Raw genomic sequence first — 131,180 nt, 5'->3', positions numbered from 1 at the left:
CCATTTAGGCATGCAGACATGGTCAAGATGAAGATCAAGATCAGAGAATGGCCAGATTTCAATGGCCAAACTGATAGGAAGGCAACACCAACTCAAATAACCTTCTCTGAATGCACTACACCTTAACGCACATGGGCCACAGCAGCAGAAGACCACTGGGTGCCACTCATGTCTGCTATAAACAAGAAACTGAAACTAGAGCTCACACTGGCTCATTAAAATTGGACATTAGGAGATTGCCTTGTCTGATGAGTCTCAATTTCGGCTGCAAAATGCAGATGGTAGGGTCAGAATTTGGCATAAGCAACATGAAAGCATGAATCCATCCTGCCTTTTTTCAAAGATTTTGGCTGCTGAGCCCCTGAGTACCAACTGAGCATTGTTCAAAGACCACAGCCTCCACAGTGGCCACAGCGTACCCGTCTTCAGACGGCTACTTCCATCAGAATAACTCACAAAGCGGGACAGGAGATTCAGCCAACAAATCCACAGCAACTATGTGATGCTATCATGTCAACATGGACCAAAATCTCTGAGAAATGTTTCCAGCAACTTGTTGCATTTGTGCCACGAGCAATTAAGGCAGTTCTGAAGGCAAACGTGGATCCAACCCATTACTAGCAAGGTGTACCTAATGAAGTGGTTGTGACTAGTCTACTGACTAGAGTTTAAACAATAGCAAATCTCACCAACAGCACTTTACCGTATTTTAACAGTGGAATTTGTTTGCTGCTGAAACCAGTAAAAATGCTCCTCAGAGCGTTTTAAATACAGGTACGCAAATCATTTCTTATGAGATATGAAATAGAAAAGTGGACTCGTAATAATACAAATTCATTCATTCATGTGATTTTTACCCCATACTTTGTAATGCTGATATATCACTTTGAGGTTTTTTTATGATATTTGTTATTTTAGACAAATGCCTTTTAGGAAGATTTCTGTATTTTAGTTGAGAACACCAATATTTTTATGTTTTAAATGTGCACATGTCGTACAGTGTTAGTGTGTGAACATAGAGGTAATGATAATGATGATGATGGTAATGATGTCTGTAATGGTGATGATATCTTATGCCTTACAATGGACTGATGTTCTCTCACATGTGTTTCTGTATGTGTGGTGCTGGATTTTTTTTTCATAGATCTAAATATGAAACGATTTTGTCACAATCCTGTTTTTTTTTTGTTTTTGTTTCTTTAGTGTGTTTAAGGGGGAACATTAAATAGATGTAATGCTTTTTTTAAATTGCAGAACAGTATTTTTTTTCTGCATGAATCTTTGGTGTCAAATGACCACTTGCATAATTTATGATTGTGGCTTATTTTTGTGGCTTTGCTGCGTCGGTATTAAGCAGTTTGAGGCAAAAGATATAAAAGTCTTGCAATTAAAAGTCATTTTAGTCCAAATATGGGAAACTTGTAACTGTATGGTGCGTGCTTTGTTGAATCAATATATGCCTCAGTCATTAACTACAATGACTTCTTGCACATTTATTAACTGCTTCCTACTAACCTAACAGAAAGACTTCTTGGTTATTCATCCTCTAAATTAAAGGTGTTTCATATTTGTGGAGTGTCTCACCTGCATTCAATCTGGTATAATAGCTGCAGTCTCTGTTTTTCATCTGGAAACCATAAAGCAGCATTTATACTTTACATTTTTATGTAAATAAATCATTTGTGGATGGACTTTCATTTGACTCGTATTTTTGAACACGTCTGCTGGTTGCAGACCGTGACATGTTTGACATTTATCTCCAGTATAAACTTGATTGTTGAAAGTCTGTTTCGTCCAGAAACTGCAGTAATGTGCAAAAGTCTTGAGCAACCCTGTATTACTGTATATTCTGCCCCCAAACTGTCTTGTCATTTTTAAGACCAGTGGCTCAAGAACTGCTGGTCTTGAGCAATAGTTCTCCAGACTTATTTTCTCTCCCACTTATTCTCAGTCCAGCCTTGTACCTTACCATTTTCATCTTTATGTATCAAGATCTCTGTCTAAATAAATTAATTAATCTGGGTAAATTCCCAGATGATTAAACATGCAACTATTTTGCTGGTGATAACTGAAATGAGTAAAGAAAATCAACAGCCTATTTATGCAAGATAATTCATAATTTTATTGGGGGGCGGGGGGGTTATATTGTTTGGGTCTGATTATTGAGGGGGTCATAACCCCCCAAACCACACTGGAAATTACACCCGTGGAACCACTGCAATACCATCTGGAAACCTTTTTAGCATGACAATGATCTCAAACACACACATCATGACACATGACTATTGGTCGTGGATAGGCCTCCCCAGAGACCGGACCTCAATATTATTTAGGCAGTGTGGGAGCATTTTGGCAGACCAAAAGGGGGGTGCTCTAGCAATGTTACTAAAAATTAAATAATTCATTATTGTTGAAATTGCACTTTTTAAAGGTATCTTTGGTTGGTCATCATCTGTTAAGGTTATTATAATTATTTTTCCTGGTCCAGCCCACTTGAGATCAAATTTGCTGTATGTGGGCCAGGAGTTAAAATGTGTTTACCAAATATGAGGTAATTTAGAGTTTATCTGATTTAGAGGCTGAGATGTGCAGGTCTTGATTACTTCATAAAAATTAGCTCCCATGTTGCTAAAAAAAAAGAAATAAATGTGTCATTGACCTTCTCCACACTTACGAGGACAAACCTGGTGCAAAAACACGCTGAAGAAACCTGGTAAAGGCTGTGCAGTAAGAGCAGTTTGGCTTTTTGATTGTACACAGACTTGATTTTGGTCACCAAATAAGGATTTCTTACCCCTTGCTTTTTCTGACCAGATGTCTCTTCCACGGCATCCTACTAACACGCCCACCATCCTGTGTGTCATGTAAACACAGCCACAGTTGAGACAAATCTCTTTCAGCTCAGCAAGTTGGAGTGTCAGTACAGACATTCATGGCACTGGGATGAAGCACAGCACCTACGTGGGCTAGAAAAATGTCTTAATCCAAACATGGATGCTGGATGCCCGTCTTAACCAACTGCCACACAGCCAGGGTTTATAAAGTAGTTCTAAAAAGTATTTTGAGTTTGATAGACAGGATGTTCAGATAGATTTTCTAACATTATTATACAGTATTGTGTAAAAGCCTTGAGGCACTCCTAATTTTTTAACATTTCTTTTCATTTTTAAAGTGATCTCGAGCAATAGTTTTTAGGCTTACTGAAGGTATTTTTTCCTCTGGACAGTAAGTACTGTTTTACTCATTTTCAGTCCAGCCCTTGTTCCTGAAAAAGCCATGAAAAACATCAAAAATAACACCCTTTGATGGGGATAAAATTGCCTTTTTGCACTAACAAGGCAGTTCTCAGAGAGCTGTTAGCTAAAAACTTATATATCACGGCATGCCATGCAGTGTGTCCTTGAGGAAGCTGGTATCTGGTACAGGGCCCGAGCGATGAACTGGACCATTAGTTGATCCATCTACTGTTGATCCAAAATGGCCTCAGTGGAAAGGTGGCCATCAGGAAGCCACCGTCAAGGAAGGGAAACAGGGAGAAAGGCTGAGGTATTCCAGATTACACAAGAACTGGACTGAAAGTCAGTGTCAACAGGTCTTAGTTTTCATTATATCACTGTAACCATTTTCCTTTTTCTTAGCAAAACGTGCAGAAACAAAGGGTGGCTCAAGACTTTTGCACAGTACTGTTTATACAAGCAGACTGTATTTGACTAGATTTAATAAAATAAAACCCTGATCAAGCTTTCCATACCAATACTTAATTGTTGTATAATTAGTTTGGCTATTTTCTAACACACAATAAACACATGCTTCAGGGTCAGAGGTATAATTTATGACCTTTCATGTGTGCATTTATATGAATCTCTCATGCACACACACACACACACAGCATTCAGTGTCAAGTACATGCACCAGATTTAATCACTGCTGCTGTGTGTAATCTCTCCCGCCTCTGCACACCGGATATTTTTAATAAAGCGATATTGTACCTGCAGCCAGCTGAGTTCCATATAATTATCCGTCTGGCTTCAGGCTGCTTATGTTTTGTTTTCTCATCAGGATGTTGTCTCTACTCCAGCGGCTGACCTGTCAAGTCGCTGTGGGAGAACACGGCAGCACCGTGTGCTGGATATTTAGTGAATTACATCAGGTTCTTCGTGCACTTCACACTGAAAGATGAAAGCACCAGTTAACTGAAATTACTTGCAATAGGTTTGGGTTAATCCAAAGACAAAAAGTATCACAAAGAGGGCAAATTCATAGAGGAAGAGTGTGTCTATCGACGCCCACTCGCCCCAAAGCAACTCACCTCCCTGTGCGCGGGTAACAGCATGATTTATTTGCTCCGATATTTTAAGTGTGCGGGTTCACATAGTCTGAATATTACAGCGTGCCTTCTCATTTCCCAGGCTCTGTGCCAGTTCCTCCACTGCTGGCCAAGACGTAGCTAAATAAGGAAGATGACCTCTCTCCCTCTACTGTGTTTTCACTCATTTTCTCTTTTAAAAACAGATTACAACCTAACCAAGGGGCCAGCACACATCAAAATCTGGGTTATACACACATATGCCTGGGTAACAGTGATAACGTAAAGCAGGGACCACGCACACACATAAACCCACACAGAGACACCCCGACCAGAGTAGCTCAAACATTTACTCTTTTCATTCGATATTTTATTACAACGTTCAGTTAAGAATGCATTTCGATTACAAAATTGAAACCTTCTGCTCATTGATGCTTAATATGAAATATAAAGTAGAGATTTCTAGCTACAAACCATCTGCTAGAAACATCAGGCACCTTGTTTTTTTTCTCCCCCCCATTTTCACACCATATCATCATATCATCATAACAGTATTCACACAGCAGATCACAGAGAACTTTCACAGTCACACACCAGTTAGGAGGATTTTTCACCCAAGGAGGTGTGGAGAGATTACCGACTTGCGGGAGCGAGCCGAGCCCACAAGCTGATCTTGTGCGTTATCAGGACGAGCGCTTCCCATCCAGGTAGTTTGTGAACATTCAGGTCCAGTGTTTGATGTGTGAGCTATGACCAGTTTCTTCTGGGAAACATTAATTTCTAAGCAGAGAGCAACATGGATCCATTCTGACTGAAAATAAGGAAAAAAAGCAATTCAGATTCAGGAAATCTGAATTATGTCTGACAAAATTTAAATTTTGAGCAACAATGATGCTAACTTGGCTAGTTAGTTCATATGAACACTGTTTAAAACCCAAAAAGAGGACAGAACCTATTTAAATTTAGAGACTTTCATCCTCCTGTGAATTAAGCTCGACTTAATCTCATTCCCAAAACAATTTCCCTTAGAAGCTACAACCTATAAACAACATCATTTAGTACTGTCTGGCTGCATTAATACACAACATCCTGTATACTACATATACATATGCTAAAGTCACACATTCTTGTGTGTAAGTGCTGAGAAATATCACTTTGTCACCCCCTTTAAAAAAACAAAACAAAAAACAAAACAAAACAAAACAAAATGCTTGAATAATTCTCATCATCTCTATTTTTATTTTATAAAAAAAAAAAGACTGTAATTATCTGCAGTCTGCTTTTAGACCAATACCTATTATTTATAGCCTTAATATCTAATTATTAAATGTGGTTTTTTTAAAACAAACAAAAAAAAAAGAAGCAGAAATACCTGCATTGTTATTCTGGCCTAAAATTAAAGCTTAGTTAACGCAATGCAATGTTGTGACATTTACGGTAAAGAGCAAACTTTACAGTGTATCCCAAAGCTCAACAAAACACAGCAACATAAGATGCAAGAATCATCGTGAAATCATCAAGAGATGCAAATTCAACCTTTTTACACTCAGTTTACACCTAAAACAAGGCTGCTTCTCTCCTTCACTCTTGTCTCTTACAGATTTTTTTCTTCTGGCCTTAAACGCAACACGCACACCATGTTGCTGCTCCCTCTTTCAAACCAAAAATGATGGGTGTTGATATGTATGCGGGTCTTTTCATTGGATGCCCAACATGCTGGCGCTCGACGACAGTTTCCTTCCTCCGTTTTGGTATCTATGGGCACTTTTCTGTTGGCCCCCTTCCCCCCCATCCAGTCCATCATAATTCCAAACACTGATTGGTTTTATGCCGAGTCAGACGGTGGCGTGCGGCCTTCCCAGTACTTCTGATACGACATTTCGAACATCTCCCTGCACTGCAGCTGAGCATTCAACCGGGAGCAGATGAGGAACGAGCCGCCCATCTTACGGTGGAGCGAGTACGTCTCCTCGGGGGGCGGGGTGAGCCGGTGTTTGAGCATCACAGGGATGAGGTTGTGGATCCTCTCGGTGGTGGACTGGGAACCGAAGTCGAAGGGCTCCGAGGAGGCAAAAGCCTCGCCGAGGATCATCACTGCATCCACGTGGGCATTCACCATTGCCTGGACAACACAAGTAAAAAAACCAAAAGAACAAAAAAATTTAATAAACCAAAACACATGCTTAACACATTATGTTTGCGCACTTTTACAACTCTCATTTACTTGTTTATGGCTACTCCACAGTGACAGAGCCATCATTTGTAAAGCAGAGCAGGCAGAAAAAGCTCAAAGAGATCATTACCTTGGACTCGTAACCGGTCAGGAACTTCATCTCGATAGATTTCTTTAGTACTCCCTCCCTGTTGCCCATGGCAGCTGAACGGATTATCTGCACAGGACACACACAGGTCGCACATGTCACTCTCTTTTTCTTCATTCAAATTTAGATTCGAATCTCTTGCGAGGATTTGGGTTGCCATGAACAATTAAGGTCTTTTAACACCTTCTGACTTGCCTCTGAGATGGCAAATGAGTACAAGTGTGAGTTACAAAATGTCAACATCAGCGAAAAAACTAAGACGTAAACCCTGAGGGGAGATGTACAACTACTGGAGCTTTATGTTGTCTCGTCTCTGGATTACTGCTAGAAATATTACAGCTGCACCTGCACTGAACTGCCAAAAGGATTCGCTCATCTGTCTCCACATGCATATGAACTTGAGTGACAGTCCATTCTTAATCCATACGTTTTAATATGATGTTGGCTCCTTTGCAGCTATAACAGCTTCAACTCTTCTGGGAAGGCTTTAAGAGTGTTTATGGGAATTTCTGACCTTTTTTTTTTTTTTTTTTTTAAAGATTTGTGAGAGCAGACACTGATGTTGAATGAAAAGGCCTGGCTCACAGTCTCCACTCTAATTCGTCCCAAAGGTTGTTTATCAGGTTGAGGCTCTGTGACTCTGTGCAGGCCAGTCAAGTTCTTCCACACCGCTCATCCATGTCTGTATGCACCTTGCTTTGGGCACTGGTGATGAGTCATGTTGAAACAGAAGGAGCCAAACCCAAACTGACCCCCCAAAGTTGAGAGAATGAAAGAAATTGTTCAAAAAGTCTTGGTATGCAGAAGCATTAAGAGTTACTAAAGTCATTTAAGGCTTGATAATCTGAGATTAACGTCCCACAGTCAGAAGATCAACACAGAAAAAGTTAGTGAATCCCCATAAAGAGCATACATCATCACCATTCATGATGATTATATAGCAGCTGCCTGGTCTCACCTCTATGTAGACATCAGTGAAACATTGATCAAATCCTCTCGTGGCTCCAAAGTCCAACAGCGCCACCTAGAGGAGCACACGGCAGTTACCACTTCCCATTAACTGCCAACTTCATATTACTTATATTTACAGCTGAACAAACTTCATGACAACACACAACAGGTTGTACTGAAACTCACCCTGTGCGCCTGTGGATCATAGAAGAAGTTGGACCAGTTTGGGTCGGTCTGCATGTACCTGAACTCGAACAGCTCTCTGACACACAGAGTCAAGATGTTGAGGCAGATCTGAAAGAAAAGACAAAGGTATACTTTTGCTTTTTTGTGGTGTTTAGTGTGTTCACTGAACTGGGATCCGCTAAGAAAGGAATGTCTGCAGCTGAGAAAGCCCCTCTACACAAACTAACTTGTGTAATCATAACCATCCGTACCTCGTTCTTCAGCTCCTGAGAGAGGCTCTCGGCTTTGTCCAGGGGAAATCCAGGAACGAGTTCAGTAGTGAGAACATGGCGGCTGCTCAGCTCGTCTATCACCTCTGGTACGTAGAAGAACGGATGGTCCTTTAACAGCTCCCTGAGCCAGACATGAGCAGATACAAAAACACATGAAATACAACTTAAGAACACAACACTCCACATAGAGTGTTAAGTCTATATATAAAACTGGCTAGCAATCACAGTCAGCCTGACCTTGAACCCAAGCAACGAACATTTAAAAAGGGGGGTGGAATAAGCTAACTATATCTGTGTAACCCGAGTGTTTCAGGGGTGACGGAGAGCAGACTGCACAGTGCGGAGAAAGAACAGAAAGGAGAATCGAGCCATGATGTGAGCTCAAATACTCGATCAGTGCATCAGGGATTCAGTCGAGTACGATAGTGTGCTGTCACTGGCATGACAGTCCACTTTATCCCAGCACATAGATTAATGCAGCCTTCCTTTTAACTTGGAAGTCAGATCTTGGAGCTGGGAATGACTGTCACACACGAGGTGACTGTGTTCCAGTGAGTACGAATACAGGCTCTGTTTTGCTCTGAAGCCAGGTGGAGCCATCACTAACAATACCTGGAGCACAATGCAATGCTGCAGCCTGGTCGGTTCTCTGTGCCTCGCTGAATTAGAGAGTCACAAATACAACTTCTGCAGCTTTACTGCCATTTATCCTGCTTGAATCACGCAGTTGGGGTTGGTGGGACTTCTCAGACTTTTGTAAGTGGCAAGTTCCACTTGAGGGGCTGGTCATGACCCAGAATTCAAGATTTCTGATTTCCCATTTCCAGTGTAATATAGCATTAGGCTCAGATTCCTGCACGTGAATTCATGACAGCTAGACCCTACACCTTTTATTTCTTAAAGGTTTAATCAGGTTTACATAGACTGAGTTTTAGAAATCCAGGATTTAAGATATGTTTATGGAATATGGAAACAAAGTGATAAGTTTGTCATCGGTCGGGTGTATTGCTAAATTAGTAGAAATTCAAATCCACTCAGAACCTCAAATTTGACCATAATCTGGGTGAAGACCTATTAGGTGATCACTAAAATCTGAATAATGCCCCAGGAAAAGCAATTCTTGTAAATTGCCATAGCATGAGCTCACGAATCCTTTGGCCATATGAGCTAAAAATTATTTTCTTTAGTAATTTAATTAAAGGAAAAAATATTTCTCAAGCTTGGCTTTCAGATTACAACAACATTTGCTGCATAATACCTGAACTTCCTTGCACACTGGGCTTCTCTAATATAGTCACACTCCAGGGCTAGCTCTTTTCTCATGACATCTATCAGGTGCTCTGGAAACAGACCTACAGACACAAACAAAACAGGACAAAAACATTGGGACTAGTCGTGGAAACAGTAACTCAGAAACAGGTAGAGAGAAGCAGACACGGGGATGAAGAGGATGCTGTGTGTGTGTGTGTGTGTGTACACACCTTCAGGCAGGGCATTGCTCATATTCAGCACCGTCATCAAATTGTTGACATCACTGTTGATACTCTGAGCCACACCAGGATACTGAAGACAACAGACAGAGAGAAAAACTTTCAAACACTTTGTTTAATTTGATCTCACAATCATATTTACTATAAACAGTCAGCACAGCAATAAAACTATTTTATTCAGTAAAAGCATGAGATAACTAGCTCACATGTTCCTCTGTAAGGAAACGCATCCATCTGATAATCAGATTATGCGTTTCCTGTATGCATGCATGCAAGTTTAAGCGAGTGTTGACAACACGAGGACGCAGTGTCACATGTTTTTATCCTAACCTGTATTTTCATGGCCACCTCCCTGCCATCCTTCATCCGTGCAAGGTGAACCTGCCCGATGGACGCTGCCGCAAAAGGGCGTTCCTCAAACATTTCCAGCTTGTCCCTCCAGTTTGGGCCCAAATCGTTATTCAGTGCTTTCTGCAGACAGACAAGAGCAAGTAGGATTTTAGCATCACTGGAAAAAAAGTCTTCCAAAACAGCCAGGGGCAGGAATCACAATGTAATACTACTTAAATCATTAAATAAAATATAAGTTGCTGAGGAAATGGCATAACTATCAGTCTTACTGTCATTTGTTTGATTGGCATGAAGTCAGCACTCTGTCTCACACGCTCAAAAATCTTGGCAAGATGAGGATTGATGAAAGCGTCATCTGAAACATAAAAACATCTTGAGATCTTTAATTACAGATTAAGTTAAGTGGTTCTCAAGCATTTTACCTGCCATTCCCCTCATAAAAGCTAAAAAACAAACCAACGAAAAAAAACAAACATGCTCCTCTACCCACAACTTTGAGCAATCATTGAGCATAACGAATGATCCAAGTTCAACTCTTGTTAAATAAGGTCAGCGTGATAACATCAGCAAACCCATTTGTTTATTTTTTCACTGCCATATTGCGTTGCATTACACAACCTGAGCGGCACCATTACTTTAGAAAAAGCCCAAAAAAACATGAATGACACACAGGAGTGGGTGCTGAAACACGTACGAAACAGGCACCAGGACCTAATCATCAAAGATCAAAGTAACATTTAGACACTGCGTGATGCAAAACTGATGCAAAAAAACATTCTCTCTCTCTCTGAGCCAGTGTGTGAGGGGCAGCTCTCCCTCTCTCTCACAGGCCAGTGCACAAACACAGATCCTGCTCTTAGTGACTGTACTGCAGAACTGAACATGTGCCTCGCTACAGTCAGAGGACTCTCGTTGATTTAAGTGCAGCCGGTTGTGAGAAATCTGAGAGAAACGTGCATCAAATACAGACTGAGAAATGCAGTTTTCAGCTGACTGGCTTGTGGGTCACCTGTTCTTATCAGGCGTGCTTTATTTATACTTGCAGCTTAGATATGAAAAACTGAGTCAACTTAACTTTACAGACATGAGTTAATGATCAAAGGCAACGGTTTGCTAGCTGATTGTGAAGCTGTGGGTCCGCTTATAAACACAAGCTGAGCTGTCAAAAGGAAAAATCACAGTGTGAGTGTGAGAGCAGTCAGAATATAGAGTAAGAGCACAAATGTAATTGTGCAATTACTCAGCAATTTATCATAAACAATTAAGCCAGACACATCGATATAATGTGTAGATTAAATTGCTGTGTAGTTTCCTATTAAAATGTGTAGTAAAAGTACAGTTCAGTCCTTTGTTTAATGGGACTGAAAATTGTAGATACTACATAAAGAGCACATACAGCAATCAAGCTTTAATACTCATAATTGCCTGATTTTACTGCTTGAGTACAATAAACCACATCATAATCATAATCAGCGAGTTAAATCAGACTTGACTGTGTAAACTGATAGATTGCCAGTGTCTAATGTTGGCTTTGGCCTGCGCTGTAGAAGATATATGTAACCAGGATTAAAGACTTTATTAACAGTTTCAGACCTCTCGAGGTTAACACCGTTTTGAGCGCTGTGCTAAAAGAGCACAATGGCTGAACACACAATCATCTGCCCATCACTGCATTCCGGCCATGGCAGATAAATGTCAGCAGAGGACAAAGACTGCAAGGATTTCTATCCTCTGCATATAGTCAACCGACTATTATTATTATTATTATTACTATTATTATTATTATTATTATTATTATTATATCCATTTCAGCTTTTTACATTTTCTGTGAAAAGAGCAGAGAGATTGTGTGTGTCCACCCACAGAATATTACATTAACCCCTGACCCAGCCACACTTCGAAACTGCAGTTTGTCACCACTTGAGAGACACGGTAACACTGCTGAACAGGTCTCAGCACAGTGGACTGACCTGGTCTTTTTTGAAGCTGCTGCCTTCCTCTCTCCTGCTACCGTCTTCATGGCTTATTATATTTACTGCACTGCACTGTTCAGGCAAAGATGGCACGAATACCAAAGGAAAAGGTCACCAAATCAAGGTTGGGCAGAGGTAGCAACAGAGCTAAACAAAGCTGTGATGATGGGTTTACTGCTGTTACCTGACACGGCTTCATTAACTCACTGGTTGTTTTGTTTACTGCCGCTGGCCTCGCTCTCGGATTATCTGTTTGTGTACAAGCACTGACCTAAATGCAGGTTAGAGCCAACACAGAGCCGCAGCAAAAAAACTAAACAAAAACAAACAAGCTCACCAAAAAGTCCTCTGTCCCAACTCTTAGTCAGTTTACAAGTTCTCAGCTACTACAGCACACACTCAAGCTAACCTGCACCACAATAATCAGTCTGAAAACTGTGATTTTATATAGCGCGTTTCCCTTCACAGAATCCAGGATAAGGAATGCTTTTTATTCACAAGCAGAAAACTTCAAAAAAAATATCTAAATTTCAATGCGACTATGTCCGTCCCTCACCTTGAATGCTGAGCATCTGTCCCAACTTTAATGCAGCTCCTCTGACTTTGCACAGAGTTCTGACAATGCGCTCAGCGTTGGCCTCGGACAGGAAAGGGCTCGAGTCCAGAACTGCTTTCCTGTTTTCACCTGAAGACAAAAAGAAGTATTACATTTGGATGTAGTGCATTTTGTGATGCATGTTAAGTGTTTTATCCAATCAGCAGATCAATAAACAATAACTGTCAAGAAAAATCATTTCTTACTTTTCTTAATTGTGATTACATAAAACGTTTCACAGATTTCATTAAGTATTTGTATGTATTTGCTTTTTTCCATACAGACAGATTTTGCACCTGAAGTGCTTGTTTGGTCATGTGACACATATTTTGAATTTAAACTTATCCCCACATAGTTGTCTGCTCTCCTCTGCTATTTTTTAGCCTTTGAACATTTTTATTGAGGCTTATTTTGATAACTTGATTGATAATCTGCTCCAGAAAGATAAAAAAATTGCACTGACCATTAAAATACACAGTGTAACAAATGTAGGCCGTGCAGAAACTAAACATCAACAAAAGTGGCCACCGTGATAGTAGTCGCAAGGTCGTCGTGCCCAATTAAACTGTCAATTCTACAAATATATACGATCGTGGGATTTGTATACGCCATACAAATGTGGGCACTTATTCATTTATATGAAGTAGGCAATGTTTCTGCAAAGTTTTGTCAAGATTGGTCTGTGCTTGTGTGCACAGTCAGGTTCACAAGTTCTTGTGTCACATTTACTGTTTTTCTTCTATGCATCAACACAATTAATTTAAAATAAGGCAACAAGGATTTGACTGAAGGACAAACGTTTTAATTCAAGGATTTAAGAGAAATATTTCGTGCAACATTTAGGTATTATGGACAATTTTTAGAGAGTCCTTACATTTAAGCCTACCCCGTATTTGCAATGTGCAGTACTACTGTTGTGTATTTGTGACTTGCTATATAAGCTATATGCAGAACACTGGCAGTGCGTAAAAAAAAAAAAAAAAAAAAAAAAAAAGAAGAGTTGAGCCGTCCTACTAGTGATGCATGTGACTATCCTTATCAAGACAGTCATCCTTAGCATGAATGCCCATCTTGCTTTTCCAGCTTTACTGCTAGAACATGCATATCTTGGGAGTGATGTTACTCGCAGCTCCAGTATCCGACTTCTGTGGTAAATGGGACGCAGCGCTGTGGATCTGACTGTACCAATGTGTGAGGGGTGTGACTGTGTACGTGTGTCAGTAGGTCATCAGGTAGTACGCTCTGGTACATCTGAAGCTGCCTTCAGAGGCTTTAATGAAGATTTAACACACACACACACACACACACACACACACACACACACACACACACACACACACACACACACACACGTTCAGTGTGTGCCTGGGATTAAAGCGCACACAAAAATAAATAGCAACAAACAGATGCATAAATGCCAGATTTACGCCTGTACGCTCTGTTTCAGCTTAGCCTGTGTTTCAGGATTAGCAGGTTGACGAAGCAGAGCAGGGACGTCTGTTTAGGGGGCAGGCTGTAAGGGAGATGGCCTAATTGAAGTGTGCAACATGTAATAACATGCAAGAGGGATTGGTGCTGAGGGCAATTCATAGGAATGCGGTTGCAAAATCTCTGCATGTTGTTACCATAAACCAAAAACAAACGCACCGTGAGGAGTCCTCACCACAACATTACTAAGATTTTTTTCTGTGTATACTACTGTTAAGAACAAGTGTCATGTAAAAAATGAATAAATATACCAGTGTTTTAAAAGCAAACGGTGAGGTTTTCATCCATTTCTTAGCTGTAACGTGTAAATCCCGCTCACTGCTCGAGCCACTTTGGCGTGTGTGTGCGTGTGCGCATTTCTGAGTGTTACCTTCTGCGCCGTTTTGTCTGATGCTCTTCTTGGCGAATTCTGCTAGAGCTCCAATACCCAAACCTACAGCCAGACCTGGTGCAAACACACAGAAAAACCAAAACACATACCAATGTATTACCAAAGACCAATGCGTTTTCATCATTAACACACAAATACAGCACATTTTAAAGCACTGAAAGCGTCATCTGATGATGTTGTGCTGGGTTTTTTTTAAATTGATGAAAAGAACAAAACAAAGCTCACATCTACACTGACAGTAAAACACAAATCATGCAGCGTATGTATAAAAAAAAAATAAAAAAAAAATCCTTTTAGTAAATCAGAGTATGGACAGGCTGCGGCTTTAACGGGACCCTCACCTCTGCTCTGTGATGAGTGTAAATAACCTGACTAAACGAGGCCATCTGTTGCCACTGCTATCACTCCTATCAAAATAAAACATATGCAACAGAAAATATGACAAAAATAGAAAGCAAATAAAGCCTTTGATCGTGTCAGTATTTGGCAATGGCTGCAGTGGTAACAGCTGCATCCAACACAGCATGTGGAAATAATGTCAAAAAAACTGAAAGCTTTTGGAAAACTCAATCATGTTAGAAATTAGAGGATTAAAAGAAAAAGAAAGAGTTTGCGCAAGTGGGCGGCTGTTTGTGAAGTTCCTCTGAGCTTGCTTCTAACTTACATAACTCAACGTTACATAATCAGTTAGTCAGCGGCCTCTCTGAAGCAGAGATGCAGCGGTGGACGGACAAATGGGGACGCGGTGTGCTTCAGTGTCATGTATACAAGTCAACTGAGCACTTATTCATCATTGCTTCGTGTGTGTGTGTGTGTGTGTGTGTGTGTGTAACTTTTCCTTTCACAGTAATGTCATGTGCCTGTGTTTTGTTTCCTGGTTTAGAGAGGATTTGCAATGCACAGATTTAAACACTGAATATGAGGCAACCGGTTACGTGACTGTACCTATATAACTGTATGATGTCAGTATGTGCAACTGTCAAGCCAAAGAGAGATCAGCATTTCCAGCAGCATCTCTGAGTGACATATTTTGTTTTCCAGACCACGCACAAGTGTCTGTCCATCATTCGATCTGAAGAAAAGCAACGTGTTTGCAAAAATGACTGCGGTGCTTATTCTCGTCAGTTTATTTGGTATTCAGAACCAAACTGCACTGTCAGCAAAACCTTTGAAAACGGTGACTTGAAAGGCGACGGCGAGAGGAGGCCGATGCCACGCAATGAATCGGTTTGGTGCTTTTTGCCTTGTCTGACTTTGTTGCCAAATGTTGTAGGGGAGTGAAGGACGGGGTCGAGGCCAGGCTCATGCATCGCCTCCTCTTTTCAACACCTTCTAAATGTTACCGCTGTCAACATGCTGAATCATCTCAGCTCTCTACCTGTCGCGGCTCTCTGCAATTCCAACGTGTTTGGAATGAGCTGTGGCTAAATTCTGCAGTGTCGACGGTCCATGCTGACTTATGTGAGGCTGTTCATGTTTCACTTCTGTCCACTTTATATTCTCGTTCATATTTCTGACTTCGGTTTGACTCTGTGCCTCCTGCTGACAGATCCATCATCTGTCTGAGGAGAAGTTCCTAACACAAAAGCTGCCGATCAGTTCTCTTAAACTACTTCTGAGGCTAGCTGCGAGCTCTTTGCTGTGCTTGTGTGAACATTAGAGCTTTGAGTAAGATTAGCACTGAAAAAACATCCTGTCGTGGCACAATTTGGAGGATTAGAAGAGACACTTGATATGTTTAAAGTTACTGACTGAATAATGTGAAGTATTTTTTTATGTATTAAATGTCTCGTACTATTAATGTGTGAACAGAATGTAAAAGCTGATCTCCCACAGCGCTCTCTGTTGCCTCTGAAGTGTTTATGCTTGCTGCTGAGGTCTTTTTTCAGGACCTTGCCTCTGCTCTCAATGTTCAACACTAGCAACGTTAGCTAATGTTAGCTTAGAAATTGCGTCCCCTAATCACCAACGTCAACAAAAAGGGTAAACTCACACTGCAACACAAACTCCACAATAAAAAACAACACAAAAACAAAGAAACAAAATAAAACACAAATGTTGCTAGCAACAAGGTTAGCAAGAAAGTCATCCAACGTCAGGCAGCTAGCCTCTAGTGTTGTAAGGTAAGTCAACAAGTAGCAGGCTGATGACTTCAGTCATTTTCTGGAAGATACACATTGAACCTTTGGCTAATGGTCAACTCACCAGCCACTTTATTAGACGCGCTCAACTGATTACTAACACAAATGTCTAATCAGTCAATAAAGTCAACGACAGCAATCAAGATGACCTGCTTAAGCTCAAACTGAGTATCAGAATCGGGAAGAATGGTGAGTTAAAACTGGGAAAACTGGAGTTTTCCCCACACAACCATCTCTAGAGTTTACAGGAAATGGTGAGAAAAAAAAGAAAGTATGCAGAGAGCTGTAGTTCTCTGGCTGAAAATGCCTTGTTGATGTCAGAGGTCAGAGAAGAGCCAGACCGCTTTGAGCTGACAGGAAGGCAACAATAACTCAAATAAGCACTTGCTGCCACCAAGGTATGCAGAAAAGCATCTCTGAACGCAAACCACACTGAATCTTAAAGCAGCTAAGCTACAGCAGTCTTAGATCACACCAGGTGCCAGACTTGCAGCTACAAACAGAAAACTGAGTTGCAATTTTCGTGGGCTCACCAAAAATTGACCAGAAGACTGGAAAAACGTTGTTTGGTCTGATGAGTCTTGATTTCTGCTGCAGCACTCTGATGGTAGGGTCAGAATTTAGCATAAACAACATGAAAACACGGATCCATTCTTGGATCTGTGCTTCCATGCATCATTAAATACCACAACCCACTTTTGGAATGGGGTGGAACGGGATCATTCGCATCATGGATGTGCAAATCTGGAGAAACTGTGCGATTCGATCGTCTAATTCTAACCAGAATGTCTAATAAATGTTCCCATCACCTTGTTGCATCTATGCCGCAAATAATTAAAACAGTTCTAAAAAATAAAAACAGGTCCAACCTCATACTGGTGTGCGTAAAAAAAGTGGCAAGTGAGTATATTGTAAACCAGACAGAAAATGTTAAATTTTAAAAATCAATTTTAGATTTTTTCTTTAATGTACATAACTGAACTGCATTAATTTATTCATTAAATGTGTCACAGACAATAAATGGAAAACTGTGAACGTGGTGAAATAGTAGAATAACAACAGACGTGTGCACTACAAAGTCAAACACATTTCATTCCTTTTATGGCTGCACGATTGCAGAACTCCCTTTCAGGCTGCCCGTGTCTCGCTGTGACAGCTTGTAGCTGCCTAACAGGGCATGTTTTTATCTCCAAGGTCTGACAAGCATGTTACACACATTTCTCAATGTCTTGTTTCCTTCGGTTCCTTTAAGGGCTTTGTTTTTGTATTCGCTTCCATTTACATATGGCCTTATGTAGTCCACATGAATTTATTAGTACTGTCTTAACACCAGCTGTCCTAAACCCAGTGACCTCATCTAAAAAGGTAAGTGGGAGGTTAAAAGATTACAAGATTAGGTGACTAGAATTTTACCAACTCAGTTTTTATATATTATTAAGCACAAAGAAAGCTCAACAATTAGACAACATTTCACCAACACAACTAGATCTTTCAATTAATAGAGACTCACTTTGACTTCTGTGTAATCAGAAAGAACACAAAGAAAATTCACTCTGTTTTCAAATATTAGTTTAAACGTATGATCCAATAAATGTCATCTGGACGATTAAAAGCTGAGGTCCAGCCACACAAGGCTTTACTTTGCTGCTGATGTATATGCAGACTTGCACGACTACAGATACAGTCAGATATTAACATCCACTGAATCGTCCGTGACTCAGTCGCAGTGTAATGCTGTACCTCCAAAGTTGGCCAATCTGCTGATCCGGGTCACGGGCACTTTCCTCTCTCTGGCTCTCTCACTCAGCTGAAGAAGACAACGCAATGTGACTTTCCATTAAAATTTGAAACCAATAGCAGAAATTAAGCGTTTACACGAGTATCTTTGTGTTCAAGGAACAGGAAATGAGAAAGAGGAATTACCATCTGTTTATGTGGTTTTCCATCAGTCCCCTTGCTCTCTCGAGCTTTCTCGATGTCTTCGGCCGTCAATCCCCCCATCGTGGATGGGTCCTGATGGTAGCTCCTGAACTGACTGACAGGATGCTGTAAGTAAAGCTGCCTCCACACATGTTTGTTCATTCTGTGGTTGTAGAGCTGACGTCCACTAAGAAGTCTGCCACAGAGAAAGCAAAGAGAATTACCTTAATCCCCAATAACCGGCAGCAGTGACTCGTTTATGGCACAACCAGTCTTACCTCACATCTTGGTGGTAGGATCTGGTGTGCCCACTGAACTGTTTGCTGGGGTCTTTGTATCCTTCAAATACTGAGTGTTTCCCACTGGCATGCTTCGCCCCTGTTGCTGCGTCATCGCTGCTTCCTGAGTGATCCACTGTGAAGTCTGCACCTTCATCCCTGAACTCTGAAGTGTTGAATGCGCTGTCATCTGGAGGAAAGTCGAAGTCGGACTCTGAGGAATAGCTTTGCTGCTGGCCGGACATTTCCTTTAGAGACAAATGCATACATTTAAAACAAAGTCAAAGTACCGTTATGACATTTATTAAAATACACAGTATTATCTGCACAAACCTGGATTTTTACCATGGCTGCCGAGATGCCTTGCTCCGCAGCTGATTGGACACTTTGGACAGCAGCGCCTATTCCTGGGGCTGGTTATACAAATACAGGAAACTTCAAGTTGTTTTCTGCTAATAATAAAGCAACTATTGTGTTAATATTTTATAAACTTCATTATGAACAATGCATCTTAGTGTTCTGGTTAAAATTAGTCAACTGAATATTGCAGAAGGCCCTTCGTTCCTGTGGCCATCCAGTTTCCTGGACCAATTCCTCCTTTTTCTTTATTAACTGTAAAACTTTCATTTCTTTTAAAACTTGAGCAACAGTTACAAAACAGCTTTAGGATGTCCTTTTACGCAAGGCTACTGTGCTGTTATTTAGAAAATGATTCCAAAGTCGTAAATCATAAAAACGATTCTGTTTGCCCTCAGTGGACAGCTTAATGCAGACATACCCCACTGTGTCACAATCTGAGATCCACTGGTGGGAAGACTACAGCCCAATCGATTTATCGGTGGGTTGATTTTATTGTATGATACTGGCTATTTGCTGATTTATCAGTGGCAGCATTTATATTACTAAATTGAAATAAAAGTAAAGAAGAAATGGAGAAACAGCCTTCAACCATGTAATGAGTGTTGACATTACACAGTTTGCCCACCAGGGGGCTCTCTGCAATGTCCTTCAACAGCCAAATAACAACCAACTAGTCTATGCAGAGATGGGCGGAGCATAAATGTAGTAAATAACTACACACGTTAGGGAAATCTGTTAATGTTTCATGTGCTGTTTTCATACGGATCATGCGATGACCCTGACAGGGTTAAATACATTGCAATTTAAAAAAAAAAAAAAAAAAGCAACAGCAAATAGAAAAACAAAAACAAGCACACAAAACACAACAGAAGTGTTTGGGGACATAATGTGACAGCTGAGGAAGTGACAGAAACCAAAACATATGGACACACTTAAAAGAACAGAGGGTTCGTCAGTGCTGTGATCGAGAAAAAGATGCAGGTAATGTGTGTTTTCATTGCATGACTCATATATATAATACTGTAGACACATGTTTGCCATTAGCTTATCACTTATCCCTTCCACAGCTCTTCTGTCATGTTATTGTTTCCCCAAAAACGCTTTTTCTAGTTTTCTTAAGTTGCAGTGCGTTTGGTCTCTCAGGGCCACCGTAGAATTATCTTCACCCATCTCACCTGATCCCTAGCATCCTCCTCTGCCACACCAACCCTCTGCGTGTCCTCCTTCACTACATCCATGAATCTCCTGTGAGGTCTCCCTCTTTTCCTCCTGCCTGGGTATTAAACACCCTTGAACATCATCTGCGCATGTCCAAGCCTTGCCTTTTTAACTTTGTGTCTAAACCTCTCATTTTGAGCTGTCTCTCTGATGTGCTCATTTCTAATCATGTCCATCCTGGTCACTCCCAATGAAACTCTTAACATTACATTACATTACAAGTTGGGCTCCAAACCAAACAAGCACTGAAACACTAACAAAAATTCTTTAGCTGCCTGAAAATTAGACATGCCACGTTAAAGAACACTCGCTATTTGTTATCAAGTTGTAGATAGAAGTCAGTTCAAGCACTTACAAACATTTACTTATAACTTTGTGAGCATTACACTACAGTACAAATGAACTTCCTGTCAACATGTTTTGGCTATAAAACTGACACAATTTGAATATTTCATTTATCAGTGACAAAATGCTTGCTACAGGGATGTCAGGATTTCTGTGTTCTCATTCTGAACCCTGCTGGTGTCCAACATCTGTGTCTACTTTTGCCTCCTCAAACCATTTTCTTTTCTTCCTTTAGCTCCTGATAAACGCTGAGCTCTAGGCTCCTTATCCTATCAGTAGACTCGAGAAGGAGTCACCTTCACACAAAACACAGTCAGTACAAAGCAAATGAATTGGTTTTCCTCCCGGAGGGGAGGGGATTTAACTGGGCTCTGCCTCATATCATTTGAATGAAAGTCAGTTTTGGGGTCGCTGCAAGTCCCACACGGAAATATCTGGTTTAGTAAAGTGGGAACATGACTACCAGAGAAACAGAAAGATAAAAGCACAGGGAATATTGTTCAGAAACATACCTGTCCCACTGCGGAGGGTGTTGGTCTGAGTCTCTACGACTGCCTGGCTCAGCTTAGCCAGGCCTCGCATTAGCAACATCATATCACCTGCCATGATGGACTACAAACAGAAGACAGAAAGACAACAAAACAGAAAAAAATGTGGGGTGAATGTCATCCTTCGATTCCCCTGGAAGCTCCGATACAAAGCAGTCGGAGATTTTAATGTGTCAGTTCACCTCTTCAGGGAAGATAAAAAAGACCATAGAAACAAAGAAGGCAAATGGAAAAAAATAAAACCCGTTGTCGAGTCACTGCCAACAGAAACACTCACAAACATACACAGCTGTCACATCTTGAGAGGACTTTAATACTCTGTCTAAAAATACCCATGACCTCCGATCCCTGTTTGGGCACACGGAGGCACAAGAAAGGGAAGGCGAATGCTTGTAAGCTGTGAATATGCGTGCATGTGGTCCAGGGCTGCATCTGAAAATGTCACTGGAAACAAAACGGGAGGAGAGCAAGGGATAAATCTTTCAGCTATTTCTGTGCACGAGTGAGCGTGGGAGCACGTGTTGAGTTCATGCTCGAGGCTCACCGTTATATTTTATGCCGAGCGACGGGACGACGAGGCTGGTTTTCTACGAATCTAAAAATGTCGCACCTTCCTTTCAGGAAACAACCTGGTTATCTTTACAGGCTGTTACAGCTGTTGCTATTAAAATGCAATGACAACGCTTGAAAGCAAATCTCAAGATTGAGTTAAGACACGAATAAAACTTGGGTTTGTTTCAGGCTTATCTAAACAGCAGAGCCACCGCTGCATTCCTGCCTCTTACAGCTTGCTGCCTGTTTTTGTTACAATATTACAGGTATTTCTTTGTGGGCGTAACAACAGGCTGCAAAACAGCTCGGCGAGGATTTGGACCAGTGGAGAAAGCTGCTGGGGCTGTGGCTGAAGGAATCTACGCAATATATCAATAAGCGTGTATGTGAAGCAGTGCACGTACATCGCCTGAGTCAGAAGTGGGTCATCCATCCTCCTTCAGGGCTGCTCTGTTTTCAGATGGTGGATACTTTGTGACACAAGGAACCAAGAGGAAGGGGAAGAAATGAAGAGTTTGTGGAAAGACGTGATAGGATTTCTTCTTTTTTTTTAGATCAGTAATATTTGCACTGGAATGATCATGCTTGAGAAATCTGAATGCTCATTTTCCTTCACAGTGTTTAAGATTAAGTTTAAAGATTAAGTTTGAAAGTTAAAATAGCTATAAAGGGTACAGCTAATTCATCTCCTTTTTAAGGCAATTTCAGTCTTTGATTTTATAGAAATACAACACTCTCTTTCCAATTACAAAGCTGTGCCATCTTAAACTTAACTTCCCACAATGTGCCTCTTCCAAGATCTCTTACTTGTTTATTTAGACCTAAATCTGTAAAAGACAAATCTCCTACTGTACTTAGATTCCACGGTTATAAAATCAAGATTCAGAAACACTTCAGGGTTTTTTTCTGGCTTAGAATGCGCCCTGGTCCACATTCATTACAGTGCCGTTGATTTTTCTCTGGCTGTGACTAAGATGTAATTTTATTGCCAAATCTAATCGGCTGAGCAACTTCCCATTTGCCAGAGTCGGTGTGTGGCCTGTGTGTGTGGGCCCCGAGCCCTCATCTCCAGAGGAGGGAAACTAAAAGGTATGATTTTGGTAACAGCGCACTGACTGTGTGGCAAATATGCACACCTAAGCCGCAGCTGTTGTCTGCTGCTCAAGCTGTTGTCTCACCGTTATGGAAATAGCCCAAGCAGTGTTAGTCAGCGTCTGAATCCTGCTCAGTCCACCTCATGGCTTCCTGACAGTCTACCATCACTTGCCCTTGACAAGCGTTCCTGAGCCAAGAGTGGGAAATGTTTCCCGTTATCTTTGCAGTGGCGTCACCACTGTTTATGCAGGAAATGTGAATAAACTCACGTCGCCCTGCGAGACTCCTGGAAAAGAAGAGTCTCTCCCATTTTAATAAACTGCACAATCAAAGGCAGTTCCTGTATTAAAAAATAATGCAATCACAGCCAGCTGTTACACTTTTATCTGTTAGCACTTCATAGAGGCTTAGATTGACCTACTTCACTTTTATGTGTACATAATCTGACATGGTAAAATGGGAAAGCATACTTCTCTATTTTATTAGATTTTTGGCCAGATTAATGCTATTAGTTATATCACAAGAGACCATGACACACATTATAATATATAACAGCTAAAACTTTTTAACAATATAACATCGAGGTGATGATGGGTACTGGGACTGACATTAAAAAAAAGAAAAAAAAATTTTCTCAAAAATTATAATCATCTATAGTAATAGATGTGTTATATGTTTTTAGAGTGTTTGATTCTTGAAATGATTGCTCTAAAATGTTGTGCAGATATGAAAGTTGTACAATTACTACAGGAAACTACTGTTAATAGTTTCAGTTAAAAGGTTAACCGAAACGAAAACACGTACACGAGTGTCAACAATTGACTTCCGTTTATGCCAAATAAGCGAAATTTTATTTTTCCCGCAGTACCTGTAATAAACATATGCTAGTCACTAGGTGCACGCTCTTCCAAAAACGTATAAATTTGGAATTAAGCTTTAACACTCGTTTTAACAGCGTAACGAGACACTACGGCCTCTCTTCTTTCAATGCAAGGGCACAACAAACGCCAGTTGTCCTTTTAAAACTCCTCCTAACTCACTTCCTCGTAGGCGACCGTGCACGAGACTTCATAACAACAAACTCGTGCCACGTTAAGGAGTTAAAACTAGCATTACGGCTGCTGCGAATAGCCTGAGCGGATTTCCACATGTCCCGAATAAATTAGCGCTCGGTCTGCAGCTTGACAAAGTTTGTACAAGTACGGGGCAGCCATGGTCATGGCAGGCACGTCAGCACGCCGCTGCGCAGGATTTTTCACGTTCAGCTGGTTTGAGGCTGAAGCGACGAGAAGCGGACGAGGCCAACCAAAAATATACTTGACTGCGTACATAATAACTAGCAGCTAATGCACGATAGGTACTCACCAGCAGCTGTCGTGTGGGCTCTTTGCTGGTTTCCCCAAATCTTATCAGATAAGGTGGCCCGCCTATGGAGAGTCAAAGCAGCCGATGTTTATTTGAGCTGCAGCAGCACTTTCCCGAGGATACTCTTTATCTTGGGAAACGGTGTGCTAACAGCAGGAGCTAAAGGTTATTTACTAGCCGCCCTCCTCCTCCTGCTGCTGCTACTGCTGGTAGCGTTTAATCCAGTTTGTCTCCGCTCTCCCTCTCTCTCCACCATGAGGTCAAACCATATTTACCAACTTCTCAACACCAAGAACGGCGCGATGACGTAACCCGCTCGTGTGTCGTGCAGCGATAATGAGGAACGCACACACTAAGTCGAAATTTACCACATACAAGAAGGACGTACCAGAGTCCTTCTAGACTTTGGGGGGCTGGAGGGGCGGGACATGTACAACCACCATGTTTATTTTTCGGGGGTCCTCCTGCTTTATTATCAAAAGCTATGTACTAAAGCTAAATTGACATAACTTTAGCTTTACAAGACTCTGGTTTTTCTCCTCCCTCGCTCCGTCCCGCTCTCTGCTCCTATTGGTCCTCCGTCGTCTGTTGACAACACAAGCAACGGTTGTTTGACGGGAGGCGGAGTTTAAAGACGCGTGCTGATTGGTTTATCACGGAGAAAAACAAAGTTACGGTTAGATGTGACCACCGCCTGATTTGTAGCTGAGTTTACTGATAATAAGTTTAACTTTTACAAGGCGGGGTGGCGGCGTGGATAAAAGACTAATTCCACAAAGGTGTCAGCTATATAAACAAAAATACAGCCCTCGATGGTGAAATGGGCCTGTGCTTCCCTCTACTGTTGGTAAGAGGACAGTACCTTACTGGAGCGGCCATGTTTAATTAAATAAAAAATGTTCTGATTGGACCATTACATTGAAATGTCTAGCAGAAGAAAATAACTTCGAAGCAGTCTTTACTCAAAACAACAATAACGACACAAACCCAAACAAAAACATGTACATGCACGTTTCTTTTTCAATTACAGGGATGCTATTGTTTCCCCTGCAGTTTCGATATTGGGACAGCAGAGGGCACCGGAGAGCTACACAGCTCGTGTGACTGTAAAGGTTTTATAAGTTGTAATCACTTTCCTAGACTCAATAAATTCACTTGTCCTCTATAGTGAACATATGATATATGAGACCAGGATGTAGACAAATTAAATATTCCACCTTGCATTCCAGTGCGGAATATGGGAAATAAGCTTGCTGTGAAACTCAAGCCAGATTTTATGACACAGATACACAACAAATGCAAGGAAAGAATTTGATGTCCCAGAAATTTTGAAAGAATTGAAAAAAGAAGACTCACAGAGGCTTATCTTTTTCACCCCTAACCTTAATAAAAGTGGAAGGGGGGGAACCCCCACATCAACCTCTCTCTGTTCAGAAGGTCCCATGATTCATTGCCTTTCTTTCCCACCAACTCCAGACGTGGCTGCTGTTGTGGACAGGTGTGATTTGAATGGCAAATTACCCTCATGCAAACACAACAATTAATGTGGTCAAAGAGAAGCAGCAGCTTGAGGTCGCTGTTGGCTTCCTCAGGTCTGGGCCACAGGAAAAACTATCCTTGTATCCTTGTGCTGTCAGCTTACATACCAACCCATAGCATACTTGCCATAGATAGGCAGATAGAGAGAGTGTCTTTTTTACCTGTATATATATATATATATATATATATATATATATATATATATATATATATATATATATATATATATATATATATATATATATGTGTATAGATAGATAGATAGATAGATAGATAGATAGGCTTACAAAGATTAATAGAAATCACACATGGACACATTGTTCTTTCACCAAAAAATTCATTTTTCAAAGGAACAACCCAAATAAATACAGAAGCCGGCAAAGCCAGAACAATAGGATGCCTACTTACAAATGACTGTAGGTGCACAAAGGGGAGCAAAAGCAATAGTTTAGATGGTCTTAAAGGAATAGTTGCTGGCCCTTTTGGCAGCTAGTTAGCATAGCTTAGCAAAAGGAAAAAGAACAGCTCGTCTCATCCCTGTGCAAAAACAGCAACATCTAAAACTGACAAACACACAAGTTTTATCTTAATCTTGATTGTTTAACCAAGGAACATTTTCCCCTATTTCCAGTTTTTTTGCTAAGCTACACTAGCCAACTGCTGGTAGACATTTTCACATTTAGCACACAAACAGAGAGTGGTGTCCATCTCTTCCTCGACTACATAACAACATTTCCCCACATGCCCAACTATTTCTTTAAGAAGGCACTGCATTAGGATTGTAGTCTCTTTCCTCATCTACTTTCACTGCAAACTTTAACCGAAAACCATGGCATTTTAAATTCATGGTACAGTAAAAACCCACAAACTGTTTAAGTATTACTTTTCATCATGAATGTGTTACATTATAAGACATTTTTTCTCTTTCGTCCTCATCTGGTATGACGGTATTCCCCCTCAGGAGGACACGGTTCACTTAGTCAGATACTATAAACCTTTTTCAAGTTCAAATATAAGTTGTCAACAATGTCAGCAGTCTGCCTTACAGTTTGATTTACACTTATAATGCAACACAAGTTTGAGGACAAAACCCAAAAACAGTCATAAATTTCAAAATGTCATGGTATCCAGTGATTTAAAACAAAGAGTTAAATAGAAACAGAACAAGCTACAACTTAAGAGCAAACCTTTCAAAGGGATAATAAACATGCACCCGTGAGAGGCTAAAGCACAGAAGCCCACATTTAAGACTAAGAGCAAAACAACGCTTAAAAAGAACAGATTTTCACTCGTCTGACTTGGATTTGTAATATTAAGGCACTATATAGCTTAAATAAGATTGTTCATGGCTGTTAAGTGTTCAACAGGAGTCAACTAAAATAATGTTACAATTAAAAAAAATGGAAAAAAAGTTAAAACTACATCAAACAAAATAAATCTTACTGTACAGAGTGAGAAGGCTGATAAGTGTTTGGCCACTGAAGTAAAATGAACTAAAGTTATGTTACATATGAAACAATATCCTCCGTCGCATTACTTTCTGCTGTGAGATGAATTGTTTAGCTCCACCTGATTGCCAGTTATTGCCGGATTATTGTGGATAATCCGGCAATAACTGGCAAGGCTGCCACTGAAACGTATGCGAGCAGCCTACATGATCTAAATCCTCTCTAAGGCTTCGTGTGTAACGGGTTATTCTGAAGAGTGAAGCAGCTAAAAGTACTACTTTTATTCTTTCCACACATCTAAAAACTGTGATCTGATGAGTAAAAACACTCTTAGCTATGTAATTCCTACTACTTGAAAGTGTAATGAAGGGAATATTTTCAAAGGAATGGCAATGTGATGAAGTTGTGGTCAAACGTGTAAAAAGAAAATCCTGTGAAAGTGACCTTAACTGTGTTAAGACGAAAAGCAATTTATCTTAAACTACAGCCAAATCAAGGCTTTAAAGGTGAAATGTGGACATTTTTAAAGCCACTACAGTTATTATGTGATTACAGCATCTTTCAAACAACTGGGAAAAAAAATTAAAACCTTCACCAGGGGGCGTCAATGTCAGACATTTTTAAATTCCTCACATTCCTCACACAAAAGGATAACTCTCTTTATCATATATTTATATAAATTCTTGTAGCAATAACCACAATTTAAAGGAACAAAGCCAGAAAGATTTAGGGCATAAGAATTTTCTCTGTGCTCTTGTCCAGTCTGGAAGTACTGGAAGAGAAAGTAGCACGTAACTAATGCCGGCCTTTAAGGGGAATTCGTTCAGAGCACAGAGATATGGAAAATCACCTCTAAAAAAATTAAATTGATAGATAGATCCATAATTCTTTAAAAACTGAGAATTCATTTAGTTAAAAAATGTTTTAGGGGCCTTTGTAAATATAAAATTCGATCTTTTACATAGTAACGTTTAGCAGAAAACCTCAGGTGTAACAGAACGTTAATGATACCGTGTTTTCTGGTTTATGAGGAACTGAGACGTTGTTAATGTCATGAGTTCCACTTGTGCTTTTTCTGTCAAATGCACTATTAAGACCTCTTAAGAAGGTGAGGACAACAAAATAGAAAACTAAACTTTTGACGTTCTGAAGGTTATGTATGGATCCGGACATGTTTTGGTTTTTTAATAATTGTGTTTCCAACATGAGAACAAGTGTCTGTGAAAGAGTTCTTGAGGAGGTCCCCAGAAGTGTTCCCCCGAGGACTGACGAATGAGTTGAAGTGGTTGTGTGTCCCGTCTTGATTAAAGGAAATCTCCCAAGCTTTATGAGTTCACCATGGATGAAATGATATCCAGCAAACTATCGAGTCCAAAAAGGTAGCCGTCTTCTCTGTTCCCCTCCACCCAGGAAGCTCGGTGGGTCAGTTCCTTCCCCTCGGGGAGAGGTGTGGTTTTCCCAAAGTCAATCATCCAGACTTTGGCCCGTCCGTTACGGTCATGAACGAACAACAAGGAACTGCCGATGACCTGGCAAACACACAGAGAGGCACAGAGATGAATGAGATGAGAATACAGGAAAGAAATAAATGCAAACAAGTTTCTTCTTTTCTTAACACCCTACGTGTTTGTTTACGTCTTTTAGAAATCTCACTTCCTGTTTTGTGACATCAGTGTCCTTCATGTCAGCTAGTATTTATATTTGAATTTGGGTGTGTATGTGTGTGAGAGAGTGAGCAGTCATGTTTCCTTAATAATTCAATTCAAGCTAAGATTGAACGTAAAATCAAATACAGGACTGGAGTAGCCAATCTGAAAGTATGAGCTACGTGACATCTGAACATGTCTGAACTTGGACATTTACACAAATTGAGTGTGACAAACCCAACCTGTTTACAGCTTTATTATGTTAGTTAGTACATGTTAGTACATTTTGTTCAGAATTTCTTGCTTTTTGATCATAAAATCCCTTACAGAATAAACAAATACACGGTGCAGGCAATAGAAAACACCATAAATAAATGTATATGCACTCAGAACTCACATATCTGTATATGAAAAAATGTATAAAAATAAACTAACTAGTGTGCCCTTACCTCATGAGTTTTGAAGAATGGGGAGATCTCCAGAGTGGCTCTTATTTCCTGCAGCCGGGACAGATAAATATTCTGAAAAACAGAACAAAAAAAAAACAAGCTTTAATGGCACGTTCCAACAAACCGTTAGTATTTTTTATCTGGCAGATCTGAGCTGTGTTTGTATGTGTTCAGTTTATTTCAATGATGTAAACAATATACAGAAGTACATTTAGGAAAGAAACGAAAAAAAGTGCAATACAAAATAAAGCAAAATACACTTCAATATCGCTTCAGCTATTCTGATTCAGTTACATATCGAAACAAAGTGGGAAGAAGTGCAGAATATGGAGCGATGTACAGTCTAATACCTGCTTTTAATTGTTTAGTAAGCTGTTGTGGGTATTGTGCGCACATTTCTATGTAACCTCTAGTCTTGAATTAAAAAATGCTCGGGCTGGTTATGTGTTTTTCTGCTTGGTTTAAGGTTAGGTTTACATTGTGGTTATGGTTTTGGTAAGATTCCAGGAAATGAATGTAAGTCAATGTTATGCCCTCTGCAGTGATGCGTGAGTGTGTGAGTATTACCCATGTAGTAATTAAACAGTATTCAAGGCCACTGACGCACATTCAGTAAACCAGACAAACACACTCACCAGTATATCCTTGTTTCCTTTTACAAAGTCGTGGAAGGCCGCGGTAACTTGTTCTCTCGTCTTTGTCTTCTTAAAATCTCTGTTCACCGTCCCGTCCTCCTTCTGCAGAGGAGAGGGTTAGCATGAAAACTGTCTTAATGAGAAAGTTCGACATTAGTTAGCATTAATAGCATATGACAATAACTTTTGGGGAAAATACAAGATAAACTGTTTAAGATGACTTTTCTATCCAATACTGAACTTCTAGACGTACTGAAGGGAAGAAAGGCGCACAGGAGATGAAAGAAAGGGATGAAAGGGGGGGACGGAGGAAAGGATGGACAAGAAAAGCAGCGCAAACAATCTGCGGAGGAAAGGAAGCAGTGGGATATTTATAGAGGCTTAACCTTAAAGTAGCAAAAGGTCTTTGACTCTTTGGAGAAAAACCCTCTTAGCGTAATTTCTGGAGCTGTTTGACAAACAATACAGCAACAAATAATGTTTCAGTTAATTTAACAATTCTTCTAAATCCACACACTCTCATGAACATGTGACAAATGACCTGTAAGTCATCCAGTTTGCTCTCATGAAACTGAAGCAACAATTTTGAATAAAAGTAACAAAAATATATAAAATCAAAGTGTAAATTCAATGTATACCAATTAAGTAAAATTAATTTGAACAGATTACATTAAACATAACATTTTACACTGTACCGATGGAAAATTAAATGTAATCCAGTTACTTAAAGTCAGCATTTTGTGTGTGAATATTTTTTGAGGGTAAGCTTCACTTTCAGTATGTACTTTTATGTCACTGCATATGAAACTTGATGGGTAAACCAACTACTTAGATAATTTGTGCTCTTTCCATTTAAGTTGCTTTTTAACTGCCATTTGCGGGTTTTTGAAAGTTTTGAAAGTCATAGGCTAAAACACAAGCTTCTATTTAAAAATAGTCTTTTCTGGGGGCAGCAGCATTGGGGGGAGTGGAAGGTGGCGATGTGGTTTGTTGCAAGCTAAAAAAAAATGACATCTAAAAAACTGCCACGCACTAATTTTCTGTTGGTCGACCGATTAAATAATTGTGTCAGCTATTACACCCTTTACCTTTATGTAGTCACATACAAGCTGCAGTTCTGACTGCCAGTTTAAGAATTCTGCACATGAACTGAGAGCCGCAAAGGAGAAATGCACACATCAAACATTTTTGTTCCGTTTTTGTAGTAGTAAAGTCTGTAGAAGAAGATCAACCAGTTTGTTAAGTTAGGAATAAATTAGCTTTTTCTTATTTCGCTTGCTGCCAGGCAACAAGATACTATTTAGAGACAAAACTTCTTTTCCCTTTACTGTTCAAGTCTGGGTACAGAAAACACACACACACACACGCGCGCACACACACACACACACACACACACACGCACACATACATTATACCTAATTATCCCATTTTCACATATTTAATAGAGACAAGTTGACACGGACACATTCCCATTTGCAAAGAGAGGCTGTGAAGCGCAGTCAGATGCAGTACTTCTAGCACACACACACACACACACACACACACACACACACACACACACACACACACACATTTCTGTTTCTGGGGGATAACCCTTAGAGTCATGGCAAGAGACCACCGGGAGGCTGTGAATGTCCTTATATAGCCACATCCCTCAAGGAGACAAAGATTTGTGTGAGTGTGTGTGTGTGTTTGTGTGCGCATGTGTGTGTGTTTGAGCTCATACAATGTCACTTCCAGATGCCGTGGCCTATAAAGCTGTCACAGACAGGCCGTATGTGCAACAAAGGCATTCATGCACAAACATATACTTGAGAGGAAGTTTCTGGTCAAACAGGAAGTAGATCATGAACCTGGGAGATAGACGCACACAAGATCCTAAAATAGAAACACACAGAGAACTGGAAGAAAAGAGGGAAGGAAGCCCCCCCCCCCCCCCCCCCCCCCCCCAGTCTCACACGCACACCCACACACACCCACACACAGTCTTACCTTGACCCCCTCTATCCTAAATCCCAGGGTTGCTGTTGAGCTAATAGTCTCTCTCCACTGCATGTATCTGGGTTTGGTCACTGCCTTCTTGTCATTTTCCTCAATTGTAGGTGCAGCAGGATCAACTTCAATCATTTTCTGATACATGTCAGGTCTTGGAGAGGGTTTCTTGCGAGCCTTGGTCAGCTCTTCCTCAAGGTAGGTCCTGAAGCACAAAAAAACCCACACCACACAGGTGATGAGTGGTGAAAGGAAGAGGAGGAGATAGGTAGGCGAGAGATATGAGAGGTAGGCGGAGAGGACAAAGAGACAAAAGAGAGGAGGATGATGATCTGTTTCCAAATAACATGACACAGCTGTTTGGAAGGAGTTTTCCTCACAGATATTTGCAGCAAAATTTACAGCTGATATCTTATTTTTCATCAGCCTTATCTGTCATTTTACTTTCCAAAGGTTATAAGCACTTGACATGTGCAAGAATCATTGACACGTTAGCCCTTTTTGTGAAGAAACAGGAGCTCTTTAATTGAAATGATCTCATTTATATAAAAAACAACCATGGTTAGCCAAATCTATTGAAAAATTTAAAAGGAAGAGAAATGGTAAAATTAAACCAACTGATCAGACTTTGTGTACAAAAAGGGAGCATTACAGATATTTCTGATGGTGTTACAACCTAATACAGTTATTTTGTAAGTATAAAGGTTATAATAACCTGCTACAACATTAACCATTTATAACTGTATCTCTAAACTGATACAGTTTAGATATATATGGATGGATATATATGTAAGGTTCAAATAACCCTCACAAACAGGCCACAGCGTTAAAGCCATCACAGTTACTTATGTACGTGAAATATAATTAATCGCTTTATCCTCTCAGTCGCCGTGTTGTGTAAGGCTGACTGTGTCACCATGCATTAATGTGTTCTCTCACCTTACTCCCATCTTACAGTCCATCACACATGGGTAATCAAACTCAGCCAGCAGATCCTCCATCTGGTTGTATTTCTGGCCGTCTTTCTCTATGTCTCCATGGTAACCAGGGACGTAGGGGCGAAGCACGTCCTTCATCAGGAGGGACAAGCAGCGCTGCTCACATTCACAGTGTTTCTAAAAGATACCATTAAGGAATCAGCGTTTTATGCTCTGCGCTGCAGATCATTCAGTATGAAGATTTTTAAAGTCAGAGTGGATTTTAAACAGATTTTTGTGCAGTGACACAGAGCTGCTTAAGGGGCCGCTAAACGGTTGCTTACTTTTAATATCCGTCCATTTGCTCCCGCCTTGAAACTCCCTGTGAAAAGACAGAAATTCATTGTAAATGTGCAGAAAGAGTCCTGAGTAACTTGCTGTAGGTCATCAGGAGCAAGTGAGAGTAGAAGCTGTGACTCTTTTTACAAGTGAATGGGCAAGACAGCAGTTCAAAAAAGATGTTTACAGATGTTTCCAGTAGAGACAGAGTGCAATTAAGTCCCACTCACACTGGAGGAGAAAACAATTATTGGCTTTGTGAAGTTGCCTCTTCTGTCAAATAGCAAAGAAAAAAGAAAAAAAAGGAACAATCCCTAAAAGCTGCAGTGTACAGGGATGCAAGAGCAATAGGAAACCCAGACAACCCAACCAAATTTTTATAAATTACCAAATCAAAATCTTTAACCTTTAATGAGAAAAAAACTGAGATGGGAAAGCCTGAGAATGAGAATGCTGCTTCCTACTGTTGTGGTAATGATTTTGCCAAATGTCAGTTTTAGGCTGGCATATTTTTACAACTTAATCAGCACAAATATAACCAGCTACATGTATTTTGTTACCATTTTAGCCTTCAGATGTTTACTGCGTGCCCACGTTTTCCCCTCCACTAGCCTAGTTTTAGGAATGACACGTTGTGCACGATCTCTATTCCCAAGTATTCCCACAGACTCGTCCCCTGAGGGCCCTGACAACAAAGAGCTGGCTCCAACAAAGACAGACCTGCCTGTCTACATATTTTCTAAGAAAAACTGCGTCTGAGCCCACCACCGAGACAAAAAAAACCCTGGCCAGCTGACCACCAACAAGTACGTATGACAGCGTGTGAAAGAAAATCCCCAAAATTAAAACTATATGAAGCCAAATTTTATTAAAAAAAATCTCTACAGTACTCTGATTCGCTTGCTATACTGCAGTTTCCGAATAGAAACAAATAGTATGCCTGATGAAAGTTGTATTCTAGAAGTGCTGATGTCATACGCTTAAATGGACAAGCCCCCGATGAGTTTGCTGTTTTAGCTCTGTATTTATTCAGAGAAACCTGTGTGTGTGTGTGTGTGTGTGTTCCTGTCTAGCTATCTTTGTGAGGACCGAAATCTGCATTCTACTATACTTGTAAGAACCCACAGTCACAAGTTTGAAGGCCTTTTTGAGGCTCAAAATGTGGTTTTAGTGTCAGGGTTACAATTAGGTTATGGTTAGGGTCAGGGTTAGGGTTAGGCATTCATTTTTAATGGTTAGGGTAAGGGGCTAAGGAAACCATTATGTCAATGAAGGTCCTCACTAAGATAGCTGAACAGACTTGTGTGTGTGTGTGTGTGTGTGTGTGTGTGTGTGTGTGTGTGTGTGTGTGTGTGTCCTACCTGCATGCCCTGCCAGTTGAATCCATGGATATTTCTTCTTGAAGGACATGACAAACGGCGACCAGTGGACCATGTTTTTAATCTTCTTCCAAGACTTGTGCTGCAAACACAAACATGTACATTGTTGATTATTACTTACTTGGATGTGTTGCTGTCACATTCAGGAGGAATTCAGCCATAAGCTCTGCCACAAATGACTCGTGTACCATAAAGCTGCCTGCCTAAGTTCTTTATTTTAGTTAAGCTATTCATGATCACTAGCTCAAGGCTCTCTCAACCCGTTTAAACCGAACTCCACTGTTTGTAAAATGAGTGAGTGCAATATTAATATTTACTCTTCTGCTTATGCAACTTTTGTAAAACATCAACTTCAGTCTACTTCAGTCTCAGAGGGACTGTACTGCAAGTTCTCCTCTAAACCTTTCGGGTGATCCAGTGTTTAATGACCGTGAGAAAAACAAGACTTTAAATCATACATATGTGCACACATACCACACGCACACACACACACACGCACACACACACACACACACACACACACACACACACACACAGGCGGGTATCCCTGACCCTGGGGGAGCTGCATGGTTCTCCCACACTCGCTGTCATTTTTTTTTTACTGCAGTGTTTTAGAACATTTTATCTGAACTCTGGAGGATTGGGCCGGGGTTTCCCCTAGTAACACACACACACACACACACACACACACACACACACACACACACACACAGTGTTTCTCCAAAGGCTCTCCCTGTCCTTGGCAAGGACACATTGAACTGCGGGACTCCTGCCACACATAGAAACACACACACACGGACACTCATTCACAAAATGAGGCCTTCTGTCTCTGACACACACACACACATGCACACCCAAGCACGCACACACACACACACACACACACACACACACACACACACACACCTTTCTCAACATAAATATGTTTTCTCTGATCTGATTCATGTCCATCGTTCCCTTTCTCTAGCTCTTACTCTTTGTGATAAAAAAATGTCTTCCTTTCAACAGCAATATCCATATTTCAGCAGAAGAAGTAGCCATGTAGAAACATGTCAAAGAGTGGTGTTAAGGCCAAACAAGGGAAATTACAAGAAATACTTTACGAGTAAATGAACCACAGGTTATTGTCACTTTAAACGGCACTCTTAACCAAACCTCTCAAATCCATTTGAGCATGGATTTGACTAAAATACTCTTAATTTCTTGTCCTCTTATACTCAAGTAAATGTGCTAAACTTGCAGCCTGTTGCACCTCACTGAAATGACAAACTCTGGCTGAGTACAATCTTTTATGCTTGCAGCATTACATCAGATGGAAAAATTCCACGTCTTGTTCTGTGGGTTTGAACAACGCTTGGCTGTACCACACCGAGAGAGTAACAGAGAGACGCGGCAAAAAAAATCCAAAGGTTTTTATGGCATCTCTTCAAACGCAGTACAAACAGCCTATTCTCAAATAAATAACCTTCTATGATAAGATGCTTAGTTTTAAGAAATAACACAAAAAAACTGAAAACGTTCCACTGGTAAAGATGTGTCTTCTCTCACACAAGAGAGTTCAAACTGGTCTGTGAAGGGAGGAAATAATCTTGTGTCAACAAATAACTGGAGAGGAGAAGAAGAGAAAGGCGAGAGAAGTAAGGAGAAGGATAAGATAAGAGAGAAGAAGACCATAGAAGGAGATATATAACCCCATGTCACATAATCTCGACCCGATGAAAATTCATCAGCTGATAGCATGACTATCTATGGTTAGATGCACGGACACACACAACTTCAGGCGCACACACTTTCTCCCTCCCTCCTGGCCTTACTGTCCGAGGCAGCGACGAGTCACATGAGGGGTTTTTGCTCTGCACCAGTGGAGGATCAAGAAAAAGAAATAACCTCACTCCCACTAAAAGTACAACTCTCACACATTCACATGTGTGTAGGTCAGCCGAAATGACTCTGAAGAGAGCAGCAAGGCTTGAGTCATCATCAGCACGATGAGAGTTTTTGCAGCAGAAAGTTTAGTAGCGAGGTTTAGCCATTTTAGTGTGTTGTGATTCAGCTTTCTGTGCAATTTAAAGAAAAATGTTAAAGCCTCAGTATGATTTAAAGCAGACTAAAGGTGACATCGAACAGAACTCTGCATGTGTCAGGATATGTAAGTATGACTAGACTGTCAACTTCAGAAAAATGGGTAAAAGAACATTAATAATCAGGAACAAACTTGGTGGCCTGCACTTTGTAGACCACCAGCAAACGCCAAACAGAATGATAGTCCCCATCTCCTTTTTTCCCCACACCACTTTTAGCCAGTTAGCGAGTGAGCTGCGGTGTTGGGCTCCAGCTCATAAGTAGCAAAGATCTGCATTTTTCTCCGTGACATCTTTCTACCACATTGCCCACTGACAGCTTTGTGTGTGCGAGCTGTAGAGGGCAAGAGAGAGCAAGCAAGAAGGAGAAAGTCTGGAGCAACTCAAGTGTGAGTAATAACAGACATGGTTACCGTGTGCAGATTTACGAGCTACAGACATTTAAATTTCATCAGAAGAGGAGAGGGAGGTCTGTAAGACTAAAAACAAACTTCAGCCTGCAGCTATCACAGCGATAGTGCAAGTATATTATTGCACAATAAAGTTTAAAAGTGGAGTAGAGCTGTCCAGCATCACAAAACATGAACTAAGTCCAGCTATGAGAGCATTCTGCAGAAAGCCTTTACTCAAAAAGAGGCTGTATAGGTGAGAGTACCTGCTGCCGTTTGTGGCGGCGGTGGATGATGGCAATAATACAGATGGCTCCAACTGACAAAATAACACTCCATACAGAATACAGCCATGTAGACCACATCATGACCAATCATGTGCCACTCAGCTGGAAAAACCCTCGAGAACGATTATCCGTCCGGCTCTCCCGCAACACGCCCAAACTTGAGCTCTCTGTGCCAAAAAACCAAGCACCTCAGGCTTGCATACTCCTCGTTCTACTCGTGCCCCCACAAGATGTACACATATATGTCTGAGTGTGTGTGTGTGTGGGGATAAACACTTGTAGATCATTTGTTTGGCAAAACAGAGGACAAACATAATCTGGACATGCAAATACCCACAAAGGTTGCAAAGGCATGGACAGAGTGTGCGTGATTGGAAGAGAGTCCGAGGGCAAAGTCCTGGAAATGCAGAGAGGTTTCGTGGAAATTCAAAATAAACCTGCGCGTTGGTGTTTATCTGCTTTTAGTTGTTACATGTGTCTGAACGCGTCATTGCGTAAACCTCTACGCTTGTCTTGAGGATGACACAAAGAAAGATTGTGACAGAAGCTGCAACAAGGGCTAAAATAAACTAAAGGAAACATCCTAAACAGCAGCTCCCACACACTCTGCGCCGAGCCGCTGAAGCTACTGCAATGCACCTTCATCCTGTAACTCAGCACTATTGGGTGCAGCAGTGTCACATTTGAATTTTACATGGCTAGTAAAAAGAAAACATGTAAATAAATCTGGACATTCTCTGTCCGTGATTATCTTCTGAAACAATAACTTACCAGCTGACAGATGAATATCACTTTTTATAAGCTATTTAGAAAGAGTTACTTTACAAAACTATTATATTTTTAATTAATAAGTTAACTGTTTCCTGAAATAGTGAAACTGTCTCACTGACAGTAAAATAATAAAAAAAATTACAACCAATTAAAACATAACAGATACAGATTAACCTCCAAAATGTTTGGCTTTTTCTTCATCATTTTTTCAGGGCAGATCATTTACACCAGGGGTGTCAAACATAAGGCACAGGAGCCAGAATGGTATAGACTGTCAACTGTATTTTCATGAATTTTTTCCAGCTTTCCTGCTAATAAAGACCTCCAAGGCCATTTATATCACACCAAAGTAATACATTAACAATTAAATGGCAAGAAAGTTCCTGTTATCCACTATCTACTACAGAAATGTCTGCTTTTTAAAATGTGTCCACTGTAAAATAAATAAATAAACAAAAACAGAACGATTTTTGTGAATGAACTAGAACTAGAACAGTCTGAGCAACGAGCTACCTGAACCTTTTCTGTAAGTTTACACTTTTATCCCAAAGAATCAATTATCCTGTTGTAAAACCATGCAGTTTAATTTATTAACGAGTAAGTTAAAGTACATTAAATGTAAATAAATGTGCAGTTAAACTTCTGATAGAAAGGGAAGTTTCATTAGTCCGGCCCACTTAAGACGAAAGTGAGCCTGTAAATGAGTGTAAAGTGAGTTTGACATCCCCGACTTACACAGTTGATTAATTTGTATCTTCCTAATTGCTACAGCACTTATTTACATTGTCGTCCCTTTATAGCAAACCCGGCATAGTCTGCAAACTGTCCTACCTACTTTACAGCTTCATTGTTTAAACACTATGATGACCACTTTTGACAGACTTTGAAACTCCTCTGATGACTGTATGTGATCTATTAATACATGAAGCATTCATCTGGTAGTGTCGGTGTCTCTGGTTTTTTGTTCTGTTTTGTATGTGTGTGGTTTTCCGCACATTGTTTCATGCTTATATGCAAATTGCCAGTCACCAGATATCTACTGGAAGAAATGCATAAATCCTCTAGGAAAGGCACGATTCTCAAAGTTAGTATTTTTAACTAACTGCAACCCGCATTTGACATAATATATTTAGTAATGTTTAATTATCACTATTGTTTAATAAAATGGCTTTACTTAAGTATGCACTGGCGCTTATATAGCTCTTTTCTACTCAAACAATCAAAGCACTTATACAACATGTCTCATTCACACTCATGCTTTTATCTACGTCTAATTGCTTTCTATCTAAAATGCACAAGTCGATGAATGCAAAGTGGAGAAACTCGGCCCAACGACACTTTAGCATGCAGATTGGAACAGCCAAACATCAAACCACCAACCTCCATCCTGAGCTGTCTTGAAAGTTCTGGCACCATGACTGCAGTCAGTAAATGTGTTGATGACCATCCCCGTGCAACATGTTACTACATGTTGCTCCCCTTTGCTCTCCCTTCCTACATTTCAGGTCAGAATTCGCTGTCTAAAGATAAGCATTCTCAGGGGTGTGTTTTCGTGGGGAGGATCACCCATTACTAAGAAACTGGATGCATGTTGGGCAAGATGATTATCAAGTACTCTCTGTCTTCTTCAACCTGATTGGATGAATGCCTTGCATGAGCCGTCTGCTCTCCTATTTTATGAAAATACTTCAGCAAAATAAGTTTTAAACAGCTGCTGAATATCTCTTTACTTTAAATGAACGTCAGCCAGTTCAAATGTTGCTCGGCAATTTCCAGAGATCTTAACTTTGTGGGAATGGGGACTGCAGTGACTGAACGCTTTGGCGCTTAACCAGAATGCTTTGCACGGATGGCTCCGCAAATTAACTGGCAATGGGAAAGCTGGAAATAATGGATCCTGTGGACATACACGAACTTAAATCAAATTCAAATTCAAATTTTATTTGTCACACACACACACAACCATACACAGTATGACATGGGGGTGAAATGCTTGTAGCTGTACAATGCCCGACCATTAAATGACAGAAAAAAAGTTTTACAATATTTACAATTTACAGGTCACTACAAAATTTACAAATTAACTTAGGAATTTACAGTAAAGAATGTGCAAATAGCAGAAGAGATTATAAAGATTATAAATTATAGGAATTATAGGATTATAGGAAATGTGTGGTGGTGCGTGTGGTGATGTGATGTGTGTGAGAGTCCAGTCCTACACCTGGTTCAGGGCCCGAATAGCCTGGGGGAAGAAGCTCCTCCTCATTCTCTCTGTTTTGGCCTTAAGGGAGCAGAAGCGCTTCCCAGACCTCAACAGTGAGAAGAGTCCATTGTTGGGATGGGAGAGGTCCATCATAATCTTCCTAGCTTTGGACTTGCACCGCTTGGTGTAGATGGACAGCAGGTCAGGGAGCTCTGATTGAATGATGCGTTCGGCTGAGCGCACCACTCTTTGCAGATCTCGTCTGTCCTGCTTGGTGCTGTTCCCAAACCAGGTGCAGATGTTTGCCGTCAGGACGCTCTCGATGGTGCAGGAGTAGAAGTTCTTGAGCACCTTCAGTGGCAGATGGAAGTCTCTAAGTCTTCTGAGGAAGAAGAGACGCTGACGGGCTTTCTTAACCAGGGTGTTGATGTGGCAGGACCATGACAGGTCCTGAGTGATGTGGACACCCAGGTATCGGAAACTGTCCACTCTCTCCACTGGCGTGCCACTGATGATGAGGGGTTTGTAATTCCTCGCCTGCTTTGTAGTGAAGTCCACGATCAGCTCCTTAGTCTTGCTGATGTTTAGGAGGAGGTTATTCTCCTGGCACCAGGTCTCCAGGTTCCTAATCTCCTCCAGGTAGGCCGTCTCGATGTTGTCGGAGATCAGGCCGACAACAGCAGTGTCGTCAGCAAACTTGACAATGGAGGTGGTGTCTGATGTGGCTACACAGTCATAAGTGTACAGTGAGTACAGCAGGGGGCTTAAAACACAGCCCTGAGGCGCTCCAGTGCTGAGTGAGATGGAGGGGGAGACTTGTTTTCCCACCCTCACTGATTGGGGTCTGTCTGTCAGGAAGTTGAGGATCCACTGACACAGTGATGAGCTGAGTCCTAGATCGGTCAACTTGGTGAAAAGCTTAGAGGGAATTATTGTGTTGAATGCTGAACTGTAGTCCACGAACAGCATCCTAACATAATTCCCTCTGCCAGTGTCCAGGTGACTCAGGGATGTGTGGAGCAGGTGGGATATGGCATCGTCTGTGGGACGATTAGTCCGGTAAGCAAACTGAAGTGAGTCGATGGTGGCAGGAAGTGAAGAAGTGATGTGATCTCTCATCAGTCTTTCAAAACACTTCATCACAATTGAAGTCAGTGCTACTGGACGGTAGTCATTGTGGCAAGCGGGCTGTTGTTTCTTTGGAACAGGAACAATAATAGACTGTTTGAAGCACGTGGGAACCACAGCTTGGGCCAGGGAGAGGTTGAAGATCTCCGTGAACACCGGTGCTAGCTGGTCAGCGCAGGCTCTCAGGACCCGGCCAGGGATTGCATCTGGTCCTGCTGCCTTCCTGGTGTTCACCCTCCTGAAGGTGTTCCTCACGGCATGCTCTGTGATGATGAATGCATTTTCTTCACTGGTGCACTCCGAGCGCGCGCAGCCGTTTGTTGCGAGCATAAAACGTGTTCAGCTCATCAGCCAGTGAAGCATCGGCATTCATCATTGAAGAAGCTGGTCGTTTATAGTCCGTTATAGTCCGCAGTCCTTTCCACAGGCTCCTAGAGTCGCACTGTCGTAGCTGTGACTCTAGTTTTCCCCCGTAGCTCCGCTTTGCCTTTCTGACCGCGCTGCGCACGTTGTAGGACGCAGCCTTGTATAGGTCCATATTACCGGAGACGAGCCCTTCATTGTAGGCAGCGGTGCGTGATCTCAGAGCGTCGCGGATGTTTTTATCCACCCACGGCTTCTGGTTGGGAAACGTTCGGATGATAGTTCTTTCTGCTGTGTCGTCCGCTAGTTTCCCGATAAATCCCACAACCACTTCCGTAAACATGTTGATGTCATCAGAGCTGCGCCGAAACATGTCCCAGTCTGCGTCATCCAGTGCGTCCTGCAGCGCGGCCACTGATTGGTCCGTCCAGCGAGCGCCCTCCCTCCTGATTGGTGGTTGCTGCTTTAGCCTTTGTTTGTAAGCAGGCATGAGGAAGATGGCGGCATGGTCCGATTTTCCAAATGCCGGCAGGGGCTGAGCCTTGTAACAGTTCTTGAACGGGGTGTAGCAGTGGTCTAATGTCCTAGTGCCCCGGGTGGGGCAGTTGATGTGCTGGTGAAGGTTGTGAAATGTCCGTTTGAGATTCACTCTGTTAAAATCTCCCATAACAATGAGTGCGGCATCTTGGTGAAGTGTTTGTTGACGTGTGAGAGCCTCATGTAGCTCACATAAGGCAGTGTCCGAGTCCGCGTGAGGCGGAATGTAAACAGTGCAGGCAATGACCGCAGTGAATTCCCGAGGGAGATAGAAAGGGCGACATTTAACGATCAAAAGTTCCAGATTGGGCGAGCAAGAGCGTGTGAGTGGGGAGATGTTTGTGCTGTTGCACCATCTGTTGTTCACCATCAAACACACTCCACCACCTCTTTTCTTCCCCGACTCCATTGTCCTGTCCATGCGGTAAACCGAAAAGAACCCCGTCGGCTGCACGGCGTGGTCTGGTATCGCTGGGTTCAGCCAAGTCTCGGTGAAGCAGAGGAGGTTGCAGTCCCGAATGTCTCTCTGGAACTTGATTCTGGCTCTGAGGTCATCAAGCTTGTTCTCGATGGATTGAACATTGGCTAGCAGGATACTGGGCATGGGTGCGCGGTGTGCGCGAGCCTGTTCCTGATGCCAGCTCGTTTACCTCGAGGCCGTCGCTTAGGGTCGCGTCCTTTGTTCTCTCTCAGAATCTCCTTTGGCCAGGTTGGGTCCGGCGTTAAACATGGTGAAATGTTCGTGTATTGTAGACCAATAGAAACCAAAGTGTCTCTACTGTAGCGAATTTGTGTGTTTTGCATGATGCCCATGCAAGATTATGGCAGATATAGCAAAAAGTGACGAAAAACTGCAAAAAGTGGAGAAGTTGGGGCAGAGCATCCAGCACGGCAGCCGACCTCACCGGCGCCATCTTTAAAGGCAAAGTTCCTACCCAAATTTAAATAAAAGCAGGAGCTGTAAGGGGAAACTTGAGCTGACCTCTTGAGTCATCATAACAGCTTAATTGAGTTCTTAAAATGATTAAAGATTACTTGTACAAAGAAAACATCTCCCAACACTTTCCACCAAAATCTCCACTCGTGTTTTATAAGCAGTTTGTTGTGTTAAATAATGAATTTAGCTATAGATGCTAAATTTGGCCTATGTATTACACCAAAGCATGAGATGCAATAAACCAAAACAAACTGTGCACATTGTTACACCCGTGTTATTAAACACAACCTATGGGTTTGCTACGAGTTTCCAAGTGTTCCCATGCTTGCCTCTGGCTGTTTGAAAAAGTACTTATGTTTGCACTTAATTTGTTTAAGTTTGCATTTTAAAAAAAATAAGGAAAATGAACATGCGTGCTGCTTGCCAAATGCTGCCCTCTCTGCTCAAAAACCTCCCTGAGAGTCAACACGCTCATCTTCTTCTCACTCTCTCCTATCTCCTGTCCCCAGACCAGCTGGATGACAAGGGGAGAGGGGGAGAACTAGTGAAGTTTCCATTGAGAGAGACAGAGAGAGAGAGACAGAGAGAGAGAGAGAGAGAGATAGGGGAAATGGTAAGCGAAGGAACTTCTTGCAGACAGGAAGTGGGGGGGTTGCCGCTTGCCTCAGCGACAGTATTTTCCACATCCGCCGCTGACTACAAACAAAAGCGACAGAAAAAAATGGCCTTGCCCTCTGTAAATGCATGGACGTTTTATTGGCCTCTTGATTATCATGCCTACAAAATGTGCATCACGTTCCTCAGCACATGCGTGCAGATATGCTCTTGTGCAAAATTTGCATTAGGCAAGTGACTCCTATAGATTCTACAGCTGGAAAATTATTACACGCAGTATTAAAACAATTGTTGTTGCAAACCATACGCATAGATGATGTGGAAATTTGATATTTTTGTCTCGATCAGGAGGCCCAAGGTTATATAAGGCAACCAGATATCACTCATTTGCATGCAGGGAGTACAGAAAGAAGGGTGGAGAGTGATTTTAAAAAAAGCCTTGGGGGCAAAGGGTGACTCTGGGTTATAAATGTGTAACGTGAAGAAGCAGGGGAAACACTGATGCATGCTGATGTTTTCAACGGAGAGGCACTGAGGAAATAACAAGCCTGATATCGCTCACCACAAGGTCCCCTGCAGATACAAACACTCTAGCTGTCTGAGTCTGCAAACTTTAGAGGCACACACAGACACACACAAACACCACAATCACACTCACAAAATTAAACTGCTCAGAGTGTGATGCAGGCAAAACAACATGCTTGGAGAGAGCATGATAAATATCTTAGCAACCGAGGCTGGCCAGTGGAACAACAGCTTTGCAAAACTGACAGTGAGACAAAGGCAAGAAAAAGGGACACCTAAAAGAAAAAAGAAAGGCTTGATGCTGTTCAGCTGGGTTGTAACTGAATGCTGCAGTCAGATAAGGAGACTTATTTCCAAATTGAGGTCAGTATGGAACATTAAAAAGCATATCTGACTCTAGATCTAGGCTTCACTGTGAAACACCTCAAAATGTTTTTTTTTTCTTTTTCTTTTTTTTTTGGGGGGGTTCTCAGTTTGCTTATGAAAACATGGTTTGTATGAAAGTATCAAATCTACAAGTACTCCTTTATGAGGTGTGCTCTACATCCCTTTTCTAATCATGTGTCACAACCAGCAGGGGTTCCCCAGTGTGCTGGTATCCAAAGCTGACGATAACGCTCTGAGCCCAAATGTCAGCATCGGTAAGAGGAGTCTGACCTCTCCTCCACTGCCTGGAGCAAATCAAGTCTGCACATGCATGCTCTTTCACTCTCACAAAAAGCTCCAAATAAAGAATTGACCGGTGTTTCCCCTCTCAGACTTAACCAGGCAGGCATTCTGCAGCACACACCAAACTTACAGTCTCTGCCAAACACACACACTGTACAGCTGTGAGAGGGAAACTCGGTTTGACGTCACAGGGTTGCTAGGAAACTTGCCGCCGTGGTAGTGAAGATTTTCCACTGCAGTACAAACACTGTGTGTGTGTGTGTGTGTGTGTGTGTGTGTGTGTGTGTGTGTGTGTGTGTGTGTGTGTGTGGCTCAGTATGTGTGCGTGCCAATCAAATTGAGTTACAGTTGTGGACACAGAAATGAATTTTCTTTCAGTGCAGTCCAACACATAAAAACAAAAGTTTAGGGTTTTTGTTTTTTGGTATTGGGAGTGAGTTTAGATTCAAGGTTGGATTAACCAGGCATGGGAAAAATTAATGTTTGGGTCAGAGTGTGACAGCACTTTAAAGCATCAAGTTAAAGTTAGTTTAAGGTAGGCTTGTGAAGAAGAAAAAAAGAGTGCACAGTGTTGTATGAAAAGTATGTACAGCTAGTATCAGCCAGAAGAATTTGCAGTGTGTAGTGTGTACAGAGGGTGTGTCGATTAAAGCATCAGTGCATGTACATGTGTGTGTGTAGCTGTATCTGTGTTTAACAGTTTACAGATACAGCAGCATGGGCGTAGTCTTCATTCAAAAAGACAGGTTTGTTTGCATAATTGATCTGTTTAATTGCTACACCTTTTCAGCAAATGAGGACTGTGGTAAAAAAATATGATGCAGTCAGAGCTTTACAGAGAGTAAAAACGCACCATGAGTGACAACACACTGTCTGCATCATTTAAAGTGTGACTTTCATAAGTCCTGCCCCACTTCCGTTCCGCTGTAGCTTCTGCTCCACTTAACTTTAGTGTCTTACATCAGGCTTTACAGAAGCTGAGGCTGGAGTGTTCTCTACAGCTTTAACAAAACTCAAGCTCCTATTTTATTAAAAAATGGGGAGAGAAAAAATGAAAACATTTGTGTGTGTCAAAGGTAATTTTGCAAATTTAAATACAGCTGTGAAAAACAAAAGACGCCCAAACTTTAAAACTTCACAGTAACAGTAAACACGGCAACATGCTGCATAGTTTATCTGCCATCTTACTCTCAGAATAACCGGCAATTTAAAGCTGTGGACTGGTAAAAGTTTTTAGGCCTGCCACTAACAATGAAGCTGCTTTCCATTTAAGAAAAGAAAAACAAAAGAGTGAAATTACACTCCAAACAGCCAAACAGTATTTTTTAAATTTTGTTGTGATATCAAAGATGGCCGAAAATCTTAACTTTTAGAAGCAGGAACATTCAAAATGTTTAATGATTAATAAACAATGTAAATATTTAACTTTTACCCTGACCAAAATAGCAGGGTTTTACTTTTCTGTAGCTGTTGTAATATCAAGTTCATATTTTCATTAAATCGATCATTAGGATCATTTGAACCGGTGTCTAAATCGATGCCATGATTCTTACTGATGCACACAATTTCAGTTTAACGCTATTTAACCAAACTAGTTAGTTTTCACTTACATGCAAGTCTATCAAGATCTGTTTAGGTTTAAACTACTCTAATGTGGATTTTTAAAGAGAAGCAAACGACTGTCACCCGAAGTAAGTCACTGCTGGCTTAATTTTTTATTCCACAGAGCTCAACTGAAATCTTACAGAAAGAAAAAAGGTGCTGATGCCAATCTATGGCAGGTGTCCTTTTGTGAGAAGTTAAGTAAAGCTATGGCAACGCTGGCAGCGCCTGCAGTGTGTGTCTTCTAACCTTGGAGAGATGCCCACCAGTGAAAAGATCAGCCAAACAGTGTCTATATATGGCTCTGTTCAGATTCCAACCCCTACCAGTTAAGCGTGAACTGACTTTATATAATCCAAAAGCTAACAGCAGAAGCACGTATTAATGAAAACAAAGGTGAATTCAGTGGTGAAGAAAATAAATGCAGCTGACATTTGAATACAGAGAATAAACTTTATCTGGGGGTAATCTATTCAAGGGGAGCACATTTGTGTCACACACAAGCTTTCATTTTTAAAAAGCACACATGAAATTTTATCCTTTAAAAAAATCTATTTTTGTAGATCTAGCAGTGCTGGTGCTACATTTAACTCTGAATCTATGAATTTCCTATTAGGGTTTCAAATCCTTTATTAATAATATCCCCAAACAATATCCGTGCAGTGCCATTTCCTTTGGAAAATGCTACACAATGTGTATCCCTGCGCCAAGCTGCCATTAGAAGAAGGCTAAAAACTATTTTCCCTGTAAAGCCAGCTGAAAACAACATGGCTAATATGCAGTACACTTTGTACAACTTTTCCTGTCGTGCCCTATATTTCTGCTCTGTCTCTCTGCCAGTTTTACTGTCGAGCTCACTTTGTTTTTCGTTCTTTCTTATTCTCACAGTATCACTCCTCTTCTCTCTCTCCCTCTCCTCTCTCCTACATACCTCCCACACAAGCGAGCATGCTTTATGTGTTTCTGCACGTTTGCCTCTTGCACACACTCACCAGGTTTCCTTAAAACTGTACGGATCAGGAACTGTGACAAAAACATGAATAACCCACACGTTTGACATATCTGCGCCATGAAGAGCTTCTGTCTCTTTCTCTGCCTGGATAAAACCAAAAACAATGACCGGAAATATGCAAAGAGCAATACAAACAATATTCAAATCCACAAGCCAAGATCACTTAAACAAATCGTTTGTAATGTGAGTCGGCTGGTGAGAGCTAGGATATTGGTTTCGGGTGGGGTCATTCGTTAAATATGCAAGAAAAAAGAACGTATTTGCAAGTGAAAAATCTTTGGTCAATCTACCATCTCATCGATTTCATGCGGTAATATGGCTATACACTGAATATTTCAGTAGTTTTTCTGTTGCTGTTTCTGTTTTTAATATAAACACTTCTTTCTGAAAGCCAGAAACCGATTTTTTAGCACTTATTAAGTGCTAAACAAGAGCCAGCTCTGGGACTGGCACACTGTGTAAGAAACATTAAAAGCAGTTATACAATCCTTCGTTAAGTCGTGTTTCAAAGCAGAAGTGAGATGGCCTTGTGAACCTTTGCTGGCTACAAATAAAAACACATCCACCCACCCACCTACACACACACTACATACCCAATCAGGCCTCAGCCTCCTCTCTGAACTGCATCCAAGTGCAGGAAAAGCCTAAGTGTGTGTGACTAGCAACTTCTCCAGCTTTTCCTCATTCCCCCCCCCCCACACACACAGACACAGGTTGGGGCACAGAGGTAGCTTTGTTACCGTGAATGTCAAAAAATTACTCAGGCAGCGAGCACAGGCCAATTGATACAGAAGCACAGAGCAACATGCACAGGCACATTGAGGTGCACAAAATGAGCCATACAATGAGAGGCTTCTGGTTTAAGGTCGCACTCACGGGCCCCTTTGCTTTCATATAGGCATATTTTAATTGCACTGCAACACCCGAGTTATAAAGTTGCCTTTGTGTGAAGCCAAACGCACAGTCAGCAATGATGATGTTTTCTTCTTTTGATGACTAACGCTGATCCAATGTGCCATTTTTTCTGTTACTGTATTGTGAATGTAGTGATTGCATCATTCGGTGGGAGCCGATGATGATCGGTGTACGCAGTGATTGTTTACTACAGGCTTGTAAAAAGATTTGGGGAAAAAGCACACTGATAAGCATCATTTTTCAGGACAGTTGGTATTAGAGAGTCTTGCAGAGACAAACTCCTTCCAGGAAAAGATAAGTTACAACATCACATCAGCAGGTTTAGTGTTTCGTAACCTGTTGGACTTCCATTAAAAAAGAAGAAAAAGGAAACTACACGGTGGAGCAGATGCTCACATGCTAATATTAAAAAAGTAGTATGCTTACAGTGTTTCCATTCATACAAAGGACTGTATTTATTTTACTAAAGTCTCAAATCTGGAAAAATTTCACAACAACCAGCTTGATGCTTGATCTGAAAAAAAAACAAAAAAAAAACCCAAAACAAAACAACAAAAACAACAAAAAAAGCAGACCAATAGATACACCCAGCATTACCACAGTGCTACTCCTGGCATGGCTTAAAAATATTTTGAGATTATCTTTGTTGATACAGTCTCATTATTTTATTAGTGACAGTCATTTATCAAAAATGTTACAAAAACTTTAGCTTTTCCATTATTTTCAATTTTTTTTTAATGAAATGTTCATATTATTCACACAACTTAAAATTCAGTGCTTAGCCTGATTTAAAAAAAATCTCTGCTCCCCTGCAAGAAGCCTAAAAAGGGACAAAATAGTTATTTCTTTTATTTATAGTTATTTACCTAATTTGTTTGAACTTGTCAGCAAACTACGAGTCTTTGTTCTCATTCTGCAATCCTTAATGACTGTGCCAGTTTCTTTCATAGTTTCTCGTCTATTACAGTGTGTGTGTTTCATGTGTGTGTGAGGGGGCAAGCAGAAACAGGGTGAAGAGAAGAAAGCAACAACGGAGCTAATCAGAAATTGTCGACTCTGACCACAATAATTGTTGCTGAACAAGTTTTAATTAGCCTAAAGCCAAAGCGGCGCCAACCCCAAACATCTGTAAGTCTGATGGGAGTGAAGCTGACCACACATGACGCTTAACAGCAACTTCATTTCAAAAGCTCAAAAGTTCAAAGACAATCTGTTAAAAGAAAGGTGTGCAGAGTTAGCGCCATTGCAAACCATTTACACTCAACAAAAGTACGAAACCGAGGGCGGGGGGATACTACATTTTTCCTACATTTTCTCAACAAAGTTTGGCATGCTACAACTACACCACCAGCTGCTGTTTGTCACTCAACAGTTCATAATCCTACATCCTACAGTATCCTTTCCTCCTCATCAGTAAGTTTTGCATTTTTTGTCATCGTCACTTACTGATACAGCTATATATAGTTGTTGAGAAAAGTGCAGACTTTCCAGCTTAGCTCATCCAACGGGAATGGTTGTGAGACCCTGACATGAAAGAATGCTGTGGTTATGAGCTAGTTAAGATCATACTCCACTGTGAGGTCAACAACACAACTTCCATAAACTTACAACACCATCTTACAACATGCCAGGCAAGTCTTTTGGTTTCCTTTTGTGCATACAGCTTCTGTATGCAGCGCTACATGAATGGACAATCTCTGTGGTCAGACCTTCAGTTCACAGATCACACTTCAATTTTAGCGCTCAAGATGTTTGTTCCATTATGATGCATTAGCTAGGAAACTCAAGCTCTTTGAAGCATGCTTCAAATGACCAAAACCAACGAGCCTCTGAATGGTTGGAAAGTCATTAAAATGATGGCGCCACTTGTATTAATTGTGATATGGCTGTAAGTATGTTGGTTCTTTGAGAGGAAGAACATTATTATCTGTTCCCTAGCTTTCAAGAAGAACCCATCCCTGACATTTCCTGTGTGCATTTCATGCGACAATCTTATTAGAAGTTTCCAATTAAATCAGGTCCACTGAATAGCCAGCAGGTTGTAGATACAGTGACAAACAAGCTCAAATCTCAGATTTTGAATCCACTTACTGCTTTCTGCTGAGAACTGAGGAATGCAGGGTTGAGAAGCTGTTCTCCTTTCTCCGTATCACTGGAAATATCCTCCTCCGACTCCTCCCACGAAGAGGAGAAACCGGCTGAGGAGGCAGAGGACGATGACAGCTTCCTGAGAGAACGAGTGGAGTTTGGCACGGGGCTAGAACTGGGGCTAGGCGAGCAGCTTCGCCCCTGGTCTGAGCAGGAGCCTTCAGAAGTTTGAGGCTGGTTTTCCAAACCGTGGTCAGTTACTATGACGGCAGGGATGGAAGAGTGGTTTGAGGTGTGCTCGGTCATGTCGAGCAAACAAGGGGTGCTTTCGCTGCTTTGTGCCTGGGACATTTCAGGATTAACCTCCAACGTGTGTCCTTCTGGCTGGAGCAGCATTTTAGTACACAACAGGTCCTCTTTCTGATCCATCAGATCTCTTTCATCTCCGAACAGTTGCTTGCTCTCTGTTTCCATGTCCCTCAGTACTTCTCCCTCTTTTTTCTCTGTGTCTGTCATTCGATCTTTATCAAATGTCTCAAGAAAACCTTTATCAAACAGTCCATCTAAACAGGGAGTTTGCTTTAATGTTTCTGAAAGGCAGTCATTTTGTTTAATCAGTGTCTTATTGTCTGTATTTGATTTAGTGCTGCTGCTGTCCCTCTCACCATCACTCTTTCCTCCTTCGCTTCTTTGTCCTTCCTTTGTTTCTTCATCCCTTTCTCTCCCATTTTGGACAACAGAGGGGGCTTTAATTTCTTGTGGGTGAGTCATTAGGTGATCCAGAGCTGTGTTTCCTTTGCCAGGATCAGAAGGAGTTTGTTGAGTCACTCGTCTGGGAGACCGAGGGCTGCGCTGGAGCTCACTATTAAGTACCTGGGCACGGATCCCGGAAATGTGGGCCTCAAAAATGCCAACTTTTCCCCTCACCTGCACAGAGAGAACATTGAAACTACGGTTTGATTTTCTTGGTCTTACTGCAGAGAATTATGCTTTGATGCATATTTGTGTTTTCAATATTTGGTTTAAATAGTTTAGGATTTCACAGGTGTAGCAGAGCTTTAGAAAATGTCAGAAAAATAAACAGAGAAGAAGTAATTGAAAAAATATAACAAAAAACACCAATATTAAGAAAACACAGCAGGAATGGCCCACGGCGCTCAAATTTTCCATCGCCTGGCATTAAACAGAGTACTTGAGAAATAGGCCACTGGCACACTACAACTTCAGTGTGTGACTGTCTGCAGTTTCACAGTCAGTTCTAAAGTATGTTGGCATTCCCCTCAGTAAGAATAAGGAGAAAGAGGGTGAGGGAGCATAAATGTCAGGATGAATTTAAACCAACAAAAGTACTTTTGTTAAATTTGTATTGAAATCAAACTGAAAGAAATCTAATTCTGGTCCCTCTATTGTTTAATCAGTGCACAGCAACCTCTAAAGAAGCCAAGTTGAGTTAACTCACATGCTTCAAGATATTATAGAGTGCCTATTTTCTTTAATAGTTTATGCATGATGAAAACCAATAAAAGTCTTAAATGGAAGTGGATTATATTACATAAAAGCTGTATTTGTTTTAGTAAATCCCACTAAGTTTTGCAACTTCTGTTTTCAGGAAGACCTGATGATAATCCTGTAACTGTTTTACTGAATGACATGCAGACAGCTTTTCTATATACATAAAAACACATAAAAACACAGAAAGAAACAGCTGAAAATGCATGTGGCCTACCTTTTACTTTTCATCGTCATCACCTACAGCTGTGTAAGGGTAGCTATGGTGGCATTGACATTACTGCCCCAGCAAATCAAATTAAACCAGGAGATCCTTCTATTTTTTATTTCATTGCTTTGTCACATAACTGCATTTTTTGGATGCAGACAGAAATGGTGGTAGATGTAGCAAGTATTTTTAAAAAGCTGATAAAACCTGCTGAGAATGAGGATGGACACAATTGAAAAGCACAGGTCTGATCACCTCAACGTTCTGCAGCTCTCTGTGAATCTGCAGCAGCTGTGCTTGGCGTCTCCTCTCCTCTCGCTTCTCTCCTCCTCCTGTCTCTCGTCCCCTCTCCTCGTGGCCGTCTTCGTCCCAACTATCTTCACCGCCAGGCGAGCTCAGGCGTCGGACTCGCTGGCCCACATTGACTCCTAGGAGCTCCGGGCTTCGCAGCGAGGGGGAGCGAGCGCGAGATGTGGGGCTAGGCGAGCGCAAGGGTGAAGAAGGGAAGATAAAGGTTTGACCCAAGCCACGAGGGCTTGTCTAAAAGGAAAAAATACAAAATAAAACAACATGGGATTTACTAACAGGAGATGTAAAACAATATGAGCTGTACAATATATAAAAGATAAATAATCTAAGCAGTTTCTATTTTGCATTCCGATACTGAACTACAACAAGTGGAAATTGTAGCATCAAGGTAAAACCTAGTGTAGTTTCAGTGAGCTAATTAAATTAATCTCAGTTGCATACCACTATTATCTTACTGGCATTAGCTTTCAAGGTGTTTTACTATTGCTCTAGTGCTTTTGTCTAGACAATAATCTACTAGAAAAAGTTGGAAAATACACGAACAGTCTCTTCAGATTTTGGTGGATGTGATGAACAGCCTACCTGTGGACTCGTTGGGCTGTAGAGACCTCCTCCCAGTAACTGGCAGTAGGTGCTCCGATCTGGAACTGGCAGCACAGGTCGGGCAGCTGGTGTGATTCGGGCTCGAGAGCTGGCACTAGAGGAGCCTGGCTGGGTGTGAAACTGATTACCACTGTGGAGATGTGATGTGGAGAGACGATAAGAGAGGGTTTATTTTTAGGTTAATGTGCTTCAATAGGTTGTAATTATATTAGTAACTAAATAGAACACATCAGTGAAACCTAGACTTGAAATAAAGATGGCATTCATTGACAGCACACAAGTATGTGTCCCTTAAAGTTATTAATTGCTCTCTAATGGAGTACAAACAAAAAAAGAAATCCTGTTGGTCTGGTTTAACGGCTACATCAGCAGCCAAATATGTTTAACGTATACAATTCCCATGCGAAAACGTTCTAGGAAATCTGTGTATTCTCTCAACTGTTAAAAGCAAATGAGACTTTTGAGAAATCCCATACCTGTTCATGACTCCGTTTAGGTTCAGGGCAGAGGCTGCCATCCCCGCGGCCAAGCCAGGGGCTTTGAGTGCTGGGTACACATCTGACAAGCTCCCCTGAAGCTGCAGGGAGGTCTGGAGATCAGCTTTCAGTGGTTCCTCTGCATATAGTCACAGAAAAATCTGTACCCAGCGCTAAAAAAAGTCAAGGGAAGTTTGTTTTAGTATGTCAAAGCCCTGTTATGACTAAAAATCAAAATAACAAACAGTCTTTAACATAATCCTTTGTACATAAAAGTCCCTTTCCAACACTGGGCCTCCGATTTTCCATTAGTAACTGTGTGATGGACAAAAAGCATAAAACAGAGAGAAAGTGAAGCAGATAAATGAAGGATAAATGCTGCAAGATAAAACATTTCAGTCACTGGATAAAATTTGCAGTTTTGGCTGTCAGTGTTACAAAAATGCAGAGATTTTTATGGTCCCCTTAAGTCCCCTTATTACCTGATAGTAATTCATTAAAGGTGTTCCAGAGTTCAGTTCCTCTTCTTTTTAAAATGATTTATAAAGAATCATATCATTTTAAACTAACTGTTAGAAACATGTTATTGTAAATAAATCAATATTCTACTGCTGATTCTGCTCAGCCTATTTAAATCACATTATTATGATGTGACACACAGAAATGTGCTGTCACCGATTAGTACTTCTCTTTTTGCAGTGGTTTTAGTTTTTGGTCCTGCACTCTGATTGGCCAAATTCAAAAAATAATAAAAACATTACAATACTGCAGAAACTGTGTATCTTCTGGTTTATTTTGATTTATTTTTTGCATAAAAAATAAATGGAAGATTTGTATACAAATTCTTTATTTTATTTCTAATGTAAAAATCATCTGACAAAGCCAACTAAGTATACTGACTTAGCATATATTAACTCAGTTAACCTTGAACTCAAGAACAGAATAAGCTTTCTATTATATAATCTATTGTTTCAGTCACATACACCTCAATGCATGCAGTTAAGCTGCATAACAGCTTGTAGTTCCATGTCCCGCAGTGGAAAAAAAGCCATGCAAATACTGTGCAACAGAAGTGTTTGATTTGCAGTCGTCAACTGCACAGCGCTTTCAAAAACGTCTAATTTCTCAGTGGCTCCTATTTGATTCAACATCATACTTTAAATTTCAAATGCTCAGCTTCAAGCAAGACTGATAAATGAGTGTAGATATTAAGTGTTTTTCCTTCTGCAGCTGAGCAAGATATTTTCGCAACAGTGAAATGGAATGTGGTCAGCCCAGATAACATAGCTTAAAAGAGACAGAAACACACTGTATATTTTTCACACCAAACAACTAGTTTGCAGGTAAGAACACCCAGCTGAAGCCTGTATCTCTAACAATCTAGAACTTTTCAAATCTTTTCAGTCAAGTTGGCTTCTCCCAAGCATAACAGGATTCTTGTTCTCGCCACCTTGCCAAAAACTGCCTTGGCATGAGTTTTGATTCCTGGTAAGTTAGACAGCAGTTTATGAACCAGGGGGTAAAGATGGGATTTCCTCGTTGGGTTGTGACGCAGTTAGATAGAGGCAGAAAACAATCTGAATGTCTCGCCTCTCGAGTACTTCACAAAACCACCACTCCTACTTTTTTCACACTGTTTAATCACTTGTCTGTGCTTTAGTCTTAGTGGAAGCAACACAAAGGCCCACAGGGGATGAGGGAAGTCTGAGGGGGAGACACGGAGACAGTGCAGGATGGATAAAAGAAGGAAGAGAAAGGGGGGAAAGAGAGGTGCTCACGGGCTATTTTGGTTGTCTTTTCTGAACCTCTCATGCAGAAGTAGGGGATTTACTTTCCATGAAACAGCTTGGAGTGAGTAATGAAAAGGCACTGGGCACCAGAAACCATTTTCACACTTGCAGATGTGTAGCTGAAACCCAAAAATCTATCTCCATCTCAGGACAACTCAAAATGTTTTGAATATTTAGCTTCGTGGGGTTTGTTGCCCCGCTTGGACCATTTAAATTTAGACTGTTACTAAGAGAGAAATTAAAAAGTCTTAAACAACTGACTGACCGCTTCATAAAGTGGATCAAGGTGCTTCAAATGAGATCAGTCAGATCATATATAAAGCAAAATGCATCTATTGTGCCACGATGGCCTAAATAAAGGGGCAGGGCATTTCCTGAAAGACAACATTCAACAGAAGAGAAATGAATTTGACAGCTACACTACAACATACTTTATTTCTTTAAACAAACTCTGTTGTCAATACACTCGCATTACCACACTTAAACCACTTCAGAGTGTTATCAGTGCTTTAGCACAGCCTAATGTCTCACACACACACACTGAGTGGGACTGCGCGAGCATTCAAACTGTCCACTTGCCTACACAAGTGGGCAATAAACCTACATGCAATACACTAATAAAAAGGCAGCTGAAGGGAAAAAAAAGTGTGGAACATGATGATGATGATGACGATGAACACTCCTTGGAATTTACAAGCAGATATTATCAGGATGGGGTTAACAAAGGTAAAAAGATGATATATTACAGTGACATCTGTTTCTTTGTGAGCTTTGCAGTGTTTACCCTTTTAAAACCTCTCTTTGTGTATTAGGATATTCTGGGCAATGTTACACTTCTACAGTTTATAGTGACTTTGAATGTTTATGTGACTGGTTTAAAAGGATTAAGCAGTACATAAGCAGCTTCTCTTTACAATACATCAACAGATAGATGGGTTTTCTAAATAAAACTGCACATATAACGATAGATGAGAGTGTCCATATCACACACTCCTAGCAGATGGAACACGCAGAGCTCAGTATCTCATTTTCAAAGGGCTTGAGCCGGAAAAATTATAAATAAACTGAGCTCCAGTGATCAGCAATTGTTCTAAAAATGAGTTATTTCTTAAAATTTAACTTTTGCTACCAGCTTCTCCGGTATGCTGATTTGCTATTTTACTGTTACACATCAAAGATAAGTGAATATGTGGGATTTTGGACTCTTGGGTGGGACAAAACAATCTGACATTATTTACACCAAGCAAATATTCAAGGGAAGGCAGACAGATTAATCAGTAATGAAATAAACTGTATAATCTAATGCTATTATTTATCTCGTAATATCTACTATTATACAAGCTATTGGGTTATATAGCCGCTCAAATTATGGATCTGCGTACAAGTTGATAAAATTATTTATATAAGGGAATTTATTTATTTTTTAATCTGTCTGCTCTAGATTTATTTTAGAAGCAAAAGTTAATGACATTTAAATGTTGGCCTATGTAATGCACAGAAATGTGTATATAAAGACTTTAGAATTTTGTCTATTTAAAAAATGACTTTAACCACTTTTAAAGTCAATGGCTGTATTTCAGTTTTCCATGAATGGTTACCTCTTGCAGTCATTGGAGGCTAGTCCAAAACGATTAGATAAGGTATTTGCAATGATTCAGCTTTGATAATTGGGTTCATTTCTGGATTCAGCTCCCACAAAATGTTCTAAAACTCCAGGTTTGAAAACGCAACTTTAGCCTGCACGACGCTGCATAAAACACAAAATAAGGGCAAAGAAAGAAGAAAGCTTCCCCACGTTGGCTTGGCCTCTCAGCCCACCAAAGAGGATGCTACCTCTCCATATCGAGGTGCTGGTATTAAACTGTAATAAAGCTACATCCAGTCACGGTGCTGTTGTGATGGAGGTCATGCCGGTGTTATCTTACCTCAGCCCGTCCTCTCCAAAGCTGCTGCGGGACGCTTTAATCAGTCTGTGATATTACGGTCATCACCAGCAGCAATATCTCGATGATGAGTCTTCGCTGTCTCTGAGTGTGACACTCGCAACAGCAAACGCACAAAGGCAGCACCAGTCTCTACTCCTGTCTCGTGCGGTTTGACTTTTTTTCCATGAACCAACTTCGACGCAAACGCCTTTTCACCAAAAAAAAAAAACAATTAAAAAAACCCTCTTCAACAGAAGAAAAAAACTTTAAATGTCCCTTTCTTCTGTGAGCATCTGGTTGTTGGTGAAGAAGACTTTAAAGCATTTCAGAGTCGGTCCAGTTGAATTCCCGTCACGGCTTTGCTCTCAGGATAAGCACTTTCTGGTGAGGTTTCTGTTGTCATGTGTTGCTCGACACCTCGCTGCTCGTAGTAAAGCGCTGTTTGTCTGAGTGCTTGAAGCCGGAAGCAACCACGGAGTATCTCTCTCTCCCCCCTCTCTCTCCCTCTCTCTCTCTCGGTTCACTGCAGGGCTAAAAACTGAAAAGCCGAACGCGAGCCGTGTTCTCTCGCTTTGTGGACGCACGTGCACTCCTGCGGGGAAACCCTCGTATAAACACGCACAAGCGCGCGTGCTGAAAGTTAATTAAAAGTAGCAGTAGCGGTGGGTTCGAGTTAAAAGTGAGATACTGCTGACACCGCGGCTGTCGTCGTTATCTTGTAGGTTCTTCCATCTAATTCAAATTAGCTTTATTTGGCTTGACAGTGATTAAGGACATGCATGACTGCGCAAGCAAAGCAGGTAGCCTGCAGTATTTAGGAATCCAGTGTTTTGTGGTTATTAAAGCAGGCAATATTGTTAGTGAAATGTGTAGGCCAGCTAAAATTAGCTGCAGTTCACAGACAGAATTACCCTGATCAGAGTGTACTATTATTATAATATGGCCTTTAGTGTTACTACCCGTTTTTTACAAAACTATGGTAATGATTCTTTATTAAAGCTGGGCACTTTATTAGGTACACCGGGTTGTAAACCCTTAGAATTGCCTTCAGAACTGCCTCATTTCTTCATAGCAAAGATGCAACAGTGTTCTGAAAACATTCTTCAGAGATTTTGATCCATATTGACATGGTAGCATGACACAGTGCCTGCTCCCATTCCACCACATCCCAAAGGTCCTCTACTGGACTGAGGTGGAAGCACTGTGAAAGTACAATATGAGCTTAGTGACAGTAGGCATCAGAAACTGGTTACACTGTGGTCATAAAGCAACAATACTCAGGCACACTAATACACCACCAGCAGCACACTGAAGCAGTGATACAACCCAGGATGGATCCATGCTTTAATGTTGTTTATGCCAAATTCTGACCCAACTATCTGATTGTTGCTGTGGATTTCAAGACTCATCGAACAGGAGAGGCACCCGGTGTGGTCTTCTGCTGCTGTTGTCCATCTGTTTCAAGGTTCAAAATGTTGTGTGTTCAGAGATGCTCTTCTGCATACCTTGATTGTAACCACTGGTTATTTGAAGCAGCCTGACCTTTCCCTTCTGACCTCTCTGGTATCAATGAGGAATTTTCATCATGAAATACTCAGACTAACTCATCCGACACAATCAAAGCCATTTAAATCATCTGTTATCCCCACTGTGATGCTCAGTTTGAACTTCAGCAGCTCGTCTGCCCCATGTCAACGTGCCTAAATGCATTGAGTCGCTGCTGTGGGATTGGCTGACTAAATATTTGCACTACCAAACAGTTTAACAGGTGTACCTAATAAATAGTCAGTGAATGTATATGTATGTGATCAGGGAGGGCATTGCTAATCTTGTCTGTTAGATGCGCACTTGTATAGCAGTGGAATATAAATTAAATCAGACTTGTTTCAAAATAACTCCCAGGTAATCAAGAGTAATTATTTGTGCCTCCCCCCACAGGCTGTACACAATACAAATGAAACTGCCAAAGTACATAATTGCATTACAAGCACGATTAAATCTGGCACACAGAATGGGTGTAAATGAAAACTGTGTAGGGTGTGCTAACCTTTTTGCAGCCTCTTTGAAATGTATTAATACAAATTTAAAAACAAAAGGCCCTGCACATCCACATGTGTGTTCTCAGTAATAATTGAATCATTACTTACCTTGAACTGCCTGGAGCTTAAAACGCCTAGTTATGTGATGATATATAGGTATAGTTATGTAAATTGTCCCACCCAAACAGGTGAAAAATAGCCAGCAGGAGAGGCAGGAACCTGTCAAATGAGCACAAGCGGGAATACACCATGAGAAGAGTTGTAATCACGCAACGTAAGTGAGAAACACCTATGCAGCTCAAGCTGACCCTTCATCAGTCCGTCTCATCTAATGAACATTGTACTCGTTGTGCTCACGTGCGACATTATTAGAAATGTAGCAACAGTTAAAAAGGGGATGATGAAGTTGTTTGGATGTACGGGGTTGTTTCTGTGCCTGTTGTGAATCTGTTTACTCTCTGTTTGGATGCCAGGATAAAGAGTCGTGCTGGAAATTGTTGATTTGAATGTGGCCGGTGATGCAAGAGCAGTAAAATGAATTCTCCAACCACAGAGGACAATACAGCAGCGCCATGAGTGACCGAGGTAGCACGAGAGTTTAGTTCACCAAGACATTGAAAAATCAGTTAATTAAGAAATATCTGATTATGTTTGATACCAAAGTTAATGTTGCCATGCCGTAGAAGGAATGTGTAGTTCAGAGGATCAGCAGTATCTGTACTTTAAACAACAAGTCGCATGTGGATGGGCCTTCAGCAGTAGATGTTGCTTTTCCCAGATTGTTTTGTTGTTGTTGTTTTTAATCAGGGGTTGAGATCCTGATAACAAGCAGCTTGGCAGTTTCATCGGGAGTCCTGCTCTGATTGTGAATTTAATCAGTACTGACACACCTCTACAAAACTATGTACTGCAGATAGCCATCAGTATAAAGGCTCAGTAGCTGTAGTATTTCAATAGCTCATTAGTTTGTTGCCAGTTTTTCCAGTTACAGTTTAACCTTGTCTTAGTTGGAATATGCAGGGCGAGGTGGAAAATGCTGTGCTGTGTTTTTATCTTCTTTGCTATAATTTGGCCTTGAGCTTGAACCAAGTGAAAACAAAGCTCCATATTAGCTTCCTAAGATTTTCATCAACACATAGATTTCAATCAGGGTGTCATATGGAGATAATTGGTCACAGTATCAAACTGTGGTTAGACAGGTTTCTTATCCTAATCCTAGTCTTGTCCTGGTATGAAATTCTTGAAATATTTCACATTTTTTCCAGGAAGGCTTAAGTGGGACTTTGTGTAGAGTGCAGAAGAATGAAAAACCCAAACAAGTCCAACGTGTTTCCATTTGAGGAAACAATGTGTCATCTTAGATAAATGCATTTAGTTAAGGACTATAGTCATCTTTCCAAAACATGGCTATGTTTTTCAAGCTTTCACACTTGGCTAGCAATATTAAAAGAGCTTCTCTCATCCCACATGAAGTCAGAGGTGACACTGGTGATAAAAGAGTAGGTGCTGCCCTCTTGTGGTGTGTAAGTAATCTGCAAAATGGGAGCAGACTTAGGCTGTAAAGAGTACATACACTGCTCAAAAAGTAAAAAATACAAAATGAAAGGAACACTTTTTAATCAGAATATAGCATCAGGTCAGGTAAACCTCTGAGATATTGATTTGATCAGTTAAGTAAGAAAGGGATTGTTAATCAGTTTCTGATGCTTTGGTATAAATGATATTTACAACAGGTGCACTAGAGTGGCAAAAATGAGACAACCCACTGACATTTTTTCCCTGACTGTTTTTTTAATCACTAGTTTTGCATTTGGCTAGGGTCAGTGTCACTACTGGTAGCATAAGGTGATACCTGAACCCTACAGAGCTTCCACAGGTAGTCTAACTCCTCCAGGATGCCACATCAATACGTGCCACTGCCAGGTTTGCTGTGTCCCCCAGGATATTCTTAAGAGCGTGGAGGAGGTTCTAGGAGACAGGCAGTTACTCTAGGAGAGCTGGACAGGGCCATAGAACGCCCTTAACCCATCAGCAGGACTGATATCTGCTCCTTTTGTGCAAGGATGAGTCGAAGAGTCCAGGTATTGTGTTTTGCGTGTTCTCTCGTGGATAAAATATGGGTTTGTGAGATTTACAAATCAATGCATTCTGTATTTATTTACATTTTACACAGTGCCACAGCTTTTTAATGATTGGGGTTGTAACAACTTTAAAATTGGGATAATGCAGGTGATATGACATGGAACATAGACCCACGAGAAACATGGCACTGCACAAGAGTATGACAATTGCTTTGTATAATCGTTCACTCTTGTAAATTTCTGTCTTTGAAAAAGTTTAGGACATTTCAAAAATCAAGTAAAGCTGTCAGCAAAATGTGAAACAACGATTATGACTTTATGTTCAAAATGTCTATATTTTGTTGAAGCGATAACAGCTGTAGCATAACTAGGACTAGGCTGTACTTTTGTGTAATACCACTTTGTACCACAAGATGATGCAGTGAGACAGTGTAAGGTTTATTAAATGTAAATTGTGTAAAATCTTGCCTTGCAGTAAACTGAATTTTTTCATTTTTATTTTTTAACCTCTCACTGCTGTAGGACAAAATACTTCACCGCTGTCCATCTGGAGTGAGTGTAGGCTGTCCGTATTCTGTTAACCTCAGCGGGTGTCCATATCATTCTGTTTGGGAGGATTTAAACTTTGTGAATTGAGTCCAGCACGAGTTGATGAGTCAGTGAAGCTCACTTCTCTCTAGTGATAGCGATACTGAGGTGAGTAATTAAGGATATCCTGAACTTTTCTGTCATTAAGCGCTGTTGCTAGCTGCTGTTAGCTGGCGTTAGCTAAACTTTCCTAACATTGTTGGACTTGGTGTATTACCTCTCACACGATGTGAGGGAAAGTTTGAGTTTTAGGACACTCGAGCCTAACATTAGCTGACAAGATGTTAGCTTATAGCCAAGTATTGTTGTTTAGGTCGCATGTCTGATCTGCTGACAGTAAGTAAAGATGACAATAGGGGGAATAGTTATCATGTTTTCATGTTTTAGAGCCTTGACTTCACTTCAGGAAATTAGGCTTGAGGCGAGGAGGAAGAACGCATGAGTTTGTTGGGAGACATAAATACAAGATGTATATTTGTTTGTTGGTATATTTATGAGTACAAACAAACAAATTTATGAGTACAATATTCTAGGTGATCGTGGCTCAAGAGTTGGCAGTTCGTCTTGTAATCAGAAGGTTGCTGGTTCGAGCCCCGGCTCCGACAGTCTCGGTCGTTGTGTCCTTGGGCAAGACACTTCACCCATTGCCTACTGGTGGTAGTCAGAGGGCCCAGTGGCACCATTGTCTGGCAGCCTCGCCTCTGTCAGTGCGCCCCAGGGCAGCTGTGGCTACCATGTAGCTTGCCATCACGTGTGTGTGAATGGGTGGAAGCACATAGTGCTTATAGTGAAGCGCTATATAGTGAAGCGCAGGCCATTTTCTAAACTCAAAAAATGACTGTGGGGGGATACTCCCACTAGGTTTAAATCTGGGACTCCCCACCATTTGACCTTAGAACTGAAGAAGCTTCTCGGATGAGAGGTGAAATGTCTTCAAGCAACTTAAAGAAGTCCAGACGCTTTTCTTTGCAAGCTCCTTTGACTACGATGACCTGGATGACTGAGAACCTTCACAGACTCAAAAAATGACTGTATCTTTAAGTCATTAAGAACACTAAATTATTTACAACAGTGACTTGAGAAAAGGCAAAACCACAAGGAAATTAAAAGTGGGGTTAAAAATAAATACCAAAATAGCAGCAGGCATTTTTAAAAAATTCAGCACGTCCATTGATAACAAGCTGGTTAGCCCTCACGCGAAAAAGCTAAACATCACTTTAACAATCATTTGTAGATAATTTAAGTAGCTGATATTCTTCTGGGTAGCTTTATATATAATACTAAAGCATAATTTACTGGTAGATTCATATTTTATATTACCATTTACTTATGCAAAATGATTAGTTGCTACAGCTTTAAGATAAATAAAGTAGAGTACAAAGTGCAAAAATATATAATTCGCTGCTGTGCTGTGGCACACCTGTGCCCAGATGTGAGGTATGTTTCCTCTATGTGATTAAACAAGTGCAAACACAGAGCTGAAACTATAGACTGTAGCTTGGTGACACTTGAAGAACAAGTTTCTAAATAAACAAGTGTTTTATTGCTGCTGATAAGCTAATGATGGGCCACTCTGCAGAGAAAGCTCTCTCTGTATGTTTCATACTACTTCCCATCAATGTACATATATATTTTAACATAACTTTCTGTTTATGGCTTCCCGCTCTTTATTGATCTGTAGATGAAGTTGTTTGTCTTTTCCAAGGTTTTTTTTTTCTCTCTCTTCCTTCCTCGACTGACACCTGATCCTGGAGTTTAGAGTTACCACACACAAACACAATAAGAGGCAGGGTGAGGGAGTGAGAGAGTTAAAGGCTGACTTTACATAACAGCAAATAGGTGTGAATGGATAAAGAAGTATTTGTTCAGTGTTAAGGTATTTGCTGAAGATAGAGCAAGAGAAGTAGACTTATTCAGGGAAGTCTGCAGTCCACTCAATCCTCGCCTATCAGCTGTTTGTGAGGTAAAATCCATCTCAGTGTTTTTGCCTAATGTGGGTGTACTGTCCTGTCTTAGCATGTGTTTAGCATAGAAGCTGTACATCTCTTCAGCTTGTAGACTGCAGGCAACAGAGGTGCATAGACAGCATACCATTTAGCTTAGAGAAGTTTCACTGACTGTGAAAACGAGAAATGGTTTGCACTGAATCAGGGGTATTGTAGGGGGGTGTTTTAGTGTATTTCTGTTAAATGTGATTGTGTTTCCCCTTCTATGCTTGGCAATCTTCAGGACTAATACAGGTATTATATTCCCCTTGTGCATGTTTTATTTGCCATTTGTGTTGCCATGGATGAAACCTTTTAAAATTCGAAAAATCACCCCTGAGAAGTTTTCATAGACATTACGGAACAAAAGACACATTTGACAGCTTTTATAATATTTACATATCATAGTATCATAAACTAAGTGTTGTTCCTACTCTTCAACTGATGATTGAGAAGGATTTTTGAAATGATTAAAATATATGGCATCACATTCAGCAACAGTACCATGCAATAGTCTTGAGCCACCCCTCATTTCTTTATATTTTGCTTCCAAGGAGCCGGTAATAGTTCTCCAGGCTTTCTGATGGTCTTTCAAAGGTTTTCATTGGTTGCTTTACTACTAATTTTTTAATTTTCTGTCCGGTCCTTGTACCTTACCATTATCAGAGGCTTGAGTTTTTTCTTTTGTTTGTTAAGCCACTTAACTCTGGCCTGTGAATCAAGCATAAAATTCAATTCAAGCGTAAAAAACATCTAACTTAGGGGATCAAACAGTTTTGCAACATAACAAACTAGTCACTAATGAACCGTTTATAAATTGTAACCTTAGGTGCTTTGTTACTTGCAGCCTGAAACAAAAACAAATGTCAAATATAACTCAGTGTGACAGGCTTAGAATAGTATTTTTGTATCAACAATGTGGTTTCCAAAGAGCCATTACTCAAATCTTGGTATATCTACGCATGGTGTGCAGCGTGTCCTTAAAAAATCGGAGGAAATTGGCAGGCCTAAAAACTATCTGAAAGTCCTTTCCTTGGGAAATAGGAAAGAAATACAGCAAAGCCCTGACACAGAACCTGAGTGATGTAGCTGGCCCCTTAAATGATCCATCGACTGTTCACTGAAACCTGAAATGGTCCCAGTGGAAGGGTGGCTTTCAAGAACCCGTTTCTACGGAAGGCAACAGAGAGAAAAAGCTGGTATGCCAAATTAAACAAGAACTGGTGTGAAAGTTCTGATAGAGTGATGAATCTAAATTTCACATTTTTAGTTCAAACTGTTTTTCATATGTAGAGGAGGTTAGGAGAGAGGTATAGCAATGAGTGTCCCTAGCCAACTGTAGAATCCGGTGGAGTCTATATTGTTGTTTGGACTGCATTTTAGTCAGTGGTGTTGGGGATCTTGTCAAAACTGATGGAATTATAAACACAGAGAGGTACTTTTAGATTTTGGTGTGCCATACAAAACCATCTGTACAACGTCTGATTGTCCACAGCTTCATTTTCCAGCAGGACAGCTGAATCTCAAACACACTGCTAATGCAGTAAAAACATACCTGGATACAAAAACACACATTGCAGCACTATCAGTTATGGATTGGCCTCCCCAGCACCCGGACATCAGCGTTATTGAAGCAGTCTGAAATCATCTGCATGGTGAACAGAACAAACAGCAGTCAACATCCAAAGAAGAGCTTTGAATTGCCTGTTGAAAACTATTCCAGAAAACTACTAAAAGAGATGAGAAAAAAGCTTGTCTAAGACCTACTGTTATGAAGAATAAAGCTGGTCATACAAAATATGGACTTTGGACATTTCAGGATTGTATAAGCTGTTTTTGATTTGTATGCTGCATTTCCATTTATTTTTGCACTTTTCCATAAATTGTAGCAAAATTTCAAGTAAAGTATAAAGAAATGAGATGTGGCATCTCAAATGAGATGAAAACATCTCAGGATGTTTTAGCTAGTGTAACCTGATATTAGATCATAAAGATCTTGTATTTAAAAAAAATAATCTTGGACTGAATTTCATGGGGGGTGGATTAAAAGAAAAATCAAGCTTTTTTTGTCTTGACAGTTGTTGCTGATGATAATTACATGAACATCATTAGTCTGAAAGGATGCACCAAGCATTAAATAATACTTAGCAAGCTTTTTTTCCCTAATAAAGATAGGGGGCTGATTTGTTTCTAAAGGTTACAGAGATAAATGTTTCTCAGTTTAGGATTTGAGGATGACAGGCTCATAGCTGGCTCGTCCTCATATGAGGGTACAGACCTGCAGGGCAGTAGTTGATCTAGTGGGCAATGTTTTACTATCCAGATGGCTGTGTCAGAGTAATTCTCCTTAGAAGGGCTCGCCACTAATCCTCCAGAGAATCTGCACTGGCTTGATCTCGTGTTTGTATGTGAAACCAAACAGCTAGCCTACTGTAGCTCCCTGGCTGTGAAAATGCTGAAGTTCTCATTGTAAAGACTGTTGTATTGTGTAAATTAGAGCACAAGTTATAGGTTTACTGGGAGGACACAGCTATCCACACTGTGAGCCTTTCTAAGGAGCAGAAAGCAAAGAGTCCACAGCTTTGCTGGGTGCTCACCATGCACTCAGAGGTTTCTGTAGGACAGAACAGGAAGGGATGAGATAATCAACAGAAGAGAGAGTGCTAGGAGAGAGAGAGAGAGAGAGAGATACAGGCACCATAGATTGAGTCAGGCTGATTAGGTGCAGATTCAAGTCATAAGATTGTCTTAATCTCAATGCTGGATCTATTTCTGCAACATGGGACCTTTGACAATCAGGTACACTTTTCAAGCTTTTAATATGCCTTCAGGGCTATAGAAAACCTGACTGCTGTTTACTGTAGTTTTTCTTATTGCGATCTTAGTCTTAATGGTGAGCCACACAAATTTAAATGTCTTAGAAGAAAGAAAAACTTTGACATTAAACTACACAGAGACAAAACCAGCCTTTTAGTAGTCTGTTACAGGGCCGTGAGATAAAAACGGTTGAACACTTTAGGCACAAATGAAGGTGACTTTAACAGAGTGTGAGTAATTGTTGCGTTGCCGATGCTGTGAGGGGATGGGCTGTGTATGGTCTTTTTTCCCCATGGCTGGTCTGGATGACTCATAGGTGCAAAGGAATCAGCTGTGTCACCTTCACTGATGAGCAGACTCAATGAAACAGGGTTGTGTAAAAACCTAGTTTACCTATGCATATAAAAGCATGAACTCATTTTCTTTTTTTTAAGTGCATCCATGTGCAAATGTAGTGGATGTAGCTCATAAAATAAACATGTGGCTGTGATGTGAAATAATGCATGGGCTTTAAAGCAGTTTCTGATGCACTGAACTTCTCTGTGTTTCATCGTGCATGCTCCTCTGGACTGCTTTGCTGCTGGATCAATGCTGCTTTGCCCATGGTGAGTCCACTGAAGCACACACTCCACCCGCCTCTCAGTTACCTAACTGGGAAATCCAGTCATCTTTTCCAGTTGAGAGAGTTTATGTCACACTATTTTCACCAGTTACTAATATTTCAATCATTCAGCTTTATCTTTTAGTTGTTTAAAATCTGCTATAAATCACTGCTGTCTTTGTGTGGCTGTTTACTCCTCTTTTTGTAGATGTCAAATCTGCATGCTGCCTTACTCTATAAGCCAATTACTTGAGCTTTGTTAATCTGGGTGTGCGCATTGGTGTTTATTTACGGGTGTGTTTAGCAGCAGCCGTGCTTCATGTTATGCAATGACCCCCCCCATGAATTGGAAATAAACTGCTTATGAAAGTGAAATGGAGGCTAAAAACTAATGCGCTTGATGTCACTTCTGTAGGATGGGTTAGAAATCGTGAGGAACTATAATTAGAAATAAACTAAGCAAACCCCAAGGCTAAGCATGTTAATAATAAATGCATAACTTAAAAATATAGTCTGTATAAATAGTTTGCCACAGAAAAACATGTCTTGACCAACTCACATGCAAGATTTTAGAAACAATATTGAACCCGTATTGTATCATCTTATTCTTTTGGCTGCTCCCTTCAGGGGTTGCCAAAGTGGATAGTCTCCCTCCATCATACCTCTCTCTAGCAGCTCCATCATCGATATATTTTGTCCAACATATACCACCATCACCAAACTATACATCATAGCAGGTCTCACTATTCCTTTGTAAACTTTCTCTTTTACTCTTGCTCCTATCCTTTTGTCACAAATCACCCCTGAGACTGATCTCCACCCACTCCACTCTCTTTCTCCCCTCTCGTGCACTGTCTTGTTGCTTTGCATGGTTGACTCAAGGTCTTTAAACTCATCTGCCTTCACTACCACTACTACTTGCATCTGCAGGTTTTTCCTGTGTCCTTGAGGTGTGACTACTCATATGTGCTCCACATGTAGTTAAGTCAAAAAAATATGCATTACCTGACTTTACAGAGGTCTGTGCATTTTCCTGTTACTTTATGGCATTTGGCAAAAAAACAAAGTATATTTTCAACTCAAATAAATTAAACCACAATAAAAACAAACAGTTAAAATCATTGGCTGACTAAATCTTTATTTACATTTTATTCAATGTTTAAAACTGTTTTATTTTCACATATTAAGCTAAAATTCGTCCACTCTTCAATGTCAAGTCTAAATAAAATTAAACCAGCCCCCAAAAAGAAGTAAAAAAATATCATTAACATTTGCGTCCTCGAGAGGGCGCTACTCCGCTACATTTGCACTACCACATCCGCACTGAACGTCCCACTGACGCTAAAAGACAATACGTGCGACCAATCACATATCAAGATCTAATACAGTAATGGCTCTAAGCCAATGGGAGCTTGCGAAAAGATGTTTTTCACTGTATGGGGCGGGCCTTGGTGGATGATGGATACGTCTGCTTTGCGCCCTAGCCAAATCTTCGGTGTGGACTGTAGTTGAGATTTTTGGAGGCTGAGGTAGTGGGACATTCGCTATTTTTTGGAGGAGAACAGAGCGCGTGTCCACATTTGGGAAAGTCTCCGCATACGCATCGTTGGAGATTAACAACAGGTAACGAATAATTTGGCCTCTTTTAAATCACGTGATTTCTACATCAGCTACTGCAGATGATTCATCGCGTTTTGGGGGTATTTTGTACGTAATATATCGGTAGCGTACTTAACCTGCGCAAGTACGTATTGTAACCAGACGTAGTTGTTCTAACGAGGCAGAGCAAACACCGCGTTTGTTACTGAAAGGTGTTATTTAGAGTTCTGGTCATACCTTCGCTGTGAGGCGCTTCATGGCGCCTATCTCCTTCCATATTATCCCTGTTATCACCTAAGCTACCTTCATGCCCCTCGCTCCTCGCGCGCGGATGTGTTTAGGTAGTTAGCATCAAAGATTTTGTGAAGCAGGTAAAAACCTGCCTAGCTTACATTGATTAAAAAGTGATTATCTAAATGAATAGACCGAGTTTCCTTACTCGTAGTAGCTGCATTGGGTTTCAGTTAGGTGAATGCTACCGCTGAGGTAACGGTAACTTCACATTAACGGTTGGTTCGTCTAAACACGCCATGGTAATCGTTGACTATTCAAACATCCGGCTCCGTTTTTGCGGGACAATACGTGTAGCTCCTTCCTGCCGCTAAGTTAACAAGTAGTATACGGAGATTTAAAAACACCACGCTGTTCAGAGTGAGTATGCAATTAAATTTTCTTTCTATTTTTTCTCCAGTCATTTGGCTGTGCTGACATGTGCTTTTAAAACCGTTTTTAAATAACTGGTATTTGTTTGATATAGTTTCATGTTCGTGACTGGTTCACAAAGCTGTCTGGGAAACGCAGTCCACGTTGTTTGTTTACTGCATTTCAAAGATAGGTTTTTAACCAGGGGTTTTAAACATAAGGCCCGGGGCAGAATCGGCGCGGCAACGACTCCAAGCCGGTCGTTTGGACAGCTTTGGAAAATGTGTAGGTGGGGATAAATTCTGAACTTCATCAGGCTAAATACCCTCCTAGTGGTTATTTAAACAACTCTAGAGTACTTAAGTAAAAGATAAACAAAAAAAATCACGTTTTTTCACAATCCACTGTGGAATTTTCTTTTTTATACAAATTATTTAAATTAATTACAGGACACTCTGGACATTGAGTTACCAGTAAACTTTTTGTGCAATTTTACACATTTATTTCTTGCAGTTTAAACTCAAAGAGATGTGTTGAAAGACTTCTTTCATTTACTACATGTAGAAAAACTGAGAGGTACTGTTGAAATTCCACTTTCATTACTTTTATTTTCAATAACCTTATATGCCCCAGTTAATATCAAAGTGAGATGTATGTTGCACGTGATGTAAAATGAGCTTGACGTCTCTAGTTTAGGCTATGTTGGCTTGACAAAATACAATTGTTGCTCTCATGACCAGGATATTAAAGAAGAAGTGCTATTGGTGTAGTAACATAAATCTGTCTACATGCAGAACAGTACTTGTGTTTCTTATTTGCTTTCTAGACAGCACCGTAGAATCTGTGCTTTGACGTATGGGAAGGACGTAGCTACTGTACAGACAAATGCAGGCAGACTGGAAAGAGCCAAGATTGTGCTGACTTGTAAAAACTCGGTGGCAACTAGCAAACGTATCTGTTCATGTCTGTGTGTTCAGTGCCACTGTTAACATTAATGAAGTATGCTGCTTTTCTAGAAGTTATTCTTCAAATGTCTCCTTGTGATCTTAAAACACATCCAATATATCCATGGCTATCTGTGTTTGATGTTTCGAAGTACCACAACTTTGAGCAATACACACCGACTAATATTAGGACATCTAGCCATGTACTTGGGTTCCTAAGTGTCACTCTTAAATCTAATCATACGCCATAGTATGTGATGTCAAGTACCCATGACCTTAATCAGCACCACTCCGCTTGTGGTGTTCTGCTCTCTATGTGAAAGGAAGGTAGGTCAGATAGTAATGAAGGACATCAGGACAGAGATAAAGTCATGGACAGTAGATAGTCCCAGGCTGTGCCCCTAATGCATACACTGGGATCAAAGGCCTAACTATTGTTGTTTCTAAAAGTAAATCAGTTTATTTCCCAGGCTACAACAGTTGTTGTACTTCCATGTAGCTGTGAAGTCTTTTTCATTCAGTGCAAAGATTTTTTGTAGGCTAGAGAAGACTTTGAGGACTTTAGAGCACAGCAGGCCAATTCTGCCCTTTCATAAATATTAGTGTGGTGACATACCACTTTAGATTCTCAGTAGATTCAGGCCTGCCTAGATGTAGCTGTGATCTTCAGACTAAACAGATGGATGCAGTGTCATTGCGCTCACAAGCTAACATAATGGTGGAGGTGGGAAGCTGTTGATGTGATTCTTATTTCTCAGTGTGGTGTTGGCCATAGCAAGTGTAGTCAGTGATAGCCCTGCTCGAGTGGTAGGTACATTCAAAACAACCAACCACTAACTTTTTCTTGTGGGTCTCTCAAACATCACTCGTTAGTTATTTATTTTGACACCCACCAAAGACATTTTGACCTTCCGCAAAATGAAATTTACCAGAATGGAGATCTTTTTTTTTTTTTTTTTTTTTACCAGTTTGTTTTAAAGTGCGTTTTAATTGAACAAAGCTTAAAATGCATTTTTGTTTATCAGACGTTTCTATAACTATTGATATGCAGATCAATCATTCTTTGTGCCTGTTTCGAGCCCCCAAAAAACCCTTGTGCAGGGCAGTATGAGGATCTTTTAATTTCATTTATTTATTTATTGTTTTTAATTTGGAAAAGGGAACCTGATTATACTTTAACATATTGATACATATCCATGTGGGTTGCGTGCAGAACAACAAGCATGTCTGGATTTTCTTCGGTTATTTAAAAAAAAACAAAAAAACCCTATGTGTGGACTCTGATGATGCTGCACCTCATTTGACTTGGCATGCGTATTTATTCTAATATCATGAACAGAACGTAGATTTTCCAGTAATGTTGTTTCCGTTTGAAAACAAAGAGCTTGTTCAGTCCTCATGCACACAGCTACTGTATATTAACAAGAAGAGTTTTTGGAGCTACCTATCAGCTGAAGATTTTCTTATGAGACAGCTGTGTTCTTAGAATTAAACGCAGTTTCTGAGTTTCTGTTCTCAAATTAAGAACGGACACCTATACAATTTAATCCAACCTAGTACAACATCAAAAAAGCAACTGAGGAAATAAAATATTATTGTATTTGGTGATGCATGTTGTTTTGCTTGGCAGGTGTTTAGGTTATTGTTGTGTAGCAGCACATGTTGCGCACTTAGAGGCAAGTATAACACTTCAGTTTTTAAAGCGTTCATGATTAGCAGCCACAAAGCCACATTTTAATGGGAATGTGCAGTGGAACTTATTTTAGTCCACATTCAGTATAAATTTTGGTGCAGACAGGAAGGACAATGTTTTGTAAGCTGTAAAGGGAAGCCCAGAGGCAAGCGTGTCTGTTTCTGGGGTGTGTTTTTTCCTGTCAGGCTCCTCGCTGCGTGTATAGTTTTATCTATAATCATCAGTGCCATGTTCATTGTCAGGCTCTCAGGATGTGCAGAACAGTGGCAGCTCTGTCAAACCCACTAATGAGAAGCCTTAATTGGTTGTTCTGGTGGGAGAATCTGCTCATTAGATCTAGCTGGAACTTAACTCTGAGCTTGCTGGAGTGCAGAAACCTTGCATTTCCTTTGGCTTTTGTTTTTGATTGTGTTTTTTTAGCTGCTTCCGCAACCCTGTGAATATCTGTATTGTGCATTCTGTGTCAGTTTACACCCCTAAAACCTATTTAACTGACCCACATTGACATCACTTAGTACTAGCCCACTTCAGTTGCATTAGATCTGGTAGCAAATATAATAAAATGTACACATTATCGATCCCCTACTGTTATCAGTTGCTCGCTAGCACCTCTCTCTAATAAGCAATCTTACTCTTCACTTAGGATGGGTGTACACAAGACTCAGGGGAAGTAAGCACTTTTTAGGTAGTCACTACAATAAACTATAGTCCACCACTGTGTATGAGGGCAAGTTGAAAGGCGAAATGAAGGAACACTGACACATGTAGTGAGGAAGTAAGAGTCAAACACAAGAGGAGAAAGAGGGTGAGAGTGCCAGAGAGAGTGAAAGATATTGCTTAACCATTCGGAAAGGCTATGGGAACGTCCATGTGTGTGTGTTTGTGTGCGTATGTGTGTTTTCATCCTGACCCTGTGGGTTCAACGGGAGCAGAACTCGTCACATCAACTCAGACGCACACAGATAATCCTGCTGTCCTTCATCAGTTTGAATGAGTTGTGCCGTGTTGTTTTTATAAAGTAGCATATATTGGGGGGGCCTTCACACATCCAGGTGACTGCAATTTTCTTACCCATTTTCCAGTGAATGAAAGTAGTTACTATAATCACAAAGCACACTCCGAGGCTTTCATCTTCTCCATGAGTGTAATGACATTTGGGGCAGTCACAACAGTTATTAAGGTGAACATATTGTACAGTGTGGCAGTCAGCCTCCACAGGCAGGTATTATCCTCTGTAGCTTTCACAGCCAGCAGGCACCACAGGACTCCGATTCACACAGAGAAGATCACAGAGGCACGGATGAATGGAAACTGTAATGCAGTGTTCAGCTTATTACCGCCACGGAGACGGTGAGTAGAGCAGTGTGCGGAAGGGGAATGAGGGATGGAGAAGTAAAGGGCGTGTTTGAAGTAGAGGGCAAAAGGGTAAGGTGAATTAGTTTTTCTGAGGTTCAGCCACCTAAATGTCAAAAACGTCACATTTTCTTTTCTTAAATGCAAGCGTCCCTTGTAGTAGAATAGGACGCCCTTGTGTTGAAGGGCAACATCAGAGAAGAAAAGAGAAAGGGCAAACTGCCTTCCCTGGCAAGTGTCAAACTTTGAAAGAAATGATAAAATAAAAACAGAAAGAGAGCGTGGGCCTGTGGATCTGGCCCAGAGCCAGACATAGTTAAAAAGAGATTAATCAGCAGAGGGTCACATTCTCAGAGAGAGGCTGAACAGACCAGAGGCAGTGGCTTCATCTTTTGAAAGCCACAGTTTGGGTCACAACACAAGACAGTCTTGGCACTGAGAGTATCAGCTAGAAAAGGCTGGTAATATTATGTTCTTGATACTGATATCATATCTTGCGGCATATCCTCAGGATTGCTTCCTGAAACTTGACAGTTGAAACTTGAAGCTTTTTTCAGGTTAATCTTCTCAGGGATCACTTCCATCATCTGTAGTTAGGTACTCTAAAAATCTATTCAATGAAAAAGTATAAAAGGCAAGCAAAGTAGCATAATGCATGATGACCTAGGGCTGTGTAAATAATCTGAACATGGATTAAAGAGTACTGTTATATTAATCATCAAATGTTCATTTGTTTATTTCTGCGAGTGCAGCCACACTAACTTGTTCTCATTAGCAGCCACTGACATGCTCTGGAGTTTGTAAAACATTTTGGAAAGAGCGTATTGAACCCATTGACTGTGAATTTGTGAGAGTGGGAAACTAACAGAAAGTAGGGTCAGTAGTCTTTCTCATTAGCCAGAAGTATGTGACAGAGTGTGGTAGTAAGGAGCTCAGAAACTGGCAACGAACAAAAGTCAAACATAATACCCAGTTTGTACATAAATATTCAGGTAATGAGACTTCTAAAGTCTTAATCAAAGTTATTGATACTTTGCTGTTTAAATTGCATCTGCCATTTTTCTTTCGGGATCTTAATAATCAAGACTTATCTTGACGGATGTACATGATGAGGACTAGTTGACAATGTCTGTTTGTGTGCATCTTTGTGATGTCAGCACCTACTTTTTCTGCTAGCTATGTGCCTGCAGTCAAGTTTCTTTATACAACTTCACTAACTTCAGCATGACTAACTTCACTAGCAAGTATCTCTGCTCTCATTAGTGATGTACCTGCCATATTTGCCATGTATGAAAGAGTCTTGTTTTAGTTGCCAGCCTTGACTCTAGTTGCCCCCACCCTATATGTTTAAAAGTGAAATAGTACTGGGTCTAGTAATACAGCATAGTATATTTATACATGAGCAGTATACATGAACAGTATATTTATACATGAACCTGACCCATTCAGATGTTGTTAATGTGGGATCTGTGGTCCCATGCTGGTGTACATTTGTGTAGGTCTTTGGCTATGCAAACTGAAGGACTATGGGTATCCAGCCATGTGTGGCGGGAATGCTGATTGGTTGAAAAGTTTGTTTGAACAGGAAAGAATGATGGTGGAGTTCACCACATAGAAGGGGGCGGAGACAGCATGAGAAGCACAGACAGTTGTTTTTACCATTTGAATTTGCATCACGACAAAGAAGTTCATTGACTTTTATGACTTCTTTGTTCTGTTTGGCAGGGGCTTCACCATGACTGTAGAAAATATGGATGACCTCATAGGTTACCAAAAGTGAAGCCAAAACATGTCAACTGCCTCTGGTTGTTTGGCTATAGTATCAGTTATGACCCCCGACTCCTACGTGTTAGCTAGTGGTTTCACTGTTGTACAGGAAAGGAAGTGGAGCCTGGTTGTCAATCATCTATACAGTCAGTGGGGCTAAGTTAAAGAACCAATAACAGTGCAAACACATGTTTAGAGTGTTTAGAATATCCCACTGTACTGGATGTTTTACACGATTTTGACACCGTACCCCTGGTGACAGTACACTACTACAACATACAGATGATGGTCCACAAAGGAGGCTTAATGGAAAAGATGTCTGAAAGTGGCATCAGATATTCATAAATGCATGTTGTTTCAAACTTTGTTGCACTTGCTTTTCTGCTAGCTACCTGCCTGAAGTGAAGTTTCTTTATACAAGACACCATCCATAAATTCTGGAAGACAGCTTACTACTATAGTCCTCAAATCTGACGCATGTAAATCCTAATGGAGTTTTAATCTTTAAATTTTCTTTAAAATGACATATTGCCCACTTTTCATAGTCTTGGGCATAAGTGTTTTTTTTTTTTTTTTTTAAAGCCCATAATATGACCCTCTCATAAAGAAAGAAACAGAGATCCTTTTTGACATGTAGCCTTTGTGTCATACTGCACTAGCAGTGACTGCCAAAATATTACTGCGAGGGAAACAAAACATCTGTATGACATAACACAGACACACATGAATTTACGGATGTTTTGCCCTCAGTCATTTTCTGTTTTGTTTTTTTGTTTTTTGTAATTTTTTTTTTAGATTTGTGGTAGATTTCTGATGAAAGTAGGATACGGTAAACAGGTACTCAGGGAGATGTGTAACCAAAAATGCAAATTAAAAGATAGAGGTATGGGAGATTGGTTGGAGGGGGAATCGGGAAGAGAGTTACTTCCTGTTTCCTGGTTGGAGGTCAGAGGTCTCTGATCTGAGATTTAGCTGATATAAGATGACTAAATAATCTGCGGGGTTATGTCATTTGCTTGCACAATAAGAGATGGTCACATAAAGATGTGTGACTATGTGTCTTCACTTTAAAGGCAACACGGCCTTGCAGTAATTGAGAAAATGGCACAATGTTCTGAAATTGAGGACATCTTACAGTGTTCACAAAAGGGATGGCTAATTTTAGATTTCAGGGTTAAGGTTAGTAGTTACGAAATGAATGGCAGGGAGCTGTGATGGTGGTGTGTGCTCATGTTGCAGTGGTCTGAATGCTCACTGTAGCATGAATGGAGAACATGCTGATTACTCCTGACGAGGGCTGCTGATTACTTTACTTGTCGGTCACTCTGTGGATAATTGTCTTTCCTAATGCACACAATAGTCTTTTTAGTCTATAAGTGATCATAAAATACAAAAAACCCTCTCATCACAGTCCAAAAACTGCTTATTTTATCTGAGCAACTCAGTAAAACTATGCTCTTATTAGTATGTGAAGAATAAAAATCGGCAAACATATGTAACCAGTATGTGTGCCAAACAGACTAAATGGTTGAGGCATGGCATGTTTTGGTAATTTTCTGACAGACTGCAAGGCTTTTAGAGTCTTTCTAATCAATACTTGATGAGCCGTGCATCCTCTTTAGGCTCTGGCAGAGGACTAGGATGTGTTTCGCTCCATCTAAATCAGCTTGCCACACAAGGCGACCGTAACAAAGAGCCTTGATGACCATGAAGTCATTTGTTTTGCCAGAGCACCTGTTGTCACCACCCTCTATGGGATATACATTGCCATAGCAACACCACACCCACAGCTTGTTGAGCCGCGCAGTTTCACCGTGGGTTTCGCTCTCTTCATCTTTCACTCATTCTTTATCACCTTCCAGCTAATGCCTACCTTTTTCCTCTCTCCCTTTCCATCTTTTTCACCCACCTCCCCCCCTCTCTTACACACACAGTAAATTGTATCTCCTCTCATGTGCACTTGTGTGACCCACCCATACTTTCTCCCTTTGTCTCTCATTCACACAGACTGGGCACTTGCGCCTGACTGCTTTAATCGCTGAATAGGGGAGTTTAGCATTTCACAATAGCAGTTATGAGCTGACCCATTATTCTCACCCCCACACAGAAAGAGAGGCTCAACCCTGGAAGAGTAGATGCATGAAAAATACCATATAATATGATTAATTTATTGCATCGTTAGTCTGTGTTATGGCATTATTGCATAATTGTTGATATGTCATGATAATAAAGCAATAAATGAGACAATATTTTCATTAGTTAGTTGTTAAATAATGCCAGAAATGACAGCACAAAAGCCTGATATTCACATGTTGCAGTTTCTAAATTGCTTAGGCAATGCTGCTTCAACCCCCGTATAGTAAAAGCATATTCCTGGTGTTTCTAAGCATTGTATAAAGAAAAATATAATTTATACGTATGTAAATGAAACCCTAAAGTAAGTATTATTTGCAGGGGCATATAACATCCATAGACAGAGGTAATGGACTGAGAACTAGCACCTGTTGAAGAGTAGAGTTTAGTACATGCGACTTGACAGTAATGATATAGTGACTAAAGTAATGACATAGTATTGGTCACTTAAGAATCACACAGGAGGTGAATTTTCATTTGTTAAGCTCAAACCAAAAGCAAAAAGGCATCAAGGAACAATTGTGTCAATGCCTGTGTTTATTTCAAGCCAGTGAGGTTGACATCAGGTGCAGTTGAAGAGAAAGAGAGTTGGATGAAGGGATGAATGGATAGACTGACAGACCGGCAGGGAGACTGACAGACACACAAACATAAACAGGGATTATCCTCTGTGTAATCCCCAGTTTGAGGGTCAGAGTGCAGTGTACAGAAACAGGCATGTTCTGAATTTTCACACCAGCAGTATGTGTGTACATCTGTGTGAGGATGTGTCAGAGCGCAGTAGTCATCACACACTCAAAGCTCGTGTGTCTATTAGAGATGCTGAGAGTATGTTTTTACATATGTGTAAGAATCTGCTTTGTGTGTTTGTGTATGCATGTGTCACTGGATGGCAGATTGACAAATCATACAAGAGAACGGCAGAGATTAGGATTATGTATCTGTTTGGTTATTTCAAAACAGGGCTCTGTAACTATCAGCTGTTCGGCTGTGGCGGAATAGTTTGGAAAGCTTTTAGCTTGTTTGGATGACTCGGAGCGATCTGCAACTTTTTAATTCAATAGGCACAGCTGCATGCAGGTCCGTTGATTTCCAGCACTGTGTGTTTTGGACTCCATTTGACTCTGTCAGAAACAAGCTTCGCTGCTCAATGAAATGCTTGGAAAACATTTCTCAGTGCACAGCAAGACAAGGGAGTGAACCACTCATTGACTCAAACAATGAAACAATGCAGCTTTGACATGAAGGTAGTCATTTTGCATCTATGTAAACAGTAGGTTTTACATGTAGATAACACCTCTGAAGAGTTTGTAGGTTTTGGAGCAGCATTGTGTCTAGAAAAACCCAGCTCAGTGTTTGAATGATTGTTCTGATATTTTTTTTATTGACATTCATGGTGCCAGTGTGATGTATCCCACCTACTAACAGGCCAAATTAAAAAATTATTCACTGAATTATCTCTACTTAATCATCTTATGAAGCAGCTAGAATATATGGTGCACTCACCATATTTTAATATACGTTGTTGCTCTCATAAAAGCTCCTCTTTGGTGTTCAAATAGACATAAGAAGAATGTTTTTGCCCCTTTCGCCTGGCAGCTGTGACTATCATTCAGCTGGTACACATGAAATGGACATTGTAGTATTCAAGAATTCAGTGTGAGAACAAATCAAGAAACAGGCCCTTTGTTCATCCAGCACTAGAGCAGCTGATAAGGGGAAAGCTGGAGGTTTGTCCTCTGTGCTGTGACAAAGTCCTCTGCAGTAGAAAAAAACCTTTGACGGTCAACAGATGCTGCAGACTTCAAGGTAGTATTTAGCTAGCTAGTTTTGGCTAAATGAGGAATCTGGTTCTCACTGACCTTCCACTATATGTGCGTATTTGGGTCCGCTGCCTAATAGTGCTGCACCCCTGCTTCCACCTCTAGAGACCAAAGCTTTGAAGGTACTATCTGTGCTGCAGAAAATAAGTTTTCAAACACTTCAGGGATTTGCGCTCTTATGGGTGAAGGATCACCACTCTGGCAGCTTTTTCTGATTTCAGCTTTTAGGGTTTGTTTAATTCTGTTCAATAGGAATAAAACTAAAACTTTTTGTCATCATAGTGACAGAAAGTTTATGGTTCTCAGGACCTCAAAACTAAACAGCTGTGACTATTATTTTCATTTTGAATTAAGTTTAGATTGATACCTTGATGAAACAGTAGGTCTCAGGGCAGTCATCCAGAATATTCAGTCAGCATGTTGAAGATCCTGCCAGGAGTGTTCTAGTAATCCAAAAAAGGATTAATAGGTATGAGTGTTTTTTTTTTTTTTTTTTTGTCTTTGCTTTTTAAAAAAAATACAGAACTTTGTAACTTCCTGACATTCACCGAAATGAATGAAAATAATGCTAAGGATGCTATCAGGGCCTAGAAATGAGTTTGTGGAAAAACAGTATTTATTATTATCATTATTATTATTAGTGCCATGTATGGATTTTAACCTGCATGGGTAGAAGTTGGCTGCTGGTACTCCCTTTGCTAGCATTAGCTGACTTCTACCCTTTTAAGTTTTACTTTTACTTTTTAAATTTAAGTTAGTTAGATTGATAGCGAAATTGTGAGCAAGGACATCCCGATGTTCTATATTCCCTATGTTAGATGCTTGCTGGATGACCCAATGACATTTGTTACCACTGGAGAGATGTGCATGTCAGCAAATTGATCTAAAGTGAAGGCTTACTCTCTTTACTCATAGCTTTTTAGAAGCGTTGTGCACAGAGCTTCGTTCGCGTTGCCTGACTAAACCCGAAACACTCGCAACCATTTTACTTACTACATTTTCGTGTACTGCTTGCAATCTTTCGTAGGTCACCGAGCTCGCTTGAATGTTCATTTTTGTACCATGCACGACAATATATGACCTCAGTTTCATGGTGGTATTAAAAATTATATGATCAAAATTTTTAAAGGCTGTAATTCAGTAATATTGCCTGACCATATAAGCCAAGTACAGTAATCACATGAAGAGGTGGAAAAGTCTTAAGTCAGTGTGTCGGTGTATCTGTTGCAAGTTGCAGTCTTCCTCATGTTTCAGAATCTGCTGAATCTGAGTAACTCTGCTTCCTAGATGCATGCTTTGTGTTTTTCAGTGGTAGTGTCATTGGAGGGTTGCTGTTGGTTCAGTGATGGTGGGAGTAGGGGGAGAAAAGTAGGTGTTGCGGTTGTTGTAGGTCCAGCATGAAATATCAGCTGCTAGTCTGATGTGCTATGAAACGGGTTTAGACACGGTCATAATCTCTATTGTCACGTAAGCTCCGTCCACTAATCTGTATTTTTGCTGTGGTAATCTCTTGTCTCCATGGGGATTTATTGTTGTAGAGCATGAATGCGGTTTCCATGGAAACCAGTTCGTCCCCTTTATTCTTTCAATTATGGCCCATAGAATCAGGAAGCGGGGTATGTTTTTATATTAGATTGAGGCTTGTCATATCTACTTTAGCAGATGAAAGTTAACAGAAATGTGTAGGCACTAGGTCGACGCTCTCTTTTCTCTCTTGTTGTACAGTTTAGCACCCACGCCTGTTTCAGCCTGTTGTAAATTTTTATCTCTTGGCCACAATCCAGGCCAGGAAGTTGTCGTTACTATGATGACAACCCTAAAACCCAGTCAGACAGCAATAAAGTTGTAAGTGGAGAAGAATGTGTGTGTGTGTGTGAGACTCATGTGACAGCAGTCTAGTGTTTAAAAAGTGAGAACACCAACTCCCTACATGTGCGCATGGGTAATTTGGTAGAAGCAGGTAACGTAGGAGCATTTTCCTTGGAGATGTCGCCAGCATTAACTACTTTTTTTTTCCCTCTTTCTTTGTATTGTATATAAAATGAAGCTGGAAGGTTTGGCATTCTAAGCACACAAAGTAAAGGCTTAGTGTTTTAGTGTTTCAACAAAAGATTTTCAATATGAAAGCGAGAGAAACACATTTTTTTTTTCATGGTTTTTAAAATGTCATTGTTGGAAAGGAAGATGCTTAATTTCCTTTTAGTGATAAACACTGTGAAGGAAGGAAGTGAAAGATTGTGAATTGATTGAAAGTACAACTTTGTATGAGCTTTTAGGCATGGTTTTCATGCCAAAAGATGTGAACAACAGTGTTGTGAAAATGCAGTTTTCATGCTAATGTCCATTAGTAATCCAGCATAGTAGGCATGTCTGTGAGATTGTTCGCTCTCCTCTTTCCCTCTCTTTCCTTTTTGGATCCTTCTTCAGCCTATCTCCATTGCTGCTCTTTCCTCACACACTTTTCTTGACTATCTCCACCCCCTACCTTCCCATGCTCTCTCATTTTCTGCCCTCATTTCTCTGAGCAATCGTCCCGGGGGAAGCAGAGCTCTGAGGGAAAGAGAGGAGAGGATGTAGGAGAGAAAATGGCAATGACATTTTGTAGGGCAGGCATTTGCTAAGAGCTGGGAAGGGAAAGGAAAACGAATAGAAGAGAAGAACAGAGGCAGAAAAAGTAAAAGAAAGTGCAAACAGAGGGTAAACAGGACGTCAGAAGAAGGAAGAGAGTTGCAGGGGGGAAAGAAGGCAACAGAAACAACAGTAGGTAAGGTCATTAGTTCGTCAGTTAATTCAGCCATTCAGTCAACCGTTCATCTGTAAAATAAGAGCTGTAACAAGCTGAGTGAGGGTTTTTATTATTGGCAGATTTCTACTGCTTTGATGGTCTTGTGCAGATCAATTAATTGAAGGAAGGTCACATTAAAGAGATGAGGCTGAATAAAATCAGAAAAGCATATTTTTCTCAAGTGTGCAGCTGGCAGTGCTGTGTCTGAGTTTGTGTTTACAATGAATCTGCAGGCTATTTGTGCCTTTTTAGACATCTGGGTTATTTGAACGCTACTAATTGGCTGTGAAATAGGATGAAATGTACCACAGCACCCAAGCATTTCAGTACATGCCTCTAGACAAATTCTGCATGAAAATGTCCTTGATGAAGCAACAAAACACATCTTCTGATGATTGCTTATACAGGAGTTTATGACTCAGAGTGTTTAACCCATATTTGACCCCGTTTATAAGAAACTTGGTCACAGTTTCCTGCCATAAACTGTCAAGTGCTTATATATGTCTGTGTATGTGAAGCGAGATTGTAATGTCACTGGTGTTTTTATATGGACTGTGGGAAGAGGAGAGAAACAGGAGGAGTGTAGAGGGAGATAATACGAGTGGGTGATGGGGGGGGGGGGGATTGAAAGGGGCCCCAGGAAGAGAGGAGAGAGATGAGTGGAGAGATTTAGTGAAAAAGAGAAAGAGGCACCCTGGACTGGAGAGCAGAAGAGAGAGTTGTGAAGAGGGTGAGTTAGATAGTTGTGAGAGAGGTAGAACAAGGTTGCTGGTGTTAAACAGTTGCGGATAAGGAGGGCAAGTTTAAAGCAGGCCTAAGTGGCCGTGACGAAGCTCCACTCTAATGCCAGCTCACACAAATGCACACTTAGAGCTGGCCCATTGAGAAACAATGTTTCAAAGGAGTATGAACTGCAGTTAGTCTGTAGTAACAGAGCTGTTGTGATGACTGACATAGTGGAAAAAATAGATCTGTTGCCTCTCAAAATTGGTTTAAAGTCTCTTCGTGTCTGTGTGGTACAGAGTTATTTGGTTGTTTGCTTTGCATTGTACGCTGGTCGTATCTTTTTTTTCTTTTCTGCTGTCATAGTTTAGTCTAGTGAGACTGACCATGTTATTTTAAATGACGACCGACTCTAAAATAGACTTTTCCAGTAGATGCTACTCGTTGCATCTGAAACTACATCCAAATAAATGTTATAAGTAATACTTAATGTTATAACTCAATGCGAGTCTTAGAATCCAAGTCTTGTCACTTTAGTCATCTTAGCAAAAAGCCCAGGCAGTTATTTTAGATTGACAATTTGCTGAATCTCCGGCTCCCTCATATCCCAAAATTGCTCTGCTGGAATAATATCTGGTGACTGTGGAGGCCATGTGAGTACAGAGAACTCAATGTCATGTTCATGAAACCAGTGTGAAATTGGTGATGATAGCAATTATTATTATTATTAGCGAGATTGTTGGTTTGTGTGGAGCTATTATCCTGGTTGCTAGGTTTAAAAATGGTGGTTGAGATTTTTTTTTTGTGTAGGAGCGTCTTTCGTGACTCATCAAGTAATCCCACTGACGGGCCAGTTGGTGGCTCAGATCACATGGTGCTCCGGTGGAGTAGGTACTAAAAAGCACCTGGTACCAGGAACTTCCACCTAATGGAAAATCTAAAAGTCAAGTCAAACCAAGTAGGTGCTTGTAAAATATTCCCCACAACACTATATCATCACTGCCAGCCTGAACCGATGCAAAGATGGGATGGATCCATGCTTTCATGTTGTTTACACCAGTTTCTGACCCTACCACTCAAATAGTGCAGTAGAGATGGAGACTCAACAGACAGGAAACATTATTCCAATCTTATATGTTGTCCAATTTTGGTGAGCCCATGTGAGTTGTAGCGCAAATTTCCTGTTATTCCTTGACAGGAGTCACACCTGGTGTGCTCTTCTGCTGCTGTATCCCATCTGCTTCGAAGTTCGATGTGTTGTGTATTCAGAGATGCTCGTCTGCATACCCCAGTGGTAATTTAAGTGGTAATTTGAGTTACCGTTGCCTTCCTATCAGCTTGAAGCAGATGTAACATTCTCCTCTGACCTCTGATATCAACATGACCTTTTTACCTACAATGCCCCCGCCCCTTCTTTTTTTAAAAATCTATGACCATTCTCTGTAAACCATAGAAATAGTTGTGTGAGAAAGTCCCAGTAGATTAGCAGTTTGTGAAATGTTTAAACCACTTCAATCACCGTTCTTACCCATTCTGATGCTCCTGATGCTCACCTTGAACTTCAGCAGATAGTGTCTGTATGCCTAAATTTACTGCCATGTGAGTAGCTGATTAGAAATTTGTGTTTATTAGCGCTTAAACTGACTTATCTTATTGTGTACTTGTTAGAGTTTGAGGTTGTTTTTTTTTTAATAAAACAAATAGTCAAAATTTAGTAAGTTATCTGTCTAAAAAATAAAACAGCTTTGTGAGAGGATTGGAAGAAAACATCAGAGCATAACTTGTTCATTAGGTCATCTGTGTATTATTTTTGTGTAAAATCCATCTCATAAATGTACTTCACCACTGGAGAAGTCAAACACATGGGTGTGGAGACGAGTCCCACTTATCAACAAATGATAATATTAAAAAAAATCACTTTGTTGTGTAATGTCAGCATTTTAAAAGAACATTTTTTTAAAGTCTTTTGTTCACCTGTCTGCACAGGAACATAGTGTCTATATCCTTTCTGACGTTTGCATGCTACACATACACCTCCTTCTCCCTTCCCTACCTCATTAGCCGATCATGCGTAAGGAGACCTGTTCTATTTTTACTCCCGCCCCCTCCCTACACACCACTGGTGCTGGGTGGGTGGGTGTGCGCGTGTGCACGTCCTCTCTTATTGAAGGTGGCAGGGCAGAAAAAAGAAAGACGGAGAGCGGGTAAGATGGTCACAAAATAAAATGCAGACGATGTAATGAATAATAGAATCATAGGAATGAGGCCAGGAAAGCCTAGTCTGGGTGATGGAGAAAATAGGCTGGGAAAGATTCAAACAACTGAAAGCACAGTGAATGATGATGACTTCGTAGTGCTTGATTTATGGTTAGCTTTTAGCCTGAAGCTACTAGATTAAAGGAGGCTGTGTGTGCAGCCAGGTAGGCACCCTGTGTGGATGGATTTCCACATTCCTGACCTTAACATGTCCTTACTGTTTGTGTCATTGCCACATAGTGTTATTAACAAAATTTGTGTCACCGCAAATGAAAGTGTCTGTTTTGTGATAGGGTGTGTGTGGACAGACTGCCAAAGATATTTGGGTTGACGAGTGTGTGTGCTGACCACAGCTGCAGGGTAAAACCAGTGATTCACATTACAAGGGATTGAGAAATTCGTCCTCTTTCTCTTTCTGTGTGTGTGTGTGTGTGTGTTTGTGTGATTGTTTGTAACCAGCTGTTGACCCAGATGAAACTTATTGTGTTGCATAATGACTTCCCAAACTTGTGTAAAAACACAGTTGATGTCATTCATTAGCAGCTGTGAGCCAAAATCGGCTAACTTATACGAGCCTTTTTATTTCGTATGACATGTTTACAGACATAAGAGCTTTCTATTTTGTTTTATAGTCTGTTTTACCTCCAGTGTAGAAGAAGCACTGATCCCTCTCAAAGGAAAAAGAAACACAGAACTATGTGGCTCATTTATAAATGACGAAAATGTTGCATGCCATGAAAAATTGATATTCTTGCCCAAATAAGTGGTTGAATTCAGTCAGGTTATTCAGAATTTTTCAGTAATGTACAAAATTTGTATAATGCAAGGCATAACCAATAAGCTAAAACTAAAGATCTATTTATTGTGTAAGTATCTGTTTAATTTGTTGCTTTTAAAACTTTAACTCAACGCTCTTTCATCGCTGTCACTTTTGCTGCAGGTTTATTTGTCACCATGACAACAGAAGCGGGCTCTGAGACGGAGGTGAAGGAGAAAGCTGAGGAGTCAGCCGCTGAGCCCGACCAATCTGAGAAGGCCACGGAAGATTCCCAGGAAGTAGCAAACGCTGAAGTAGAGGAGAAGGAAAGAGCAAAGGTGAAGGAAAAAGAGGGGAAGGAAGGCAAAGGAATATCTCGATACCTGCCAACATGGCTTAAGAAGCAGAAGTCTCAAAGCCAGGTGAAACTGGGTTCACACTGTTGTTATGTTATATTGTCACAACTCTGTAGGGAATTTTACTTAAATTATTTAGCAACAATCGTTTTTCAGGCTCATTGTAACTGCTGGTGCATTAATGAACTTTTATGTTAGATTTTAATTTTATTTGGATTTATTTGGGTTTTTTGCTAAGACCTCCCCAACGAAGGAGGCCCCCCCTACAGAGGAACCTGTTAGCGAGGTGACACAGGAAGAGGAAGGGCCTGCCCCAGAAGTGAACGGTCACGCTGAGGAAGTAGAAGAGAAGGAGGAAGTCAAGTCTGACCAAGTGAAGGAAAAAGAAGCAGAAACTCATTCCAACGCCAGTGCAGACACTGAGGTACTGCTCACGGGTTCACTACAACACTACATAGCATATGCTTTAAAGTAGAGTCAGAAAACAAGATATCTAGTACTGTCAGGTTATAATGGTGATTTCAGAAAACAAAATATAAACATCCCTTAAAAAATGGTTAAGCTTATTTTTTAATTTTTTTTAAACTATGCCTGCTTCCTCCAAAATCTCTTTCTGTCAGATGAAAAGCTCAATAACACTCAGATATCTATGTAGCATGCAAAATGAAGAAAAGATGAAAAATCCTTGATTATGTCCAAAGGAACATAATCTGTCTGTCACCACTTCTACATCTGACTAATACGTGTTTTCTGCCAACTCAGTAATGGTTTCAACACAGTTCCACTAGAGGTGGAAATCACCACACCGGCCATGATACAATATTATCACAGCACTTCACTCATGATATGATATTATTGTGATTTTTAACATTTTGATATATGGTTGATAGAGAGGTAGCTTTGTCAGGCCAAGTTTCCCCAGTGTCGGATGGTTTTTCAGTTGGACCGATTTAATGTCAGTTTGCTCGACTAATGTTATCTCAGGATGGTGATGCATGAGATGAGTATTACCAGAGTTTTTTTAGTTTATTTAATAAAATATTGATATTTGTTATTCCCGTATCGGTATTCTGTATGGATTTTTTCCACTAAAAAACAATGGTGCTAAAAATCTGGTATGAGCTCTACGTTCTTTACAGCTCCACATCAGCTCATTGGCACAGTGTCAGTGGAAACAAAGTTTAGGTAACATATTATATTCAGACTTTTAGTATCAGCCTTGTTTTATGTCAGAGAAGAAGACCTATGAAATAGGAGTAAAAGTATCCTGCAGCAGTTGCCTGTGGTAAATAAATTAAAAATCGGTATAGTCATTTACAAACCCTCATGGAAACACTAGACAGACTACAAGGCCAGTGTCAGTATTATTGTACCCTGTAACATATTCTTTAGTGGTCAGAGTGATTAAAGTTCCCCAACAGCATTCTGCTTTTGTTAACCAGCCACATATTGTGGTAAACACAGATGGTAAGAAACCCAACAACAAGATGTGATATTTTCTACAATGTTCAGACAGTGTTGATGTGTATTGACAGTTTACAGCAAACTGCTTAAAAATGCATTTAAATTACCAGAGCAACAAAGAATCACTTGAGCACACACACACACACACACACACACACACACACACACACACACACACACACACACACACACACACACACAGAAACTCCTTTCTCCCTCATGCACACACATGGACTCTTGCATCCACTGATCACATTAAGCCACCCAGGCCCACCCAGTGACATCAACATTTCAGTGATCAAGCCAAAAGAAACGCCTGCCTTTTCTATGAGCAAATTCAGACTAGAGGGGGAATTACACATGGAAAGAAAACAGTTTGGTATCAACAAGTAATGAAGATATTTTTATGTTTTTAAGAACATTGCAAGTTTAGTTATTTATTTCTTGCAAACCCCATTAGCCTGCCAAGGAAGAGAAGGTGGAAGAGAGTGCAGAGAAAAGTCCAGAAGAGACCAAGGAGACAACAGAGGGAGAAGGAGCAGAGGAGGAGACGAAGGAGAAGGAGGGAGCAGTGGAGGCTGAAGGGGAGGCAGGAGAAGGCCAGACCTCCATTTTCCAGTCTCCTCTTCGTCTGGTGAGAAAGAACAAGATGAAGTTGGTGGTGTGTCACGTGACCCTGCTGGATGGGACTGACTTCACCTGCGAGGTGGAGGTAAGACTGTGATAAAATTCATAGACCAATACAACCACAGTGTAAAACGTGGCTAGTGTAACCATGTGAGATCAAGATAGTATGTTATGGCTCCAAATATAGTGTTTCCACTTTAATATTCTAAAGGTTTGCCTGTCATGGTACAAGAGTTCTCACACTTTTCTATATCTATCAGCAGTTTCTTGCTTCCTTTGAATACTGTCCTTCGAAATGTAGTTTGTTTCTGTGATGTAAGGAGGTTCCTCCAGTTGTTGACAGAGCAGGTCGACACATTGTCCATCTCATGTTCTTATGTGCGTCACGTGAGTGCCAGTTTGTCAATGATGTAATCGCTAATAGGATGTAAGATCTAGTGTGTGTGCACGTCAGTGTGTGCCTGTGCATTTGAGTATTTAACTTCCTTACTCAGTGTGCAGTAATGGCAGAAGCACCCGCTCACATTGTTCAGGGCGTAGTTCAGAGGGATAAATGCATCACAAAGCAGAGCGAGCTGCAGGGGCTTGCCTGGGGACTAAAACACATGCACGTACGCACACACTCCCACCAGATTATGGGGTCTCACAGATTAGTTTTCGGCATCTGTTCCTCCCTAACAAGCACGTGTCTTAGACCCCCTACACGCACAGTTGGACATATTCATTACAGATACATCACACGTGCATCAGCCTTATAGTGTTTCTGTTGGGTAAGAGAGGAGGTTTTTGTATTTTGCTAGTTTTTAATACTAAAAATGATGGTTAATAACATGTTCACCCAAAGGCATGCACATTTTTTAGCCGTTCCTCTCCTCACATTCACACACTCTCTCACATTCAGCGGGAAGCTGCTCAGAATAGCCACTGTGCAGAACCACTGGAGCTGTTAACGCTTAAATCTTTGGTTCAACGACCCCTGAACAGAGCGCTGACCATTTCCCTTGCCAACATTTTCCCATTTGGCTTGAGGGCTTTTGTCGGTAGCCTCCGTGTGGCAAACCTGCATCCTAATCTACAGTATGGCAACGCCCAGCAGCGTGCCAGTGAGAGAGTGCGCTTGTTTGAATAGAAGCTGCTTTGTTTCACAAGAGATAACGCTGATATGGCAACTAACTGCTATTGTCCTATAATGCACGCGCACACACATACGCACTCACACACATATCCATCCATGCCTCCCTCTACATGCTGGCATAGTTAGGATCGCGAGAGGGAGAGATGCACAATGCATTCCAGAGATTAAATTTTCTGTTTTGCCCAGCAGGCCTCCAACACACACACACACACTCACACACTCGCTCACTCACTCACTCACTCACTCACTCACTCTCTCCCTGTCCATTCTTCCATCATCCATCTGTCCTATTTATTAACCCCTGGCATCAAATTTATCCCTGAGTAATAACTTAATGCATATTTTATTAGTTGTAGACCACTGAATAAAAACTCTAGCCAGACATTTTCTGACTTTGTTGAGGGAGTCTTAGTGTCACATGGGCTTAATGCCGATTCTAAGAATTTTACTTAATGTTGGTTTCAGCGGGATTATAGCATCACATGGTTTGTAGTGTTTCATAGCGTCTGTGAAGGTTCTCAGTCATCCAGGTCATCATAGTCAAAGGAGCTTGCAAAGAAAAGCGTCTGGACTTCTTTAAGTTACTTGAAAGTAACTTAAAGAAGTCCAGACGCTTTTCTTTGCAAGCTCCTTTGACTAGTGTTTCATAGCATTTCACTAGGTACAGATGTTTCAGTTTTTAACACTGAGTTAGAAATATGTTTGAGCAGCAAGAAACAAACAGGTAATTCATCTTCTTTTAAATGACTGTGGCTCTAATCCCATTTACATAAACTAAATACATAATCTATACGACTGCCTGTTGATATTCCAGTTGACCTCAGCCAGTGCCTTGCTTGAAGGCACTCTGGTGTAGACTCAGGAACTCTAAAAGGCCACGTTCTCAGATTTGCGTGTGCGTTGCGCATGTGTTTGACGGAGTCTAGGAAAATACCGCAGATGTTTTCAGCCGTCCCAGAACAAGAAGAAAAATGCACTCTTTCATCCCCTTCCTTTCACTCTCACCACGCTCCCTGCCCAGTCTATATGTCTCTCTGCCGAATAGCTGTGCACCAGTGTTACACTGAGGCTGACTAACTGAAAAGAAACAAGCGTTATTTGATTATTTCATTCTTTCCCATCATTTTTCCCCAGCTGTCCACCCTCTTTCTGTCTGACCTTTTGTCTGCTTAAAGGTTGCGTGTGCGTGTGTGTGTGTGTGTGTGTGTGCGCGTGCATGCTTGCGCATGCAAGCATGGATGTGTGCTAAATGTCATTGTCATAGCTGAGTCTGGAGGATTTTATCGCTAACAGTTTTTTTTTGGACATTTAAAGGAATGTGTGGTCCAGATGGCGAGACTGAGAGAGAGCGTGTAAACCAATAATGAAACAGAAGAAAATGAAACACAAGGAAAAGAGAGACTCTGAGAGTGAGAGCTGTGGACAGGAATTTTACAAGTGTCTCATTTTGCCATAGTGAAAAGGTTATGAACTTAATCAGGGGTCCCGTGTGGTTCCAGGAATATTTCATAAGCTTAAAGCTTGATGTTTGAAACATTTTGGGGAAGAAGCTGGAAATATTAGAGTGGTTTATAATATTGTTTTAATAGCAGCAGTTATAATAATAAAATAAATATAATGTTTTGTTTCTTTGCAGAAACGTGCCAAGGGTCAGTACTTATTCTTTAAGGTGTGTGAGCACCTTAATCTACTGGAAAAAGACTACTTTGGCCTGACATACAAGGATAACCATGACCAGCAGGTTTGTATCCATAGACACACATACTCAGGGTGTAACAAATAAGTTAATAATGTCCTCATGAAGAAACCGCAGACATGGATGCTTTGATATTGTGTAGTATATATGGCAGAAGGTAACAGTCTTCTTTTTCTCTTTCCTCTTGTTTCCTTCTCATTCTAGTGTTGGTTGGACCCCACTAAAGAAATTAAAAGACAGATACGCAGTAAGTAAAACTTTTTTTTTCAGGACGCTGACATAAAGACACGCAAGTCCGTCCGTCCGTCCGTCCGTCCGTGCATCTCTTTCGCTCTGCCTTAATGACACAAGATGGCTTTGGTTGTTAGAAAAAAAAAGCATCTTTGTTATCATGTCAGCCAAAAGGCAATGAATAAAATATTGAGCTAGTAAAATGGGACAAGTGTCCACATATCAAAAGAAAAACAACAACTGCATCACAATTAAGTCAAACAAAGGCACCAGAGATATTTGAGACCAAACAGCAGCAGTCTGGCACCCTGGCAGAGGTTACCAGGGTGTGATCGCTCTACTTTATTATTTATTGACCTCTTTATTGACTGTTGTTCATTTATCAAAGGGGGCTGAGGTGTTGGATCTCATCTTTTGTTGACTGACAGCCATTAAGGGTGTGGTACGGAGCAGCGAAGGGTATAAAGCTTTGTTTTATAACTGCATGCATGCAGTATGTCTGTGATAGTGGACAATATGCCCTATTTGTGACAGCGTCTATAGTTTAATGAGAAGCTTAACGACAAACTGGAGATGAGCTCATCAAGTCACAGCTTCTGTAGTTTGTCATTGCATTTTTTTCAGTTAAAAGAACTTTCATTTGGTGTTATTTCCTTGTTAGTTAATTTTTTAGATACAGTTTTGTACTAGCATTTCTCTATCATATCCACCTAAATCTAACATTTAAAGTTGACATTGATTTGTAATTGGTTTTACTGGGGTGGTGGACAACGAAGTAATGCCAGGTCAACATTTTTCTTGGTCATTCAGTAGTAATGCCTTGGGGGTGATGAAAGCAACCAAGTAAAGGGCATATAAAATATATTTATTTTGGCACATTGCTTGCCATAATTGAGTATTACTAAGTATTGCAGATTGAGTAATACTCAGTCCTCTTGCAGCATTTTAATGGACCTAGACACTGCTGTTTCATATTGTCATGCCGGTTGGATCAGTTGACACAGTCACATGGACTGATTCAGAGTGCGACTCTGTAATTCTGAAAGTCACAAATGTTTGAAAATCTTCACTTCTTTTTGTTTGCTGTCCATTTCTTACTTCTCCTTTTTACACTATAACCAAAACAGGCTTTAACACACTGTCGTAAATTTGAATTTGCACTTTTAAGAGTGAGAACATATCATTTAGGCACATAAAATGTTTTTAATTAGTGCATGTTAGGTAGTTATGTCTGGGTGTGTTCAAAGTGTGTGTGGCTGTCGCTCGTGGATGAGCGCTGTGCATCTGGCTGTGTGCTCAGTTTCTCCCGCTGTCTACAGATGTTTATGGCCAGAGAGACAGACCGTACATGTGGGCTGATGTTCATTTGAGTTACTCATATTGCCTGTGTGCGTACACAACACCACGCAAATGACAGGGTTGGCACAACTCTGCTCTAAACTGCCTGGAGTTTACACTCAGCTGTGACTCTGTTTCACTGCATGCTGGGGTGGGATCTAAACATTGTAACTGAACCCTTTTCTGTATTGTTTTGTTTTTGAAACGTGTTCTTGAAATGTTTTTAAATGTTGCTGTCTCTGCAGTCCTTGTGAAAAAAGTTAAACTACATTCTTACAAATTTCTGAAGAATTAAATGGTCAGCTCTTAATGCTTGTCAGTAACCTTAAATAGGAAGCTTGACGTTACACTCAACATACGAAGAGGGTGTTTCCTACGGTACAGGTTATTTTAACAGTATGGGTGTTGTGTGGGTGTGCATGGTTTTCAGGGCTGACACTGTAGAGAGAGAAAATGAGATATTATAAGGTTACTAGAGTAAAGTAAAACATGATACAGTGCATGTAATAGAAAATGCTACAGAAAGTGCAGATAGATTTACAAAGGAGAAAAAAGAAAAAGGAAAAACAGGGAAATTCATTTTACTCCAAGTGGCTGAGGCATCGTGTGCATTAATGTGTCTCAGCCAATAAAAACACAGCTTCGTCCCCCCATAAATATGAAGCTGGCTAGAATCAGATGTCTAAAGTAAAAAGATTTCCATTGCAACAGATACCACAAATAGAAAACCAGCAGTAAATCTTTCAGTCCTTAAGTTTCGGATTAGGACTTTTGAGAATTAAACGGTTTCACTGTGAGAAATAATGAGAAGATTTTTTTTCTATTTTCAGTTTTGACATCAGTGTTGCAAAATATCAAGCAGAGAGCACTACTCTGGATAAAATCCAGTCAGTAAACTCGTCCCATTTGTGTGGCTGTTGATACTTGGCAGCTTTCAGATTTTGTCCAAAATCAAATATACAGTTTTGGATGCCTCAGTCTGGTGATATTGTTTGCCATCTTAGTACGTTTGGAGCCAGTTCAGTTAATGCAATGAGAATTGCATTAGCTTGCACTAATAAATTAGCTAGTGAGTGTAGATGATAAGCAGGTGGCCTCAGGTAGATAAAGTTAAAATCAATGTTGTGGTTCTCTTGTTACTCCCACATAAGCGTCACTGGAATTTAAGCAAAGGAAAAATTAGTTTTCCATTTTATAATAATTTTAAAGAAATGGTTTGCATAAGAACAACTGAGCACAAGTTGACTGCTGGAGGATGAAATGGTCAGAGAACGCCTTTAAAGCGCTCAGTGCTGCCAAAAGAACATACAGAGTCAGTCACTCCTGGACATTTCTCTTACGTCGATGGACCTTTGAGGAGAAAATGTTTTTACACTGATGTGCGACTTTTCCAGATGCGTGATCTTTTCTAATCTGTAAAAATAAAGAGATGACTGGAGACAAATTAGAACTGAAATGAAATTTGTGTGCTTCAACAGAAAACCACAGTATGACAAGGTGATGGATGTGTTAATGGTCGTGATTAGGTCTTTGTTTATGATCAGTGAATCAACATTTCAGTTTGGTATTTGATGAAGCTAAGAAAATAGGTTATATAAAAAATTCTCACTTTCTAGCTTTACTACATAATGATCTCTCTGCCTGTCTTTCTACAGGTAACAACTGGCAGTTTGCATTCAACGTCAAGTTCTACCCTCCTGACCCATCCCTCCTCACTGAAGACATTACAAGGTATACACACACTCACACACACACATCAGGGTCTAACACCCAGTGTTTCCTTTAAAGTTATTACTTTTTATTTGTGTTGAACATAAATTTAAAAAAAAAGTAGCATAATTATTACTGTTTCTGGGTTCAGAGTGGGTGCCAAAAATACTAATATTTTGGGTTGACCTTCAGACATTTAGGGGATGACTTATGTCTGTCCTTAGTTTTAGTTTGATTAACTCATGTTGGGATGCTTCTTAAGGGGCATGAACATGCAAAGTGAGATAGAAAGCACAGGACAGCAACTAGCACCAACACCACAATCCAGCACACTATCACACATAACTAAAATGACACATCACAAATGGGGGGAAAAGGCAGCTCTGGTATCAAAGCACTTATCTGGCCACACATAAAAAAAAGCAAAGTAGAAAATTGTTCCAAAATACAAAAAATTTAGGCCCTACTATCAAGGCCAAAAAAAGTTGGCTTTGTGCACGTTATTTCTTTTTGCATTTATACATAGGCACACACGCACAGAGGCATGCTTCAAGCACACAGCATTTAGACTGAGGTTTGTGTCTAATGGAGCGGACAGCTTCTCTGATGGTTGCACTTAAAGGCTAAACAAGAAAACACTCACACTGTTGATGACCTGCTGCAAAAAGTCCTAAATGTTCTTCAGCTCTGTAAGTCTGCAAATTTATAAGGAGCTCCTGTTAAGTTTTAACAGTCAGATTGCTAATCAGTGCAGTCCACTAGTTGTATTCCACAGGATTTTCCACAGACTGTATCCAATACCTATTTTCTATTCATTAATTATCTAATTAGCCATATTAGAATGGAAAAATGCAGTATTGTCCTGGGACATTATATTGACCTAGTTAACAGGGAGCTGTGTAACTCGATGACTGAGCTTTAAGCCTCCCTGTCAGCAAGTGTCCATCCTGCTTAAAGTGACTTTGAAAGACATTTTCAATAGGCAGAATAACACCTTTGGGTCTTTGGGTTGTTTGAAGCGACGTTTCATTAGATAATGGATTCATGACCAGAGGGTTAATCGAGGGGACAGCTTACACTGTTTAAATCCACACGGCTGCTAGACAAGTCAGTAACTGCAAATATAAACATTATGATAGATAAGTATAACAGCAGTTGTGCAAACATCAAAGAAATTTAATCCACACCAGAGGATCTTATTCTCAGGCTTAAAAGAAGCACGGATGTCTTTAATATTTATTGTGAACAATAGAAGTGCTTCCACTTCAAAGGAAACCAAAGAAAAAGCTTTGAACAAGTTTTGTTCTTGTTTATACTTGACTTGGTTTCAACTTGTAATCCGTCCTTGTTTGCCCCCTTTCTTCTTTTGTAGGTACCTTTTGTGTCTGCAGCTCCGTGAAGATGTGGCTTCTGGACGGCTGCCTTGCTCATTTGTAACTCACGCTCTGCTGGGCTCATACACGTTGCAGGTACACCATGTGTAATTATGTACTTGGATGCTGTGTATTTATTTATCTGTGTTTACATGCACATGTGTGTGATGTGCAGCCGGTGGATACGTAACTGTCTTTTTTGGAAAAAGCCAATTCGTACATAAGTTCTTCTTCTTCTTTTTTTTAACAGGCAGAAATTGGCGACTATGAACCTGACCAGCCTCGCCCTCTGGACTTCATTAGTCAGTTGACCTTCGCACCAAATCAGAACAAAGAAATGGAGGAGAAGATTCTTGAGCTCTACAAGTCCCACAGGTCAGTTAGGAAGTTCTTTTGAGTGTGTTGTATATGAGTTTTATGTGTCTCCAGCTGTGCTTTAAAAAAATTATATTTCCTGTTTATATCTGCACAACTGGACATCACACAGATTTGTACAAGGGAGCTTCCGTTGCGTAGTGTAGAGCAGTTTTACAGTGTCTGTCATGTAAAAGTGATAATAATCCACTTGAGGGTAATCGAAATAAGACCTTATACCAGCTGATTAGGAACAGGGGTTATCTAAACCTAACAAGAGTAAGTAGCAGCAGTAGAAGTTTGATAACATAGTCAGATTGTAGGCTCATGTTATCTGTCCTCATTACATCACAACATTTTTAATAGAGTAGAAAGAGATGCGCAAAGCACTTTACCATTCCAACACAACATGCTGACTTTTAGGCAGCCTGTAGACGATTGACTGTGTTACTTCATCTTTTTCCAGAAAAGATTTCCAGCATAAATTAAATTATCTTCTGGTTTGAAGTAGTGTTTTTTTTTTCTTTTTTACAATGTTAGAGTAAAATTTATGCTCAGTGTGTCTGAACTGCTACAGTGGAGGGCTGGTAAGGATAAGAACCGATTTTCATATTCAGACATTTCACATATGCAATAAAGAACTCTGTAGTGTAGCTATTGGAAGGCATTAAGAGACTATTTTCATGAACAAAGACTTCTACATTTGTAAGTTTGATTCGAGTCTTAACGGTACATTTAAACGGTACGACGGTACATTTAAGTTAAAATTAGAATAAAAAAATACTTGCTATAATCCCATTTAAGCAGAAAATGATCACTATATAGAAATATGAGCATTTTGAATTAACTGAGCCTTTTCTTTGCTTTTCAGGGGAATGACACCAGCACAGGCCGACACCCAGTTTCTTGAAAATGCCAAGAAACTGTCCATGTACGGTGTGGACCTGCACCACGCTAAGGTATGAATAAATGAATGAACCCTGTCCTCTCCATTGTTGTCAACATCTGTGGCTGAGCAGATTCTTTGATGTAGGGAGAGGGTGCTGGTGGGCCTGTGTGTGTGTGTGTGTGTGTGTGTGTGTGTGTGTGTGTGTGTGTGTGTGTGTGTCAGCTGTGCAAACACTCGGGGAGGCCATTACCATGGGAACAGCCAGTGTTTCTCACTGGGATAGCAGGTCATCAGTGTACTGCGTGCATGTTTTCATGTTTGTCTCAGTATGTTTGTGTCTTTATGCAGTATAGGCAGAAAAATGAGAGTCTTATAGATAGAAAGGAAGGATGAGAGATTGAGAAGGGGAAATAAATGGAGAACAGAAATAAGGCCAGAGTGAGATGGGGACAAATACTTGAAAGGGGCATGCTCCACTTTTTGCAACACAGAGAACCAAGGCAAAGATAGAAAAGCAGAGAGAGCCTTTAAAATGCGGAAAATCTTTTTTCCCTTTTTATTTATTTTTTTATGGCATACCAAAGATGTGGGAATTCAGGGAGTTTATCTATTTCTGTCCTGTGCCATTAATTTGTTGCACAAGTCTCAGAATCCCCAGGGCCCACAAAGGAACTGTTTCAAATACTGGATGTCAAAACATTTTAAAAGCACAAATGTAACACACACTGAGTAATAGTATTTCAGGGAATTCATTATTTTAGCTGCGAAAAGGAAAAGATGGACACTAAAGAGAGATGCATTTGATTCGATTCCACCTTGTTCAACATTTTTTTTTTTTCATTACTAATTATTCTTTTCAGCGGAATTTTCAGTCTTTTCATCTCCTTTTTGCAGAAAGTTTAACAAGTTCACCTCTTTTCAGCAAAAAGTTCAGCTTTTTCACCTCTTTTCAGTTACCTGACAACCAGTTTGGCTCAGTGAGATGAGTAGCAGCCTTGAGACGAGGAGCCCCGGGTTCACCCAGCTCCTGGCAACATTTCCTTTCAGCAGACAGTTCAACTTTTTCACCTCTTTTCAGCACAAATTTTAGCTTCTTCACCCCTTTTCAGCAGAATTTATGGCTTTTCACCTCTTTTCAGCAAAAAATTCTGCTTCAACTATTCTCAGCATGATTTTCAGTTTCTTCACCTCCTTTTAGCACATAGTCTTACTTCTTCTGCTGTTTTCAGCAGATTCCACTACAACGCATTCACACTGCATTTTCGCAGGAAATGCAACTTTTTCTAGTTTGCTTTAACATTCCCTCTGTCAGTGTAACCAGCCAAAATATTTGAATGTAGCTGCAGCGCAAGGTCAGAGATCGATGAGCAGCTAATAGCATGGCAAGGCCATGTGATGTTTGTGTGCATGTGTCCTGATAAAACTGTCCATTATCCGCATATTGCATTCTCCATTAGTACAACAGATTTTTCCTGTGTTACTTCACTACTGTAATCAATACCATTAGCAGATGGTCTGGGAGCCTTAAAAGCTTTGTCAGTGTGTTAGTCTGCCAGCCAAATGCGTTACAGTTGTAATGAATGTCACTGTTTGTGTGTGTGGTAATGGTGACCTTAAACAGTCTACTTTAAAAATCAATCCATGCACAGTATGATCTGGCTTGGATAAATAGATGGTGTTTACAACAAATAATTAATCAAATTAATATATGTTATGCACATTTGTATCCTCACAGGATTCAGAGGGTGTGGACATCATGCTTGGTGTGTGTGCCAACGGACTCTTAGTCTATAAAGACAGGCTTCGGATAAATCGCTTTGCTTGGCCCAAAATACTCAAGATTTCATACAAGAGGAACAACTTCTACATTAAAATCAGACCAGGAGAGGTATGTATGCACACACGAATTAGGTTTACCTAAGCTATTTATTTTATTAATGTTTTTACTGTTAAGAAAAAATTTTTTCTCACTGATATTGTGCTTGATAGACGGAGCAGTTTGAGAGTACAGTGGGATTCAAACTCGAGAATCACCGAGCCGCCAAAAGGCTGTGGAAAGTCTGTGTGGAGAATCACAGTTTCTTCAGGTAGACTGATGCATCCATAGTGCCTGTGGAGTCACTTGTGTTATTTTGCTTGAAAAAAAGCTGTGCATCCTCCCAGGAAGTGTGTAAAGAAAGCGTATCTCAAAGTGCGTATTTGTTGCCTTAGACACAGCAGAAACACCCATATAGATAAGCCTGATGCCCGTGTTTGCTTTGCGTGTTTGCACATTTGTATGTTTGTGTTTGTAGAGATGCCTGAGTATTTCTTTCATATCCTGTTCAAGGAGGAGTTGCCTGGAAGCATTTTGCTTTCCTTACCCATAGACTTATAAATGTGATGATCAGTGTTTCATTGCAAAATAAATTAATCTGAATAAGCTTTAAAAGTCACGTTTCTCTCCAGTACCACCTCATCTCTCTCCATCTCTCTTTTTGTCACTAGGTTAAATGCACCAGAGCCTCCTACCAAGGCCCGCTTTTTGACTCTGGGCTCAAAGTTTCGTTACAGCGGGCGAACTCAGGCCCAAACCCGCATGGCCAGTTCCCTCATAGACCGACCGGCGCCCAGCTTTGAACGCACATCATCAAAACGCATCAGCCGCAGTTTGGATGGAGGTAACACACATGAATGCAACTGAAAGTGAGGCATATTTGATATTTCAGCTTCATTCTGAACTACGTCGAATGAATGGACAGATGGAAGGAATGAGGGGCAGATGGAAGTAGGGTCATGGATTTAGGCATTGCGCAGGGTCGTGTGCATGTCTGTGTTTGTACTGATGGTAAATGCTCGATGCCTGACCAGATACAGGAAATAGCTGGAGCATATGTTTCCTGTCACACAGTGAGAGACAGAGAGGGAGAAAGAAAGAGCTGAAAAGAATAAATGTTCTGTGGATCCAAAAGTATGAAAACTTACAACAGAGCAGCAGAGTGAAGAGGAAAAATGCAGATTCTTCACATTTTGTCAGCACAAAAGTCGTCATTAACATCAGATTTAAAAATAACTGTAGTAATCTCATGTAGAACTGTAATAAAACCAGCATGTTCTCTATGTCTATAGAACTGTGATGTGGTTTTGTCTTTACCTTCTTTGCCTACACATTTGTTTTGTTCTGCTTTGTTATGGAGGGGTTCAAGATTCCCAGATCCCAGATTCCAATTCATGCAACTGTGCGCCCCTGTTTAACATGTGGTTATACTGTTAGCTGATATCGCCCCCTGCTGGGTTCATTATTCTACTGCAACTTGATGTTTTATACTTGAGTTTATTTTGGTGCATTTACTCTACTACACGTTTTTGTTTTATTTTTATTTTTTTTTTAAAAATAAAGCTTTTTAATAAAGCTTTTTTTTTTTTTTTTTTTTTTTTTTTAGCAATTATTTACTTGTTATAGTTATTTACTTATTGAAAACTTGCATAACTGTGATTGCCGTTTCTTTTGTTTCTGATTGCGTAGCACCAATGATCAGCATAACTGAGGCTGGCAGGGAATCAGCTGAGAACGGACGCGAGCCTCACCTGGAGCTCCACTCTGACTCAAAGGTGTGTATGTTCATAAATCAGATGTAGCATTTGCAGGTACAAGAACAGTAATAGGAGATAAAAATAGAATGTGTGTAGCTCAGTTCTTTTTTGTTTTTGGTTGTTTTTTTAATTTATACCAATGAGTCTATGTTGTTCCATGGAAATGGTCTGTGTTATATCAAATAGAAATACAGTATGTACTAAGAGCTATAAATCCAGAGACAGTTTCTGCTGTTTCTTGTTACTGTTGTAAGATAGGAGTGTTTGCTTGCTTTATGTTTCTGTGAAATGATGAATATGTGTATTTTCTTTTCCGGGTTTGCAAAACTGTGACACTAGAAGTTAATCATGTGTAAACATAACCATTTACGCATCACTGTTGATAATTTGTGGCGAGTCTCCTCCACTCTGTATGTGTGTCTGATGACAACGACTTCTTAACCGTGGCAGGTGAACAAAGTCTGTTATTTCTACTCTACATGTCCCCCGGCACTCATTTCATATGCAAGTGGGTTCGATCAATTAAAGTCGAGAGTTGTGCCTTTTTCAACGGCTTTCACCGGAATCTACAGCTACAAATTCAAATAGATTTTTCTTTGTCCATTTAGTGATCAGGAATACGTGACTATTGAGACACTGCGATATCAACCTTACCTAAGGCCAGAGGACAGCTATTAATTTGCCTTCACAAAGTGTGAATGTATACAGGAGTGGTAGAGGTACATAAACCAACAAAACGAAGAAAGCCTCATGTCTTCAGTCTCATATTTTTAATGGTTTTCTTATCAACTACAACAAGTCTTAACAGAGCAGCTTTTCAAGTAGTCCAGCATTTTGCTCTATTGGCCTAACTGCTGTCCTCTACTGAGGAGCTGTGTCCCTCTTATTCATAGTGCTCACTACTAACCCGAGCCCGTCTCTGAACAATATATGAGTATACACAGATTACTGCTGTGTGCTGCTGTGCATGCCTCCTGTTCCAGCTCCCTTTCCTCACTCCCCCCCTGTCTCCTCCTTACCCTCGCTCACATCCCAGCACTCTGGACTTGGCACCTGTCTTGGCCCTTTCAGTGGTGACACACCCTGTTGATACTTTTTCTGCCAGCACCTGTGCCTACTGTTTTCTGCACCTATGCTCTACCCTGCTATGTTCACTTGTAAGCGATTGTGGCGTGTTGTTCACTGACTAATGTTTTGTCTCTTTCCCTCTCTCTTTTTTCTTTCACACACTCCCTTTTTAAAAATTTTATTTCTTTATTTTGCCTCTCTTGCATGTTGCCACTTGTTGCTGCCATTTTATGAAATCTGAATAATTTTAATTTTTGCACTCGATTATTTTGATTTGTCATTTAATTTTCATTTCTTCATGGCTTGCTCCTTCACTTTGCGGGTGTGTGTATTCGCCGTTGTTTGATCTCACCCATCTATCCACTCTCTCTGGCTCTCTTGTCATATTGTGCCCTCCCTCATTTCCTGCTTTTTCTTCCTCTCCTCTTGTGTCTTCCTTTAATTTTTCCCTCTCCATCAGTCAATCTTCATGTTCCCCCTCTCCTTCTCCTCATCATCCTCACTCTCATCCATCCCACCCTCCCTCGACTCCATCTCCGAGCTTGACCACGTCCTTTCAGATATCTCCGAAGATGAAGATCGTATCGACGACGTGGACTCGGCACACACGCTGTGGACCCTCCCCTCAAACACCCTGTCCCTCTTCACTGATCAGCAGTTAGCAGATCTTGAGCAGCTCGCACAAAACCCATCATCCTCCCAAACATGCTCCTCAGAGATTTTGAAATCCGTGGAGAGCTGCCAGGCTCAAACCAGAGCAACAGCTGGACTGCTAAACTGGCGAAGCTGGTTCTCTCTGAAGGGTGTGGTTAAATACGTTTCTTTTGTGTTTGGTTTTCTCTCCGTTTCAGGAAATGGAAACATGTGTCTGGCCACAGGTGCATTTTCAAGATTAATGAAGAAACTGCACCTTTTTTCTCCTGCTTTGTTCATGATGATGTCTAAGTGGGTTCCAAAATTAAATATTTGCACCATCACTGCCTGGAATTATAGAGTCTCCAATATGATTATGTCCAAATTAGATCAAATCCTTAACATTTTGACATTTAGATGGACTCATTTGGTGGCATTTCTTACCCAGCATCTTCCTCCAAAGATCAGTAATACAGTTGCTGCTTTATGTTCTCGTCCAGGTCAGTTGAGTTTACCCAACATATCTTCTCTCCATCCATCAATACTCTCAACCATTGCTTCCCTCTCCTCTCTCCCTGCTCGCCCCTTTTCTTTTCCATCTTGCGGCTCTCTCCCTGCCCTCTCTTGCTCTAACCTCATTGCATCTGTACATCGCTACCTCCTGAATCCCTCCCCTCTGTTTCTGCCTTGCCTGTTAGTCGTCTTCCTCCTGGCAGTGATGCTGACAGCAAGCCAGTCTGTAGTCTTAGCCCTGATTTTAGCCACACCCCTCGGTCTGACCCTGTGCTACTTGGAGAAAGTTGTCTCCAGTCAAAGAAAAACCGCTTTGCCAGTGTTTCTCGATGACGGGCCCGATGATCAGTCTGAGAATCAGTTGAGCTCTGTTTTCAACAGGCAGGCTTCTCCTCTCACACCAACACACACGCCTCCTCGCATCAGGCACCGCACTAATACAGAGGCCACCTGGATGCAAGAGATGTGTGATCCAGCTGCATAAAAGCAACATGTATACACCTCCTGGCCCATATTCCACTCCCTCACTTTGTGTTTGACCTCTTTTTGAATGCATATGATGTCTGTCACCTCCTTTTGTTCATTTCCCCCACCAGCACTTCCTCTAGCTGATATATATTTTTTTCTACCTCTTAATTCCTTACCCTGCAAACCCCAGTGTATTGTTTGAAGAAACAGAGTAGAATAAGATTAAATTAAGAGTTAGAACTGTGAGAAGACATTAAAAATGTATAGCACAGAGACAAATATGTACATTGCCAATATAGAGAAAAGGTCACTTTATTAAGAGTTTAAAATAATGTACAGAAATTGAGAGGAAAGCAGAGAGACTGAAAAAAGGCAACGGTAATGATTAGTGATGTTCAGATCATTGTCAGAGTAGCTGCGATTAGAGGTTATTAATTGTAGAGCTCTGTTGTGGTTGCTCTGTGTAATATAAAACTGCTTAATGTCCCTCTAATCAGATGTGGTGACGTAATTATATAAATTACATAAGTGCACTTTTAAGGCAGTATCGATTATTTTTAAAAGTTATTTTCAGTTGCATAGTTTTGCATAGAAAGGGTGATGCTGAGTAACTAATAGTTGATCACATGTTAGAATTGTACATACAGTTGCCTCCAGATGCCTATAGCACCTGCAGCTTATTGCGTTTGTGTATAATACGTAATAAACATTAAGACTAAACAGTGTTACACCTGCCCTGATCCCTGACGTTCAGCACTCTGTCCTCTACCTCTCTGCACTGATCAAGTCATTTTAGACAAAACTCTTCTAGTGTTTCTGTAGTAGCCATCTTGTAAACCTTTAACAGTTTCACTATTTTGGACTTTGAACTCATTATGCAGCTAAGTATAAACGTAAAGCTGTAAATATAAGGCTGCCTTTCAATCACATGATAGAAGTATACACACACTGTAAGCAGTTAGTAGCACCTTCTGTCTCCAGATCTTGACCACCTCAAGCATCCTTTCCTGTTACTGTTCCAATGGGTTTGGTGCCAAGGTCACGTGACCAGCAGTACTCCATAACACTAAAGGTTGCTGTGGAAGAAAATAGCTTTTCCCATCATCCATTTCACTCTTTTCTTTCTTCGTGCCCTTGCCTCCTTCATTTTGTCCTGACTACCATCACCATGACTACGACACTGAAGGTTACGGTGGTGGACGTAAGCCCTGGCGATGCAGACGCCATGCCCTCCCAGGTCTGTAAGGGCTTTGCAAATATTAAAGAGATCAGAATAAATTGACATTATGCAGCTAAGAACTAGTGTGAAGTGTTTACAACATTGGTTTTATGTTGCAATGGAGCAAACCTGTCCTTATTGTCTCCTCGACTTTACCTCACCAGCACTCACCTGGATCCAGTGAACTTGGCCCCCCTCAGGTTCATTCATCTTATTGGTTATTTGGTTGTGCATTGGCCTGTGGCCCGTGTGGGTTGGTTTACTGGTTGGGTTTATTCTTTTCCCAGGGTGAAGTTGCCCTGACTTGAATCTATGGAGGTAGTTTGGGGTTTCTTTTTTAAACAAGAACCAAATCTGGAATTTTATAACCTTAAAAAAAGTTATTGACTCATGTTGCATTAATTTAAAATTATACCTCATGCTCTACATTTGAATTCCAGATTGGGTTTGACTCTTAAAAATAGATCTGGGCACTTTCACCCAACTGTTTTCACTTTCAGATGCTCTGCTGTGGCTTACAGTTTCAGTCTGGTTTCTGGTTTGCACCTGAGGTTCTTTTCGTTATTCTTGAGTTTTCCTGAAAGCGCAGTGTGGTTTTGATGGTTTGTGTGAACATCTGTTGGTGTTTTGAATGCTTTGGATTTTGCATGTTTACCATGGGTACGAGTATCAACAACTGTCACATTCATGAGGAATACCAAAATGAAAACATTTGTGCTTGTACCCATCATCCAATGTTCACCCGAGACATTTGGGACATTTTTGGTGTCAACATCTCACTTTTTTTTTGGTTATATGTAATTTTTTTTGTTGTTTTCATTCTGTTAGTTTTGTTTTTTATTTTATTTGTGCACTGAATTTTCACCATACATTTATTAATTTATTTTGAATTAATTATTATTTTTTTCATTGTGTGCTGTATGTCTGCCTTCCAGAGTTCGTTGAGAGTGCATGGGGACAATATTTATGTGAGGCACAGTAATTTAATGTTGGAGGTTGGTACTGGTATTGTCCGATGGCTGATAATGAGACCTACATGTTTCTGTGTATTCTGATGCCATCAGATCTACAACTATACTGTACAAGACTGCTGCCCTCTCGCACTCTCAGGCTCTGCGTGCATGCCCGCATGTGTTTGTGTGTGTGTATGTTTGTTAATCAACTCTGTACTCAGGTCCAACATCAACAGTTATGATCTTGGAAAGTTGAAAACATTTCAGTGCTAGTTGTCCTCATTCACATGGCAGCTCCTTTGAACAGCTCAACTTGGAAATTTCACTGTTTTTGTGATAAAACACAAATGTCACCTAAACAAGAACCCAATCAACATTTCTACATGTGAAAAACTCACAAGTCATCACCTAATTTGTCCCATTTCAACTCAGATATTTGGCATCTTGCAGCTCGATAATGTAGTTTCCACAGCTGTTGAGTTTGTGGGGTCTCTGTTTTACAAAAAATGAGCTTGCTTTATCTGTCAGCAGTGGATGCTAAAACAAGCTACAAGAAACCGCAAGACTGATCACACATTTCATACAATAGTTGTAGTTTTGTGCAGTTTTTGTCCTTTCATTTTCTCGTTGTTAGTTTCAGATTTGGTCTTTTAAATTTCTGTAATATTAGTCGGAATGTTAAAAATTATATTGCATTAGAAACAACACTTTGTGTTGATAGTTAACTCAGTCTTAATACAAGAATTTGGTCCTTATGATGTTTGAGTTGGAAACCTTTGCCACATGAAGAAAGACTTTAAATAAATACATATTTTTAACATTTGTATTACATAATAATTTTTTTTGTTTTATTTCACTCACTTAGCTGTTGTAATGTAATGTTACTGTTGTAATGGCCAAATATTAAATTTTTTGTCTGGTCACTGAGTCCTGGGACAACACAATGAGAAAATGAGCTTTAAATGCACTACTGAGATTGTTTACAACATTTAGCCATTATTTGATTCTCAGTAGTCCTCAACAGTTTGAATTAATCTAACCAAGTATTATGTGATGGTTATGTTTGTAGCCAATGTTGTCTGAGGGATAGAGATGAGATTAAGGGTGTTCCTGACAGATATAATCCCCAACTAAACACTAAAAAGATTTGCGTATGTGCACAACAGCAACATCAGCCTCTTTAGACCTTTATTCTTCTCCATGCTCCTTGGAATTAGTTGAAGTTGTGTCAGAAACCTCAGTTTTGTATCTGCACAACAGTACAGCAGAAATGGGCTCTTGCAGAAAATTTCCCTGACTGAGTGTTCACAATGGCTGCTCTGTGAATCGGACTGATGGTGACTTAAATGCATGCTCTGTGCATGTTGATTGCAGTTTTTTAAATTTTATCTTGTTGTATTCTGGATTCTCGATTGGTCAGAAGTTTGATTATTGCCAGGCAGCTGTGTCTAACCTGACTAATCCAGCCTCCCTAACACACACGAGGAGCTTTCTTCCTGTTTTCTGGTGATTGGCTGCCAAAAGTCAAGTGATCTGTGGTGTGATAACATACTAAAACAACAAAACCTGTGTGTGAAGCATGGGGCTGATAGTGATCCGTTGCACTAGAGTAGTCTACACACTAATCAGTGTTAGCTGAAATGTTAAACGTGGTTAGAGCAGACTGAACGAGTATTTTTCTCCTCAGTATGTTGTGCCAGTGTCTCTGTGTTGGATTAAATCCTGCAGCCTTCTCAGTACATTAAGAAAATTTGTCTAATTTATCTCAATTTCATGAAATGTCTCCATGCTTGTGTGAATGAGATGAGGAACAGATGGAGGCAGACCTGGTGGAAAAGATACCTGATGTGTAACAAAACAACTATTACTAATGACATTAAAGTCAAATGGAAAAGTGAAAACTAATACTAAACTAAACAAATAAACTAATAATAAGTAAGCAGTCAGATAGGAATAAAGGGTAAGAGAGAGGCAGACTAGCACTACCAGCTCCATGCTCTGCAGATGCCATTCCTGGTCTGTTTTAAGGGAAAAGTCCTTACAAGATGGTGGGCCTTGTTTCACTGCAGCTTGCTGTAATTCATAAGTAATTAGCCGTCATGCACCAATTGTGAAACAACTCCAGTAAATCAGTTTGGTTGTTAGTTATTCAGTGATTATCAAAAGACAACTTAGCTGTTTAAATGTCTTATAGGTCTTTTTTTACACTATATTTCAACCCGTGGCAGATTTGATGTGACAGAATTTGCTGATAGTCTGATACAGTCAGATGATCAAAATCACGGATATTGGCTGATATGTGGGTGCATCGCTAGTGATAAGTCATGTATATGATTTCAAGGCTTTTTAAACAATGCTGCAGTGAAGCACGGTGTCCATCTTGTTTCCCTTCATATTGACAGACTAATGTTCCTGTGACCACAATTTTTCCCTCCCTGTCCCTTTCTCCTTTTATCCGTCCCCATTTCTCCTTCACTATCCCCCTCCTTCTTTTCCTTCCTTCCTTTTCCCATCATTTTTCTGTCTCTTGATCTTGCTCTCCCTTTTTTTAAACTCTCCTTCTACTCTGGCTTTTACTTCCTCTTTTCCTCTTTACTTCTCACATCTCTTACATCCCATGTGTCCCACCTTTCTGATCTTTCATCACTCACATTCATGTCATTCACTCTCTGCCTGCCTCCTACCTCCCCTTCCCCTTATACCTATCCTTTCCTCCCCCCCCCCCCAATTAGGACCATGATAAGACCCAAGAAGAGGTTCTGAAACACCAAGCTAGCATTAGCCAGCTAAAACGCTCCTTTATGGAAGCTCCACCTCCCTCTCCTCCTCAGCCCAACCAGTGGGAGAAACGGCTCACCTCCTCTCCTGCTACGATACGTTTGCAACAGCAACAAGTGGTACGTCTGTCTGGATGTTTTTGTCACTGCAAGACACATGAACTGCAGATAGTTTAGTCTACAACAATAGTGCAGGCGATGGAGCGTTGTGCAGAGGATTTCAGTTGTGTTTTTAGCTGTAGAAACACAGCATTGCAGTCCCTGTAGTAAAAAAAAAAAAAATGTTTTTGACCTTTTTTTCTAATTCAAAGTTTTCTTCTTTTTGTTTTGGAGCGCAGTCTGTATCACTACACCCACTGCTTTCTTTTTATCGCTTATATTTGAACGGGGTTTTTGGAGTGTGGCAACTTTATGGCAGCAGATTTTTAATCTGCACTCTTTTACTTGGTGCCGTGGTGGTGTTTCCACAGCGTGTTCATTATAGCTCATCCATCACTTAACAATAATTTCTGGGTGTTCCTTTGAAGAAAACTGACCAAACATCAATAACTGTTCATTCCCTCCCAGCAGGACTGATGTTACGTTGGGGTTTTGATTTCTGTCTGTTTCTAGTTTACTCTGTAATAGTGGTGTAACAATTCTTGAAATCCACAGATTTGTGCCTACTTTGCACTTTTGGATCCCCCTTAGCTGACGTCATGAAAGAGTAGTAGCTTCTTTCTCTTCTTTTGGCTTTTCTCAGGTTATCCTATTTAAGATCTTATCTTCTAATATACACTTTGAATAGGTCTTAGCATCCACAGTTTCACACACTTTACTAAGAGTGTTGCTCAACAGCTGTTTCCCATCCTATATTTACACATCCTTATAACAGCAATGTAAAAACTGCTGTTACACATGCCAAAACAGTTATTTAAAAAGTCCTTTACTGTGAAGTTTGGCTAATATACACACAGGAAGCAGCTACTAGCTTAGCTACTCCTGTGGCTATCATAAGAAGTGACTTCTAGAACTGTTACACCTCTACTATGTAATCATAAAGCATTTCTTTGTATGTCTGTATGCTTTTGAGGATGATTTATCTTCTTTTGGCTTTTCTCCTATATAAGATCTTATCGTCTGTCTCATTTGTTCATGCTGTGTCTTCTCTCTGTCCTTTTTATTGTGTGTTGCTATAGAGTCTTGCAGAGGAGATAGCGTCAGTTCTTTTCAGTAGACACACTGACATTGGACTTGATTCAACTGCTAAGGCTGCCTGCATTTTTCCTGAACCACCACTAGATGCTGTTAAAACTACAAGTTCAGCTGCTACTTCTTCTTCCGCTGCTGTCTGCAGTTTTTCTGCACCACAAAGGCCTCTTGCAACCCTATCTACTGCCCTCTCTGCCACTGAGGTGCTTCTGCTACTACCAAGCATTTAGGAGTCGCTTTAGTTTAATTCAAAAACATAAACTACTCAGGATTGTTGGTTTAAGGGGAAGTTAATACCACAATCAAATATACATGTTTTTTCTAGGCCGTAGTGCTGTTTACTTTGTCTTGGCTGTGAAGATTTCTGCCTCTTGAATATAATAGATCAACTGCACTTGGCTTGAGCTGCTCAACACACCAAAATTGTAATAATGACACATTTACTCACCTGGATGTGAACTCTATGAGCCATTTTCTTTGTACCAAACTACACCTGCCAACCAAAGCAAGGTAGATGCTTCCTTCTGCACAGTGATATGGCTAGATAAAACTACAATCTAGAAGAAATACATGTATTTTTGATTTTAGGGTCACCTGTACCTTTAACCAATCGTCTTTCTGTTTAACTTGAGAGTAAACTGACGCTTTGTAATTCTTCAGGTATCTAAGGATGCCTACCAGATGCGTTTACAAACCAAAGGGTTTAAGATGCCCATAATGCCTGCTGTAGATGCCGGATGAATGGTAGCAATAATTAGTTTGTGATGGCTCCATTCATCCCAAAAGAACGGGCACACAATGACCATAATGCATTTAATCTAAACCAACTCTTTAATCTATGAATGGGTGCATGGCTTTGTCTTTTTTTTAACATTTATTTTTCCTATTTTATTTTGCTGGTGATTGTAAATATGTGTGAATTTAATGCTAATGTACTAATCTGCTCCGTTTCATGATCTGTGCTTAAAATGCAAGCAGGTATTGAAGCAGCAGCTTTTGTAATGTAAAAAGAAAAGCTGAAATGGCAGCCAAATAATGTGCTTGGTTAGTGGCTTTTTTTAAAGAAGCTTTTAAAACCACACAAAAAGGTTTTCAAGTGAGGACTGAATCCATTATGATGTATTTTCGTGGTTGTCTCAAAGACACTGCTGACTTCAATACCACGCTTCTTTTGCCTTTTTATGTATGTGAAGATAACCTTTTTTATTTATTGATGTGGTATTGTCTTTAATCCATCTTTCATCTTTTTGTTTTACCTTTTCTTTTTGGTTCTTTTATCCCGTCTCTTTTCCCTGCTTCAGGGAACCTTATGCTTTATGGGGGTTGCATGAAAAAACAGTCCACCAGGCACAGAATAAGAGACAATAAAAGTGAGGGGGATTGGGCACAAATAACAAAGGCAGCCCATTCCCACATGCTGTGATAACAGACATCTTAATACTGCTAACATTGATGGTGTGTGATTAATAATGTCATGCTAACTTCTCTGTCACGCAGGTCAGTGTGCCCCAAACAGAAGCAGCAACAGCTGATAACACGATCTCTGATACCAAAGAACCCGCAAAGGTGGTCCTGACCTTCTTCTATTAATTCCTCCAACCCTACATTCATGACAATTTTTATCCATTACTTTCTTCATGCCTTCATTCATTTTCCACTTGCAGCTTAAATTTTCTGTTCCTGCTACACCCTTCATTATCTGTCCTCCCTTTCTTGTCTTTGTCAACAGTTCTTCATCTTCTTCTGTTTTGGTGTTACTTTATTATCTTTTAACTGAGCTTAATTTTTTCCCATTTATGTTCAATGATCATTTTATTCTTTTGTTTTCTTGTCTCCATGCGTTTGTTGTTGTGGTGTGTGTGCGCGCATGTGTGTTTGCGCACCTCGTTGTGTTTGTGTCTGTGAACCGGGTGTACATGCGTGCTTGTGTGTGTGTGTGTGTGTGTGTGTGTGTGTGTGTGTAGACAACCGAGGTTGAAATCGAGGAAACTGTTGTCGTCCAAGAGATTTCCAGAGCTCCCAAACCTGGACTTGTCACGGTTGCAGCCAGTACCCCCGCTGCTCCTTCTGCGGAGCAGGAAATGAGGGAACAGGAAGTGGAAGTTCAAGAGGAAGCGGTGGTAGTTGAGGAAGCAAAGCCGAGGAAGGAAGAGAGCATTTCATCTGAGAGCGAGAGTGAAGAAGAAGCAGAGTACCATCCATATCTCCCTGTGTCCATCTCTCACACACAAATACCTGAGGAGAAGGAAGAGGAAGAAGAGCAGGAGAAGCAAGAGGAAGATAAGATGCCAGAGCTGCAGGTGTTGGCTTCAGATGCTTCTTCTCTTCCAGCTGAAGTCATCCAGCCTGCAGAAGAAACCCGTCGAGAAGAAGTGGAGTCCAGGAAGGAGGACGACACAGAGACAGAGAAGACAACGAATGCCGAGGAAGAGAAAGAAGTTGAGCGTGAGACTGAGGAGAGCACAGATGATCCGATGGTGACGCCCGATGAAGCTCCTAACGGCCTCACCCTGCCTGAGGAGGGTGTGACTGTAATGGATGCTCGTGCAGAAGAAGAGGAGGAGCCTAAAATGAATGGAGAGCCCTCGCTCACTGAAGCAGAGCCGCTGCCACAGGTTATTTGTTGCTCTGAGGTAAAGTCTTCACTGGGCCGACTGCGGAGCTTCCCCGGGCTTTGATCCCTCTCCTGCCAACTATAGAAACACCCACTTTTTTCCTTCCCTGCTTTTGAGAGCGCCGGTTTCCTTCCTGCTTGTGTGAATATTTAAGCCCCATGTACATCCTCACACTCATCTTCATCCTATGAAAATTAAAGCTTTATATTAGTATGCTCAAAACTGCCGAAACCAAGGAGCAGTGCTTTAAAGTTACAATTCACCACCATTGTTTTGGTGTTCATATTGATTCACCTACGTGAATATTTTCAGTCTTTATTTTAATTTACATAAACATACATTTGACTTTCTTTCATATCTGCTGTTGTCAGATACCATTCATACCATTATCATGTCCCACGCAGTGTGGTGTGTTGCTACTTTTTTTTTTAGTGTTGTGAAGTAAATGGGGCCTAAGTGGGAAATGCATGATGCTGTTAGGTGTGTTTTTGTTTTGTTTTCTTTTTCTTTTTGCTTTGCATGCTGCATTTTGATATGTGCGTATCCTCCACGTGTTTGGCAGTGATGCTCCTCTTTCTGTTTAATTGGCGTGTTGTGGTCATCACAGTGACAGTGTTGTGGAAATCATCATTGCCAACCACTCATCTTTGCACCTTGTTTACATTATAGTAGCTCTTTGAGTCCCGCTTGTCATATTGGCTCATTTTTTATGCACGTTGGTACAGTGTTAGGCTGCATGTGAACGCCAAAGATATCTCCATAGTTGTCCTTCTGCCATAGCTCTTTTTATTACATTGCATTGCAGACGTTGTCTTACTTGTGTTTCTCATGGTTTTGTCTGCATGGCTTTTGGAGCTCTTGCTTCTGTGCATGAGTTTTGCTGCAGTGGCTCACATGTGCTGTTTACATCTACATGTACTGGTGTTTCCTGCACAAAAATATTTTCAAAATGATGATGATAGAAGATGATTTTGAAGACAGATTTGTCAACTGCATAGATAAAAATTTCTTTTTTCCCCATGTCTGCCTCAGGTTTAATATATTAACTCTCTTCCCTCCCCCCCCCTCCTCACTCCTCTCTCTGCTCCCTCCCCAGCCGCCTGTGGTAAAGACAGAAATGGTGACTATATCAGACACGTTTGCAGCCCAGAAAACCGAGATAGCCACTAAAGAAGTGCCCATCGTACATACGGAAACCAAGACCATCACATACGAGGCTGCGCAGGTGCAAACACGAGAGAAAAAAACCCGGAGAAGCTTGTTTAGTTTTTCCCCATGTGTGTCACCATCCGTGGTTCATATTGTTTGTGTGAAATATTTAGACCGATCGTTGCTATGTCAGCATACTCCATGTTCCAAAGTGCTTCCTTTCTAGCTACAGTGCATGACGCCATCTTTTCATTCTGCTCCTACAGGAAACGAGTTGTATTTATTTATTTATTTTAAACATCAGCTAATGATCTCTTTTTGTCTCTCTCAGTTGGATGGTAATGGTGATGGTGAGCCTGGAGTGTTGATGACTGCTCAGACAATCACCTCTGAATCTTTGTGTACTACAACAACCACACATATTACCAAGGTACGAACAGACCCCCCCCCCCCAAACACACACACGCTCATTTCTGTTGAGCCTGTGTCTTTGTGACATAACATAATGCTGTACTGCAGCCATTTGCAAACTGCCCAATTTGAAATGTGATGATCTTTTGTTGCAGACGCTAAAGGGCGGTCTATCAGAGACGAGGATTGAAAAACGCATCGTCATTACTGGAGACTGTGACATCGACCACGACCAGGTCAGTTTTCAGTGACGCAGCCTTTCCCCTCTGCTTTGCCTCGTGTTCCAACAACTTGGCTCATGGGGTCTTTTCTTCCCACCAAACGTGGATGGTGTGAAAGTCTCTAAAAAAGTAATCTTAGATAAATAAACCACATCCAAGTCCAAACTTGGCAGCTTTAAATTTAAGATCCTTGTTCTGCAGATTGACTCATAAGGAAATAATTTTCTTTCATTTAGAAGATTTAAGGGAATAGATGGGTTTCTGGGATATGTCAATCATGTTACTTGCAGTCTTAATGCTACGTTTTATTTTTGAATCACTTATTTGACACACGCCATCAGATCCACCCATATTCCAGTCATTGTTGGAATCTGCTGCTGTGACTTCTTCACCACATCTTTTCATGTATAAAATGTTGGCATACTGCTTTTTTTTCCCTCCTGCAGTGACTAATTTCACATACTATGTTTTTCTGTGATTGTCACATTTCCTCAGTGACAATCAGAGTACAGTAAAATACACACTGCACAGAGGAGATCACATCTCAGTTAGTCCAGTCCAGATGTATGAAAATTGATCTTTTTTAAATACTTTAAACTAGCTTCCTAAAGACCCCAGCAAAAGTAATTGATCTATTCTGCCAGCCTTAATTTGAGCCATCTCTTAATTATGCATGGCCCTGAAGTTGGCAATTTTTTGTACACTGTTTGCCAGATTCAGATACTTAAAAAGCAATACCAAAAGTCTCATTGTCCATATTGGGGTGTAGCGATACAGGTACTTAGGCAGCGCAACATTTGTTGAGAGTGGTTGCTAGCAGGTTTGCCACGGTCTCCAGTAGATAACATGGAAAACTCCATGTGTCATGTGAGATCTTTTCACCTGTGTGAATAGCTTCATGGGAATTCATGTCAAACTGCATGTAGCCCTGAAATGTTTGGGACAGTAAATGTCTCTTTCATCTCTTTGCATGCTCGTCTTTTTGTTTAAGTTGCCTGTCTGGTTTAATTCGCTGGATTTACACAAAAGCAACAGATTTGGATATCACTGAGATGGGTTTTATTTGAGTGAATTCTTCTTCTAAATGCATTTTACTTGATCTGAAGAAGTAAAATGGCACACTGACTATAAATCCAGCACATGTCTTTTTCTGTTTGCTTCTTCTTTTATTTTTCATTTAACTCCACCATTCCCCCCCCCCCCCCCCTTCCCCCTCCACCCCCCCTTCCCCCTCCACCCCCCCTTCCCCCTCCACTGCCTGCTGTGCTCGGTGCTTCCACCATGTGGTTGCCCATCGGTACTGCAGGCACTGGCCCAGGCCATTAAGGAGGCCAAAGAGCAACATCCTGACATGTCTGTTACCAGAGTGGTGGTTCATAAAGAAACTGAGCTGGCTGAGGAGGATTGACTGAACTCAGGTAATGCTAAAAATAGTAGCTTATCATCATCATTATTATTATTAATCTTTTTATATTTGATGGGGAAAGGTTTATTTAGCGGTGCATATGGAGAAGCTGCTAAAGAAACCAGCTGCCATCACACATGCTGCAACAGTTGAAAAGAGAAAAAGGGAAAAGAGGCATTAGATTTTGGAAGGAGTACAAGGAGAACATTTTGATTAGGAAACCAGTGTCGTTTCATCATCGCAGTGCCCCAGGCTGATTACTCCCCCACCCCCTCCCCCTCTCTTTTTTCCCAGAGCTGAAGGGCCCGTCATGACTGTTTTTTCTCTGTCGAACGACCTTCATCACCCACGACGATTGGCCTTGACTGACGAGAGGAGAGGAGGAGGAGAAGGAGAAGAAGAGGAGCTTAAAGAACAGGGAGAGAAGGGTTTGACAAATGGACCGAAGTTGCCACTCTCTTCCTTTCTTAGTGTCTGTGGTGCGATCTAAATCCCTCACTGCAAAACCAAGAAAAAGAAAAAAAAAAATCTCTCATTGTTTCTGAGGGAACAAAAAGAACCACTTTGTTAGCATAACAATTGTAGCTTTTTATTTTTTTTTAGTTGTGCTTTTTCTGTAACTGTTTTATAAACAGATGATAGCATGTTTGTCTTCTATCACAAAGATGAAACTAGGGATGCACTGATAACCAATCTGGATGAAACTGTATCCTTGCATTGATCATTTTGTACCAGTACTGATGACCTTCAGCTAAAGTTTCTTACAAAAACAGCACGCTGAGATGCTAAAGTAGTGAAAGCTTTTTATCATAACAGTGAGGTTATGCACCTGTATTTGGGTTCCGGTGCATTGGCATAGAAAGGTAACTTGTTAAATTACAGCTCCCCCTCTTGCTTCATGGTGATGTAAATGGAGAGTAATATAATAGTTTATAAGGAACATGAAGGAAGGTGTGACTAGCAGCATTTTCAGTTCAATTCACTTTTTTTGCTAAACTGGAAGAAGAGACGGGTTTTGAACATTTTAAATAGGGTCGGCGAGCTTCAGCAGTAGTTCGAAAATGTAGGTGGAATAAATTCCATCAATTTTACAGTTTTAAATTTTTTTTTAAGCTAAACTGAAGGTGGATTTGAACTGAAAATGACAACTTCTGCACAGTAAAAATGAAGGTTATCATCGGGAGCAGCTTTTCACTCCCCAGGCTCGTCCACTGTACGACATTAACCATTCCCGCTGGGCCTGAGGGGGAGCGAGGGAGACGTAAACTGACTTTGGATTGGGAGCCTGGAGCTGTAAAGTGAAGGATAATTGGGAGATTGCCCGATAAGTACCAGGGAATAAAAGAGAATTTGAATAATAATGCATGTTTTCTTGCATCCCACAGTGAAGTATTTTAATATTCTGAAGGCTTAATGCATAATGCAAAATTAATACTGCTATTTAAATTATTCAGAATGAGTTTTGTGCTCCAACTAGCACAGGTACCAAAATGAGAACGACTTGAAAGCAGCTCAGACTCAAATTAATGCAGCCTGCTAACTCTGCCAAGGAGCCCGTTTGCTGCCGTAGTTTAGCTCAGTTCATCGCCGGCTTCTTTTCATACCTGCTTGATATGATAGAGTATGGGATTAAATTCAGCATGTCTTCACGCAGTTTAATCTCCCAGGAGTCTCGAGTGAGTCTAGGTAGGACGCTACCACGTCAATTGGTTTGAGAGCGTGTGGACTATCTCTGCTCATACAGCACGTCGGGCTGCTTTGTAACTGTTTCACTACAGCTAAACGTTTCTCTGCATGTCTTTTTTGTTTTTATTTTGGTTACATTTCATTCAGCCGATTTCCACGTTGTTCGCCACAAAAAAACGCAACGCTCTGAATCTGTCACCACACTTCAAACTGAGGCAAAAAAAACAAAAGTTACAACGCATCAGCCAAAATGCAGCTTAAAGGGAAGTGTATCAGAGGGTTTGAAGTGCTCTTGAAACCCCCTAAATGGAAACTCATTATGTTTTATTCATTTTCTGTCCTTTTACTCTGCAAAAAACAAAAAAAGAAAGTGAACTAAATTGTAGCTTTGTGTAAATATTGGGGGCATTAAATGTGCTAGGTGCTTGGTCTCGTGCATTTACTTTGATGCGCATTTTTAGCATAAGCAGCAAAAAGGCAAAGTCATGTTCTCCTGAAATTTAACTGATTGTAAGTGAAGAAGTGCCACTGATTTAGTATAATAAACATTCCACCTTAGACTGGTCTGGATTAATCTACGTCTCCCTCTTTGACTGGACGTGTTTTAAATGGGAGACAAAAGGATATTTTATTTCATTTTTAGAAATAAAAAAGGAAGAAAAGACTGCTAATCAGCTTTTTAACTTGATGAGTAATCACTGCCCAATTTGACCCATTTTAAAACTTTTGTAGTTAAGCGTGCTCATCAAACTGAGAGCTGAAGCTTTTTTTAAAATCAGGAAACGCAGGTCTGAGCTCTACTATGCAGTTAAATGACATTCCACGAGGGGGAAGCTTTAACCTCGAACCCTCTTGTAAAGAGACAAAGCAGCAGAAAAGCATTTTTTTTTTTTTCTTTATAAAAATGTAAACCGTGCAACACTAGGCAGCTTTGGAAGCTTTTGATGTTCCAAAAAACAAACAAACAGAAAAAAAGCCTTTGGTAATATCACAGTGACCACATTTGTAGATTTTTCTTTTTCATAATTTCTCATCTTTTCTCTGTGATCTAGTTGTTTAAAGGTGGGATTTCTTGTTCCCCCTCCATCTTGCATATTTGTAAAATTGTTGCAGTGTCGTTGTTTTTTTGAAAACCACTACAAATGGAAATTTCTGCCACTGTTTTCCTTTTTGTACGTTTAGCCCCAGCTTTAACCGCTTTTCCGGGTTCTTCTGGGCTCTCTTAACCAATCACATGAGCTTTGAGGCTGCGGAATCGGATTTTCCCAAATGTGTCATGTTACGTTAGGTTACACCAAGAAAAGTTTTACCAACCTCTACGCCTGTGAATCCACATCAGAGAACGTTAAATCCACACGGTGTCATAGCAGGTTATAATTGGAGGATCCTCTGAACACTTAAATCTCAGGCTTTGTTTCACACTCTGGAGAAACGGGAAACCAGCACAGTTTTTATATTTTATTAATAAAATAAAACTCACATAAACAAAGGAAACTTTACAGAAACTCATTTTGGAAAACCTACCAACTGCCTCATTGCTCTCTGTTAGCTAACCAGTGATCACCAGTAGGGTTTTTTCTGTCTAGCAGCTTAAATGTCTTGTATCTCCCCCCACACAGCCACTCCTCCCCCCCCTGTGTAACACTGTTTAAATAAAGGATTGTTATACTCGCTTCATTTCCTCATTCATTTCCTTGGAAGTGTGATTGAAAATGTGTGCAGCATATTTATTAGACATAATACCTAAAACTTAAATCCATGTGTAAATTATGCTTTTTAATTCATGTCAGTCAGGTGAGGCAGACGACGTCGGTGTCTTCAATGTCCAGCATGATATGGCCCCTCAGGAGAGAGCACATAGTATCATATGCAGAGTGTGTTCCTTCGTTTGTATTAAAATGTGTCCGTTCATGACTGTCAGGTGCAGAAATGAGATCCAGCATTTCTTCTGTGCCGTCCTCTGTGCACATGCCTGTGGGTGGCGCTGATGGAGCTTCTGTCCTGCGCTAGCTTCAACAGATCAGCGTTAGCTGTGGATGAAAGATTAGAGATGAAGACTAAAAACAGAAGAAAGCTGGAATATTATGAGCTCTATGTGTAATATTTTAGTCTTTTTAACATTTACTATTGTAACTAGAATGAAGTTTAATTTTGTTATTTATACAATATTTTATATAAGTTTTATATATTCCACTTTGAATTAATTTAGACATTATTTTCATCAGTTGAAATCTTGGTGCCACAGGCTTGTCATTTCAGTTGACAGGTGTGGGACCTGATTGACCCGAGGCACCGACCAGAGGGCAGTGGGGCAAACAGGTGGTGGGTGGGGTGCAAATGGTCACCTGTGATGACCCTAGTTGTCCTGAGACAGGAGGATTTAAGGATAGCCTCCAGGTGTGGCAGAGGGTAGTAGATGATTGGGCAGTGTCACAGCCTTTTTTCCCTCAGTTATCAACTGAGTACCAAACACCCAGGCAGTATAGGAGAGCACGCTCTCCATTCAAGCAAGGGAGAAGGCTGGCAGCAGCTTGTGGTCCAGGTTGTTCTTCCTGAGGACATGGAGGAAGTGCAGCCACTGTTGGCCCTTCCTTACTAGAACATTGGTGTTGTGGGTCCAGGTGAGATCAGTGGCGATGTGGGTACCCAGAAACCTGAAGGTGGAGACATATTCCACCAGTTCTCCATTGATAATGAGATGGGAGTGGAGCTCTCTGCGCCTCTATTACGAGTTCTTTTGTTTTAGGGACTGCCTGCTGTGCTCAGTGCTGCCACTGTGTGGTTGCCCAGCACCAGGCAAGTACTTAGGTATAGTAGGCTCTGCTAAAAAAATGCTCAGTTGGTGTTAAGAGGCCCCAAACTGTGCCATGAAAACATCCCCTACATCATTATAGCACCAGCAGCAGCCTAAACTGCTGATACAGTCTGATGTGCCGTGTGTTCAGAGATGCTCTTCTGCATACCTTGGTTGTAACCAGTGGCTATTTGAGTTTATGTTGCTTGAAGAAGTCTGACCAGTCTTCTGTAACATCAACAAGGCATTTTCACCAAGGAAACTGACGCTCACTGCCACTTTCCTTTTTTTGTTTTTATCTTTTAGCAATGCTGGTACCTTGTGTGACTTGCCAGTTCCGTTGGCACTAATTCACCCCATGCCATTTCAGATTCAGGCTTTTGAACTGAGTGCGTATAACAATTCGGCACTCAACAATTCACCTCTTTATGCAGTGTCCATGTTTTCCAAAAAGAATTTCAAACTTTGATTGACCACAGAACAGTTGTTCACTCTGTCTCAGTCCAGCGTTCATGTTCACGTATGGCTTCGTCTTTGCACGATAAAGCTTTAACCTGCATGTGTGGATGGCACAGTATTCACAAACAGTGATTACAGGAAGTGTTCCTGAGCCCATGAAGTAGTTTCTGTGCCTGAATCATGTCTGTTTTTAACACAGTGATGGCAATTAACCTAATTAGTTGCTAAATGTTCCTCTGGCTGTTTCTTTCACTTTTCCCCAACTTTGACACACATTACTGCCATTAAATTCAAAATGAGCTAATATTTTTCATCAAATAGTAAAATGTCTGTAAAACTCTTTCTACTGTTGTGATTCGCCATCTAGAACACAGACCCAGATTTGTTTCTCACCAACATAAATAGAAGCTTTGTGTAATTTGAGCACCACTGACAAACAGTATGCGTTTGATTACCTGTAAATGATTGTAATTAGCATCCGAATAAACAGCAGACAATGTAAAATCACTAAAAATTGCACACTTTCTTGCTTTGATGCCCAATCACGCCCAGCAGTCATTCCCACATGGTTGTCTTTTAAAAACGGGTCACAAAAGAGTCAGATTTTCTCAAAAAGCAGCTGGAGTTCCCCATGATTGATTTTTCTACACATGAATAATCTTTTTATTAATATATCCACTTTGAACCAGAGCAGATGGTGAAAGCACAGCCATAATCATAACAGGATGTGTGCACATGTCTATGTTTTACGGCGGCACAAAGAACAAAGGGGTCAGTTTTAGCCGGCAAAAGCAACACCTGCACACACATACAGATGAAGGAAAAGGCATGTTTCCAGGTTTTTCATGTGTTGAGTAATCTAAAGCCTGTGGCAGTCCTCTCTCACTACGCATCCACAAAAACCAGGCCAGTGTAACTAATTGTCAGAGTGTAGTTTAGTTTGGGTTCTTTGTTGTTTACCTGTGAGTTACGTGAGTTGTAATATACTGTTCAAATAATTCTATGAGTGAGTATGAGAAATGCCCACCCTGTCTGAGTTTCCAACTGAGGAGGATGATCAGTGCTAGCAGCAACAGAGAGACAGACAGGAAGAGCATCAGTCCAAACAGCCACACTGGAAAAAAGCTGCCTGCATCACTGTTTGATATCGTGATGCTTCCCTGCAGGAACAGAGCCAGATCAGCCCAGGGGGAAGTCAGCACAGCCATGTTAGTCCTGTGAAGCAACACAGAAACGGTGAGAACATCAGGTCTGCTGTGGCGATATGATCACAGAACACATCAACGTGAGTACTTTAATGTGTCGGACCGACAACAGTTAAGTTTTAGGTTAAATAACAAATAAGTAACAGTAGTGCCAACTTCTTTTCTTTCAGTTAAAGCCCAAAATCTCTTTGGTCTGCAGCTGCTTTTGTAGTATGAAGCATTTACTGTACAAGAAACGTACACTAGCAAGTACCAACTTAACCCCCCCACACCTAGTGTATCATATTTGATACATGAGTTTTTGAGACTACCCCCTCTGAAAAAAATAAAAAAAAATAAATTTAGTAATAAATATTTTGCCAAAACAAAACCCAACAACAAATATGATATAAATTAAAACTCAAATATGTGAATTGGCCACCTCTCCCTGAGCCTGGGAGTTTTTCCTTCCCACTGTCGCCAAAGTGCTTGCTCATAGGGGATCATGTGATTGTTGGGGGTTTCTATGTTTTATTATTGTAGGGTCTACCTTGCAATATAAAGAAAATAAAATTCAAATAAAATTGAATTGAAAATAGAACTTTATTTTCAGAATTACAATTGCCTGGCAATTATTTCATGGTTCAGGCTTTAAAGGGTTGATAAAAGCAGACTATTTTTTAGTAGCCAAGCGTGTGTATGCCAATCAAAGGTTGGAATAAACACCAGACATCAAATAAGAAACATGTTTTCCAAATTTCTTTTAAATCGATTTCTCAGTACAACCATTCTGTGTATAGTTTTTGCTTCTGGTTGATTGGTTTTAGTTAAGGGTGGAACTGATCATCTCTTTATTGAAAGTAAATAAACTTGCATACATTCGCAAACCAATGATCTTAGAACATATACAACCAGAGTAGCTGTCCCCTCAAATTCAGAATAAACTGTATTGTCATTGCACCGTATGGTTTAAAACTACAACACAACAAAAAGAAACATATCGGGGAACGTCTTTGATCAGCATTTAATCCTGATATGTTTTCTTTTGAACTTGCCTAGGACATGCTGTGTGCTCATCAGAGGCAGCCACAATCAATGACCATTGCACAGCTGCAGGCTGTACTCATCCAGGAATGGACATCTGGACACTACACAGATGGGTGATTGCTTAAATGTGTATTTCTATATAATTAGAAGTGTAAACTGTGACAATGCAACACTCCAGACTTGCAGCAATGTTGCTTCCATGCTTGGCGTTAAAGCCTCTATAGTCTAAATTATGGATAATCCTTTGCAGTCATGACATTTATATATTTTGTGTTTCAAACACTGGTTTTGATACAAAGTTTAGAATGATATTTATTTAAAATAATAATTCCCTGCAGGTTCAGCTGAATAAGAATTAAACCTTGCTGAGACTTGAATCATAGTTTTCATCCCTTTCAAGCGGCCTTGTCGGTCTCAGTGCAGGTTATGAAATGATAATTGTAACATGTAATCTATTGTTCGAGTTCCTTCGCACGTGTTTTCCCTCATTCACATGAACACGTGCTTTTATGGATTCACTTGTGTCCATGTACACACAGTGCATTTGGAAAATATTCACACTGCAGAGTTGTTACTTTTTTTTAAACAAAGTATCGAGGGAAGGCTGCGACAGCTTATGTACACGTTATAAAGTTGTTTTTGATTTTTAATGAAATTGCAGTTTAAAGCTATTTTTTCCCACTTTCTCATTATGGGGTGAAATAAAAAATAAATCTGTTTTGGAAGAAGGCTGTAACATGACAAAATGTGGTCATGTGAGGTGCTGTGAGTACTTTCCAGATGCACTCTGAGTGGCATGTTCCCAAAAGCTTTGTATTAGGAACAAGACTGTTTGATCTCCGTCATGGTTTAGACTAAAATACAAAAGTTCACGGCAGTTTCACCACTTTTTTTTTTTTCAAAAGCTCCATTTTCTTGGTTGCCTGGGTTACATGTCCCCTCAGAGGAGCGTTGAAAACATGTACGATGCAAGCACAAAATGTACTTCCACTTAAAGTACAGTTCATACAGTTCATGTCCACGGACAAATAGCTTTCACATTTGTGACTGTTTCACACTTTGGCCATGAAACCATGTGCTCATTTTGTCCATACGAACGTGTACAGTCAGTACAGATAAAGCAGGATCACCTATACAAAACATGAATCACACTCACAGTTATCATTAACACTACAACCAAATCTACTTACGGTTTTTAGGCCCCCAGAAATGCAGTTTTGAAGGCCTTTAGGTGGAAATGACCTATGGCTGTTCTCCAGAGATTAATGAGTTTTGTCCTTCCTGACGTTCAGCTGTCTTTTAAAGAAATCAGTCAGTTGGTACTGACGCCGCTGAGATTATGCAGGAAAAATAAATCTCATGTTTTTATTTCCACAGTGAGAAAAAGAGCTAAAAGAAGTCCAGTTCTTTGTTTCTTCTTTATAGTGTGTTTGCTTCCTGTGTTTCTCTGTTCCCGACTCACTTTGATTGGGAGAAACAGCACTGCTGTTGACAATGTGAACTTTGTTCTGTTTCAACAGTCGAACCGTGTGATTAGTAAGATTAGTTTTACTGGACCGTGTGTGTGTGTGTGTGTGTGTGTGTGTGTGTGTGTGTTTAGTAAGAGGATTGGTGCATGTTACTGTATGCTCTGGTGTCCTTAAACCGTTTGAATCTGGGAAATAATTTACATGTTATGCTTCTGTGCTTGTTTGTGTGCACTGTGGCTTTCTGCAGTGTTTTGATCATTGAACCTTGGACCTTTGTGCTTACTGCGTCATAAAAGAAAACCTCACAACACATGCAGTTTTTCAGCTGTTCTCTCAACTCTTTTGCCTTTCTCTGCTTTCAAACACTCTCTGCACCAACAAACACTGATGTCGTTTTGGTTGATGGCATCACTGATTAGTTTCAAACACAACTGATAACCGTAATCTGGACTATATCACTACAACATATCCATCCATCCATTCTCTTTAGCTTATCCTTATAAAGATTGTGGTGGTGGAGCGTCTCAAACAGGCTCTAGAGTGCTGGGCAGTGAGCACGGGGCCCACTAGAGGATGTTGGGTCCTCAGGCCATCCTCATGGAGTCTGTTTCTGATGGTTGCTCAGAGACTTTCACACCAGTGGCCTGCTGACCATGCCACTAAATCACAAAGAATGCAGTACTGAATCAGACAGTTTGCATTAAAATGCAGAGATACATGGCATGTATATGCAATCTGTGTAGGTTCTCTGTCATCCAGGTCATGGTAGTCTAAGGATCTTGGAAAGAAACTAGCTGGACTTCTTTAAATTTCATAAAGATGTTTCATCTTTTATTTTATCTAGCTACTTAGACATATACAATATATCTCCGTAATCAGTCAAGGGCACAAGTTTGTTTTTTTTCTTGGCTCACAAGTCACACCACACTCACCACAAACTTTATTGGGTACACCTATTCAGGTGCTCGATCACACAAATATATAATCAGCCAGTCACATGGCAGCAACCCAATGTATTTAGGCATGTAGACATGGTCAAAAAAAACACTGAAGTTCAAACTGAGCAACAAATTGGGGGAAGAAAGGCGATTTTGTTTAGTCTGACACGGTTCTGCCACATGGTTGGTGACAGACAGATTGGTCTGACTGCTGATTGCCCCACACAAATATCTCTAGGGTTTACAGAGAACTGTCTGGAAAAAAAAAGATCCAGTTATTGGCAGCTTCCCGTGTCAAAATACCTTGTTGGTGTCAGAGGATAGATGGCTTTGAGCTGATAGGAAGGGAACAGTAACTCAAATAACCACTCATTACAACCAAGGTCTGCAGAAGAGCATGTGTGATAGTACAAAACATTAAACCTTGCAGCAGATGAGCTATTGCAGCAGACGACCACACTGGCTACACTCAACTTCTCGGCCAAGAACAGGAAACTGAGGCTATAACTCATCCAGTCTCAACAAAATTGGATAATTCAAGATTCTCCGTGTTACTTAGCTCGGGTTTCTTTAAGTTTCTTGAACATGATCTCAATCCAATAGAGCACCTTTGGGATGTGGTGGAATGGAGGGAGCTCTTGTAGGGTGTTCATGGTCTGTAGTAGTCGGTATCCATAGTGGTCGAAGAAAGGAAGAGTGGTGAACCAGTGACGGGGTCATGGAGCGAAGTTGGCCCCTGTGGTCCAATCCAACAGGTGAGCTACTCAAATCGCCTAAGAAGGTAATGCTGGATCTGATAGAAAGGCAAGAAAATACACAGTGCATCACTGTTTGTTGCTGTTTGGGCACCAACACAATATTAGGCAGGTGGTCATAATGTTATGCTGAGTGATGTATCCTTGCTTGTATGTGACAAAGTTTAAGTATCTTTGTCCTTTTTGCAGTTTGACATTCTGCTTCCAGTCTCCCCATCAAACATTTAAACAGAACATTGCTTTCAGGCTTTTGGGTGAAATCACAGACACAATCTGGCTACAGCCAGTAAGAACTCTGGTTAACTGTGTGATGCTGCCATCAACATCAATATAACTTATTAAGTTTGTTTTCCACCCTCTGACTAATCAGTGTAAAGATTTATTTCTTTTTGGAGCTGGCTTGTGAAAGAAGGGCGGAGGCTGTGGCGTCTTTGAGGTTTGTATAGCGTTCTGTTTTTTTCTGGTAGTTTGATGCATATATCATGCATGGATGTATACATGCATGTTTAATTAAATTAGGCAAATGAAAAAATCAAATGGAGAAACAACAAAAAAAAAAGAACGCAAAAGTTACATTCATTATTTAGATATGGCTGATAAAACATTAACGTGGCTTTTGTGAGAAGAGGAATTGAAACTATGTTTTATAATCTGTTGAAAAATCTCCTGAAAGCAGCCATAACCCTGGCTAAACGTTTCCTCCCTCGACACGCAGGAAGAATTTTGGGCCATTTTCCTCTGGACTGAGACAAGCAACAGAAAAGAAGAAAAAGAAGGGTTGGTTTTCTTTTCAGCACCACTGTTCCTGCCAAACTAACCAGCCCTTCAGTCAGTCTTGTTTCTTTCTCATTGTCTCTTATTTTCTCTTGTGTGCTGCTGCTGACAAAGTGAGCGTAGATAAAATTCTGAAATGAAAGAAAATGCGCACAAGCAAGAAACAAGACCAAACTCGATTAAACAAATGTAATCAGCAGAAACTGGCTGGGAGCTGCCAGAAATGTGGCTTCGGCAATGGGTCGGGATTTTGGGACAGCAGTGATCCTGAGGCGTTCTCAGGAACACATTATCAACACTCAGGGTGTTTCTCCACATTTTTATTTCTGCCTACTTTGAAGTCAGCCTTCAGCAAAGTGTGTTTTTGTTACCAACATTCACAGAAAAAAGAGAAATCCTGCCTCACCTCTTTGTCTGATTGCTGCTGTAGGTATGAGGCAGCATCCACTTTGATGAGTGGAGTTGGATGTGTGCATCTGTTTGTGTGGGCGGAAGATCATGTTTGTGTCGTCAGCACTGTGGGAACGGATCCTGTGTTTCATTGATTGTACAGTGAGATGAATCCAAGTCATCTCTCCCCGTCTGCCACATTGTGCTAAGGCCAAGTGGAGGGAAACAGCAAAAAGAACAACACACATAAACATCATTTGAGTTCACCGTGATGTGTAAAACATTACAATTTGAAATCTGCAATATCTTTTCCTAAGTTTTTCTGAGTGTTATGTAACATGCTTGCTTGTGTGGAAAGATCTTTTAGTGGACGCGCAGCTTACTACATGGCCAGTGTTTATTGGTTTACCTTGATTTAGGTCCCACAGAGGTCACCTTCTCAAGGGAGACCTAGCCAAGGCAGCAGAAACACAAACTCCAAACATAATAAAAATGCAAACAACTTAAAATGCAGAGCATACAACATGATATGCAATATGCATATATCCAAAACAAAAAACCTCTGATCTTTTTGCAGTGTTTTATGTCCAAGGTGCATAATAAGAAAATCTGTCAACACCCTGGGCACATTAAAAGCAACCATTTGGAGGAGCGTTGCTGGTAACTGTTCAAGCTGATACAGAGAAAGATACTGAGAAAAACTGTAAGTTAATCCAGTATTGTTTTCTAGATTAAAAAATCCAAAACAAAACAAACGCCCATCAGAAGGTAAAGAGAGGAATCATGAGTCAGAGATTTTGTTGCTGTAACAAAACATAGAGATGCATGACAAACTGAATAAAGATGTCAGGCATATACAGCATATTATCATAATCAATGCCAGGAGAACAATAGCTCCCACAGTTTTTTCCCCCTTGGCATTAAAACGAAAGTAAGATTTAAACCTTGAGGCTGAATTGAGCACAAAAACAGATATTATTGCTGCTTTTGGCAATGATGTTTGGAAATTTAAAAAAAAAGTACGATTAATCATTGTACCTTATCATCAGTGTCTCTTCTCTGTTGCAGTTCCAGGAGATCAGCCAAATGATCAATGTAGTTGCATTTAATGTGGGAAAGCAAGGAAATCAGTGCTTGCCCTTTGAAATCTAAAAGCAGACATCAGTTAAACCCTTCAAAAGTGAACCGATCTTACAATATTGCTCATCCCCCACTTGTTTACTTCCTTCCAGTGAATTACTGCTACCTTGCTGTGCCTGTTGTCTCTGGAAGCTAATTTGACTCTGAGCCTTGGGATATATAGTTTCTCTCGTTTTCATGTCAGTGTCTTATTAATGAAGGCTAGAGCTGGTCACGCTGAAAGGCCAGTAGCTTGTCTGTTTTTCCTTTGGTTGCTTGCACATGCATATGGTTGATAAACTTGTGGTCTTCAAGTTGCTCCTGACTTTGCTTTCACTTCTCTGAATTAAGTTTTGAGCTGTGTATCATTGTCTTTGCTTAAAAGCATATTCTTTCATGCTTTTATCAAAATGAGGATTCAAATTTAGGTCACAGGAGGTCCAGACGCAAGAGAAAACAGAAGGGGTGTTTTCCATTCCCTACCTTTCATTGACAACCTCCCTCGTCCATGACCAAGAATGGGTTAATACTGACTATAATAATCACTAATGGTAAGTTGCTGGTCATTATTCATCAATCTTCCACTCAAGTATTCAGTCAGTTAAATAAATGCATTAAAATAAAGGGAAAGGTGGTAAATATTTAATGTCCAACATTGTAATGATATTTTACTTTAAATGACCTCTACTGTCTATGAAACCGTTACAGTAATTTAATGCCATCGATTTTCTACATTCATTTCCCCCACCAATTAGTTTACATCACTAAATATAATGTATTTTCATAAGAGCAAAATTCAACTCTGTCTGGAGTATGTGCTCCCTGGAGCAAAATTCAAAACACTTTGTTTACACTTTAAACATATCATATTTGAACCGAGGGGCTAAGGTTCAGCTCAACTATGGAGTGGAGTTGGTTTTATTTAGGTGTAACACACAGCAATCTGTTTCTAGCAGATAATGGCTTGCTTGATTACATTCCATTATTAAAATCAAAGTAAACTTTATTGTCATCTCTGCTACATAAAGTAGAGTATATAGAGAGACGAGACGAGGAGGCTCCAGTTCCATTCAGTGCAAAAGACAACAATAAATATAAGAAGAGTAAGAAATAAATATACATTTTAAGGCTAAGGGAAAAGTAAAAGGTATAAATATACACTTTAAAGTAAAGGTAAAAGGATCAATAACAATCTAAATTTACAATTTACAGTTGAATGATTTAAAGTGACCTTGAAGTGGTTTAAAATGACCAGCGAAGCAGCGTCACAGTTTACTGTTTATTATGAAAGGACACAGTTCTCTCCCTCCTTTATCTCATCTCAGACCACTTAAAGTTACCAAGCGAGGTCTTAGACTGCATAAAAGTCATCAACTCTCTGCAGAGTTGCAAACCTCCTCTGGCATTAACATCAGCACCAAAACTGTGAGCCGGGAGCTTCGTGGCATGGGTTTCCATGGCTGAACAGCTTTTGTAGGTGGCCCAGTAGATCTGCCCATATGGGGTAGTTTAGTATGCCATATCTGTCATAAAAGGATAGAAGGATGGACCCACATACTGAGCACTTTTATGGGTTTATCTTCAGCTTAGGGAATGAGAAACAGGTTAGGACGGACAGACGGAACAGACTGCGGGCAAGGATGTTACCTGGCTGATGCAAGGATTTTTTGATAACTGAGTCTGTGCTTCACTCTTAAATACTCTGCTTCCAGAGCTACTGATGAGTTGCAGGTGAGTTGACTAGCTGAATGCCGACAGGTGAGCGACTGACTGAGTGGCAGGGAAACCACGAAGGAGCCGCCTTGGAAAAAAAGTAAATGACAAAGCGGGAAAGAGAGCAAACTAATGATTGGCTTCACAGTGTTCATCTTTTATACACAGTCTATAGTTGATCTGCATTTAAGTGTAGTAAAAACCTTCATGAGCCATAATGTTGTTGTTATAAATTGACTGAGATGACAGGACATAACATGTCATATTTAAATAATCCTGTATTTATATGATCTCACGTTGGTAGTGATATTCGTGCTGTTTAACATTCATGTGAATTTTTGCTAACAAGCTCCAGTCTGGCTGTCATTACAGACCTACTGTGTGTGTGTGTGTGTGTGTGTGAGAGAGAGAGCGAGGGTGTTCACATGCTGAGGGATGAGCCTGGAGCACAGAGTGATGATGATGATAAAAAGGAACTGGAAGGAAAAGACTAACATCTTAATGTGTTTTTTTCTGGACACTATTGACATTAGTGCCCATTTGAGCATAAAGGCCTTTGAGTGTCCGTGTGTGTTTGTGTACGTATCATGGCTTCAATAAACCAGCTCCAACTTTCTCACCCTTGTTTTTGTTCTAGTTGTCATGGCAACCTCTTGGCCTTTTTAGCATAAGTTACATCGGGGGTCTCCGATGATGCTCATCGCCATAGTTACTGGGGCTTTGTTAATGAGATTCAAAGCTTCGGGCATTATGTAAGATGTGTGACATTTACCTCTGATTACTCAGCTGCAGTGTGTATTCACTAATATATCGGTGTGTATTGACGCACACAAAGAAGGGAGGAAATAACACCAACCTCACTGATTTCAAATATCAACAGTAGTCTGGCTGCCAGGAAAAGCCTCATGGGCTTGAGATGGATTTAGGCTTCTGCATCAAGGTGTTACGGCGCTCTCTTTATGTGAACCCCTCCGGCACAGGAATTGATTTGCAGCGTGGCGCAGGATTTAACTTGGCGACTGTCATATTACCACAATATTTAAATTTCAAATCATACTACCAAGTAAGGAGTAAGGAACAGATTACTGAGCCTCTGACTTCTGAGTTCACGAATGACTTAACAGCACAAATGTGTCACTGAGAGATTTTTGCAGTGCTTTTTGTCTGATTGTGTCTTTGGGGGCACTACTGATGAGCAGAATTTTATTTTTTTTTTGCATCAACATGATGCAATGCCTTGGTTTGTCAGCTTTCTGACTAAGCTAAAAAAGACCTCCCTGACAGTTATTTTGACACATACTCGACATATTTTTCTGAGTCTTATTTTCAAAGATAAATTTAAGTATATCTTTATGGGATCTCCACTGGCATTATTAACATTTTTGAGAACACACAAGCCGCCTCCACAGTCCAGTCTCAGTATTTGTGGCTTTTCGCTTGTTGCCTCAGTATCGCCGCCAAACTG

At 40.5% G+C, this 131,180-nt stretch overlaps 3 protein-coding genes and 2 long non-coding RNA genes across 25 annotated transcripts; 1 reads left to right on the top strand and 4 right to left on the bottom strand.

The window, feature by feature from the left end:
* Positions 1-4,638: 4,638 nt before the first annotated feature.
* LOC146371519 (atypical kinase COQ8A, mitochondrial-like) lies at positions 4,639-24,677 on the bottom strand. 4 transcript variants are annotated; one of them, XM_084953951.1, is made up of 17 exons: positions 24,535-24,677; positions 21,099-21,198; positions 19,009-19,076; positions 18,664-18,911; positions 18,389-18,581; positions 18,206-18,272; positions 14,304-14,378; positions 12,407-12,535; positions 10,147-10,232; positions 9,857-9,997; positions 9,518-9,599; positions 9,295-9,388; positions 8,016-8,157; positions 7,765-7,872; positions 7,586-7,651; positions 6,610-6,696; positions 4,639-6,428 (listed from the first exon to the last, which is right to left on the bottom strand). In XM_084953951.1, the coding sequence occupies exons 1-17, from the start codon at positions 24,574-24,576 to the stop codon at positions 6,132-6,134; spliced, it is 2,025 nt and encodes a 674-aa protein (XP_084810077.1). In that variant the 5' UTR covers positions 24,577-24,677; the 3' UTR covers positions 4,639-6,131. The 4 variants fall into 4 exon arrangements, with proteins under 4 accessions (XP_084810077.1, XP_084810076.1, XP_084810078.1 ...); XM_084953950.1 differs by having other exon boundaries at positions 18,997-19,076; positions 24,535-24,675; XM_084953952.1 differs by lacking the exon at positions 24,535-24,677 and adding an exon at positions 24,147-24,511 and having other exon boundaries at positions 18,997-19,076.
* A 1,325-nt stretch (positions 24,678-26,002) lies between these two features.
* itpkb (inositol-trisphosphate 3-kinase B) lies at positions 26,003-58,019 on the bottom strand. Its single transcript, XM_084953949.1, has 12 exons — positions 57,433-58,019; positions 53,718-53,890; positions 53,221-53,371; positions 52,585-52,869; positions 50,616-51,539; positions 34,473-34,572; positions 33,117-33,154; positions 32,795-32,970; positions 31,856-32,060; positions 29,864-29,965; positions 29,229-29,300; positions 26,003-28,662 (listed from the first exon to the last, which is right to left on the bottom strand). Exons 2-12 carry the CDS (start codon positions 53,756-53,758, stop codon positions 28,459-28,461), a joined length of 2,298 nt encoding a protein of 765 aa, XP_084810075.1. The 5' UTR covers positions 53,759-53,890; positions 57,433-58,019; the 3' UTR covers positions 26,003-28,458.
* A 10,958-nt stretch (positions 58,020-68,977) lies between these two features.
* On the top strand, positions 68,978-118,746 carry epb41l2 (erythrocyte membrane protein band 4.1-like 2). Of its 18 annotated transcripts, none has more exons than XM_084952202.1 (25): positions 68,978-69,166; positions 86,202-86,440; positions 86,613-86,798; positions 88,299-88,550; positions 91,237-91,341; positions 91,501-91,543; positions 94,521-94,596; positions 95,948-96,044; positions 96,199-96,323; positions 97,174-97,261; positions 98,927-99,079; positions 99,181-99,278; positions 99,679-99,851; positions 100,697-100,782; positions 104,633-104,683; positions 104,830-104,865; positions 108,351-108,515; positions 109,574-109,789; positions 111,084-111,152; positions 111,551-112,219; positions 113,298-113,426; positions 113,682-113,780; positions 113,917-113,997; positions 115,289-115,400; positions 115,682-118,746. In XM_084952202.1, exons 2-24 carry the CDS (start codon positions 86,216-86,218, stop codon positions 115,388-115,390), a joined length of 3,324 nt encoding a protein of 1,107 aa, XP_084808328.1. In that variant the 5' UTR covers positions 68,978-69,166; positions 86,202-86,215; the 3' UTR covers positions 115,391-115,400; positions 115,682-118,746. The 18 variants fall into 18 exon arrangements, 17 of the variants coding, with proteins under 17 accessions (XP_084808328.1, XP_084808330.1, XP_084808329.1 ...); XM_084952204.1 differs by lacking the exon at positions 68,978-69,166 and adding an exon at positions 69,242-69,793; XM_084952203.1 differs by lacking the exon at positions 68,978-69,166 and adding an exon at positions 81,948-82,257.
* Positions 118,004-124,228, bottom strand: LOC146371516 (uncharacterized). The gene is made up of 3 exons (XR_014802660.1): positions 123,748-124,228; positions 121,354-121,541; positions 118,004-119,103 (listed from the first exon to the last, which is right to left on the bottom strand). It is a non-coding gene; the product is annotated as an uncharacterized LOC146371516 (long non-coding RNA).
* A 646-nt stretch (positions 124,229-124,874) lies between these two features.
* LOC146371515 (uncharacterized) lies at positions 124,875-127,539 on the bottom strand. The gene is made up of 3 exons (XR_014802789.1): positions 127,293-127,539; positions 126,900-127,088; positions 124,875-125,757 (listed from the first exon to the last, which is right to left on the bottom strand). It is a non-coding gene; the product is annotated as an uncharacterized LOC146371515 (long non-coding RNA).
* Positions 127,540-131,180: the final 3,641 nt, after the last annotated feature.

Source organism: Perissodus microlepis, chromosome 15, assembly GCF_051167445.1.
Source record: "Perissodus microlepis isolate ML-2025 ecotype Zambia chromosome 15, ASM5116744v1, whole genome shotgun sequence".
NCBI classification, from domain to species: domain Eukaryota; kingdom Metazoa; phylum Chordata; class Actinopteri; order Cichliformes; family Cichlidae; genus Perissodus; species Perissodus microlepis.
Note: the sequence above shows the minus strand (reverse complement) of the source record. Positions and strands in the feature narration are given on the sequence as shown.

What these genes read in the sequence shown, in the direction of transcription:
- LOC146371519 (XM_084953950.1), bottom strand. Translation starts at nt 24,576, where the DNA reads ATGTCCCGCCCCTCCAGCCCCCCAAAGTCTAGAAGGACTCTG. An exon ending in CAAAGTCTAGAAGGACTCTG is followed by an intron (nt 21,199 to 24,534) that starts GTACGTCCTTCT and finishes TTCTGTTTGTAG; the next exon opens with TCCATCATGGCAGGTGATAT. An exon ending in CAGCCATGGTAAAAATCCAG is followed by an intron (nt 18,912 to 18,996) that starts GTTTGTGCAGAT and finishes TTGTCTCTAAAG; the next exon opens with GAAATGTCCGGCCAGCAGCA.
- itpkb (XM_084953949.1), bottom strand. Translation starts at nt 53,758, where the DNA reads ATGGCAGCCTCTGCCCTGAACCTAAACGGAGTCATGAACAG. An exon ending in TCAACTGGCAGGGCATGCAG is followed by an intron (nt 33,155 to 34,472) that starts GTAGGACACACA and finishes GTCTTTTCACAG; the next exon opens with GGAGTTTCAAGGCGGGAGCA. An exon ending in CAAATGGACGGATATTAAAA is followed by an intron (nt 32,971 to 33,116) that starts GTAAGCAACCGT and finishes GGTATCTTTTAG; the next exon opens with AAACACTGTGAATGTGAGCA.
- epb41l2 (XM_084952202.1), top strand. Translation starts at nt 86,216, where the DNA reads ATGACAACAGAAGCGGGCTCTGAGACGGAGGTGAAGGAGAAAGCTGAG. An exon ending in CAGACGCCATGCCCTCCCAG is followed by an intron (nt 104,684 to 104,829) that starts GTCTGTAAGGGC and finishes TTACCTCACCAG; the next exon opens with CACTCACCTGGATCCAGTGA. An exon ending in AGGTTATTTGTTGCTCTGAG is followed by an intron (nt 112,220 to 113,297) that starts GTAAAGTCTTCA and finishes CTCCCTCCCCAG; the next exon opens with CCGCCTGTGGTAAAGACAGA.